Source organism: Capricornis sumatraensis, chromosome 15 (genome assembly GCF_032405125.1).
Source record: "Capricornis sumatraensis isolate serow.1 chromosome 15, serow.2, whole genome shotgun sequence".
Classification (NCBI taxonomy): Eukaryota; Metazoa; Chordata; class Mammalia; order Artiodactyla; family Bovidae; genus Capricornis; species Capricornis sumatraensis.
In genome coordinates, this window is record NC_091083.1 from 30,473,559 (window position 1) to 30,617,737 (window position 144,179).

A 144,179-nucleotide genomic window follows, 5' to 3' on the forward strand; every position below is an offset into this window, starting at 1 on the left:
AGATACCCCACATCCAAGGGCAAAGGAAAAGACGCAGAAAGATGGTATGAGGGGCAAAATCACATTTAGAATCAAACCCCACGCCCACCAGAAACGTTTGGAGGGCTCAAACAAACCTCCAGAGATCCCACAGAGACTGAGCCAGAACTGTTTGAGTGTCTCCTGAGGAGGTATGGGTCAGCAGTGGCCTGCTGCAGTGGCAGAGGCTCTGGGTGCAGTAAACCTGGGTATGGCATAAGCCCTCTTAGGGAAGCTTGCCATTAACCCCACCACAGAGCTGCCAGAACTTACACAGGACTGGGAAAACAGACTCTTGGAGGGCACAAAAAAACCTTGTGGGCACCAGGACCCAGGAGAAAGGAGCAGTGACTCCACAAGAGACTGATCCAGACTTGCTTGTGGTGTCCAGGAGTCTCCAACAGAGGTGCGCCAGTGGCCTGCTACAGGGTCGGGATCACTGAGTGCGGCAGTGCATAGATGGGATTTTTGAAGGAAGTTGCCATTATCTTCATTACTTCCACCATAGTTGGGCCTCGAGTCAAACAACAGGGAGGGAACACAGTCCAGCCAATCAACAGAAAATTGGATTAAGATTTGCTGAACATGGCCCCACCCATCAGAACAAGACCTCAGTCAATTTCTCCCATAAGGAAGCTTCCATAAGCATCTTAATCTTCTCCATCAGAAGGCAGACAGAAAGAAAACCACAACCATAGAAAACTAACCAATCTAATCACATGGACCACAGCCTTGTCTAATTCAATGAAGTTATGAGCCATGCCGTGCTGGACCACCCAAGATGGATGGGTCATGGTAGAGAGTTCTGACAAATGAGGTCCACTGGAGAAGAGAATGGCAAACCACTTCGCTATTATTGCCTTGAGAAACCCATGAACAGTATGAAAAGGCAAAAAGATAGGACACTGAAAGATGAACTCCCCAGGCTGGTAGGTGCTCAATATACTGCTGGAGATAAGTGGAGAAATAATTCCAGAAAGAATGAAGAGACAGAGCCAAAGCAAAAACAACACCCAGTTGTGGCTATAACTGGTGATGGAACTTAAGTGCAATGCTGTAAGAGCAATATTGCATAGGAGCCTTGTTCAGTCCATGAATCAAGGCAAATTGGAAGTGGTAAAACAGGAGATGGCAAGAGTGAACATCAACATTTTAGGAATCAGCGAACTAAAATGACTGGAATAGGTCAATTTAACTCAGATGACCATTATATTTAGTGCTGTGGGCAAGAATCCCTTAAAAGAGATGGGAGTAGCCATCATGGTCAACAAAAGAGCCTGAAATGCAGTACTTGGATGCAATCTCAAAACCAACAGAATGATCTCTATTTGTTTCCAAAGCAAACCATTCAATTTCACAGTAATCCAAGTCTATGTCCTGACCAATAATGCTGAAGAAGCTGAACTTGAACAGTTCTATGAAGACCTACAAGACTTTCTAGAGCTAATACCCCAAAAAGATGTCCTTTTCATTATAGGGGACTGGAATGCAAAAGTAGGAAGTCAAGAGATACCTGGAGTAACAGGCAAATTTGGCCTTGGAGTACAAAATAAAGCAGGGCAAAAGCTAACAGAGTTCTGCCAAGAGAACACACTGGTCATAGCAAACACCCTCTTCCAACAACACAAAAGAAGACTTTACACATGGACATCACCACATGGTCAATACTGAAATCAGATTGATTATATTCTTTGCAGCCAAAGATGAGAAGCTCTAGACAGTCAGCAAAAACAAGACTGGGAGCTGACTCTGGCTCACATCATGAACTCCTTATTGCAATGTTCAGACTTAAATTGAAAAAGTAGGGAAAACCATTAGACCATTTTGGTATGACTTATAAATCAAATCACTTACAATTATTCAGTGGAAGTGACAAATAGATTCAAGGGATTAGGTCTGATAGACGGAATGCCTGAATAACTATGGACAGAGGTTTGTGACATTGTACAGGAGGCAGTGATCAAAGCCATCCCCAAGAAAAAGAAATGCAAAAAGGCAAAATGGCTCTCTGAGAAGGCCTTACAAATAGCTGAGAAAAGAAGAGACATGAAAGTCAAAGGAGAAAAGGAAAGATATACCCATTTGAATGCAGAGTTCCAAAGAATAGTAAGGAGAGAGAAGAAAGCCTTCCTCAGTGATCAATGAAAAGAACTAGAGGAAAACAATAGAATGGGAAAGGCTAGAATTTCTTCAAGAAAATTAGAGATACCAAGGAAACATTTCATGCAAAGATGGGCACAATTGAGGACAGAAATGGTATGGACCTAACACAAAAGCAGAAGATATTAAGAAGAGGTGGCAAAAATACACAGAAGAACTATACAAAAAAGATCTTCATGACCCAGACAACCAGGATGGTGTGATCACTCACCTAGAGACAGACGTCCTGGAGTGTGAAGTCAAGTGGGCCTTAGGAAGCATCACTACGAACAAAGCTAGTGGAGTGATGGAATTCCGGTTGAGGTATTTCAAATCCTAAATGATGATGCAGTGGAAGTGCTGTACTGCATATGAAAGCAAATTTGGAAAACTCAGCAGTTGCCATAGGACTGGAAAAGGTCAGTTTTTATTTTAATCCCAAAGAAAGGCAATGCCAAAGAATGTTCAGACTAACCCACAATTGCACTTATCTCACATGCTAGTAAAGTAATGCTCAAAATTCTCCAAGCCAGGCTTCAAGAGTATGTGAACTGTGAACTTCCAGATGTTCAAGCTGGATTTAGAAAGGACAGAGGAACCAGAGATCAAATCACCAACATCTGTTGGATCATCAAAAAAGCAAGAGAATTCCAGAAAAACCTCTCCGTTTGCTCTCATTGACTACGCCAAAGCCTTTGACTGTGTGAATTACAACTGTGGAAAATTCTGAAAGAGATGGGAATACCAGACCACCTGACCTGCCTCCTAAGAAATCTGTATGCAGGTCAAGAAGCAGCAGTTAGAACTGGACATGAAGCAACAGACAGTTTCCAAATCAGGAAAGGAATATGTCAAGGCTGTATAATGTCACCCTGCTTATTTAACTTATATGCAGAGTACATCATTCAAAATGCTGGGCTGGATGAAGCACACGCTGAAATCAAGACTGTCAGGAGAAACATCAATAACCTCAGATAAACAGATGACACCACCCTTATATTAGAAAGCAAAGAGGAACTAAAGAGTCTCTTGATGGAAGTGAAAGAGGAGAGTGAAAAAGTTGCCCTAAAACTCAACATTCAGAAAACTAATATAAAGGCATCTTGTCCCATCACTTCATGGCAAATAGATGGGGAAACAATAGAAACAGTGACAGACTTTATTTTTGGGGGCTCCAAAATCACTGCAGATGGTGACTGTAGCCATGAAATTAAAAGACGCTTGCCCCTTGGAAGAAAAGTTATGGCCAACCTTGACAGCATATTAGAAAGCAGAGACATTACTTTGGCAACAAAGGTCCGTCTAGTCAAAGCTATGGTTTTTCTGGTAGTCATGTATGGATGCGAGAGTTGGACTATAAAGAAAGCTGAGCACTGAAGAATTGATGCTTTTGAACTGTAATGTTGGAGAAGACTCTTGAGAGTCCCTTGGACTGCAAGGAGATCCAACCAGTCCATCCTAAAGGAAATCAGTCCTGAATATTCATTGGAAGGACTGATACTGAAGCTGAAACTTCAATACTTTGGCCACCTGATGCAAAGAACTGACTCATTTGAAAAGACCATCCCCTGATGCTGGGAATGACTGAAGGTGGGAGGAGAAGGATATGACAGAGGATTAGATGGTTGGATGTTATCATCGACTCAATGGACATGAGTTTGAGTGAGCTCTGGCAGTTGGTGATGGACAGGGAAGCCTGGCGTGCTGCAGTCCATGGGGTTGCAAAGAGTCAGACACGACTGAGCAACTGAATTGAACTAAACTGACCTGGAGAAAACAAGACTCATATCCAACAAACAGAGTTAAGTAATGAGTGAGCTTGGGAAAAATCAAAGATAAACCCTGGAGAATAAGAAGTTTTACATGTCACTTGATGAATACCCCATTAGCAAGAAGGTATGCCAGATTTTGCTACATCTAGGCATATCAGAGTTTCAGTACAACACATCATCTTGAGTATTTCAAGCAGAGATGGATTGAACATGAGGAATAAAGCATCCTTGGAAGGGCCAAAATAGTAGGAGCTGGGACTAAGTGGATTTTTTTTTTGTTTAGAATTCATTACCATAGCCACAATCTAAGGATTGGCAGTCACTACCACTAGTACATCTACTCTCCAAACCACCTCAAAGCTTCTTGGCACCAGTAACCAGGAGATGGATCACTGAGACTGGTCCCCACAGTTTGTCTCAATGCTCACATCCCCGGGACCTTGCTTTTCACCAGAGATAGCTGCAGAATCATAGCTGTCACCTCAAAGATGAATACCAGATGTAGTTTGAATACATCCAATGTGCCTACTTAAACCTACTTACAAAGAGTTTGGGAAATGGATGTTAAGTTTTCCAGCTTCTATGGTACCATGAGACACATGAGAAGAGTGAGAGATGCTTGCTGACTGCTGACTGATCATATTCAGAGCTCCAGGGCATCGTGGTAATTGGAGAACAAGCCAAAGATCACTGGAGTGTGATAGTCCCTTGGCAAGGGCACGTGAAGAGACCTCCATAGAGACAACTTAGATTCCCCAGCAAGGTATGCCTTCAACCCAGCAAAGCTCTATGTTTTTTTTTTTCACTTTCACAAATTAGTCCAATTCCACATGCTCAAGACACAAAGTTAACAAACAGAAGTTACATGAATTTCTAAAAATTAGTCTACGAGGCAGGGGTAGATAAACAAGTTGTCCAGGAGTATTCATTCACTGTTTATGACTATAAATACATAATCTGTGCAGATGTGTTACTTTAACATAAGCAAGCTGAAAAGAATGGCATAGTAACCATGCCAATAAGAGGTACAGTCCCACCCCCTCAAATAAAAAAGGAACAAAGCAAAATAAAAGAAAAATGGAGAACTCGTTCTGGAAGATAAAGTGTTACTTTGCAGAAATAGATGCAGATTCTCTAGAAATATTCTATACTGTGGGATAATCATTGAGAATCTCAATGACTAGATTGTAAGGAAAATCAAAGAGATTGCAGACATAAGGAAATCAATTGAGGGTCAAATGACACCATTGAAAGTCAAATAAATCAATTAAAAGGATAAAAATATACTGTGTGCAAAGTGAAAGTTCTGGCATGGATGCAAGACTCATAAGAGCAGTGATAAATGCAGCTGGGATACAAGGTGGAAGGAATCAGTGAGAAGATGAAAAATACTAAGAATATGTGATGAAAATTTAATATAAGGAAAAGTTCCTTGGGACAGAAAGCTCAATATAATGAAGAGAATGCATACTAGAAAACAATACATTTTGTGAAATATGAATGTATTAAACTTGTAGGTTGAAGGAAAATAACATACATGAGCAAAAATTGATAACAAAGTGATAAAAATAATACAATGAAGAAATACTCATAAATCTCTCAGGGGAATAAAGTTATATCCAGGAATATCATTGTGCACTAGCTCATTCAGCCATCAAGAAAAATAAGTAATTCCAACCATGAAAGAAGTGATGAAATGTAGTGTCCATCCAAGCAAGAGATAAATCAAAATCCATGATTAAACGGAGAAACTGTGGCTACAAGACTAGTAGTAAACATTTAATGCATTTAAATATGCAACTGAGGGACTTCCCTGGAGGCCCAGTGCTTGAGACTCTCTGCTTCCACTGCAAAGGGGCACTGGTTCATCCCAGATCAGAGAACTAGGATCCTGCATACCACTGGAAGGTCATAAATAAATGAATAAATAAAAATAAAAATACACAAGTGAGAGTAAGAAATTGAAAATATTATGGTGAACAAGCACAATGTAAATAACACAACATAAAAGAGGATGAAGGGCTTCCCTGGCAGCTCACTAGTAAAGGATCCGCCTGCAATGCAGGAGACCCCAGTTTGATTCCTGGGTCAGGAAGATCCCCTAGAGAAGGGATAGGCTACCCGTTCCAGTAATCTTGGGCTTCCCTGGTGACTCAGACGGTAAAGAATCCACCTGCAGTGCAGGAGACCTGGGTTTGATCCCTGGGTTGGGAAGATCCCCTGAAGGAGGGCATGGCAACCCACTCCAGTGAGATGCAACTGAGCGACTAAGCACAGCACAGCACAGCACAGCATAAGAGGGTGAAATTAATACTGTTGTTTAGTTGCTTTAGTCATGTCCGACTCTTTGCTACCCCATGGACTGTAGCCCATCAGGCTCCTCTGTCCATGGAATTCTCCAGACATGAATACTGGCATGGGTTGCCATTTCCTTCTCCAGGGGATCTTCCCGAGCCAGGGATTGAACCTACCTCTCCTACATTGACAGGTGGATTCTTTACCATTGAGCCAGCAGGGAAGCCCCTGAAATTAATATACATAACTCAAGTTAAATGGCAAAATGACAGAAGTCCGTGGACCCTGAATGTATTGGAGGTGAGGCTTCTGGAAGGGAAAGCCTAGGAGGGCCATAGCTTGCACACCAGTGAGACAGTCACCACATCCATGCAGTCACTGGACTGAGACTGGTAAGAGACAGGTGACCAGATATTCAACATTTAGTTTCTGCATATAGTACATCACACAATCTTATTTTCTCTTAAGCAACATCATTTTCTGATAGAATTCTTATATTGTGTGGTATCAGTCCTCACATGAAGGATGGATCAGTAGGTGTTCTCATAGCCAACATTTATGGGAGAAGGGAGTAGGAACTGAGTGAACTAAGGCCATATTCTATGAAACCAGGTCCCTGAAGGAATATGGAAATGCTTTCATAGATATATTTACATAGATGATACACCAATGTTGTTTCCTTTTCACTTCTCTTTGCATCCCAGTTTCCTTTCACTTTGATAATAATGGATTAAACACAGGAATTGATATTGACATACATGATATTCTAAATATCAAAATAACAATGGAACCACGTTTGCTGTTTTGAAGACAAAGATAATATGGTGATAATTATGCTTCAGAGAGCACCATGAGGCATGGCTGGCAAAAAGGCAGAGAGTGAGGCCAAGACCTTTGCAGTAAACCAGACAACTGGGTTGCAGCTTGCTCATGTCAGGGATGAATTTGGGCATGTGAAACAAAAAATAACTGAAGGATAATCCAACTTCTAGTCATGACTTGGGTGAAAAGGAAACTTATAGAAAACTCACACAGTAAATGGAACAAAAAAAGCTGGTATCTTCTGTGGAGGATAATAAAAATAAAGAGATCAGTTTAAAAGTAGCCAAATTCTGTTCTTTCCTGAAACTTAGAAAAAAGGCTCTGGTCAGGCTCATAAAAGCTCAAGGGTTGTAGAAGAAGAAACAATTTAGTAAAACAGAAACTTGGAATAGGAGCCAAGTCAGAAAGTCACACAGACTGTGATCCTGAGGCAGAAGAGAGAAGTCTGGGGAAAAGAGATAGTAAAAAAAAGAAGATGATGATGAAAAACACACTTAAAATACTTATAACTGTAAATCATGTATCCATAAATATAAGCAGCTTTTGTGCTAAAACAGTGACAGAACAACTGGAATTCTAACAGACCCAAAGAATTTAAGAGCTGTCTAAGTGCCTAACACAGTACACAGGAGTAGCTTTGGGACTAAAGATTATATCTAATCTGTAGTTTTAATCTATTTTAATTCATGAATTTGAGCAACAGAAACTAATTTTTTTTCCTATTTTAAAAATGTGCTTAAAAAGCATTAGTTGACAGATACCTACTTCAATAGCTAAAATATCCCTTTAAAATTATGCCAGAACTCTTTTTCCCCCTTAAGTCTTCATTATGCTGGCTTGCTTTGGGCAAAAATGAGTCATACCTCAGGTGCTAAAGAAGCTGTTCATTCTACCGCATATATATATATATATATATATATATGTATATATATATATATATATATTCTGTATTATTGCATCTACTGCATAAATATGGAATTAATTAAGCCAACTCTGCAGGCATGTATTTGGAAACTTAATTAGTAGAGTTGATTTTTAAAATGAATTATTTCTTCAAATCACCTAGTACATAATAAAATTGTCCCTGTGGACTGCAATTTTAAGAATTTTAATCATAATCTCTTTTTCACAGTAAGACTCTTTCTCAATCCTCTTTTCATTAAGTAAACTATTTATATGAACTTCTTGGCAAGCAAGAACACATCCCAAGATGTATTTAGTAAAAAAATAACAATAACAAAACACCTTTAAATTCAGAGTTCATGCTTTTCAACACTTGTCAATCCAGAGTGCATGTCTGATGTGGGTGTGTGTTTCTAAACACAAAGGCCAGGAAATGTCTGCTTTTCAACTGAGAAACACTGGACCATGAAGAAGGTGGAGAAAGTGGGAACCAATGGAAGAGGGTGAAAGGCTTTCAATTCCAAAGCTCTCTTCTCTCCAGTTTCTTCAGCATCTATGATGCGATTGAAAAGGTTACTACTGGAGCTCAAAGATAGAGCCCACTCAGACTGGCCACTCACTGGATGTGTCCCTTTGGTTACATACCACATTAGAAGTTTGAATAATAGTCTCTCAATTTCTAGTTCATAGACTGCCATCTCTTTGCTGTCTCCTCACAAGGTGGAGGGGCAAGACAGCTTTCCCCTTTATAAGGGCACTAACTGCGTTTATGAGGTCTCCGCCCTTATCTGGGGTCACACAGAGTCGGACACGACTGAAGCGACTTAGCCGCAGCAGCAGCCACCCTTATCATCTAATCATTTACTAAAGACCTCACCTCCTAAGACCATCACCTTAGGAGGTTAGGATTTCAACATACAAGTTTGGAAGGATACAGTCATTTTTCTATAATACTCAAAAGGAAAATGTTATTGTTTGAGTGACATTAAACAAGTCATGAAGCTACATGAGAAGGATTAACCAAGGAGAAGAATGAAGGGGTTCCAGACAGAAGCCCCCAAGACAAGAAAGAAGTGAAAAAGTGATGGGAGGGCTGGCCGAGTGACCAGGTCTATGAGCCACATTCTCTTCATCAGTTGCCCTTCATCTCATCTAGCAACTTGGACTATCAAGTTCATGCATTCTATTCTTTCATTATTTCTTCTATTCAAAACACTGTTAAAATACTATAGTTCCTAAATGCTCAGATTATTAAATATATCTTTCTCTGACCTACGGTATGTGTGAAATTAGGAAGATTTTGCCAACAACAAAATTTCTTTGTAGCAAAACCATTGATTTCGAATAAGCTATAGACAGGTGGCCCTAGTGGTAAAGAACCAAGCTGCCAATTAAGGAGATGTAAGAGACACAGATTTGATCCCTGGGTTGAGAAGATCCCCTGGAGGAGGAAATGGCAACCCACTCCAGTGCTTGCCTAGAGAATTCCCATGGACACAGGAGTCTGGCAGGCTACAGTGCATGGGTTTGCAGAGTCGGACATAACAGAAGCAACTTAGCATACATAGATTTAATTAATTTATTTCAAATTTTGATTGTGTTGATTTGGGGTCACCAAGACTAGAAACTCAGAATTTAAATTTTAGCATTTTCTCAAATTAATTAATGTCATTGCAAAGAAATAGAGGAAAACAATAGAATGGGAAAGACTAGAGATCTCTTCAAGAAAATTAGAAATACCAAGGGAACATTTCATGCAAATATGGGCTCAATAAGGACAGAAATGGTCGGGACCTAACAGAAGCAGAAGATATTAAGAAGAGGTGGCAACAATACACAGAATAGAAGAACTATACAAAAAAGATCTTCACAACCCAGATAATCACGATGGTGTGATCACTCACCTAGAGCCAGACATCCTGGAATGTGAAGTCAAGTGGGCCTTAGGAAGCATCACTACGAACAAAGCTAGTGGAGGTGATGAAATTCCAGTTGAGCTATTTCAAATCCTAAAAGATGATGCTGTGAAAATGCTGCACTCAGTATGCCAGCAAATTTGGAAAACTCAGCAATGGCCACAGGATTGGAAAAGTTCACTTTCATTCCAATCCCAAAGAAAGGTAATACCAAAGAATGCACAAACTACCACACAATTGCACTCATCACACACTTTAGAAAAGTAATGCTTAAAATTCTCCAAGCCAGGCTTCAGCAATGTGTGAACTGTGAATTCCAGATGTTCAAGCTGGTTTTAGAAAAGGGAGAGGAACCAGGGACAAATTGACAACATCCACTGGATCATCAAAAAAGCAAGAGAATTCCAGAAAAACATCAATTTCTGCTTTATTGACTATGCCAAAGCCTTTGACTGTGTGGATCACAATCAACTGTGGAAAATTCTGAAAGAGATGGGAATACCAGACCACCTGACCTGCCTCTTGAGAAACCTATATGCAGGTCAGGAAGCAACAGTTAGAACTGGACATGGAACAACAGACTGGTTCCAAATAGGAAAAGGAGTATGTCAAGGCTGTATCTTGTCACCTTGCTTATTTAACTTATATGCAGAGAACATCATGAGAAACGCTGGGCTGGAAGAAGCACAAGCTGGAATCAAGATTGCCGGGAGAAATATCGATAACCTCAGATATGTAGATGACACCACTCTTATGGCACAAAGTGAAGAGGAACTAAAGAGCTTCTTGATGAAAGTGAAAGAGGAGAGTGAAAAAGTTGGCTTAAAGCTCAGCATTCAGAAAACGAAGATCATGTCATCTGGTCCCATCACTCCATGGCAAATAGATGGGGAAACAGTGTCAGACTTTATTTTTCTGGGCTTTAAAATCACTGCAGATGGTGATTGCAGCCATGAAATTAAAAGATGCTTACTCCTTGGAAGGAAAGTTATGACCAACCTAGATAGCATACTCAAAAGCAGAGACATTACTTTGCCAACAAAGGTCCATCTAGTCAAGGCTATGGTTTTTCCAGTGGTCTTGTATGGATGTGAGAGTTGGACTATGAAGAAAGCTGAGTGCCAAAGAATTGATGCTTTTGAACTGTGGTGTTGGAGAAGACTCTTGAGAATCCCTTGGACTGCAAGGAGATCCAACCAGTCCATCCTAAAGGAGATCAGTCCTGGGTGTTCGTTGGTAGGACTGATGTTGAAGCTGAAACTCCAATACTTTAGCTAATTGATGCAAAGAACTGACTCATTTGAAAAGACCCTGATGCTGGGAAAGATTGAGGGCAGAAGAAGAATGGGATGACAGAGGATGAGATGGTCTGATGGCATCACTGACTCAATGGACATGGGTTTGGGTGAACTCTGGGAGTTGGTGATGAACAAGAAGGCCTGGCATGCTGTGGTTCATGGGGTCGCAGAGTCAGACACAACTGAGTGACTGAACTGAACTGATTAATATTTTTTGGCCTCTTTGTTGACACCAATAAAGCAGGGTAATTTTTGGTAATTTTATTCTGGTTGAATGGCCTAACAACCTAAAAACAAGAGATTACAAATTACCTCCATTTTATTAAATCTCACAATGTTATGTGTCAGGAATTCAAGCAGGTTTCATCTGGTGACTTTTCCCTCTAAGGTGCCACCACCTCACATCACTTAGTGGCTGGACTGGTCTGGAGAGGTCGACAGATTTTCATACATATGACTGATGCTTTGGCAAAGTCATCTGGAAGTCTGGATCTACTGGACCCCTCTAGGTATTCTTAGGGCCTTGTCATGGGTCTCTAAAGCAAGCTAGTAAATGCTTACAAGGTGACTCAGGGCTACAAAAGTCCAGGGCAAAAGAAGCCAAACTTCATAAAGCCCAGAACTGTTATAATGTCACCTCTGCCATATTCTAATGGTCAAAGCTGTCCCAGGCCAGCCCTGGTGTGAGGGTGGGGACAGGTAGAGAAATAGACTCTACCTCTTGATGGGAAAGCTGATGGGAAGGCATGAAGAAATCCTGGCCATCTTTCATCTGCTGCAGCCTCACACCAAAGGATCACACAGAGAGGCACACAATGAACGTGGAAACATAAGCCCAAGTCACACTTGGAAAGCCTAAAGCTTGATTTAATTCTATAAAGTAAATCACCCAAATAAACTAGTCCTGCTCTGCATTCCATTCAACAGCTTTAAGTGTCATGAACAAATGCAACATGAAAATTTAATGGTTTGTTATTAGAAAAAAAACAAATGAATTCAATCCTTGGACCCACTCATCCTTCAATATTTATCTTACTGTTTCTTTCTCAGAAATTGTTTACAAGAGTTCTGTGCATGATCATCTATTTCCATAAAAGCAGAAAATACTGTTAGCCAACATGTCCAAAGCTATGATGAATTCTGATGCCAAAGAAAGGACTAACATGCTAAAGCACTAACATACTAAATCAGTGATTTCAATTATATCAGTCTAAAGAAGCAAGAATGAAAATTTATAAGTATATGCAACATCAGAGATTCAGATTAACTCATGAATTAATAAAATGCACTTTCATCACACTTTTATTGTGTTTCTCTCTAGTTCCTAACACCTGTAGTATGTTTTGATGCCATATTAAAAATAAAAGAGCCAAAAAATAAATACATAAAAATAAAAGAGAAATACTGAATTTAGAAACAAAATGTGTTCTTTAACTAGATATGCTTTACATTTAACAAAATAATATACACCACAAACACCATACACCCACATCTATATAATCAGTCTGTTCAGTATTATCCTCTAAGTTTTATCATCAATGTTATCAAATTATTGTTGTTCAGGAAAAGTTAATGTCTCATTTCCATCATATATAATGGTGGATCATACAGGGGAAAAAGCTATTCTTTAAAACATATTGCTTGTGTGATGTAATAAAAGGAATGCTAGGTAAAATACAGGCTATGATTTCTGAGAAGCAAACTATAAAGAACGGTTGTGGATACTAAGTAAGTGAAGTCGTTCAGTCATGTCTGACTCTTTGCGACCTCATGGGCTATGTCGCCTACCAGGCTCCTCCGTCCATGGGATCTTCCAGGCAAGAATACTGGAGTGGGTTGCCATTTCCTTCTCATACTAAATACTACTGAATACTTAAAGATGTCTGGCTATTTTTGCTATTATTTCAGTCTTACTGAATAACCTGGGTCATGAATGATTGACTTACATATTAAATAGAACATTTAAAAAATGAAAATTTAACACACACAAATGTCTGTATGTGATATATGTATATATAATTAATAAAGGAAATTTTTATTAAATAGAAAATTTCCATCAATAAGCACTATAATTGTTAGTACTTATTTATGGAATCATTAAGTGTTCTCTGCTGCTGCTAAGTCGCTTCAGTCGTGTCCGACTCTGTGCGACCCCATAGACAGCAGCCTACCAGGCTCCCCCTGTCCCTGGGATTCTCCAGGCAAGAACACTTGAGTGGGCTGCCATTTCCTTCTCCAATGCATGAAAGTGAAAAGTGAAAGTGAAGTCACTGAGTCGTGTATGGTTTGAAGCTATAATGTTCATATATATTTTGTAGTGAGGAACCATACAAATAATATTTTTAAGTGTGTTTGTATTAATTAATTAACGATTTGGAATGAATCAACTGCTTACATATACAGCATCATTTGGGATGTGTTGGTCTTTCCTGTGAAATAGGAATAATTATTATCTTTCGCCATTTTATAGAGCACAGAGAGGTTAAGTAACTTTTCCAAGGTCACACAGCTAACAACTGCTGGTGCTGGAACACAATATTAAAAACAGACTGTAAAGTGTTAAATAAATGTTATTAAATAAGAAAAGGCACTAATACCTGCTATAAATATTTATGTAAGACTTATTTACATAAGTCTATGATCAAAGATTTGTTCACTTTCTTATTGAGTCAGGATGATAAAAGCTTCGAGAATATTATTCACTAAACTTACATTTAATCTGAATCATACAAGTAGAACATGGCACACCGTAAATTTCTGTATTAAGTTCAAATATTTTTCATTTTTACAAAGGAGAAATATTATGAAATGTACATATAAAACTTACATTCTTTAAGAAAATGTAAAAATATATTTATTAATAATATAAGAGGCCAGGACTTCCCTGGTGGTCCAGTGATTAAAACTCCGTGCTGCCATTGCAGGAGGCATGGGTTTGATCCCTGGTTGGGGAACTAAGACCCCACATTCATCAAGGCAAAACCAAAATACTACTACTAATAATAATACTTAATCCTTAAAAGTTTTCCACATGGTATATGTTAAAAATCATCGATGTTATGAATGATTTTCCTTGGAAATAGCCATAAGATTTTCTTTATCTTTTAGCAAGCACCTACTGACTTCTGACAGTACCAGTGACTGTTCTGAGTACTACTGGTCAAGAGGCAGGTAAGATCCAACCTCCTAAATAAGGGCTTCCCTGTAGCTCAGTTGGTAAAGAATCCATCTGCAATGCAGGAGACCCGGGTTTGATCCCTGGATTGGGAAGATTCCCTGGAGAAGGAAATGGCAATTCACTCCAGTATTCTTGCCTGGGAAATCCCATGGACGGAGGAGCCTGGCAGGCTACAGTCCACGGGGTCGCAAGAGTAGGACATGACTGAGCAACTAAACAACCACCACCACCTTCTAAATAAGAGCCAATTTGTCCCCACCTGAGGAACAAGTCATTTCCATGTTATTACTGAATAAAGGCACGGCTTATATGACAGGAGTATCCATTTAATTTTATTTTGTGGCAATGTCTGTATTTTAAAAGACTCAAAAGAAGTAGAGGTATTTCTCACCTGTAGATAGAAAAAGAGGGAGATCTCCAAAAGTCATCAAGGTAATTTTCTTTTTCCCCCCCTAATTTAAGTGGGTTAAAAAGGAAAAAGCAGGGACAAAAAATATAGACTCTTGAAAAAGAAAAAAGATAACTTTCAAAATAACAAGATTGGACAATACCTGATTGTAGAAGTAAGTCTAAGAGGTTTTTTTGTATGTTTTTAATAATGGAGGAGACTTGATGATATGTGAGAACTGTGTGATAAGAAACTGGGAGTTTCTTCAGAGGAGAAATATGGGATAATTAATAGAGCAAAGAAATGAGGTGTAGCTGGAAACTCAGAAGAAGATCTCTTGTTAGATAAAATTAGAAACAGTTATTCCTCTGAGACAGGAGGGATACAGACAAAGTTGTAGCTGGAGAGTATTCTTTTAGGGGTGAAACGTTCTCTGCTAATGATCCATTTCTCCCCATGGTTTCAGAATCTAAGGGAAAAGGGAATTCAGGGGAGAAAGCAGGGAACATTGAAGCTATTTTTCCTTGAGGACATCTGTTTACCAAGAAAAACTTGTACTAACTTTTTTTTTTTTTTTAGCCACACGGCATGGGGGATCTTCTCCATCCAGGGATCGAACCCACGTCCCCTCCAATAGGAGTTCAGAGTCTTAACTACTGGACCAAGAGAGAAGTCCCATACTAACAGTTTTAATCATAAGACAGACAGAAGTGAAGTGGAGATTTTGTCCCACTGGGAGTCACAAAGGAGACTGTGCAGGGTCACCCAGGATCCACCCTCAGGACAGGGGGAACCTAAAATCTCACCCTCCATCAAGGGGGCTTCAGGGACTAACTAACTGCAACAAGCCCAAGAAATGTCTGTACTTCCTGCAGAACAAAAAGGCTCCCAGATAAAAAGTCTCAGATCCCTCAGTGAATGGAGAGAAACAAACTGGCAGATACGGGGGTAAATCTTAAGTACTGCCCATACCAGTGACAGTAAAAGCCTGTGAGTTAATAGCAAACAAGACAGAAGTAAAATAAATGACAAATAAGAACGTTGAGATGAGATCAAAGGATTTAAAGTGTTCTAAAATTCATGCATTGGTTCTGGAGGATGGTGCAATATTAAAATTAAACTTTAATATAGATTGCAATAATATATTAAAAAACAGAGTCAAATTTATGGACAGTAAGTTTCAAAAAGTAAAATGATTGAAAATAGCTAATTCTAAAGAAAACAATAAAAGAGAGGTAAGGAAAATTGAACAGCTTTGATAAATAGAAAGCACAAAAATGATGAATCAAACCAACTGTATCAACAATAGCAAAAAATACCAGTGGATCCAATCCTCTAGATAAAGGACAAATATTATTAGCAAGGATTTACTTTTTAAAGATCCCATCATCTTCTGCCTTATTTAAAACATAACAAAACACACTGGAAAAAAAATGGATTAAAAAAAAATAGTATAGCACTAAAATAATAGCCATTAAAAACCTGCTAAACTTCTATTGTGTGTAGTAAGTCCCTTCACTTTCTTAATCTTTGTTTGACTCTTTGTGACCCCATGGACCCCAACCCTCCAGGCTGCTCTGTCCATGGGATTCTCCAGACAAGAATACTGGAGTGGGTTGCCATACCCTTCTACAGGGCAATGAATCTTCCTGACCCAGAGATCAAACCCACGTCTCTTACATTTCTTGCACTGGCACATGGTTTCCAAGCTAGGAGACAAAAATAGACTTTAACCAAAACAAAAAATTTTTCAAAAATAAAATGAGGAATTTATTAAAGATAAAATTTAATGTACCTCAAAACAGAGTTCAAAATGTATAAATAAAAAAAGACAAAATAGATAAAACAATCAAATTAAAAGGTTTTAGCATATTTCCATCAGTAGTTTTGAGAGCAAACATTAGTAAAAGAAATGTGGAGAACACAATTAACAAACATTGTCCAAAGACAGTAGAGAACAGAATTCTTCATCCAAAAACTGCAGAATGCATTCTTTTTGAACATATGTAGAACAATTATAAAAACTGACCAGTTTCTGGACCATAAATCAACTTTTAAGACACTTCAAATTGAAATAATATAAAATATATTCTATATTCTAAGAATACAATTTAAGATGAAAATCAATTATGAAAACTAGAAACCTTTCTACATGATTGAAGATTAAGAAATACAGTTCTAAAAACGCATTGATCCAAATAATATGAACAATAATATTTTGAACAGAACAATAAATGCATATCTAAATTTATGGGATGTAATCAAAATTATGGGCTTGTTAGTACACATATTAAAATGAAATATAATTAAAAATTAAACACTTATCTCAAGAAGTTAGAAGAATAACAGAAAGAGAAGCAAATAAACTCAGTGAAAGGAGACGAAAGGGAATATAAAAGGTAAGGACGAAAATCAATAAACTAGAACTTATACAATTAACAAGTAAAATCAATAAAGTAAAAAGATGTGTTTTTGAAAAGGCTGATAAAATTGAAATGCCTCTAACATTATTGTTCAAGGAAGACAAGTGCAGGCAAAATATCTATTTCATAAATTTATAAAGGAACACCTGGCAAATATTGAAAACACTAAAGAGGTAATGAAAAGACATGAAGAAAAACTTTATGCCAACATGTAACAATTTCAATGAAATGAAAATGTTCCTTAAAAAAGAAAAAAACTGCACAACTTAGCAAAATTGACCCAAGAAAAAATAGAAAATCTGATTAGTAAAAAAACAATTAAGAAGTTTAACTCAGTATTCAAAAACCTTCCCTCAGACAAAACTCTAGGCTTCAGTTCAGTTCAGTCCCTCAGTCATGTCCGACTCTTTGCGACCCCATGAATTGCAGCACGCCAGGCCTCCCTGTCCATCATCAACTCCCGGAGTTCATTCAACCACACGTCCATCGAATCGCTGATGCCATCCAGCCATCTCATCCTCTGTCATCCCATTCTTCTTCTACCCCCAATCCCTCCCAGCATCAGGGTCTTTTCCAATGAGGCAATTCTTTGCATGAGGTGGCCAAAGTACTGGAGTTTCAGCTTCAGCATCATTCCCTCCAAAGAAATCCCAGAGCTGATCTCCTTCAGAATGGACTGGTTGGATCTCCTTGCAGTCCAAGGGACTCTCAAGAGTCTTCTCCAACACAACAGTTCCAAAGCATCAATTCTTCAGCGCTCAGCCTTCTTCACAGTCCAACTCTCACATCCATACATGACCACAGGAAAAACCATACCCTTGACTAGAAGGACCTTTGTTGGCAAAGTAATGTCTCTACTTTTGAATATGCTATCTAGCTTGGTCATAACTTTTCTTCCAAGGAGTAAGCGTCTTTTAATTTCATGGCTGCAGTCACCATCTGCAGTGATTTTGGAGCCCAAAAAATAAAGTCTGACACTGTTTCCACTGTTTCCCCATCTATTTCCCATGAAGTGATGGGACCAGATGCCATGATCTTAGTTTTCTGAATGTTGAGCTTTAAGCCAACTTTTTCACTCTCCTCTTTCACTTTCATCAAGAGGATTTTTAGTTCCTCTCCACTTTCTGCCATAAAGGTGGTGTCATCTGCATATCTGAGGTTATTGATATTTCTCCCAGCGATCTTGATTCCAGCTTGTGCTTCTTCCAGCCCAGTGTTTCTCATGATGTACTCTGCATGTAAGTTAAATAAGCAGGGTGACAAGATACAGCCTTGATGTACTCCTTTTCCTATTTGGAACCAGTCTGTTGTTCCATGTCCAGTTCTAACTGTTGCTTCCTGACCTGCATATAGGTTTCTCAAAAGGCAGGTCAGGTGGTCTGGTATTCCCATCTCTTTCAGAATTTTCCAGTTTATTGTGATCCACACAATCAAAGGCTTTGGCATAGTCAATAAAGCAGAAATAGACATTTTTCTGGAATTCTCTTGCTTTTTCCATGATCCAGCGGATGTTAGCAATTTCATCAGAGGGTTTTTACAAACAATGAAAGCATAAATGAGTCAACTCTAATACAGATAAGAAAAGACAAACAGGAAATATCCTGTGCCTCATTTTCTGAGGCTAACATAAACCTAGAAACTAAAATGCAACAAGAACAAGAGCATAAGGGAAAGGAAATTACAATATAATTTCATGCAATTCATAAGAAGAGAGCTTTCCAGGTGGTGCTAGTAGGAAAGAATGTGCCTGCCAATGCAGGAGATGTAAGAGACACAGGTTCTATCTTTGGGTTATAAAGATGCCCTGGAGGAGGAAATGGCAACCCACCCCAGCATTCTTGCCTAGAGAATCGGGCTACAGTCCATAGGGTCACAAAGTGTTGGACATGACTGAAGCAAATTATCATGCATTCATATAAGAATAGGAGCATAAAAGCTTAAGTGAAAGGATAGTAGAATTAAGAATACATTTTTTAAAAGAATAATATCATGATCAAGGCAGGTTTACCCTAGGATGTATAATTGTTTTCACATTAGAATATGAGTAGATATATTTATCATTGAGTGTTGAAAGTAAAAATCAATAAGTTATCTCAATATATACTGAAATTTCTGATATACAAAACCCATCCATTGTGCAAACCAAATCCAAAACTTCATAGCAAACACAAATTGAAAGGAACTACTTTCTATAAAGTTTATCTATAAAAACCTTCAAACTAACATTATGCCTACTTTTAAAACAGTGACAGTGTTCATTTGAGGAATGAAAAGCAAAATAAAGGTGTTTAATGCCACCATTTCAGCTCAATATTGTATGTAGGTCTTACCTAGTGCAATAGTTCCCAACTCCTCCAATCTAAAAGGAATAATGAAAAGTGAAAAAAGAGCAAAAATGTGCAAGAGAATTCACAGAGGAATTATTGTTAGTATTAGTAAATTAGAATTCAATATTATAATTATCTAAATATTAGATCCAGAATTATAAATTATTGATTTTAATAAGATTATCACAAAAGAAGTGAAAGTTGCTCAGTCATGTCTGACTGTTTGTGATCCTATAGACTATACAGTCCATGGACTTCTCCAGGCCAGAATACTGGAGTGGGTAGCTTTTCCCTTCTCCAGGAGATCTTCCCAACCCAGGGATCAAACCCAGGTCTCCCTCATTGCAGGCAGATTCCTTACCAGCTAAGCCACCAAGGAAGCCCAAGAATACTGGAGTGGGTAGCCTGTCCCTTTTCCAGGGGATCTTCCTGACCCAGGAATCAAACTGGGGTCTCTTGCATTGCAGGTGAATTCTTTACCAATTGAGCTATCAAAAATTAACAAACAAAAATCCACTGCTTATCAGAGAATGCTAAAGGAGCAATTACTACAACTTTTACCATAGCGGCAAAAAATTTAAAGAATTATGTGCAAGACTTCTATGCAAAAACACTATACAATATCATTAAGAGAAATTAAGACCTATATAAACTGATACATAAACCGTATTCACATTGAATAAGAATTCACTTTCTTATTTATTCCAAAACGATTCTTAATTATTTCAAACTATGCTGCAGATTTAGAAAAATTACATTGAAAGTAATTTACATTGAAATTCATTAATTTTTACTTTTGGTTTTTAATGGAACTTGATCAACTTTTTCACAGTTTTTATGGACATGCAAAGGACCAAGAATATCTAAGACATTCTTAGAAAACAAAAATGCATGAAGGACTGCCTTTGCACATACCTAGTCTTCTATACTTATAAAGCCATGTATCTAAGAAAGTACAGATTTGCCTCGGAGAATAAAAAACTGAGGAGAATGATAAATTTATATTTTAAATTTAGATCTCTCTCTGAAACTACAGACTCAAATCTCTGCATTTTTTCATTATTTCCAGTTGGAAGCCCAATGAAAGACTCAAACTCAATACATCTGGTATTGGATTTCTGATTATCTCCCCCAAAACCCAACCAGACTCACTCTTACTCACCCTTTTCTTTTGTACAACATAACAATCTATTTGTGTATTCTGTTGGCTCTACTTTTAAAATATGCAGCATTTGACCTCATTTGTCTACCTCCATTGGAACCATCTGTTTCAAACTATAATCATATGTAATGTGTACCAGTACAATATCCTCCTAATTGATCTTCCTGCTTCTCTTCTTACCCCAGCCAGTAGGATCCTACAAATGTAAATCTTATTGTTCAAGATGATGCAATGTTTCCTAAAGACCTTATAATGGCCTAGAACCCAACGTAATCTGTCCCTCATTAACTCTTTGACCTCAGTTCCCACTAATATGGCTCTAACTCACTTTGAGACCACCACACTGGTCTCCTAGCTTTTTGTTTGATCTTGCTAGGCATACATTGGCCTCCTAGACTTTGCACTGGCCAATCCCTCTTCCTTGGAGTAACACACTGCTAACTTTATAAACTTCTTCAACTTTTTAATGTTACCTTTTCAAAGTGTTTGCTTTGACCATTCCAATTTAAACTGATAGCTTTTTCCATTCCAGGATTACTTTTTGCATAATGTGTTCAGTCACTCAGTCTTGTCCAGGTCTTTGCGACCCCATCAACTGTAGCCCCCCAGAATCCTCTGTCCATGGGATTTTCCAGGTAAGAATACTGGAGAGGGTTGCCATTTCCTTCTTTTTCATAATAATTATCATTCTTTTTAAAAACAATTTATTTACTTTGCCCATTTCTTCTTATCTGATTCTCCCTACAAAAATATAAAATCAATAATGACAGATCTTATTCTGTATTGTTTACTGATGAATAACCAGAGATCAAATTGCTAACATCTGCTGGATCATGGAAAAAGCAAGAGAGTTCCAGAAAAACATCTATTTCTGCTTTATTGACTATGCCAAAGCCTTTGACTGTGTGGATCACAATAAACTGTGGAAAATTCTGAAAGAGATGGGAATACCAGACCACCTGACCTGCCTCTTGAGAAATCTGTATGCAGGTCAGGAAGCAACAGTTAGAACTGGACATGGAACAACAGACTGGTTGCAAATAGGAAAAGGAGTACATCAAGGCTGTATCTTGTCACCCTGCTTATTTAACTTACATGCAGAGTACATCATGAGAAACGCTGGGCTGGAAGAAACACAAGCTGGAATCAAGATTGCCGGGAGAAATATCAATAACCTCAGATATGCAGATGACACCACCCTTATGGCAGAAAGTGGAGAGGAACTAAAAATCCTCTTGATGAAAGTGAAAGAGGAGAGTGAAAAAGTTGGCTTAAAGCTCAACATTCAGAAAACAAAGATCGTGGCATCTGGTCCCAACACTTCATGGGAAATAGATGGGGAAACAGTGGAAACAGTGTCAGACTTTATTTTTTGGGCTCCAAAATCACTGCAGATGGTGACTGCAGCCATGAAATTAAAAGACATTTACTCCTTGGAAGAAAAGTTATGACCAACCTAGATAGCCAACAAAGGTCCATCTAGTCAAGGCTATGGTTTTTTCAGTGGTCATGTATGGATGCGAGAGTTGAACTGTGAAGAAAGCTAAGTGCCGAAGAATTGATGCCTTTGAACTGTGGTGTTGGAGAAGACTCTTGAGAGTCCCTTGGACTGCAAGGAGATCCAACCAATCCATTCTGAAGGAGATCAGCCCTGGGATTTCTTTGGAAGGAATGATGCTGAAGCTGAAACTCCTGTACTTTGGCCACCTCATGTGAAGTGTTGACTCATTGGAAAAGACTTTGATGCTGGGAGGGATTGGGGGCAGGAGGAGAAGGGGATGACAGAGGATGAGATGGCTGAATGGCATCACTGACTTGATGGACACCAGTCTGAGTGAACTCCAGGAGTTGGTAATGAACAGGGAGGCCTGGTGTGCTGTGATTCATGGGGTTGCAAAGAGTTGGACATGATTGAGCAACTGAACTGAACTGAACTGAACATGTACCTAGAACAGTGCCTGGCACATAGAACATTCTATCTATTTTGAAGTGAAGAGCATCCCTTAGATAAAGAATAATATATAATATAAAGTCAGAATTTAATTGTGATGGGGAAAAAATGGACTTTTCAACAAATAGGGCTGATACTTGGGAGTTCATTTGGGGAAAAAAGTACAATTGATCCCAACTTCACATTAGCCACAAAAAAGCAACTCCAGGACTATTGAATACTTAAGGATGAAAAACAGAACAATGAAACATTTACAGTATAAGATGCAAGAGTATCATCATTTCTAAATACTACACAGAAAGCTCTAGTTACAATGTCAAAGATGGAGAGATTCCTAGCTTTAAAATAAGGATATTCTATTAATCAAAAGTCACCATTAAGGGAGTGAAAAGGAAAGCCACCAACTCAGAGATTATATTTGTTTTATATAAAAATAAAAATGGTTTAGTTTCCAGTATTTATAAATAACTTCTACACATAAACATGACAAGTCAAGAGAAAACTGGCCAAAAGTTGAACAGGCTGGACAACCCCCACAGCCCAAGGAGGCTATTGTATCACCACAGCCCTGGCAGGCTTCCAGAAATCCAAGCTCCCGGTCCATCAAAGCTACAGGCAGTTCTCATTGCCTTGGGTACTGCCTATGCCCCCAGGCTCCAGGCAGACTCTTACAAACCTGAGCTTTCAGCTGTACCTAGTGTCGGGCTGGCCCCTGCAGAGTTAGCCTCCAAACTAGTTCCTGTGAACTCAGACTTCCCACTTGCCCCAGCACCAGGTTAGTCCCCAAGAGCGTAGCTTTCAGGCTGGCTCACATCGACCAAAGTTTCTCTCAGCTCTAGTGCCACACAGGCCCCTATGATGTTGGTTTCCCAGTGGAGTCCCACAGACATAGGCTCATGTCTCAGCTAGCAACAGGTGGACCAGCTGGCCCAGTCTCAAGGTGGACTCAAGCAAACCCAAGCTTGCAGCCCACATTAGTACCAGACCAACCCCTAATAAAACCAGATTACCCGCACCATGGGTCCCTAGCATTTGGTAGGCTCCTGTGGACCCAAATTTCAAGTCAACACCTGCAGATCCAAGCATCTTGCCCCCGTGAACCCAAGTATGCAATACCAGGCTTGACCACCTGCTAATGCAGGAACTAGACCTTCCCACCCATGGACTTCAGTAGCAAGCCTGCCTGACAATACCACCAAACAACCCATTCAGAGTCTCAGAATGGATTAGTGAAGGGATTTGCTGGCCAAAGCCAATCTGTGAAGACTGGAAGAGATTCCTACTTCCTCAAATGTTCATGGACCATTGCAAAGCCACAAGAATCATGAATAATCAAGGAAACATGACACCAGCATTGGAAACTAACACAGGTCCAATGAATGACCCTAAAGAAATGGACATGTGTGTCTGTCTGACAAAGATCAGGGACGTGGACCTGAACCCGGGCAAACTCCAAGAGATAGTGAGGGACAGGGAAGCCTAGCACGCTGTAGTCCATGGGGTGGTAAAGAGTCCAGACACTACCTAGTGGCTAAACAATAACAACTGACAAACAATTCAGAATAATGCTCTAAACTTCAGTGAAACATATGAAAATGCAGATAGACAACTAAGTGAAATTGGAAAAACAATGAATAAACAAAACAAGAAGAAACAGAAAGTATTTTTACAGAGAGATCTTAGAGTTGAAGAATATAACGACTGAACCGAATATTTCACAAAGAACATACAACTCAATAGTGAAAAAAACACAAATAGTGTGATTAAAAAATGGGCTGAAGATCTGAATAGGCTTATTTCCAAGGAAGAGATATCAATGGCCAAAAGGTACATAAAAAGATGCTCAACATCACTAATTACGATATAATTATGTATCATTACTAATACATATAAGTATATAAAGAATGGGCTTCCCCAGCGGCTCAGCAGTAAAGAATCTGTCTGCAATGCAGGAGCTGCAAGAGACACAGGTTTCATCCCTAGGTCAGGAAGATCCCCTGGAGAATGGCCCAGCAATCCAGTATTCTTGCCCAGAGAATCCCATGGACAGAGTTCATAGGATTGCTAAGAGTTGGACATGTCTGAAGAAACTTAGCACATACGCATGCATGCACGCACATATATAGAACACATGGAATATATATGTAGTAAATTATAAATAATCAGCAAAATGCACATTAAAGTCCATAATATACAGTTCAGTTCAGTCGCTCAGTCGTGTCCAACTCTTTGCGACCCCATGAATCACAGCACACCAGGCCTCCCTGTCCATCACCAACTCCCAGAGTTCACTCAAACTCACGTCCATTTAGTGAGTGATGCCATCCAGCCATCTCATCCTCAGTCGTCGCCTTCTCCTCCTGCCCCCAATCTCTCCCAGCCTCAAAGTCTTTTCCAATGAGTCAACTCTTCGCATGAGATGGCCAAAGTACTGGAGTTTCAGCTTTAGCATCATTCCTTCCAAAGAAATCCCAGGGCTGATTTCCTTCAGAATGGACTGGTTGGATCTCCTTGCAGTCCAAGGGACTCTCAAGAGTCTTCTCCAACACCACAGTTCAAAAGCATCAATTCTTCGGCGCTCAGCTTTCTTCACAGTCCAACTCTCACATCCATACACGACTACTGGAAAAACCATAGCCTTGACTAGACGGATCTTTGTTGGCAAAGTAACGTCTCTGCTTTTGAATATGCTATCTAGGTTAATCATAACTTTTCTTCCAAGGAGTAAGCATCTTTTAATTTCATGGCTGCAGTCATCATCTGCAGTGATTTTGGAGCCCAAAACATAAAGTCTGACACTGTTTCCACTGTTTCCCCATCTATTTCCCATGAAGTGAGTGGGACTGGATGCCATGATCTTTGTTTACTGAATGTTGAGCTTTAAGCCAACTTTTTCACTCTCCACTTTCACTTTCATCAAGAGGCTTTTTAGCTGCTCTTCACTTTCTGCCATAAGGGTGGTGTCATCTGCATATCTGAGGTTATTGATATTTCTCCCGGCAATCTTGATTCCAGCTTGTGTTTCTTCCAGTCCAGCGTCTCTCATGATGTACTCTGCCTATAAATTAAATAAGCAGGGTGACAATATACAGCCTTGATGTACTCCTTTTCCTATTTGGAACCAGTCTGTTGTTCCATGTCCAGTTCTAACTGTTGCTTCCTGACCTACATACAGATTTCTCAAGAGGCAGGTCAGGTGGTCTGGTATTCCCATCTCTTTCAGAATTTTCCACAGTTTATTGTGATCCACACAATCAAAGGCTTTGGCATAGTCAATAAAGCAGAAATAGATGGTTTTCTGGAACTCTCTTGCTTTTTCGATGATCCAGTGGATGTTGGCAATTTGATCTCTGGTTCCTCTGCCTTTTCTAAAACCAGCTTGAACATCTGAAAGTTCACAGTTCACGTATTGCTGAAGCCTGGCTTGGAGAATTTTGAGCATTACTTTACTAGCATGGGAGATGAGTGCAATTGTGTAGTAGTTTGAGCATTCTTTGGCATTGCCTTTCTTTGGGATGGGAATGAAAACTGACCTTTTCCAGTCCCGTGTCCACTGCTAAGTTTTCCAAGTTTGCTGGCATATTGAGTGCAGCACTTTCACAGCGTTATCTTTCAGGATTTGAGATAGCTCAACTGGAATTCCATCACCTCCACTAGCTTTGCTCTTAGTGATGCTTTCTAAGGCCCACTTGACTTCACATTCCAGGATGTCTGGCTCTAGATGAGTGATCACTCCATCATGATTACCTGCTACTAAAAGTTGGCCAGGATGCAAAGTAGCTCTCATTAGTGTTTGCAAATATTTAAACAAGTATAAGCACCTTGGGAATCTGTTTGTTTTTATTCAGGAAATTTGAAGATACACTCACTTGAGTTAGCAATTATACTCTTGGGAACAAACCGTAGAGAAACACTTGCATGTGTTCACCATGCAAAACGTAGGAGAACCTCCATACCTGTATTTCTCATAAGTAGCCTGGTGGAGAATAATGCATGTGGAGACATTATTGCTGGAGATTCTTGAGGGTGACATTGGAAAAGAAATGTCAATGGCTACAGCTTCTGCTATTTGTGATCCACCAAAATTGTTTTTGCTACAAAATTAACCACACACAAAAAATGACATTTTATATGACATTTAGGTCTAAGGTCAGTGGCACTGAATATATCCACATCATAGTCCAACCATCATCACACACTTCCAGAACTTTTTGTGTTCCCAAATTGAAACTCTGCACCCACTAAGCAATAACTGCCCATTCCACCCAGACCCCTGTCTCTATGAATGTGAATATTTTAGGCAACTCATATAAGAGGAATCATATGATATTTGTCCCTTTATCTCTGGCTTATATCACTTAGTATAATATCTTCAAGGCTCATCCATGTTGTATTAAGTGTTAGAATTACCTTTCTTTTACTTAACTCATTGTATGCTATCAATGTATATATATGAATAAACCTTTTATTTATCCATTCATCTATCAATGGACATTTGGGTTATTTTGGCTATTGTGAATAATGCTGCTATGAAACTGGGTGTACAATGATCTGTTTGAATCACTTTTGGGTACGTAACCAGAAGAGGGATTCCAGGATTACATGGAATCCTATGTTTAGTATTTTTGAGGAACTGCCATACTGGTTTCCATAGTGGCTACACTATTTTACATTCCCACGAGCAACACACAAGGACACGATAGCCATATTAATAGCTGTAGGGTAGAACTTCATTGTTTTTGTTTGCATTTCCCTAATATCAATCTATTTTTGAGTGGGAAAATTTACTATCCCCCAACCACTGCCCCCCGCCTTGTACCATTACTCCTTTCCTTTTTTAAAGCAAGTCACATTGTCAGTAGCCAAATGACTCCAGAATCTTCTGAGCAGATTTCCCCCTGAGTCTGTGGCACTCAATCAAAACAGGCATTGCATGGCTAGCCAAAGAAAAAGTTTCAATTTATTCATACAGTGTCACAGCATGCATGATAACTCTGCTTAGGTGCCTCCTCTAAGGTGGGAAATGTCATCTATTAAAGGGAGAAGAGTAACCCTTTTTCATTCCAAGTTGTTGTCCTGCACACAGAGCAAGTGAAAGGCATTGGAAAACCTCTTAAGGATTCAAGATATTTTTGACCTTAGCTTGAAAATAAAAAAGAATTAGGGACTATTTTCTTATTGGTTCAGAGCCAAAGACTCTTGGCCAGAACAATTCTGTGGAGTTCCTTTCAGCTGAACGTGATGCTGAGCCTCCGGTAAAGTTCCCAGAGTGCAGAGGACATAATGAGTCGAACACCTCTCATCAGCTGTGCAGCCATTCAGAGGCAACCCGGAGGAGGCTGTCACCTTGAACCTGATCTAGCGTAGAAAAGGTGACCAGGAGTGATGCTAAGGGAGAGTGTCCCCTCAGTCCAGCAGGCAGGGGTTATGAGCTGTAACCTTCTTATCAGTTTACTTTAAAACTCTAATAGAAGTCAGTACATTTATAAAACAGTTAAGTCTATAGTTTCCTTCTTGGGGAAAAAAAAGTGCCAAAGAATTTTAAGCTTTTCTAGCAACACCTTAACTCATAGCCAGATTAAATTTCTTTCCTTCATAGATTCCCCGAGGCATCATTATAATGAAAAAGTAGGCACCAGAAAAACACTTAACCCAGTTGTGTCTGGAGAAAAAGTCACTTTCTAGATGACCCATGTAAAAATCTCCACACATTTTATTCTAATCACAGCTCTGCGAGCCAATCTCATCTCCAGTGGATACTAGTGAACTACTGCCCTCTAAAGGTCATGACCTTGGGCACCAGTCAGTGTTTATCATTAAAAACAAGACTGAAATAATACTGATGGCTTTCAGGAGTCTGAGGCTCGAAAGCTGCAGAAGTGTCCCCCCTGGTCCCCTCCTGTTCCTCTGCAGATATATATATACTCGTGAGTGTCACTCATTTCATTTTCTCTATTGTCGATCTTTAGGTTTTCATAACATTTCCCTCCTTGGCCAACTTATCTCTTGGATTTTCTCATTCATTCTGGACTACGCCCTTTCTTCTTTCTTCCTGTTCTCAGGAGGAGAGGAGATAAATACTAACAGGGCTTTGAGGCTGAGCTGGGGTTGGAGGGATGCTATTGTTTAATTCTACTTCGATGGCTGTGTCCCTCAACAGACTTGAGGGAGGGTAAGGACTGTCACAATTGCAAACGTTTCCTTTGGGCCAAGACCAGTGTTTGGCATCTGTTAGGCTGTTGTTAAATTATTAAGTAAATTACTTCTGTAAGAAACAAAATGTTGTTCGGTTTTCTGGTGTTTTTGCCATATAGTTATTTACTTTTCCTTTTAGACTGTTTCTTAAAAAGTTCACATTATGATACATTAAGTCCTCTACATACAAATGAGTTCCATTCTGAGAGAGTGTTCTTAAGTATAATTTGTTCCTAAGTCCAATGAAGTCAGCCTAGATATCCAACTAACACAACAGGCCACGTACTACTGTACTGTCATAGGTTTGTAATTTGCTCTTGTCTATGAAAGTTTGTGTGTAGAAGACTTGCTGTACTTCTTTTTTCTTCTATTGTCTTCAAGTGCTCTTCATTTTAGCTGACTGCTTTGGCATTCCTTACCCTATGTTATTTTCACACTTCCTCTGAGTTTTCCTGTGGCATCACATTCGGTAACCATTATGATTTGCAAATTTGTATACACAGGCCATCTTACATTTCCATGTGATTAAACGGGCAAGTAGTTCAGCTCTACATTTGCCCTTTAGAACAAACTGATAGAGAAACTAAGAACAGAAAATACATTAAAACCTCTTTCACATAGTATTGTCTCAGGAAGGACCCACATCCATGGGAATTAACTTTGACACAGGAAATCAGGTTTGGGAGGATATGAATGTGATTCATTATATGGTCACATAGATGCTTATCAATGAAACATTTTGTCTTAGAGCATCTTTTATTTTCAATAAACTTCCTTTCAGATTTCTTATTTTGGTTTTCAGATCTATCCTATGTGGCAGCTACAACACATTCAAACGTCCTTATTTCATAGATAAAGGTACTGAATACAAAGATGTAGGTACATCTCCTCTATGGGCACCTAGTGTATTGCCTTATGTGTAGTTAATACTCACCACAGGCTTCCCTGGTGACTCAGCTGGTAAAGAATCTGCCTGCAATGCAGGAAACCTGGGTTCAATCCCAAGCTTGGGAAGATCCCCTGGAGAAGAAAATGGCTACCCACTCAGTATTCTGGCCTGGAGAATTCCATGGACTGTATAGTCCAAGGGGTCACAAAGAGTCAGACACAACTGACTGGATTTCACTTTCACTTTGGGCTTCCCAGGTAGTGCAGTGGTAAAGAACCCATCTGCCAATGAAGGAGACACAAGAGATGGGGGTTCAATCCCTGGGTCAGGAAGATGCCCTAGAGGAAAGCATGGCAATGCATTTCAGCATTCTTGCCTGGAGAATCCCATGGACAGAGGAGCCTGGCAGGCTACAGTCCATAGGGTCACGTAACATCAGACACGACGGAACAACTGCACACAGCATAGCCTCTAAGGGTTTATTCACATGTCAACAAACATTGATTTACTCCTATTGTCATACCAGATATCTTGCTTGGTGTTGGAAATACAAAAAAATAATACAAAATAAATAAATAAAAATAATATCACTTTCTCTTAAAGTGATCATAGCCTATGAGGAAATTGATAAAAATGACATCATAAGAATGCCTTTTAAACTATTACTATTCATTACGTGTGTGGTGGAGTACACTGTCCTATTGAGGGAATCACAAAGAGTTTGTTGTTAGGTTGCATGCCCCTCGTAGGGAAAATCCCAGTTGAAAACTGAGAGAACAGTAGGCAAGACATAAAAAATACTCCTTAACCTCAACCTGGCTCACTGACTCCAGAGACACAAGGTCAATCAGTTGACCAGGAGTGAAGGAATGTTCAGTTCAGTTCAGTCACTCAGTCGTGTCTGACTCTTTGTAACTCCATGGACTGCAGCACACCAGGCCTCCCTGTCCGTCACCAACTCCCGGAGTTTACACAAACTCATGTCCATTGAGTCAGTGACACCATCCCACCATCTCATCCTCTGTTATCCCCTTCTCCTCCAGCCTTCAATCTTTCCCAGCTTCAGGGTCTTTTCAAATGAGTCAGTTCTTTGCATCAGGTGGCCAAAGTATTGGAGTTTCAGCTTCAACATTAGTCCTTCCAATGAACACTCAGGACTGATCTCCTTTAAGATGGACTGGTTGGATCTCCTTGCAGCCAAGGGACTCTCAAGAGTCATCTCAAACACCACAGTTCAAAAGCATCAATTCTTCGGCACTCAGCTTTCTTTATAGTCCATCTCTCACATCCATACCCACATGGATAAAGAGAAGTGCACGAAGGGAAAAAAAGCTTCTCAGTTTTTACTATGTTCCATGTTGCTTCGTTTTGGTGAGTTCATTCATTTTCTTCTTTTATTTATTCTCTAAATATTACCAGGTATTTCATTGGCCCAACATAACCTAGTTTTGTTTTCATTTCTTTGGCTGACTATCTTACAAAGTAATCTGATTTTTTACAAGAACTTTTGTCACCTGTTTGAGGAAATCAAGTGTGAGCTCCATCTCTTGATACTATATCATGCTGCCATTCTTTGTGGCCTATTAAGGTGATTATGTCTCACTGAAGAAGAAATACCTTTTTTTTCCCAACAAACAGAGATGATGCTTGGGAAAGGTCAATTCTTTTCTGTGGAAAACTGCTAAAAATCCAAATTCACAACTCACTTCACCTAGAGTCAGAATGTCTCCTCCATAAAAACCCAGACTGTAAAGAATCCAAATGAAAGTGGGCTTAGAACCAGGAAAAATGTTACAAATCTGCCAGGGAAGCCACTGTGAGCATGATTCGTATGAGTCATGAAACCAAATAATAATAATAGAACTTTCTCTTGGTAGAACTCTTTATTTTTCAAGGCCTTTTCATATGTTTCTAGCTTGTTTGCAGATCTATTGTTCAAGGGAGGTAAATCAGATATGGGGATATTAAATTGCCAGGCAGGGAAATGCAGATGATTTGCATAAAATCCAATAGTCAGCTAATAGCAGGACCAAGACTATTTTCCTTTCAGGCAATATCTGTGTGGGTTTTTTTTTTTTTTTGGTTTTTTTTTTTCTCCTTCTCTGCTTAGACCAGTTGGAGCCAGGAAGCTGACATCTTATACCAAATTGCTATCCCTTTTGGTAACTCTACAAAGTGGTTTTGGCTTTTTTTTCCCCAAACTCTTTAACAAAAATATCTACCCTTTTCTACTTCAAGCATTAAAATTAACAGTAAGCAAAATTACCCACAACATATATTTTTAAATCCAGATAAATATACTGATTTTTATATTTAAACTTGCCAATTATACAATTAATGCCTAAGTAGGAAGAACTGCCACGTCTGAATTCCTGAAGTCATATGATACATTCAGACACTACAATGACCGTGCACTTTTGGAATGTATGAATGGTCCATAAATTTAATTTTGAAAGAACTCAATACAGGAAAATATGTTGCTTGTGAAGGCATTTTCCCAGTGCTAAAATACATAAAATAGAATATATAAATAGCTTTTCTAACATTCAGGTTGGTATGTGATGTCAAAGTGCTAATGTTTATTGTGACAATGAATGAATAAATACAATTCTACTTCCAATGACAGAGGAAACACAGGATGGCACATCTTCAATGGTTGATTGAGGCTGATTTTAAAAATTAAGCATGCACCAAAACGATGAAATTTCTTCCAACAAAAGCCATTTCTGTTAAAGCTCATATCCAGCCTCTCCCTTCTCTCTCTCATTGCCAACCTCTAACCCCTTCTTCCCCTCTCACCTCCTGATTCTCCTTGATAACAGAAAAAGAGTAGGATCATTAAAGGACATTTCTGAAAATAAACTGGCATTACTTCTTTGCTCTTAGGTTGAATTCTGACTCTCCAGAACTGAAAAATGATTCCCCTCTCATTCTTTATACCTCAGCAAAGCTCTGTTTTCTGACCTGCTGATTCTGGCATTGTGCAAACACATCAAGGCCTGGTGGTCTGGCACTCTTGCCTGGACTAGAAACTGTTATGGAGTGTGTTTTCCACTTATTTTTCCTCTTGTAGGCAGCTCTTACCATACTTTATTAAAAGAACTACTCAAAGTGATGTGTATGTGTGTGTGTGTGTGTGTGTCTGTGCGTGTGTGTGTGTGTGCGTGTATGTGTGTGTGTGCGTGTGTGTGTGCGTGTGTGTCTGTGTTTCCTCTATCCTTAATGCTATGGATGAAAAGAAAAGAATTTGAGACCCATGAGCACGGCTGGTATCCAGAGGATTGCTATAAAAAGGAAAGACAGTGGCTGAGAATCAACCAAAAGCCTACATCTTCTCCAGGTGTCATAACCACAAGTGCCTTCTTTGCTGCTGAGAACCTGTGGCAGCCATAACGTGTGAGAGATGATCACTGTGATTTTTGACTAATCAGTTTTTAGATCATGGGAATGAGGTCATTGCCAGTGCAATACTTTGAATTTTAATATTTACTGCTCTCAATTTATGTGTCCCTAAACTACAGTTGCTTCTTGACTTCAAATGACTACCAAGGGGGAATGTCCATTGGTCACACAATCCATCTTTCCTTCACATACTCACTGCTTGAGTTGTTTGTACTCAAAACTCTCATTTTTTTATTGTTAAAAATCATCGTTCCTGCCCTATTTTCACACTGTTGAAGTGTGACAGCTTCATAGGCTAACTCAAATGTGGTTTGCTTTGAAATGTAAATTTCATAATTTTATGTTTGTACATTGAGATATATTAAAATGTTCTCCTACAGAAAGATTTAATTTGGTCCAAGAAATTCTCTCTGGGGAAGAAAAAGGAAACATTATCCTCATTTTAAAGAGAAGGGGACTAAGGCTTAGATAACTCAAGATACAATTTTTGATTTAGATACCATATTCTAAAGCCATCTACTTTCTGCACAATCACACAATTTGTACTAAAATATTTGTGTAACAATGACAAACCTACTGTTGGTTGAACTTGCCTTTTTCAAAATAAGCATGGTAAGATGTAAGAAAGCTGTAGGCTCCAACATCAGAAATGGAGACATTTACTCTCTAACATCTCTTAGTTGGATCAGTGAAGCATGAAAATTGCAAACAGGTTCTCTTCAGGGACAGAACATAATAAAATGTTACATGAGGACACTCTGTTCCATGGTGGGTGTGTCAGAGAAGACAACCAATATTTATCTTCAGCCAGTGTTGCGCTAGTCCCTTACACATCCTTTCATTTCCTTCCTGCCATAAATTTGAGAGTAGACTATCAGCCCCGTTTTTAACAGATGGATGTGCTGATGCTCCAAGAGGTACTTCTCATTCTTAGGGTCACACAAATAAGAACTGCCAGACTCAGGTTGGAACCCAATTATTTTGACTCCAAGGTCAGCACCTGTAGAACAGATGATGTAGGCAGCCCAGTCTGACGACGTAGGCAGAGCAGTCTAGAGCAGTTGGACAAAACATGTGGAGAAAGGTTCAGTTCAGTTCAGTTCAGTTCAGTGGCTCAGTCGTGTCTGACTCTTTGCGACCCCATGAATTACAGTGCACCAGGCCTCCCTGTCCATCACCAACTCCCAGAGTTCACTCAGACTCACGTCCATTGAGTCCGTGATGCCATCCAGCCATCTCATCCTCTGTCGTCCCCTTCTCCTCCTGCCCCCAATCCCTCCCAGCATCACAGTCTTTTCCAATGAGTCAACACTTCTCATCAGGTGGCCAAAGTACTGGAGTTTCAGCTTCAGCATCATTCCTTCCAAATTAATCCCAGAGCTGATCTCCTTCAGAATGGACTGGTTGGATCTCCTTGCAGTCCAAGGGACTCTCAAGAGTCTTCTCCAACACCACAGGTCCAAAGCATCAATATTTCGGCACTCAGCCTTCTTCACAGTCCAACTCTCACATCCATACATGACCACAGGAAAAACCAGAGCCTTGACTTGATGGACCTTAGTTGGCAAAGTAATGTTGGCCACCTGCAAAAAATGCCATCAGTGCCATGTTTCCCTCCTTGGGTCCGATATCTCTGGTTGCCATCAGCATGCCCATGGCACATATCCATGACAGGGAAAAACTGGGATCAAAAAGGGTGTCTTTTGATGTTTTGATCCTTTAAGTATATATATTTTATTTCTTTATGGTTAGGGACTCTCTTAGACTATCTTGAACTCTTCTCAATATTTGACCATAGAAGAAACCGTTTAGCCATATTTTTGATTCTCGATTCCAGTGCTTGTTTACTTTTTACTGTTGGCTGGGAGAAAAGTAAAAATTAAATATTTATTAGTATCAGGATGTTTTGAAAGCAATCAGAGTTATAGTAGAATCTGAAGTATTAAAGTGAGGTTAGAAAAAAGATGTATTTTGACAGCATGAAATAAAAATCAAGAAAAACTTGATGAGATAATCAGGGTATGTTGGTAGAAAGACCACAGAAACAACATGGGAGATCTTGGCTTCTCTAATTTCCATGGAACCAGTGAAGTTTTCACTAAAGTATCTAATGGAAATAAGAAAATCTTTCAATTCTACTAAAATCCATCTTTTTTATGAATGCTGTTGCAGCAACTTTAGACACTGAAATATTTTCCAACAATTTCTCCTGTGAAACTCCAATAGCTTCTCAGATAAATCACGAGCTCTGTACCCACCCAGAAATAATAACAGAAAAGGACCAGAAATAATAACAGAAAAGGACCAAAAATTCATACTACTAAAACAAATAAAACCCCTTTTTCCATGAAAAAAAATCTCTAGCTAACTTATGTCTCTGTGGAAAAAATTTATCTGAAGTAAACAATCTCTAATATTTCCTTAAACATATTTTATAATCTCAATTGTAGCGTCAGGCATTTCAATCTCAAAAATGCCAATGATTAACTAATTTCCTAAGTATTTAGTACACGTAATATAGTAACAAATATTGTGCATCTTAACAATAATTGTAAGGCTTTTAGAAACTGCTCAAGATCTGTAGGGCCCTCTGTTTCCCCGGGGTTTCCCTGGGAGCTCAGCTGATAAAGAATCTGCCTATAATGCAGGAGACCTGGTTTGATTCCTGGGTCAGGAAGATCCCCTGCAGAATGCTACCCACCCAGTATTCTTGAGCTTCCCCAGTGACTCAGATGGTCAAGAATCTGCCTGCAATGCAGGAGACCTGTGTTCAATCCCTGGGTCAGCAAGATCCCCTGCAGGAAGTCATGGCCACCACTGCAGTACTCTTGCCTGAAGAATCCCATGAGCAGAGGATCCTAGCAGCCTATAGTCCATGGGGTCAAAAAGAGTCAGACACAACTAAATGACTAAGCACAGCACAGCACAGCTGCTTTTTTGACTATCAACTATCCTCTTCAAATAATCTGTCATATGCTTTTGAAGAGTACATTGTGCTGAGTGTATCCACACATCCAAACATGTAAGCTCTAACGTTTCAACTTTAAGTTAAAACTCTTAGAATTGAAATCAGTGTGGTCTAAAGTACTCTACACATTCATGATGAAGGATGCTTCAAATTTTTAGATACAATTAGTAGTCAGTATTAATTCTCATTGTCAATGTGCTCAGAACCATACTATTTGCTCCATGTGTATGTTTTTATTAAACTCTTGCTACAATCTTATACAGTAGGAACAGTCGTTATTCTGCTTATATCATCAAGGAAACTAAGAGTCCATGAGTTTAACCAAGTTACCTAAGGTACAGTTTGGACCAATGCTGTTCTGACTCCAGAGGCTAAGTTCCTGCACATTTCAATATATTGTTAGAAGAACAATTATACTGAAGTTTCTGAATAAGGGCCAGGTCCCAAAGCATAAAGATACAATTACAGAATATCATCGCTATCAACTGAGTGCTCTATTAAATTGAGTCTCTGTACAGTTCTATGAAGACCTACAAGAACTTCTAGAACTAACACCCAAAAAAGATGTCTTTTTTATTATAGGGGACTGGAATGCAAAAGAAGGAAGTCAAGACATACCTGGAGTAACAGGCAAATTTGGCCTTGGGGTACAAAATAAAGCAGGACAAAGGCTAATAGAGTTTTGCCAAGAGAACACTCTAGTCATAGCAAGCACCCTCTTCCAACAACACAAGAGAAGACTCTACACATGGACATCACCAGATGGTCAACACCAAAATCAGACTGATTATATTCTTTGCAGCCAAAGCTGGAAAAGCTCTATACAGTCAGCAAAAACAAGACTGGGAGCTGACTGTGGCTCAGATCATGAACTCCTTATTGCAAAATTCAGACTTAAATTGAAGAAAGAAGGGAAAAACACTAGACCGTTCAGGTATGACCTAAATCAAATCCCTTATAATTATACAGTGGAAATGACTAATAGATTCAAGGGATTAGATCTGATAGAGTGCCTGAAGACCTATGGATGGAAGTTTGTGACATTGTACAGAAAGCAGTGAACAAAACCATTCCTAAGAAAAAGAAATGCAAAAAGGCAAAATGGTTGTTTCAGAAGGACTTATAAATAGCTGAGAAAAGAGAAGCAAAAGGCAAAGGAGAAAAGGAAAGATGTACCCATTTGAATGCAGAGTCCAAAGAAGAGCAAGGAGAGATAAGAAACTTTCTTCAGAGATCAATGCAAGGAAATAGAGGAAAATAATAGAATGGGAAAGACTAGAGATCTTTTCAAGAAAATTAGAGATACCAAGGGAATATTTCATACAAAGATGGAAACAATAAAGTACAGAAATGGTATAACCTAACAGTTCAGTTCAGTTCAGTCGCTCAGTCGTGTCCGACTCTTTGCGACCCCATGAATCACAGCACGCCAGGCCTCCCTGTCCATCACCAACTCCCGGAGTTCACTCAGACTCACGTCCATCAGGTCAGTGATGCCATCCAGCCATCTCATCCTCTGTCATCCCCTTCTCCACCTGCCTGCAATCCCTCCCAGCACCACTGTCTTTTCCACCGAGTAAACTCTTCACATGAGGTGGCCAAAGTACTGGAGTTTCAGCTTTAGCATCATTCCTTCCAAAGAAATCCCAGGGCTGATCTCCTTCAGAATGGACTGGTTGGATATCGTTGCAGTCCAAGGGACTCTCAAGAGTCTTCTCCAACACCACAGTTCAAAAGCATCAATTCTTCGGCGCTCAACCTTCTTCACAGTCCAACTCTCACATCCATACATGACCACAGGAAAAACCATAGCTTTGACTAGACGGACCTTAGTCGGCAAAGTAATGTCTCTGCTTTTGAATATACTATCTAGGTTGGTCATAACTTTCTTCCAAGGAGTCAGCCTCTTTTAATTTCATGGCTGCAATCACCATCTGCAGTGATTTTGGAGCCCAGAAAAATAAAGTCTGACACTGCTTCCACTGTTTCCCCATCTATTTCCCATGAAGTATTGGGACCAGATGCCATAATCTTCGTTTTCTGAATGTTGAGCTTTAAGCCAACTTATTCACTCTCCTCTTTCACCTTCATCAAGAGGCTTTTTAGTTCCTCTTCACTTTCTGCATAAGGGTGGTGTCATCTGCATATCTGAGGTTATTGATATTTCTCCTGGCAATCTTGATTCCAGCGTGTGCTTCTTCCAGCCCAGTGTTTCTCATAATGCATTCTGCACAGAAGTTAAATAAGCAGGGTGACAACATACAGCCTTGATGTACTCCTTTTCCTATTTGGAACCAGTCTGTCGTTTCATTTCCAGTTCTAACTGTTGCTTCCTGACCTGCATACAGGTTTCTCAAGAGGCAGGTCAGGTGGTCTGGTATTCCCATCTCTTTCAGAATTTTCCAGTTGATTGTGATCCACACAGTCAAAGGCTTTGGCATAGTCAATAAAGCAGAAATAGATGTTTTTCTGGAACTCTCTTGCTTTTTCCATGATCTAGCAGATGTTGGCAATTTGATCTCTGGTTCCTCTGCCTTTTCTAAAACCAGCTTGGACAACAGGAAGTTCGCGGTTCACGTACTTCTGAAGCCTGGCTTGGAGAATTTTGAGCATTACTTTACTAGCATGGGAGATGAGTGCAATTGTGTAGTAGTTTGAGCATTCTTTGGCATTGCCTTTCTTTGGGATGGGAATGAAAACTGACCTTTTCTAGTCCTGTGGCCACTGCTGAGTTTTCCAAATTTGCTGGCATATTGAGTGCAGTGCTTTCACAGCATCATTTTTCAGGATTTGAAATAGCTCAACTGGAATTCCATCACCTCCACTAGCTTTGTTCTTAGTGATGCTTTCTAAGGCCCACTTGATTTCACATTCCAGGATGTCTGGCTCTAGGTGAGTGATCACACCATCATGATTATCTAACATCATGATAGCCTAACAGAAGTAGAAGATATTAAGAGGGGTGGCAACAATACATAGAAAAACTATACAAAAAAGATCTTCATGACCCAGATAATCACGATGGTGTGAGCTGTTTCAAAACCTAAAGATGATGCTGTGAAAGTGCTGCACTCAATATGCCAGCAAATTTGAAAAACTCAACAGTGGCCACAGGACTGGAAAAGGTCAATTTTCATTCCAGTCCCAAAGAAAGGCAATGGCAAAGAATGCTCAAACTACCCCACAACTGCACTCTTCTCACACTCTAGCAAGGTAATGCTCAAAGTTCTCCAAGACAGGCTTCAACAGTATGTGAACTGTGAACTTCCAGATGTTTAAGCTGGATTTAGCAAAGACAGAGGAACCAGAGATCAAATTGCCAACATCTGTTGGATCATCGAAAAAGTAATAGAGTTCCAAAAAAACATCTATTTCTGCTTTATTGACTATGCCAAAGCCTTTGACTGTGTGGATCACAATAAACTATGGAAAATTCTGAAAGAGATGGGAATATCAGACCACCTGACCTGCATTTTGAGAAATCTGTATGCAAGTCAGGAAGCAACAGCTAGAACTGGACATGGACCAACAGACTGGTTCCAAATAGGGAAAGGAGTATATCAAGGCTGTATATTGTCAACCCTGCTTATTTAACTTATACGCAGAGTACATCATGAGAAACGCTGGCTTGAAGAAGCCCAAGCTGGAATCAAGATTGCTGGAGAAATATCAATAACCTCAGATATGCAGATGACACCACCCTTATGGCAGAAAGCGAAGAACTAAAGAGCTTCTTGATGAAAGTGAAAGAAGAGAGTGAAAAAGTTGGCTAAAACTCCACATTCAGAAAATTAAGATCATGGCATCTGGTCCCAACACTTCATGGCAAATAAATGGAGAAAAAAGGGAAACAGTGACAGCCTTTAGTTTTCTGGGCTCCAAAATCACTGCAGATGGTGACTGTAACCATGAAATTAAAAGACGCTTGCTCCTTGGAAGAAAAGCTATGACCAAACTAGACAGAATATTAAAAAGCAGAGACATTATGTTACCAACAAAGGTCCATCTAGTCAAAGCTATGGTTTTTCCAGTGGTCATGTATGGATATGAGAGTTGGACTATAAAGTAAGCTGAGCGCCGAAGAAATGACGCACTTCTTTTAAGAATTTCTTAGAAGAATCTCTAAGAAATCTGTAATCATCTTTCCCCTCAAGGAGCCAGAAAACTGGGAGCTTTAAATACTGACACAGAACTCTCACTGGTTTGGACCACACCCTGGTCCCTCAACCCAGTGGGTTCCTGCTGGCTCCAGGGACCAATGAAACCCCTTGGTTTCATTCTGACTGCAAGAGCATTTAGATAAATTGTTTTTTGGCAAGGTTTTTGTTTACTTTAAACACCTATGTAAACTAGGAGACCACTTATAACCGAAAACTATTTTTTTTAATAGCATCCTAAGCAGCCTCTGTTAAGGGTGAGAGATTTTGTTGATTTTAAAAAATAATTTGTGGATTTCAAGGAGGGTTAAAAGCCATGCACAAATGTGCCTCTCACACTCCCAGCTGAACTATCAGTGTTATTCAGAAGTGTTTTCTACTTAGGGAAAGACAAAAATTAACCAAATTCAGCCAATGTGTCTAGAATTTTGTTAAAGTGATGATTGTCTGGTAATCACATATTTATTCTTTTGTGGATATGCAAAAGAGGATAATGCAAAAAAAATCACACTTTTTTCTCAGAAACATGACAGGGATCTGAATGCAGTAAACAATATTTTCAATTCTCTTTTGTTTTCTGATCAAGGTATTGGTGCAACATACGAAAAAAACTACTGAGATGGAAGAACAATATATTTTGAAATGAAGTGCTTCATGTTGAGCTTACTAAATGGAAACTAAATATTGACAGGTGGTTTGCAGTTACTAAAAACCAAAGGAAGAACCAAAACAGTAAATAATATTATTGTAATCACTGAAGTGGAGATACATCTGAACACATACACTCCATATGGGCAAACACATCATTTTTTCCCCTAAAATTTTTCTCCTTCATCAACTTCACTCTCCATACCTATTATTCAGTCTCTGCTGCAAGTGTAAAATCCACCCCTATTCCCTTTATCCCTTCGATTTAAACATGAACCCTTAATTTCTCTATTAGAATAAACTTTTTAAGGCCAATCGTAGAGGAAAGAGGCACACTAACAGAAAAATGTGTTTGGATAGTCAGCAAGAGTGGAGAATACTCTTGAGTGAGGGAATATGATAACCCAGTGAAATCAGCTAATAGTGAGGGAGGGTGGTGCCTCCCAGATCATCCTGCCTGAAATACTCTTTGCAGAGTCTCTGTCATTTAAACTCAGCTCAGAAGACACCTTGTGATTCCCTGGGCCCCTGGAGTCCAAGTTATATTTTTCCATTCTGAGATTCCTCACAATTGTTGCTCTTCCACTGTAGCACCCATTACATTTGTTATTTGTGCTTGTCTTCTTCTATTCATGACATAATTAGCTCCAGGAAAGAATCTGGTCTTTTTGATATTTTTCCCCTTCAGTGTATAATGTTATTTTTAAATATATTAAGAATATATATTAAATATATTATTATTTATATACATCTATGTATTTAATGAAATTAAGTTGGAGCAGCCTCTCCATACTTCTATTCTTTTATCTGTGAAATGTGATGGATTATATGTCTCGTGTATCAATCCTATCTATAGAATTCTACAATCTATGATGATGAATCTTCGCAATTACTAACATATCAACATATTTCTGACAAGAACATGAAAAGTGTTAGCGCTCAGTTATGGACATGACTCTTTGCGACCCATGGACTGGGACTCACCAGGCTCCTTTGTCCATGGGATTCTTCAGGCAAGAATACTAGAATGGATTGCCATTCCCTACTCCAGAAGATCTCCTGACCCAGGAACCAAAGCCAGGTCTCCTGCATTGTAGGCAGATGCTTAACCATCTGAGCCACCAGGAAGGTCCTATGACAAGAACATGACCACTTCTGGAAGAATGAGAGGCTTCATTCTACTGTGTTGGTGTCATACCTAATCCATTTCCATTTACTCCATTCTCTCAGCCCCTTTGCCTTCCAGACACGTTATTCTTTTAGCTTTACATAGAAATTCAGTCTCAGGCTACACATTTATCTTTCCTCTTAAGGTATCATTTGGGTATGATCTCAAGTGAAGGCCCTTATTTGCAGAGCATAGACAAGATAGCACCCCCTCTACAATCTCGTTGACTGAATTCCCTATGTAGGGAAGAAGCAAAATGAAGTTAAGCAAATCATTTTTTAAAAAATCTATATTGCTTTCTTTTTCCAGACTAACATATCAGGCCTTGTGATATCAGGCCTCATGCCACAGGGTCAGAAAAGTGAGTTTTATAAAAATAGGTGTGAATACAAATGATAAAAACTTTAAATGTGACATTTATGGAGCCATCAAAATCAAAACATCGCCAAGAAATTCACTGAGAAGCAATACTTGAAATCTGCTACACTGGGAGATTCTGTCATTGTGATCACTTGCCCCACCGCACTGTTCTGTACTATTTACAAAATAATTTAGTACCATATAAGATAATTTTAAGTTACACTTAAGCACCATTGAACTTGAGCAATATATCTCTGGAATGGAATTTCAAGCACTGCTACAAACTGGAGAGGAGATATTAGCTCACTTCAGGGGATTTTTTTTTCTGTTACCATACATACAAAAGGCAAAATGATAGGATACTGAAAGAGAAAATCTCCAGGTTGGTATGTTCCCAATATGTTACTGGAGATCAGTGGAGAAATAACTTCAGAAAGAATGAAGGGATGGAGTCAAAGCAAAAACAATACCCAGTTGTGGATGTGACTGGTAATAGAAGCAAGGTCTGATGCTATAAAGAGCAATATTGCATAGGAACCTGGAATGTTAGGTCCATGAATCAAGGCAAATTGGAAGTAGTCAAACAGGAGATGGCAAGAGTGAACGTTGACTTTCTAGGAATCAGCGAACTAAAATGGACTGGAATGGGTGAATTTAACTCAGATGACCATTATATCTACTACTGTGGGCAGGAATCCCTTAGAAGAAATGGAGTAGCCATCATGGTCAACAAAAGAGTCTGAAATGCAGTACTTGGATGCAATCTCAAAAACGACAGAATGATCTCTGTTCGTTTCCAAAGCAAACCATTCAATATCACAGTAATCCAAGTCCATGCTCCAACCAGTAACGCTGAAGAAGCTGAAGTTGAACAGTTCTATGAAGACCTATAAGACCTTTTAGAACTAACACCCAAACAAGATGTCCTTTTCATTATAGAGGACTGGAATGCAAAAGTAGGAAGTCAAGAAACATCTGAGGTAACAGGCAAATTTGGCCTTGGAATACAAAATGAAGCAGGGCAAAGGCTAATAGAGTTTTGCCAAGAAAATGCACTGGTCATAGCAAACACCCTCTTCCAACAACACAAGAGAAGACTCTACACATGGACATCACCAGATGGTCAACACCAAAATCAGATTGATTATATTCTTTGCAGCCAAAGATGGAGAAGCTCTATACAGTCAGCAAAAACAAGACCAGGAGCTGACTGTGGCTCAGATCATGAACTCCTCATTGCCAAATTCAGACTTAAATTGAAGAAAGTAGGGAAAACCACTAGACCATTCATGTATGACATAAATCAAATCCTTTATGACTATACAATGGAAATGAGAAATAGATTTAAGGGACTAGATCTGATAGATAGAGTACCTGATGAACTATGGCCTGAAGTTTGTGACATTGTACAGGAGACAGGTATCAAGACCATCCCCATGGAAAAGAAATGCAAAAAAGCAAAATGGCTGTCTGAGGAGGCCTTACAAATAGCCGTGAAAAGAAGAGAAGTGAAAAGCCAAGGAGAAAAGGAAAGATATAAGCATCTGAATGCAGAGTCCCAAAGAATAGCAAGGAGAGATAAGAAAGCTTTCCTTAGTGATCAGTGCAAATAAATAGAGGAAAACAACAGAATGGGAAAGACTCGAGATCTCTTCAAGAAAATTAGAGATACCAAGGGAACATTTCATGCAAAGATGGGCTCGATAAAGGACAGAAATGGTATGGACCTAACTGAAGCAGAAGATATTAAGAAGAGGTGGCAAGAATACACAGAAGAATTGTACAAAATAGATCTTCACGACCCAGACAATCATGATGGTGTGGTCACTCACCTAGAGCCAGACATCCTGGAATGTGAAATCAAGTGGGCCTTAGAAAGCATCACTATAAACAAAGCTAGTGGAGGTGATGGAATTCCAGTTGAGCTGTTTCAAATCCTGGAAGATGCTGCTGTGAAAGTGCTGCACTCAATATTCCAGCAAATTTGGAAAACTCAGCAGTAGCCACAGGACTAGAGAAGGTCAGTTTTCATTCCAATCTCAAAGAAAGGCAATGCCAAAGAATGCTCAAACTACTACACAATTGCACTCATCTCACACACTAGTAAAATAATGCTCAAAATCTCCAATCCAGGCTTCAGCAATACGTGAACCGTGAACTTCCAGATGTTCAAGCTGGTTTTAGAAAAGGCAGAGGAACCAGAGATCAAATTGCCAACATCCTCTGGATCATAGAAAAAGCAAGAGAGTTCCAGAAAACCATCTATTTCTGCTTTATTGACTATGCCAAAGCCTTTGACTGTGTGGATCACAATCAACTGTGGAAAATTCTGAAAGAGATGGGAATACCAGACCACTTGACCTGTCTCCTGAGAAATCTGTATGCAGGTCAGGAAGCAACAGTTAGAACTGGAAATAGAACGACAGACTGGTTCCAAATAGGAAAAGGAGTGCATCAAGGCTGTATGTTGTCATCCTGCTTATTTAACTTCTATGCAGAGTACATCATGAGAAACGCTGGGCTGGAAGAAGCACGAGTTGGAATCAAGATTGCCGGGAGAATTATCAATAACCTCAGATATGATGATCACAACACCCTTATGGCAGAAAGTGATGAGGAACTAAAGATCCTCTTGATGAAAGTGAAAGAGGAGAGTGAATAAGTTGGCTTAAAGCTCAATATTCAGAAAACGAAGATCATGGCATCTGGTCCCATCACTTCATGGGAAATAGATGGGGAAACAGTGGAAACAGTGTCAGAATGTATTTATTTATTTTTTTTGGCCCAAAATCACTGCAGATGATGATTGCAGCCATGAAATTAAAAGACTCTTACTCTTTGGAAGGAAAGTTATGACCAACCTAGATACTATATTGAAAAGCAGAGACATTACTTTGCCAACAAAGGTCCATCTAGTCAAGGCTATGGTTTTTCCTGTGGTCATGTATGGATGAAAGTTGGACTGTGAAGAAAGCTGAGTGTCGAAGAATTGATGCTTTTGAACTGTGGTGTTGGAGAAGACTCTTGAGAGTCCCCTGGACTGCAAGGAGATCCATCCACTCCATCCTAAAGGAGATCAGTCCTGGCTGTTCATTGGAAGGACTGATACTGAAGCTGAAACTCCAATACTTTGGCCACCTCATGTGAAGCGTTGACTCATTTGAAAAGACCCGGATGCTGGGAGGGATTGGTGGCAGGAGGAGAAGGGGATGACAGAGGATGAGATGGCTGGATGGCATCACCAAGTCGATGGACATGAGTTTGAGTGAACTCCAGGAGTTGGTGATGGACAGGGAGGCTTGGCGTGCTGTGTTTCATGGGGTCGCAAAGAGCTGGACACAACTGAGGGACTGAAGTAATTGAAAACTACACAGACGGCTGGACAGCTGTGTAATCCTACAATATCCCATCTCCGTAAGTCATAGTAAGTGACTCATGTTTTGGGAAGTTCATAGGATAACTGGTAAATAAGAAATTATTTTGGAGACATTAAGACATTAGAAATTTGAAAGGCTAAACTAGCCACACACTAAGATTATCACAGAAGGCACCTTATGCCAATCAAAGGAATTACCCATTGTTTAAAATCATGTGTTAAGTTACTCACAAATCATCCAAGAAAAGATCATTCCACAGGGAGTTTCCGACACCAAAGAAAAGAAGGATATAATCCACCGAGGAAAGCTCCTCTACAACACGTATCAATATTCACTTCTCTAGTTTAGTGCAGTTCCTTTTTTTCACAACCAATACCCCAAATCTTGGTACTACAATACATCCTCATTTTATTAATGAGTTAACTTCTGAAAATTTATTACATGATTGGATGTTTTGAAATATTAACAATATTTAGACAGAAACAATGTCAAGTGGCAGTGTGGTCCTCAGATTGACTCACTAAAATGTAACCCATAAAATGTCTAAAGTCAAGTGTAGAAGCTAGCACTTTAAGAATACTGTTTACATGCAAATGAGTGGCTCTCAATGCCCATATGTGCTTCCTGGGCAAGTGAGTTTGGGCCCTCTTATATCTTACCAAGAGTGAACAAGTCTAAGCTTTGTTGAAAAAAAATATTTTTTTTTTTATAGTTACAAAAACTAATGACTTGACATCATCCAGTAGATTCATCTTTGTAGGGGGAGAGGGATTTTCATGCCATGGTTTTCAGTTAGAATTAAAATGCACCATACTTCTCATTGCCTTTGCCCTGGGCTACCACTAAAATATAAACCAAGAATATATCCTCTTCTATATTTCTACTCAAATTCTGCCATATTATTCTTCCCCAAACTATTTCTTCCTTTGCTTAACATCCAACCAAGCCTTTCACCTAAATATCCGTCCTAGTGAAATCAATTTGCTCTATATCCTAACTTTTTATTACATCCTCTGTGCTTTCTATGGCAGAAACCTGGCTATTACAAGGGAACATGTACTTCCCTGCAGCTCTTTCCAATATAAGTTACTTATTATCTTACTTTCCAAACAATAAGACCAAGAATAAGACACAGAGCTATCACTTTTCTTGTTTACATTTGCTACTACTCAGTTATTTACTAGTAAGCTGGGACAAATACAAAAAAAAAAAAAAAGAAAGAAAGAAAGAAAAGAAAAAGAACAAATAAAACAACCTCTTTTATTTTTGTCTGGCATGACAGGATCTTTTTTTGCCATCTCCCTACTTTTTGGTCTTCTTTTATCCCTGCCTCAAGGATGTCTTTCCAGCCTATTACAATCCCTGGCCAATTTCTATTCAACTCTTTAATGTAACCACTGAATTTCTCCGTGTGGATGGTCTCCATTCCCACTCCACTGTACCAACCTACTCTATGAACTTCATTGCAATCTGGAATTTCTCTAGCACTGATATCTTCTAATACTTTCGCTCTCACTGTGGTTATCTTATTATAGCTCATTCACTTTCTTATTCTCCAAAATCTATTCAATTGCTCCAAAACCTTCTCTTACACACAAAACAGAGAAATTATATAGTGCTCCCAGATAACTATCAACTACCTTTTACCCCAAACTGTCAGACTCTTCTCTCGTGGTGCAGTGGTAGAGAATCCACCTGCCAGTGCAGGATACAAGAAGAGATGTGGGTTCGATCCCTGGTCAAAAATCCCCTGGGGTAGGAAACAGCAACCCACTCCAGTATTTTTTCCAGGATAATCTCATGGACAGAGGAGCATGGGGCTGCAAAGTGTCAGACACAACTGAGCACAGTGCATTAAACATTTTAAGATGCTTTAAAATACTCTAGGTTTACTGATCAAAGCAAAAATTAAGATGCACTTTCACAGTTTTTACATCTATGTAATCATCATTTTTTATAAGTATTTGTTGAATCTACCTAATTTTAACTCTTTGGAAAAGAATGAGGAGAGATTCATTCTCTCTCTTTTCCCTACAGCATTTTTCCAGAACACGTGTTTTACAGCAACGTGTAGGACGCTAAAACCTTCATGTTCATTTTTCAATTGTGTAACAATTTGTATAATGCATCCTGAGTGATTTCCTTCTGGTGGAACTATTGCAAATTAACCTGAAAAATACTCAAATTATAGTTTCAGTCCTTTCAAAAAATACAGAGCACACATTGTGCCATCTCTTCTAATCTGTTAGTCTGCTTGAAAGTGAGCTGTCTACCTCCCCGTAGAGTTTATGCACATTTCCTTAATCAACACATTTCATCAGGAAACAGCTACTCTCTTGGGGCATATCATCGTGTCTTCAAAACTCCAAAAGAGTGAAAAGTGCACAGCAGTATGGAACTATTCATTCCATGTAGACACCTAAACATGTTTGCAAACATGACCCGGCTGTAATTCTCCCTGTGGAAGTGTATAGAACCTAGGGCAGCCTAAATCATGACAGCATGTGGGTGACAAAGGCATTTCACCGTCATGAACAAATACTAATTTTGGACGCACCTAAGAGTAATGAGTAGCCATCAACAAAGGGCACATGGTTTTTGTGGTTCTCCTTTTATTCTAGACTTTGCTAAAGCTTGCATATGTTGAAGAAAAGGAAAGCAATATACTGTAAAATGAACACACTTTCAAACTTTAGACAAATGAATTTGTATTATTTTTTCCCAACATCCAAGGGTCTCCAACTCAGAAAATATATACTTTACTTTCTGAGCTTAAGGAAATTTTTAAATAATGTGAGCTATTTTGTTATTCCTTTTCTCAGAACTTGGATCTTTTTTCTTTGTGTGGGAGAGCTTCTTTGGTGGGAATTTTTGCTTTTTATCACTTTGTATGAATTTGCTCTTGCATTTCAATTTCTCTTGTAACTCTTAATTGTGACTTTGTTTGCCATTCGCTTTAATCCCTATTTAAGCCCCGAAAAAGCCCTAGAGAAAACCTCCTATAACGCATGTCCTAGAACTTAACTAACTTAATAAGATATTTGTCTTAAGGACTGGGTTTCAAGGTTGAAGAGACAGTCTTGCCTTTGCTTACTTATGCGATTTGCAATGCTTTGGGTTTAATTAAGTGACAGAATAAATTGACCACAGCGATCAGAAAGTGTTTTGATCCAGATTATTGGCATGGAAATTCTACTTTGCTTTCCCAGTAAGTTAGAAGCCAGAATTTTTCACCATTAGATCTGACAACAGGAATTTACTCCCTGTCCCCTGATAGAGCTTGTAAGGAGCAACAGGCCAGGGTGTATGTGACCAGAGGTTATAACATTCTGATTCATTATGCCATAGCCATGGATCTGCCCTGTTAGAGACAGGCTGCATTCGTCCATTTAGCTGTCATTCCGACCATGAATGTAATGCTATTATGGTGAGGGCCAAGTCCACTGCTCATGCCAGATGTTGTTAGGAATTCAATCCATCCTACATAGGAACATTGGCTCCTTCAAACAACAAGATGTTGAGTGAATTACATATCAAGTTGTGAGTTTTCTTGGCATTTAATTATCCAGCTCAAAGAAACATACTCCCTAATTGTTCCTGAGGTTAGTGCCTAGCACATAAGAACAAGGGTTTTTGTGACAGAATGGAATGATATTGGCAGCTGTGAAAACATTTCAAGTTATTGCAATGCTTCTTTTTGGTTGTTTTTATTTATTTAATTTTTCGTTTGCTTATTCCTAATTCCCAAATATCAGTAGAAATTGACCATCTTTTAACATGATATAACTGTTAAAATTTTAGAGAGAACATTCACTTATAATGTAAAATATATCTATTATAATTTTGTGTATTTCATTACATACTAGAAATTAATTTTTCCCCTCAAAAATTATGTAGAATCAGTGAAGAAAGGACTGTATGGTTATTGCTATTGCTTTTGTTTAGATGTTTCTCACTTTCATAAAAGAAATGGACAGTTAGAAGGACCACATACATTTATAACTCAGCCTTTTATAGCTTTCCTAGTTTTGTCTAGCTTTTCTAGCTTTTGAATTGTGGTGTTGGAGAAGACTCTTGAGAGTCTCTTGGACTGCAAGGAGATCAAACCAGTCAATCCTAAAGAAAGTTGGCCCTGAATATTCATTGGAAGGACTGATGCTGAAGTTGGAACTCCAATCCTTTGGCCACCTGACACAAAGAACTGACTCACTGGAAAAGACCCTAATGCTGGGAAAGATCGAAGGCAGGAGGAGAAGGGGAGGACAGAGGATAAGATAGTTGGATGGCATCACTAACTCAATAGACATGAGTTTGAGCAAGCTCTGGGTGTTGTTGATGGACAGGGAAGCCTGGTGTGCTGCAGTCCATGGGGTCACAAAGAGTCAGACACGACTGAGTGACTGAACTGAACTGAACTTTCTAGCTGGTCTTTGGGAAAAATTCAGCTTCCTGAAAGGTTGCTGCTGAATCACGCAAAGACCATGCAAAGACGATGCAAAGATTCAGGGATTCTTGGCCTCCGGAGGAGAAGAATTCAATCCGGGGCCAGAGAAAAGGCTTGATTACTCAGAGCTTTTGTATAATAAAGTTTTATTAAAGTATAACGGAGATAGAGAAAGCTTCTGACATAGGCATCAGAAGGGGGCAGAAAGAGTACCCCCTTGCTAGTGTTAGCAATGGAGTTATATACTCTCCAATGAATCCAAAGAATGTCTGGGGTTTGTAAAGTCCTCACCAGACCTACTCCCATAATTTACGTTTTAAGATAACAGGATTAGCCATAAGGTTTAATCCAGAGACTGTCCTCAGGCAGGATACATTATTGTTTTATAATCCTTGTAAAAACCAGACCTACTCCCATAATTTCCTAGTTTTTAAGATTTCCCTGGTGGCTTAGATGGTAAAGCATCTATCTACAATGTGGGAGACCTGGGTTCAATCCCTGGAGAAGGAAACGGCAACCCACTCCAGTACTCTTGCCTAGAAAATCCCATGGACGGCGGAACCTGGTGTCCATGGGGTCGAAAAGAGTCAGACACAACTGAGTGACTTCAGTGACTTCACTCCCATAATTTACATTTTAAGATAACAGAATTAGCCAGAAGGTTTAATCCAGAGACTGTCCTCAGGCAGGATACATAATCCTAAGGAATGTAGAGGAAAGAAAAGTTTGCTCTTTCTTCCTCCTTGAGAATTCCAGACGCCTCTCTCCTTGGGGACCCCTAGACTTCTTATCAACCTGCCTAGGAAATGACTCTCTCTTTTAGTGCAGTGTGGTTTTTATGTAGTGCCCATTCAAAACAGGTTGTCAAAACTGCCTTCTAACAATCTAAATTCTGTTAAAATTACACGGTTATTTCAAACTAAAAATATTTGTGTAATTTGAAAAAGAGATTGTCAAGATCCTGAAAATTAAGATTCACTTCATATTCTCAGTCATTTTAGTAACATTTTTATTTTTGTGTCTATCAAACTTCTGAGACCATCATTAATAAACTTCCTAAATTATCTCGTATATTTGCTACTAGGGTTACAATAAATGGGAAAAAAATAATACATTCATCCATTCTGGGAGTGCATTTCACATTCTCTTAACTAGGTAATTGATAAATTCTTAGAGATATCTTACTTTAATAACTAGAAGTTCCATGATCTTCGGAGGTGACCAACTGGACATATTATTGACTCACTATAGAGAGGAATGGTGGTGTGCTCCCAGATTCATTATATTCAGCAACATCATGCATTCTAATCAGACACTAAATAGGATTTCATAAAGCACACAATGCTGACAGATGAATCCTGTGTTGAGATTAAATGACCTTATCAATTATGTGTCAGTAAAATCTTCTGTAATCTTAATCAGATTTAAAGTGTTATTAGTGAAAACTTTCATGAATTCAATCTGGCATGAAACACAGCAATTTGCTAGAATCCATGTTACTTCTGGTTTCAACTTCCAAATTAAAAGTTGTTCAACATCATTTGTCATCAAGAAATTCCAAGAAAGCAACACTGAAAAAAATACTGCAGGCCTAGTATAATGGCAAAGAATCAAAAATGAAAAGCCTGCAGTGCCATTTCTGGTATGAACACAAAGCAACAGGAACTCTCATTTTGTTGCTGATGGGAATGCACAATATTACAGACAGTATAGAAGATGGTATAGCTGTTTCTTACAATTTTATTTTATTCTTTGCTTTAGTAAATTGTTTTTTAAATTGGAAGATAATTGCTTTACAGTGTTGTGTTGGTTTCTGCCATATAGCAACATGCATCAGCTGTAAGCATATATATATATATATATATATATATATATATATATATATATATACACACATCCCCTCCCTCTTGAGTGTTCATACAACTTTAAACATAATCTTGCCACACATTTTAGCAATCACATTCCTAGAGATTTATGCAACTGGTTTGAAAACTTGTATCCATGTAATTACCTGCACACAAATTTTGTAGAAGCTTTAGTCATAATTACCAACAACTGAAAACAAACAAGATGCTTTTCTGTAGGTAAATGGATAAATAAAACCAGTGCCTCCATACAATGGATAGAATGGAGAATGTTATAAAGTAATTTAAATGTCGTAACAAATATCACTTTAGGTACTATGGGAATATGTGCTGACCTAAGTAACTAGAAATGAGTGCATTGTATTAGACCAGGAGCAAATGAATTGGACAGAAAACCACTCTAGTCTGGTTACTAGTGTTGGTTCCCACAGGGTTATAGTTTCTGAAACTATTGTATGCTGAAAATTAACAATCAAATAAATAAAAGGTTAATGGTGAGTTTTCTTCCTCTTTTAACAGAAAATTATAGATGAGCAATGGAAAGAGACTAGGTTGACCATGAAGAATGGATTAGACTGGAAACATCAGTATGAACTCACATTTAGCTTAATGCAAATACAGAGTGGCTACACATGGACATATCCAAGATGTGTGTATATGTACAATCTGGTATACACATCTAATTCCTTGCTAAGTCACCTGAGAAGACCTAGAATCAATGACACTCTGGTAGCAATGATGCACCTAGATCTTGGTGTCTAATGTTACTCTCCAAAAGAAAAATCAGGTCTCTTTGGAGAAATGACTTGTTCTGGGACTGGGACAGGTAACCCAGAAGATGAGCCTGGACCATCATGTAGTACCATAAAGAGGAAAGTGCTCCAAAGAAGGAAAAAAAATCCACAATCACGTGGATAAATGTCAAACAGAAGATCCAACTGAAAAATCCCCCAATGGCCAAAGCTAAAACAATCTGAGTAAGAAAATAAAAGAGTATTGTGGCTTTCCTGGTGGTTCAGCTGGTAAAGAACTCACCTGCCAAAGGAAGAGACACAGGAGAAGTGGGTTTGATCCCTTGGTCAGGAAGAAATGGGAACCCATTCCAGTATTCTTGCCTGGAAAATTCCATGGATGAAGGAGCCTGGTGGGTACAGTCCATACAGTCCATGGAGCCACAAAGAGACAGACAGGACTGAATGCCCAAGCATACACATTATAATCCAAACTATAAAATAAATTTCCCTGAGAGTCCTTATTGATATAAAGAAATGATTGAATACATTTGAAAATGGAAGAGAATAGACATATCTCTTATACAGAAGAATTCCAGATAACTTATGTAAATCCTCTGCCTAGCAGGAAGCAGAGCATGGCTCCCCACTCTGTTAGGGTGGGTTTTGCATAATGTGTTTCTTCCAAAGAGTGTATTATGGAAAAGGGGAAGTAAGACTGACATTACAGTAGAGAAAACTAACATACAAACCTCAGCCAGGTGATCAAAGTTTACTTTAAATTAAATTTAAATGTACCATTCTAATATAAAATGTTAACAGTAGAGGGAATTGGGTGTAGGATATAAGAGAACAATTCTCATTATCTCTGCAATAATTCTGTTCATTGTTCCAAAATAAAACTACTCTAAAAATTTTTAATTGCTAAAAATGATTCCAGATTTACTTACTTAGTCTCACAATTCATTATTTAACTATTACAACACAAAAATTTGACGAAAATCCAAAACTACATATTTTCTAAGATTATTGGACCATAATAAAACAGAACGAGTGAAGTTTATTTCAAATTTATGAAACTGACATATTGATCTGTTCAAGTTGTTGACAGATACCCCATACCTACTAGTTATCTTAAAGTATTAGGGGGAATCTTTAAAACTTGAGCATATTCTAAATTTATTAAAGAGTATGCTGACAGCATTCTCATTTAACTTTCTGGGTTGTAAACAGAAATAAAAGGCTATTCAAATGTAATCAATCTCCACAAGCATCTTTTATGAAATAAATAACTGGTGACAACAAGGTTTTATAGATTTTTAAGCATAAGCACAGTGACTGCACACTTTGATCATAATTAAAATGACTTTTTGTAAAACAACATTGATACTCACTCATTAATCAGAATTTATGTTATATTACTTTGGCACAACTAACTTGGATTTCTGAGTTGAATGAAAGCTCTAGAATATGTATGTCCTTCTAAGAACAAACAATTTCCCTGAACCAGAATTCAGGAAAATTCTGTTGGAATGAAACCCTTTTAAAAGACCTCTTAATAAGTAAATGACTAAAGTAGCTAATGAATAAGCAATCTCCTCTGCTCTTGGAACAAACATTTAAATTGTAATTAATAACAAAATAGGCTTTGCTGTCAGAGTGAAAATATCTAAGTTTATGTGCTTTTGAAAATGTGATTCTGGGGTTGATCAAGAGATTTGGAAAGCCTGATATTTTGTAATTTTACAAGTCTACATGTTCCTTTCCTTTTGCTCCCTCTTTTTCCTTCCTTTCTGTCATATCCCTAGAGATTTTAGTTCCCAGCAGGTAATGGTCATTTTGGGTGGACAGTCCTGTAAATTAGTAAAAAGACTTTAATCATTTTATTGATTTCAGTGGCAGTCACTTCAGTCTGTAGAATTGATGTCACCCTTTACCTCTGACTTGTGTTAAATGATTTAAGTTAGCAGCCACTTTAAGACCCATCATCAATCACAGTTTCAACTGACTGCACTCTTGATAGAACTTCTGATCCAAACAAGCACAAGTATAAACCAAGGTCTGCGGACTCCCTCCAGGCCACTTAGTCACCCTACATTGAATAATGCATCGGTTTAGGGTTAGGTATAGGGGTCTACTTTCTTAGATCATTATTTTCCAGGAATGGTTCCTGTCTAGAACATATTCTCTGAACCCACACTGTGGGGGTACTTTTCACCCACACCTAATCCCATCTCACCTGGACTCCAGTTGCTCCTCTGAGCCTCAGCTGCCACCTTTACTTCAATCATGCCACGGGGAAGCTGTTTCCCCTTGGTTGTGCCATCATCCTTGCTTTCTCCTCTTCAGTGAGAATCTATTATGAGGACAAAGAGAAAAGAGAGAGGAGAGGATTTGAACACCAATGATTTGCACATTCATCTTTTCGTGTTGGTATTATTATTAACCTCATTGCAGGTGAGAAAACTTTGATCTGGGAAGGCTAGATAACTCACCAAAAAAGACAAATCTTGTGCATTTTTCCCATATTGTGATCAATATGGATTGATTTTATTGCATGTTTTCCTGCTTGTTGATATCACTGAGATTATAATCTATCCAGTTTTCAACAAATATTTTTGAGTACCAGGTACTCAGGTACGATGCTTAGTTAGTTAGTTAGTTCAGCCACTCAGTCGTGTCCGACTCTTTGTGACCCCGTGAATCGCAGCACACCAGGCCTCCCTGTCCATCACCAACTCCCGGAGTTCACTCAAACTCACGTCCATCGAGTGTGTGATGCCATCCAGCCATCTCATCCTCTGTCGTCCCCTTCTCCTCCTGCCCCCAATCCCTCCCAGCATCAGAGTCTTTTCCAATGAGTCAACTCTTCGCATGAGGTGGCCAAAGTATTCGAGTTTTAGGCAATGGGAAAAAAACAAGCAGAAATCCCTGCCTCCTCGACTTTAAGTCTACTAATCCAAGAAGCAAAATCAAAACAAAACTAAATACAAAAAAGCTCCAAACTCCCAGTTTCATTTATTATATTTAGAAAAATGCATCGTAAGGAAACAAGTCTAGGATGACTCTCATATTTCTGACTTCAGCAGCTGGATAGATAGTGATACCACATTCAAAAAAATAAGGGAGAAAAGGACTTAATTTTTTTTGTGTGTGCAATTTTCTGACTCCTAAGCTTACTTATTATTTTGTGAGATAAAGTAAAATGCTCCTTTGTATTTCAGCAATCGGATCTTCATTGAGATAAATCCAGTGAATACATGATCTTGACTTTCCAAACCCATTCATTTCTATAGAAATCTATGTGTTTCATTTCGACAATGATTTTTTATAATGCTCTTATTTCTTACAATGGTCCTATATATTTTGTAGCTGGAAGAATACAGGTAAGATGATTTTATTTCCAACTCCCATCTCCTAAATCTCTGAATGGTTGATCTCATTCTGACCCTAAACTGATGTTTGCAGCTGCATCTCCACACATATTTCAATTCTCAAACCAAATATTACTTCCTAGAGTTATTGGCTGGATAACCTGCCAGCAAGCAAAAGAAAAGAGAAGTTGAGGAGAGGAAACTAGTCCTATGAGATTATTGATTCCAGATGTTCCAATTACTCCTTTTGGGGAGTTTATTGACTTAAGTTATACAAATCCTCCTCTATAAATCTTTACTCAGTCAGGTTGGCAAAGATTGTATTCTGTTTCTCCCTAAACACCCTTATAAGCCTTTAGTAGAGTTCACACCTAATAGAGGAGGAAGCATAAATGTCCTGGCCACATTAAATCTTATGGAGTTTTAAAAAGACACAGTTAACTGATTTAATTCTTGTCCGCTGAGAGGGGAGGTATATCAATACAGCTCAGTAGTCAAAGACATTTCATGTTTTTCATTTTTTTTTTCCACAGAGCAGCAAACCATTCTGTAAATTAAACTTCATTGAAATGGTGATTCCTAATAAGATCTCTTATCTCAAATTTTTTACACTGTATCTCAAAATCAGCCTCAACACTCTCCTTGAGTGAAATCAACAGAAACCTCAGGAAATGCAGTGCTCACATATTTTAAATAATGATCAGCACATTTATTTTAATTCAAATGGATGGGCTGCATCAATCCTGCATTATCACCTTTGTTATTAAATATGGGGCAATAATGCTGTCTTAATTCTATCATTTTGTTGTTTTTGTGTGAAAAATCTTGATGGAATGGACCTGATTTTCAGAACTTTTCATAATGTCATCCCATTACCATACATTTCTAAAACAAAACTTTTTGTTATTTCTCAACATAGTTAATATGGAAGTGTAACAAATGATTTTCTAATGTTCATCACCATTCAGGGAGCATATCTATCTAATGATGGAGCTTATGACACATCCCTAACTCAAGTGGAATGACAGACCTGATGAACTTCAGGAAGATCTAGAAGAGTGAACAGCAACAGCAAAAAAAAAATTTTGAGAAATGTTAGGTTCCTACCTCGGGGCAGATATTCTAGCTTATATCTCTAAGGTCAAGGTAGGACTTGTTATTAGCCTAGTCGGAGATAATATGCAAACTGAGAGAGCTAAATCCTCTGTCTCTTTATAGAGTAACATCAGCCCTGTGAAGTGTAGGAGCCCCAGTGAAGATTCACAGTCCTGCAACACTGGACAACCAGTGGGAACTCAGAGAGCAACAGTAATTTGGAAACAATCTCTTCCAGGTAGAAACACCAGACTATTTTATTTAAGGGCAATGTTCTCATTTGTCTCAGGAATTCAAAGAATTCATTTACTTCTGCACTGCAAAAGGCACATCAATAGGATGTGAAAACGAACTATAGACTGGGATAAAATATTTGTAAAAGGCATATTTTAAAAAGGACTCATCCATTAAAAATATATATATACAAAGATTTGGCGGCAGGCTGGCGCACTAAGCGCAGCCGAGAGCTAACCCACGTCCGAGGTCAGAGACAGCAGTCCAGAGTGCCAGGCTGCGACGGCGCAGGAACGGCCAGGAGTAGCCACCACGGACTGAGGTCAGGGGCGGCAGCCGAGAGGAGCCACCCCGAGTCCAAGGTCAGTGGCGGCCGGGAGGAGACACCCCACGTCCAAGGTCGGGGCAGCCAGGAGAAGCCACCTCGCACCCAAGGCCAGGGGCAGTGACCCTGAAGAGCCACCCCGAGCCCGAGGGCAGGGCCGGCAGCCAAGAGGAGCAACCAAAGGAGCGGTGGCTGAGCAGGCACAGGAGGGCCTAGAGGAGCTGTCCCACGTTGAAGGTCAGGAACAGCGGCAGTAAGGAGATGCCTCTCGTCCAAGGTAAGGAGCAGCAAGGTAGAGCAGCCATGAAGAGATATCCCATGCCCAAGGTAAGAGAAACCCAAGTAAGGTGGTAGGTGCTACAAGAGGGCATCAGCGGGCAGACACACTGAAACCATACTCACAGAAAACTAGTCAATCTAATCACACTAGGACCACAGCCTTGTCTAACTCAGTGAAACCAAGCCATGCCAGCAGGGCAACCCAAGACGGGTGGGTCATGGTGGAGAGGTCTGACAGAATGTGGTCCACTGGAGAGTTCAGTTCAGTTCAGTTCAGTTGCTCAGTCGTGTCCGACTCTTTGCGACCCTATGAATCGCAGCACGCCAGGCCTGCCTGTCCATCACCATCTCCCGGAGTTCACTCAGACTCATGTCCATCGAGTGTGTGATGCCATCCAGCCATCTCATCCTCGGTCATCCCCTTCTCCTTCTGCTGCCAATCCCTCCCAGCATCAGAGTCTTTTCCAGTGAGTCAACTCTTCGCATCAGGTGGCCAAAGTACTGGAGCTTCAGCTTTAGCATCATTCCTTCCAAAGAAATCCCAGGGTTGCTCTCCTTCAGAATGCACTGGTTGGATCTCCTTGCAGTCCAAGGGACTCTCAAGAGTCTTCTCCAACACCACAGTTCAAAAGCATCAATTCTTCAGTGCTCAGCCTTCTTCACAGTCCAACTCTCACATCCATACATGACCACAGGAAAAACTATAGCCTTGACTAGACGGACCTTAGTCGGCAAAGTAATGTCTCTGCTTTTGAATATACTATCTAGGTTGGTCATAACTTTTCTTCCAAGGAGTAAACGTCTTTTAATTTCATGGCTGCAGTCACCATCTGCAGTGATTTTGGAGCCCCCCAAAATAAAGTCTGACACTGTTTCCACTGTTTCCCCATCTATTTCCCATGAAGTGATGGGACCAGATGCCATGATCTTCGTTTTCTGAATGTTGAGCTTTAAGCCAATTTTTTCACTCTCCTCTTTCACTTTCATCAAGAGGCTTTTTAGTTCTTCTTCCCTTTCTGCCATAAGGGTGGTGTCATCTGCATATCTGAGGTTATTGATATTTCTCTCAGCAATCTTGATTCCAGCTTGTGTTTCTTCCAGTCCAGTGTTTCTCATGATGTACTCTGCTTATAAGTTAAATAAGCAGGGTGACAATATACAGCCTGGACATACTCCTTTTCCTATTTGGAACCAGTCTCTTGTTCCATGTCCAGTTCTAACTGTTGTTTGCTGACCTGCATATAGGTTTCTCAAGAGGCAGGTCAGGTGGTCTGGTATTCCCATCTCTTTCAGAATTTTCCAGTTGATTGTGATCCACACAGTCAGAGGCTTTGGCATAGTCAATAAAGCAGAAATAGATGGTTTTCTGGAACTCTCTTGCTTTTTCCATGATTCAGCAGATGTTGGCAATTTGATCTCTGATTCCTCTGCCTTTTCTAAAACCAGCTTGAACATCAGGGAGTTCACGGTTCATGTATTGCTGAAGCCTGGCTTGGAGAATTTTGAGCATTACTTTACTAGCATGGGAGATGAGTGCAATTGTGCGGTAGTTTGAGCATTCTTTGGCATTGCCTTTCTTTGGGATTGGAATGAAAACTGACCTTTTCCAGTCCTGTGGCCACTGCTGAGTTTTCCAAATTTGCTGGCATATTGAGTGCAGCACTTTCACAGCAGCATCTTTCAGGATTTGAAACAGCTCAACTGGAATTCTATCACCTCCACTAGCTTTGTTCGTAGTGATGCTTTCTAAGGCCCACTTGACTTCACATTCCAGGATGTCTGGTTCTAGATTAGTGATCACATCATCATGATTATCTTGGTCGTGAAGATCTTTTTTGTACAGTTCTTCCGTGTATTCTTGCTACCCCTTCTTAATATCTTCTGCTTCTGTTAGGTCCAGACCATTTCTGTCCTTTATTGAGCCCATCTTTGCATGAAATGTTCCCTTGGTATCTCTAATTTTCTTGAAGAGATCTCTAGTCTTTCCCATTCTGTTGTTTTCCTCTATTTCTTTGCGTTGATCACTAAAGAAGGCTTTCTTATCTCTCCTTGCTATTCTCTGCATTAAAATGGGTATATCTTTCCTTTTCTCCTTTGCTTTTCGCCTCTCTTCTTTTCACAGCTATTTGTCAGGCCTCTCCAGACAGCCATTTTGCTTTTTTGCATTTCTTTTCCATGGGGATGATCTTGATCCCTGTCTCCTGTACAATGTCATGAACTTCATTCCATAGTTCATCAGGCACTCTATCCATCAGATCTAGTCCCTTAAATCTATTTCTCACTTCCACTGTATAGTCATAAGGGATTTGATTTAGGTCATACCTGAATCGTCTAGTGGTTTTCCCTACTTTCTTCGATTTAAGTCTGAATTTGGCAATGAGGAGTTCATGATCTGAGCCACAGTCAGCTCCTGGTCTTGTTTTTGTTGACTGTATAGAGCTTCTCCATCTTTGGCTGCAAAGAATATAATCAATCTTATTTTGGTGTTGACCATCTGGTGATGTCCATGTGTTGAGTCTTCTCTTGTGTTGTTGGAAAAGGGTGTTTGCTATGGCCAGTGCATTTTCTTGGCAAAACTCTATTAGTCTTTGCCCTGCTTCATTCTGCATTCCAAGGCCAAATTTGCCTGTTACTTCAGATGTTTCTTGACCTCCTACTTTCGCATTCCAGTCCCCTATAATGAAAAGGACATCTTTTTGGGGTGTTAGTTCTAAAAGGTCTTGTAGGTCTTCATAAAACCGTTCAACTTCAGCTTCTTCAGCATTACTGGTTGGGGCATAGACTTGGATTACTGTGATATTGAATGGTTTGCCTTGGAGACTAACAGAGATCATTCTGTCGTTTTTGAGAATGCATCCAAGTACTGCATTTCTGACTCTTTTGTTGACCACGATTGCTACTCCATTTCTTCTGAGGGATTCCTGCCCGCAGTAGTAGATATAATGGTCATCTGAGTTAAATTCACCCATTCCAGTCCATTTTAGTTCGCTGATTCCTAGAATGTTGACATTCACCATTGCTATCTCTTGTTTGACCACTTGATTCATTTGCCTTGATTCATGGACCTGACATTCCAGGTTCCTATGCAATATTGCTCTTTACAGCAACGGATCTTGCTTCTATCACCAGTCACATCCACAGCTGGGTGTTGTTTTTGCTTTGGCTCCATCCCTTCATTCTTTCTGGACTTATTTCTCCACTGATCTCCAGTAGCATATTGGGAACCTAATGACCCTGGGAGTTCCTCTTTTGGTATCCTATCATTTTGCCTTTTCATACTGTTCATGGGGTTCTCAAGGCAAGAATACTGAAGTAGCTTGCCATTCCCTTCTCCAGTGGACCACATTCTGTCAGACCTCTCCACCATGACCTGCCCATCTTGGGTTGCCCCGTGGGCATCGCTTGGTTTCATTGAGTTAGACAAGGCTGTGGTCCTAGTGTGATTAGGTTGACTAGTTTTCTGTGAGTATAGTTTTAGTGTGTCTGCCCACTGATACCCTCTTGCAACACCTACCATCTTACTTGGATTTCTCTTACCTTGGGCGTGGGGTATCTCTTCACGGCTGCTCCAGCAAAGCCCAGCCTCTGCTCCTTACCTTGGACGAGAGGCATCTCCTTACTGCCGCCGTTCCTGACCTTCAATGTGGAATAGCTCCTCTAGGCCCTCCTGTGTCTACGTAGCCACCACTCCTTGGGTTGCCTCCCAGCCGCCGGCCCTGGCCTCTGGCGTGGCTGGCTCCTCCCAGCTGCCACCCCTGGCCTCTGGCTCGGGGTGGCTCCTCAAGGTCACCGCCCCTGGCCTCGGGCACGAGGTGACTTCTCCCGGCTGCCCCTGACCTAGGACACGGGGTGTCTCTTCCCGGCTGCCACTGGGCTGGTACACGGGGTAGCTCCTCCCGGCGGCCACCCCTGACCTCAGATGCAGGGTGTTTCCTCCCGGCCACCACTGACCTCAGACATGGGGTAGCTCCTCTTGGCTGCCGCCCCGGACCTTGGACTCGGGGTGTTTCCTCCCGGCCACTGTCCCTGACCTCGGACTCAGGGTAGCTCCTCTCGGCCATTCCTGTGCCAACGCAGCCTGGCACTCTAGGCCGCTGCCCCTGAACTCGGACTTGGGGAAGCTCCTCTCGGCTGCGCTTAGTGAGCCGGCTCGCAGCCGCCTGTGCTTAGTGAGCCAGGGAATGGCAAACCACTTCAGTATTCTTGCCTTGAGAACACCATGAACAGTATGAAAAGGCAAAATGATAGGATACCAAAAGAGGAACTCACCAGGTCATTAGGTGCCCAATAGTTTTCAATTTTTCTGTTTCCACTGCAGCTGTGCAAACATGTATTAAAGGGAAAGTTCATCTTTAAACGGTGTTTTATTGTATTTTTTCAAGACTTGTTAAGTATTAGAGCTATCAGACAATTAGAGCTTTCAAATGTCTTTAAAAATGCTACTACTTATTCACATAACAATTAAGAAACTTATAGGTACATCAGAAAATTGAGCTATTTCAAATATATAATACCTGTAGTTAGCATTTAATAAATAACAGTTGATTGTTTAATTGTATAATAAAACCAATTTCCATGTTTTAAAATAAAGTGTTATTTCATTACCAATCAATGGAAGGAAAATACATATCCAATAAATCTTAGATTTTAACATATTTTATAACTGGTAGATTCTTTACCATCTGAACCCCCAGGGAAGCCCTTATAACTGGTAGACTATTTTATTTGAATGTGATTATAATTTGTTTTCTTTTTTCTTCTAAATTTACATTTAATTTAGTCTTGTAACTGGGGCTTTCAATTGTAAATGATATAATTTTCATTTCATCAACCCAATGGACATTAACTGTCTATGTTATAGGTATTGGCTTTGTATAGTTCTCCTATAAAAAGCAAAACAGTGCTGTCTGTGGTGTGCCCAGGTGTGATGCCATAATTATCAAGACACTTGTCACTTCATCAAAGTATGACATCATCATCACCAGATCACTTGTCACTTCATCAGGGCCCCAGTCAAGCTTTTCCAGCGTTTGAGGATAGTGAGTAAATAGTGATGAAATGGTCAGTTCATGGTATCCTGTACACTGGAAGGAGGCTCTAAAGCAAAGAGAAGAAAGGAAATAAAATGAGATACATAAGGATTACATGAAAAGATGTGCATGAAAGAGGTTCACATAGGGGCTTGTACATACTAGATACTCCAGATCTTGTTTGTTTACTATCCTTCTCATTTTTTCTCAAGTAACAGGAAGAGAAAGTTTTTTTACAAGATGTTTGCATGTTTGTTGGTGGAGGTTGGTCCCATCAGATTACTTATTTCACATTTTAAACACTTACTAATTAATGACGCTAATATTATGTCTACATGGTGTCAAAATATGTAACAGAACATTTTTTAAAGTTATTGATGTATAGCTAGGGTATCATCATACACCTAATGATTTTTTTAATCCCACCAAATTACTATATGCATATAAAAAGTTTAACATAATATGGGAAGTATAGAACCCGTGACAATGCAGTCATCTAATATTTAGACTTATAAAAGGTTTACTGTGCCTGGAAATATCTCCATGGTGAGTAACATATCAAAGAAATTGATTTACTGAATATTTTTAACCTATGGGCTACCTAGCCATAGCTGCCACCCCTGAGTGCAGATGGAGATTTGGCTTCTCTACTTGGCTATGTTGGAGAGTCCCTTCATTCATTACTGCTGTGAGTCTACCCTTTCTTAGGAAGAGCTTAAGGAAAAAACTTCACAGGTAGACATGAACGACATAGAGGTCAAAGATATTCTACTTTCTATTTCTTAATTTGAAAGTTTTCATCATATTCCCAAGGTTTAATTGAGGAGACAATAGGATACCAAATACCCAAGGCTCAGTGTTTTAATTTATCTGCTCTAATCCTCAGTTTCCTCATGAAGACTCTGTTTAAAAACAAAATGTGTTCACTTGACGGTTGATTTTATTTCTGCCTAATCACCCAATCAATCACATCACTTGGGGTCTAAAATATTTATTTTGTGTGTGTTATTTCCAGAAGTCTAGAGCAACGTAGATCCATTACTTTAGCATTCTAAACACAAATTTTATTGCCTGAAAAACTGCTTAGTTGAGTAATGGAATTGTCTGATTTAGCTAGAAACTTGACTTTTCTCTCATTATTCATATGTGACTTAGTGTTCCAGCAATTCCTGTTTGTACATGTCAGACTTAGTGAACAAAGCTTACACAGTGAGGAAAAATTTCACGTCCATCTGTAAACCCATATCCTGGGAGCATGTGGGAAGGAGGAGAGGCTAAGAGGGAAAGGACAAATTCTGTTTTCCTCTTGGGGAATGTAACAGCCTCTAGCACTGGGAGCTCCATTGCTTTCCATGCTACACAAGAGACTACTGCCCCCTTCAAAATATGATACTAGAGCATCTGGGAAAGCATTTCACATAAGAGAAGGAGAGAGTGCTTTAAGGTTGTGAAGTTTTGATGGGACTTTTGCTGTGGTAAATGTCCAAAGAGGGCAAACATTTTGACACTCCAAGAGCTATAAATAGAACTGAGACAGTTTGGTGATAACTGACTCAACCAAAATAAAGACAAGCACCTAGTATCATCCTAAAGTAACAGCTCCCGGACCTGCAATTGAAGTTTTTTTTTTTTTTTTTTTTTTTTTTTTTAATCTAAAATAATCTAATGTGAAAATGAGAAACCACTTGGTATTTTTAACCTGATCTGGAAGCATCACCAAGTGGTCTCACTTACATCATGTTGGTGGGATATGTTCCTGAAGTGCCAGCGACCTCCAAATGTAAGAAGCAAATCATCCCTGAAACAGTGGAATGGAAATGTCCTCAAACCAAAAAAGATGCTCAGGTCATGCTTTGATAAATGATGGCAAATTCAAGGGGAAGGAGAGGAGGTGAGCTCACTGGCTTAAAAACCAGAGCAAGAAGAATGAAAAGGCCTCAGTACTTGGATTTAGTATTAAACAACATTCATGCATCGTTTTCCTGTGTCTGCAGTATCAGCCTTCCCTGACAATGATGTGGGTTCCAGGCCCACAGTGTAGGGCGGACCTGGGTTCAATGAGAGCCCTGAAGCCAGCACCCACTTCCTCCATCAGAGAGGCACTGGTCAAGCTTTCCTAGCCAGTAGCTGCGGGTCACTGATGACTGACTGAGCACCTCTGGATTTTATCTATGTATCTCAGGTAGGAGATACATGGGGCCAGACTCCGTGTCACAGAACATTAAAGACTATTTATGGTCCCATGGCTCTTGAGGGCTTAATTGGTCCTTTTCTCCATTCTTAGCTATGTTCAGCACAATTTGTTGTTGTTGTTCAGTCGCTAAGTTGTGTCTGACTCTTTGCAACTTCATTGACTGTAGCACACCAGGCTTCCCTGTCCTTCACCATTTCCTGGAGTTTGCTCAAACTCATATCCATCCATATCATTCTCTGTTGCCACCTTCTCCTCCTGCCCTCAACTTTCCCAGCATCAGAGTCTTTTCGATGAGCTGGCTCTTCACATCAGGTGGCCAAAGTTTGGAGCTTCGGCTCCATTACTTGGTCCTTTTCTCCCTTCTTAGCTACATTCAGCACATTTAGGCTGAACTTAATTTATCCTTGTCTAAGGACTGTCACAAGCTGCTGCTGCTGCTGCTGCTGCTGCTGCTGCTAAGTCACTTCAGTCGTGTCCGACTCTGTGTGACCCTATGAACGACAGCCCACCAGGCTCCCCCGCCCCTGGGATTCTCCAGGCAAGAACACTGGAGTGGGTTGCCATTTCCTTCTCCAACGCATGAAAGTGAAAAGTGAAAGGGAAGTTGCTCAGTCGTGTCCAGCTCTTCGCAACCCCATGGACTGCAGCCTTCCAGGCTCCTCCGTCCATGGGATTTTCCAGGCAAGAGTGCTGGTGTGGAAGTGTCATTGCCTTCTCCGTGTCACAAGCTACTTACTATCTATTCTTAGTTTTATCTGTCATCTTAATTTATTTCTCCTATCTGTTATAGAAGAATTCAGTAATCTTAAACAATATAGCAGTTAACACCCTTCTGGGCTGAAATTTCAAAATATGCTTAGTGTCAAATGGATGAATCATAAAGTAAAAACGTGGATTTTTCCTGTTACAACTCAAAGCCTACTATGAGTGTTTTTGTAGATTCTTGTAGCTCTCTTGGACCTCCCAGGAAGATTCCCTCCCCCCATCACATGAGTCATGTAGCTGGAGGCTAAAAGCACAATGAGCAGCTCATGAAATACAGCATTTCTTCTCCTCCTGTTCTTTCCTGCTGCTCCTGCTATTCCTCAGTCTCCCTTTCATCTCCTTCTCCACATGTTTTTCTCTTCCCTCCCCACTGCTAATTCAGATTTGAAACTTTTTGGTTATATACCTGCAAATCATTATCCACCAATCTTTTATCCAACTGTAATGCCTATGTCTTATCTCACATGAGTAACAGGAAACAAAAACTCACTAAGGACTAACTAAAATTATTCCAGTGAGTTGAGGGGCAATTGAAATGCTCAGGGCAGGATGTGGCTCCAGCATCAGATGGAACTCCTTTAGGGTGTGCTCATTTGGCTTTGATAGGGCCAAGCTCAGCTACTCTGGCAAAATGTCCATCAAGAGTGTAAGAGATGACAAACAATAGGGTTCAATTCAGTCAGTCAATTTAGTTGCTCAGTCGTGTCCTAATCTCTGCAAGCCCATGGACTACAGCACACCAGGCTTTCCTGTCCATCACCAATTCCGGGAGTTTACTCAAACTCACGTCCATTGATGGTGATGCCATCCAACAATCTTATCCTCTGTTATCCCCTTCTCCTGACTTCAATCTTTCCCAGCATCAGGGTCTCTTCCAATGAGTCAGTTCTTTGCATCAGATAACCAAAGTAGGGAGTTTCAGCTTCAGCCTCAGTCCTTCAAATAATATTCAGGACTGATTTCTTTTAGGATGGACTGGTTGGATCTCCTTGCAGTCCAAGGGATTCTCAAGAGTCTTCTCCAACACCACAGTTCAAAAGCATCAATTCTTCAGCTCTCAGCTTTCTTTATAGTCCAGCTCTCATATTCATACCTGACCACTGGAAAAACCATAGCTTTGACTAGACAGATCTTTGTTGGCAAAGTAATGTCTCTGCCTTTGAATATGCTGTCTAGGTTGGTCATAGCTTTTCTTCCAAGGAGCAAGTGTCTTTTAATTTCACGGCTGCAGTCACCATCTACAGTGATTTGGGAGCCCCACCCCCCCAAAAAAATAAAGTCTCTCGCTGTTTCCACTGTTTCCCCGTCCATTTCCCATGAAATGATGGGACCAGATGCCATGATCTTAATTTTCTGAAAGTTGAGTTTTAAGCCAACTATTTCACTCTCCTCTTTTACTTTCGTCAAGAGGCTCTTTAGTTCTTCATTGCTTTCTGCCATAAGGGTGGTGTGATCTGCATATCTAAGGTTATTGATATTTCTCCCGGCAATCTTGATTCCAGCTTATACTTCATCCAGCCCAGCATTTCTCATGTTGTACTCTGCATATAAGTCAAATAAGCAGGGTGACAATATACAGCCTTAACATACTCCTTTCCCTATTTGGAACCAATCTCTTGTTCCATGTCCAGTTCTAACTGTTGCTTCCTGTCCTGCATACAGATTTCTCGGGAGGCAGGTGTGGTGGTCTGGAATTCCCATCTCTTTAAGCATTTCCTACAGTTTGCTCTGATCCACACAGTCAAAGGCTTTGGTGTAGTCAATAAAGCAGAAGTATGTTTTTCTGGAACTCTCTTGCTTTTTCAGTGATCCAACAGATGTTGGCAATTTGATCTCTGGTTCCTCTGCCTTTTCTAAATCCAGCTTGAACATCTGGAAGTTCACAGTTCACATACTGTTGAAGCCTGGCTTGGAGAATTTTGAGAATTACCTTGCTAGCATGTGAGATAAGTGCAATTGTGCGGTAGTTTGAACATTCTTCGGCATTCCCTTTCTTTGGGACTGGGATGAAAACTGACTTTTTCCAGTCATGTGGCCATTGGTGAGTTTTCCAAATTTGGTGGCATATTGAGTACAGCACTTTCACATCATCATCTTTTAGGTTAATTTATTAAAAAAAAATAGTTTGAAAAAAGTCCTTAAAATATTCTGTGCACAACAGGTTTTAGATCTATATTAACAGCAGTTCAGTTCAGTCGCTCAGTTGTGTCTGACTCTTTGTGACTCCATGAATTGCAGCACGGCAGGCTTACCTGTCCATCACCAATCCCGGAGTTCACTCAAACTCATGTTCCTCGAGTCGGTGATGCCATCCAGTCATCTAATCCTCTCTCGTCCCCTTCTCCTCCTGCCCCCAACCCCTCCCAGGATCAGAGTCTTTTCCAATGAGTCAACTCTTCACATCAGGTGGCCAAAGTATCGGAGTTTCAGCTTTAGCATCAGTCCTTCCAAAGAACACCCAGGACTGATCTCCTTTAGAATGGACTGGTTGGATCTCCTTGCAGTCCAAGGGACTCTCAAGAGTCTTCTTCAATACCACAGTTCCAAAGCATCTGTTCTTCGGCACTCAGCTTTCTTCACAGTCCAACTCTCACATCCATGCATGACTACTGGAAAAACCATAGCCTTGACTAGACGGACCTTTGTTGGCAAAGTAATATCTCTGCTTTTCAATATGCTGTCTAGGTTGGTCATAACTTTCCTTCCAAGGAGTAAGCGTCTTTTAATTTCATGGCTGCAGTCACCATCTGCAGTGATTTTTGAGCCCCCCAAAATAAAGTCTGACACTGTTTCCACTGTTTCCCCATCTATTTCCCATGAAGTGATGGGACCAGATGTCATGAGCTTCGTTTTCTGAATGTTGAGATTTAAGCCAACTTTTTCACTCTCCTCTTTCACTTTCATCAAGAGGCTTTTTAGTTCCTCTTCACTTTCTTTCATAAGGGTGTTGTGATCATCATATCTGAGGTTATTGATATTTCTCCTGGCAATCTTGATTCCAGCTTGTACTTCTTCCAGCCCAGCATTTCTCATGATGTACTCTGCATATATACTAACATAGTTGGATATATAATTTAAAAGGACAAAACAGACATATTAGGAGGACTATGTGTTTCTCTGTCTTGTAGAGTAAGTATAGTAATCTCTTGGCTTCCCTGGTGGCTCAGCTGGCAAAGAATTCACCTGCAATGTAGGATACCCAAGTTCAATTCCTGGGTCAGGAAGATCCACTGGAGAAGGGACAGGCTACCTAATCCAGTATCCTTGGGCTTCACTTGTGGCTCAGCTGGTAAAGAATCCACCTCCAATGGGGGAAACCTGGGTTTGATCCCTGGGTTTGGAAGATCTCCCGGAGAAGAGACCAGCTACCCATTCCAGTGTTCTGGCCTGGAGAATTCCATGAAAAGCCCAACAGAACTGAGCAACTTCACTAACTCACCATAGTAATCTCTCAACAAAATATGGTAGGGCAAGGAATGTAAAATATAAATACTGTGCAGAATTTATATTTCATGTTTAAATAATGCTCAGCTCCTTTCTCATTTGACTTTTTTTCTTTTCAGTATATGTTTTTAATTTAACCAGAACCAGAGAGTGAAAGTGAAATTTTTACTTGGAAACATTTGTATTCCTGCTTCAATTTAAATATTAAAATGTCAAAAATTTTACATTTAAATATTAGCATCAAATATAAACATTTGATTGTTAAAATGTAATTGAAATATTCAAAACATAATTGGAATAGTTATTTGAAAGTAACAAGATCACCAAGGATATAGTAATCTAGACAGAACTTATATAACATCAGTGCATAAACTTCAGTAACTTCAGCTGAGCTTGAGGATATAACTTTTTAATAGTACAGGTAAGAGAGCCAAGTTTACCATGTCTTTATGGCTTTCTTGTTAGACAATAATATTCAACAGAAAGAAATCTGAAAGTTCATCCTCACCAATTATTCACTCAAGACTAAGATTCCAGAATTTACCTGCCACTAAATGAATTAATTTCATAGCCAGGAATGAGTTTGTAGACTTTTATTTCTTAACTAAGCATTACACATATTTGAAAGGAATTTTAAAATTTAATTAACTTGTTTTCATTTTGTTTTTATTGGACAAGATGATCTTTGTTTAAGAAAAAAAGATCACACATAGATCCAATAAAACATGATAATTTTAAAACTCATTTCATTTGAGAAATTAAGTATATCTACATTAAAACTATTGTGATAGTGGTAAACAACAGCACTCTCTCACTCATTCTCTTCTGATTAGCCAACTAAATTAGGATTCACGGTCTCTAATTAACAACCACACAAAAGATTCAAATTCCTGCTGTAGCAGCAGAATGTTTAATTAGATTACAAAAGACAGTTTGCAATTAGTTATATTTAGTCTACCTGATGGTATTCATTTATTTGTCAAGAGGCAAACAAATTTGGTTGCTTAGATTACCACCAAGTTCAAAACAAGTAAATATCTTCCTGGGTGAGGAAGGTAATCATAGTTCTTTCTAATTATATTGTAATCTGATTTGCAGTAACCAATCTGAGACAAGGTAAAGTTCAATTCATCTGTTTGTGCCTATAGCATCTAGAACATATTAGATATGCAATAATACTGGAAATAAAGAAAGGAAGGACAGGAGACAGAAAATCAAGAAATAGTAAATAAAGTGAAGAAGTAATTGATTATTTGGTCCTCTCAAAGTCTCTTCTAAATGAATAAGTAGATTTGCAGAAAGAACATTGGATTGCAGATTGAGCCAGAGTTTTGATATAATATGTTTCAAAGTATAGTATTATACTTTATATATTAATAATATTGTGCAAGTAGTTTTACCATTTCTGAATTTAATTTCTCACTGAATTTTTTGGGATGTTTAGGTAGATCCTGGAACTCTATATATAAAACTCTATAGATTTAAAGATCTTATCTTTATTTTGCAATTGAATGTACCTTTTCTACTTTCTAATAATGAATCATTCTGTAGTAGATTCCTTACAAAAATGGCTGCAACTTTTCTTCTCCCTGAATCAATAATCCTGGGTGATATAACTTTGCAGCTCCTCCCATCCAAAAAGCATAGTCTATCCCCAACTTGCTTTTGTTCATTTGTTTGTATTTTTGGCCCTATGACTCACTTTAACTAATAGAATGTGATGGTGTGCTAGCTCTGAGCCTTGAGAATATAGTTTTTGCATGCTTTTGGTTAATTATCTTAGAATCCTGCCCAGACTCCATGTGAAAAAAGTCTTGACTAGCCTGATGATGGATAAAAGACTACATGCTCAACCCAAAGTAGATTAGCCAGTCCCCAGCTGATGTAGCAACTGACTGCAGTCACATGAACAAGCCCAGTCAGCAATAGCTGATCTTGGTCCAGTTGAGCAGAAATGTCCCATTGACTAAGATAGTCATGAGCAATAATAAATTGTTGTTGTCTTAAATAATTTAGTTTTGGTGTGTCTTGTCACTCAGCAACAGCTAACTGATGCACGTCCTTCCTGAAACATGAAAGCGTCCTTTATTCTTTCTACCCTCTGTCTCTACAAATCGGTTTCCAAATCTTCTTTATTTTAAAGAAAATGCAATTTCCCTTGTGGTCTCCTGACATTCTGCTAATTCTGGCTTTCCATTAGTTATTGCCTGGTGATGTTAATGGGTTCTTACTGAAGTTCCTGCTTCCAATCTCTCCATTCTCCAATTCAATCACTTAAATACTGATCATATGACTCCTTTCCTTAAAACACCCTCATTTACTCTCTTTTTAAACACAGAAGGCAAGTCCAAATATCTTTAAATGGTATAAAGCCCTTCCTGTTTTTATTTTCACCTCTCTTACCAGATATACAATGGATTACTGTCATCAAACTCCAATCCCACAACATAACAAAACCACCTTTAACTTCACAATCACAATTCTAAAGCTGCTGCCCATTTTGTTCTGTTTGCCTGAATCCGCAAATCTGCCCTGTCCACCTGTTGACCTTTTACTCCTCCTCCAATGTATACCCCAGAGATCATTTGATCTGGGAAGTTTTCCTGATTTCCTTCCAACAGAATGCATTACATTCTCTGTATGGCACATCTTTCTAACGAAGAAATCTTGTTTTCTGTTTCATCTGCTTCTGTGTTAGTGTCTCTCAGAATAAGTAAGCTCTTTAAATGCAGAGATTGCTCAACCACCTTTTACCCTTGAGAAACAATCATAGTTTCTAGCATATAATGGGCACTTGATAACTTTTTTTTAATGTACATGTAATCAGCAATATTAAGTCAATTCATCTAAAACTGTCCCCAAACCCCCTATTTATGAAGTTAATTTTATAGATGTTTGAAATCCGCACTTAATTTCCTTAAGTTTATTTACATTTCATACAATATAAACACACAAATTTTTCTACAGGACTTATTTTGGGTGAATCTGGCTCAGTATTAATTAAAATTCCAAGGCATTTCACTGTTTCAGAAAACTGTAATCATCACTGTATTGTTACTTTCATTCATTCAACAAATATTTCTTAGGCACATACTATGTACCAAACACTGTACTAATCCTTCAAATCAACCACTGTCCAAAAAAATAATCTTGCCTAAATTAATTTATGAAATAAACCATGCAAGTGCTTTTGTTTTTCTTTTTATTTTATTTTATTATTTATTTTATGTTTTATTTTTCCTTTGTTGCTTCATTGTTTTGTCCTTTCTTTTAACTAATTTTTCCAAGAATACTCAAGCTTCCATTTTATTTTCATAAATTCAGGATATTCTCAGATGATTTTAAATCCTCAAACTCTCTTTCATGTATACTAGCTATTTTCTATCCAAGATTTTAATGCATATAATTTTTAAGAGGGATAATTACTTCAGAAGTCTGATTTCAGTAGCTATAACTCATATCCATTGATCTTAGTTAATATGACATATCAGTCATCATTTCAAAATCCTATGGCTGGGGATTAAATTAAACTTTCAAAACATCAGTATCATTTAGAATTCCCACTGAGAATATGAGTGTGTTCAAAAACAGAAAATAGCATCTTTATGTACTCATTATTTATAAAAGATTAAAATTATCATATTGAAACATCAGTGACTACATATGTTTATTTCTTTTAAGTTACTCCAAATAATTGGATCTCATATTAATAAGGAAACTGCACAAAGCTCTAAAAGCAAACCACAGTTGCTATTTTTTAAATTGTTTTAGAAAAAGAAATCAATATGTATTTAAAAGAATTACAATTCAAGAGTGAATTGAGGAAAATAATATGATTCAGTCAAGAGCTACTGAATACAAACATTATATTCAAAATAAAACTAATGTTGTCAATTCTATTACTTAATCACTAGATTAATAACACTGTAAAAGATAGCAGTTCAAGTCTTTATGAAGATTCTTACTGACATGTAACTGTATCAAATTTGTCAAAAATCCTATTTGGTGAATCACGTAGGTTCCCTCTGACCAAAGCAAAGTAAAACGAGTATCCTTGGTCAATTTAAGATCAGTAAAACAACAATAGGAATTCCATAATTGATTTAATTTTTCTGAACAAAATGTACTATGAATTCTACTTTAGTTTTTTTCCATCTTTAATAAAATAATCCTATACATTTATATGGGATTAAAATGAACACCCAACAAGTTATTCTTTTGTTTAATCTGGGAATAGAGTTTCAGAAGCATATTTCTGTGCTGAGGTTGATATTTTAGAATATTTTTATAAAATATCATAAAATAATGTTATAAATTCCTTTGGCCTTTCATCTTCCACATTCTATGTGAAGGTTTTTTAAAAAGAAGGGCAATTCGATTCAATTGAATTATTCTCAAATGACTCTCATTAAGTAGCTTGACTTGTAGTTAAGCTTGAGTCTATTCCTGTAATTTTTCTGACCCCTCTCTCAAAACATCAACACACTCAGAGATTATAGGAAAAACCCACTTCAGATCTGAATTTGGCCTGAATTTCACACACTTTGAATATACTCCTACCATTTGAAGGCATTAAAAATAAACAAATCATTATTTTGCTTGTCCCTTTTGGAGTCTCTTTCCTGGAAGCAATGTTTAGGATCAACTGTGATCCTAAGTTCCCATACAGGATTGTTAAAAAGAACAAATTTATCAGTGCTTGGCTTAGGGACATAGTGCTAAAATAACAGATGGAATCAATATCAAACATTACAAAGGAACTACATAGGAAAATCAACAGTTCTTTGTAATGATTGATGATGATTGTATAAATGTCTTTTTTATGCTCTTAGCATTTCTTCTTTTGAAAGAGTCTAAGTAGATGCCATAAGTGGCTGTTGTGAAGTAGCTCCAAATAGGCATTAATTGAGTTCCATTCTAGGCTGTGATCAATTGTAAATCAGCATTTTGTATGATAATCACAAAAGAAAGGTAAAGAAGTAATCACCTGGCTGTCTTAATTAATGTATATTTGAGAGGGTTCCTTTCTGTAATTAGATCCCCCCCACCCAGTGTCAAAAGACACACACACATACAGAGCTCTTCCCTTTCTTTCCCAGGACTGCCATAGACAACTTTCTGGTTAAATCTATGTTCAGTGGTCATCATCACTATGATTACGTTTGCTTTCTTGTATATTTGTGCATTTTTTTCAGTTACTAATTTGTTCATCTATTTGCTTAATTAACTTTAAACCTAGCACTATGTCTTGTTTATGTACATGTTGCATATATGTATTTTAACAAAAGAAACATCTTCTGCATCCTCTTTTCATTCTCCAGCTCCAATTTTTATTGTTTTCTCCTCTAAATCTAAATTCTCTTCTCCATCATCCAGTTTTTTACTTTGCTTTTAAAATCCTCTCCGTATTGGATTTATGGATTACATGAATTGTTATATTTTAGATTACTCATTCTGATAAAACAAACCTTCCAGGAGTAAAATTTTAGAAATCTGTTGGGACTTGCTCAATGGTTCAATACAAACTAATTTTTGTAAACGTTCTATTTGTACTTAAAAATATGAAGTCCATGTAGCCACAAACAGTCAGAAACGACTTAGCAACTGAACAACAATGCTTCAGTTATTGGCTACAACATTCTAGATATGTTTACAAAAATAAGTTTGTTAATCATGTTGGTTAAATTTTCCACAATCTCCTGGTATTTTATTGTTCAATTAATTCCTGAGAAAGGTTGTTAAAATCTCTCATTATGGTTGTGGACTTATATATTTTGCTTTAAAGTTTCTCAAATTGTACTTTATATGTATTTTGAGTATCTGGCATTAGATACACACAAATTTAAAATTATTTCTTCTCTGTGACTTAAAACATTTTTATTTATGATTATTTATTTTTATGATTATTATCATTCTAATATGATAAAGATGTTTTGTCACTGATCATTAAAAACTATCTTAATTTCTAATAATGCTTTTTGCTTGGAGATTTACTTTTTGATATTAAACTAAGGATGTCATACCCTTTCCACTGTTTTACATCTCTGTCTCTGCTCATTTTATATACTTCTGAACAGCACACATTTGGTTTAAGAAATGTCTGTCTGCTAGCTGGAATATTTAGTTATTTTAACCGTAGTTTAAGTAAACATTTTTATCTTGTCCTTGCCATTTATTTTACCTGTTCTACATTTATTTTCATCATCTTTCCTTTTGGATGATTTATACATATTTCTTTATCCTTTTGAATATTTTTGTATATTTTAAATTTCTAATTTCCCTCCCACAGTTTTTTAAAATTAAAAGTCTATTTCTAAAAGGATTAGCAACTATTTCAGAAATAAAAACCTGCATTAAGTGCTCAAAGTCAAATAGTTTTTCAGTTTTTTTGACATATAATTGATACACCATTGTGTAATTTTAAGGTATAAAATACAATGAGTTGATACATGTGTATATCACAAAGTGTTTACCACAATAAAGTTACTTAACACATCCTTCACCTCACATAATTACAATTGTGTTGTTATTGTTGTTATGGTGAGAACATTATAGATATACTCTTAGAGCAATTTTCAAGTATGTTATATAGGTATTGCTAACTATAGTCAACATGCTGTACTTTAGATTCTTAAAATTATTGGTCTTATAACTGAAATTTTGTACTCTTTCAACAACACCTCCCCATTTTCCCCACCCCTCAGCTACCATTTTATTGTTTGTTTCTGTGAGATTGATGTCTATATAATTCAAATGTAAGTGAAATAATACAGTATTTCGTCTTTTCCTGTATGACTTATTTCACTTAGCTTAATGTCAGCAAGATCCATCCATGTTGTTGCAATTGCAACATTTCCTTTTTTATGGATGAATAATGTTCTATCATAGCACACTTTATCCATTCATCCATCAATGAACACTTAGGCTGTTTTCATTCTTGGCTATTGTAAATAATGCTGCAGCAAACATGGGAGTAGAAATATCTCTTTAAGAGAATGATTTCATTTCCTCTGGGTATGTATCCTGGAATGGAATTGCTGGATTGTATGGTATTTTTAATATTTTGAGGACCCTCCATACTACTTTTTCAAATGGCTGGACCAATTTACATTCCCATCAAGGTTTCCTTTTCTCCACATCCTTGCCAGAACTTTTATCTCTTATCTTTTGATAACAGTCATGCCAACAGGCATCAGGTGATATTTCACTTTGGTTTCAGTTTGCATTTCCCTGATGATTCGTGATTTTGAGCACTGTGTCATATACCTGTTGGCCATTTATATGTCTTCTTTAGAAAAAAGTCCCTTTGGTGCCTCTGCCCATTTTTAATTAGATTGTTTATTTTCTTACTATTGAATTATATAAGTTCCTTTTATGTTTTTGGTATATTAACTCCTCATTGAATAGTTTGGTTTGCAAACACATTCTCTCATTCTGTATGTTGCCTTTGTTTTGTTGTCAACTGTTTATTTACTGTGTAGACACTTTTTAGTTTGAGGATTGATGTTAACTCTTCTTTAAATATTTCCTAGAATTTACCCATGAATCCTGGGCTTTGCTTTGGAAGATTTCTGATTACTAATTCAATTTCCATACACATTATTAGTCTCTTCAGATTTTCTATTTTTTCATAATTCAATTGTGGTAGGTGATAGCCAGAGCAAGCAGCAAGGGTCAGGGTCAACTTCAGGCTCACGGACAGCTGCAGGGGTTCTGCCTGTTGGCATGGTCACCGGTGGCTGGAAAATTTCCTCATGGGCACACACAGGGTAGTGGAGACCAGTGCTGGGAGTCAGGCTGGAACTCTGGGTATGCTATGGAATACCACATACAATCAGCATCAAGAAAAGGACGTGTGTGAAGACACAGCTGGTACCCTCATCCTCTGCCATCTGAAGCACACGTGTAACATTTTATCAAGTAAGAAACAGAAAACATACTGGCAATGGTGCTTTTGTATTCTGAGAGACCACCTGTGAGGCCAAGCGAAACATGCAAGTGTTTATTTTTTTTAGTTACTTCATGAACAGAAACTGGAAGATGCCTAGGGCAAGAAACTGCATTCTATCGCTTCTCCCCAACTACCTTTTTTTTTTCCCATTTCCTTGTCCCTTGAGTCCACATGTCAGGAGCAATTTTTTCAAAATAAATATTATATTATATTAGCCAATTTCCAAGAAATTAAACATAGACACAACATTATAAAATCACAGTGTAAGGAAAGACGTCTTTTTCAGAAGCAAAAATGAAATTGGAAGGATTCTTTTTGCCCTTCTCTTTCCTTTGGCCACTAACAACAGTAAATTTCAGGGGATAAAAAGAAATAAAGAAAAAAAAAGGGGAAGAGAAAAAAAATAAAGTCAAAAAGGAGATTAAAAAAATTAAAGCAGTAGCATTGCGTTATGAGAACACCCTATTCTATTGTAGACAATAAAACACATACCTTCCCAAGAGCAAATACACTGGCCCTAGAGGGGTCCACCTTCAGCTTTGCACCAATTGCATCATGGGAATCCTTTGCTTTGGTTAAGGATGGTACATAAACTCTTTGGCAGGTTAACCAAGCTAGACTAGACATCTCCTGTGTATATCCTGACAGGTCCTGGTCACTACTATTTCATCTGGCTATAAGCAGCTGCCTTTGTAGAAATGGTAAAGGAGGGAGAGAAACCCTGGGAGAATTACAGAGAGAACATAAACACATTTCTTTGCAGAGGGCTGTAAATTACACCTTCTCTTCATTCCACCCTTCACCCCACTCCATGAAACCAAAAAGCACAACCTTCTATCTATACAGAAATAAGAGGTTTTTCCAAGGATAACTACTAGGAAATTCTAATTTTTGTTAATGTGACTGCTAACAATGATACCTATTTCAGCTATTTTTAATTGTGAGCTTTCTAAAGACAATGTGTGTAAATCTAGCTCTCCATTTTTACAGAAGGTTGTTGATTTTAATTAGAAAAGTGGGTTCATTATCAGAGGCACTAAAGTTTATTTTTCATACCAGAAAAATTACCATGAAAGGTTTTTCATTAGTATTTATGTAATATTAAAAACAAACTATTATCATACTTGGAAATTCCCCAGTTATTTGGCATATGAAGAAAGAGTGTTCAAATTATTGTTTAAAAATTTCACCCTACGTTTTAGTGTCAGATAGACATAACCCTAAATACTTTGTGTCTTAAATTGTTCAAAGCTTCTTGAAGTGAACACCAGTTACTAATTCTCAAGTGGTGTTTGATAACTTCATTTAAAAAGGAAATACAAACACAGTGTTTTGTTGCATTATACCATGGTCGTTTGTTAGAATGTCTGCACTTAAATTCTGGAAAGTAAAACTTAATGGCAAAGGTTTTAGTAAGCATTTCTGCTGTTCAAATCTGAAATCCAACAGCTTGCAAAGAATCAACCATTATAATAATCATGACATTAGTGCTCTAAATTTGGGCTTGGATTCTAATGAAAATTTTTTTCATGTAAGCAGTTGGAGTTTCTTATTACAGGATTGCAGAGCTGGGTTGGGAGGCTTGGAAGACTTGGAATCCTAGAGCTGTTATCCTAAAAACAGCCATCAATTACAGAAAAATGGAAAATTCAGGCACCCATAGCATCATTCTTTAACATGTGGTTTTGTTTACTGCAGCTGCATTCTATACATCTGAAACAAGTAAGTGGATTCAATGAGAAATGCAGTGTGTTTTACTCCTACTTGTTAATCTAAGCCAAAGTGGAGTGAAAGCAATAACTGACATCTTCCATTTGTCAATTAATTATCAAATGCCTTGTAATACTCCTCCTACTGTTGAGTCATAATTAACTTGTGCACTATTCAACTTTTCCGTAATTTATGATTTGTTGCTCTAACTTGCAAGTACTTTGAAGGCCCTGGAGATTACATTTTTCATAGTCTCTGTCTTTACCATGTCTATAAGTTGGCCTGGGTTTAGTAGCTTCTTAAACTTCTTTGACAATTAAACTGAACAACTATATGATTTAACAAAGGTGAAAACACATTATCATAAAAAGTGGGTCTTCTAACCATGTAAGAAAAGATCTGCTACACAGTAACCTCCCCTTAGGGTGGAGATGTTGCACATAAGTGATTTCCTTCTTTAATAGGAAAATGGATAATTATTTGAAATACTAGAAATTTAAACTCCTGAACCTCAACACAGCTACTCATTTCCTCTATTCCAGGAAGGAGAGTTGCTTTTACTGATGTATTAAAGCAATCAAGGTGTCCGAGAAGATGGAGTTTAATTGCAATTTTAATAGCACACAACTGCACTGCACCAAGCCAACGTTGTGATATAAGTTATAGTATTTATTTTATCGATATAATTTTTCTTAATTTCTTAATTTCAGCATCATCAAATGAATATCCATAGCTGCAAAAAAAATGTTGGCTGGCAAGGACTACAGCATTCCCTACAGAACCAGCAATTGTGCACCCTAGCATCATTCCAGCAGGATAAAATGGGCACCAAGAACCTAACCGCAGAAACCAGCAATAAAGGCAGCATCAATTATTCCACCACAGGCTCTAAAGTAGCAAAGAACACAAGACAACATCAACTCTTCAATCTTTATCTCTGGAATCAAGCCATGAGACTCCGTGAACACAGAGACAATGTGTGTTAAGTTGGGTGTCCTGTTCCAAATCACAGACTTGATTGAAGAGTTATAAAATAAACCGTAAGAAGTTGCTCTGTTTATGACCACAGACCAAGGGGTCAGAAGTGGAATTCTGGGAGCTGTTGAAAATTTACTTCATAATATTACTTAAAACTGGCCTCGAGGGAGAAGAGAAAATGGAAAATGGCTCTAATTTCATCTTTCTCACTTGAAATTATGGGCTGCTATTTACAGTCCCGTCTCAGTCAGCTGACAGCAAATCTTTTCCTATGATTGCAGAATGTTTCCTGTCTTAAGTGAAGTGAATGTGGTTGGAGAACACATGGGACAGGGTGAGAGTTCAACGCTGAGGAAAATGCTCCCATTGATACCAACTCATGACAAGACTTGATGATATGGTCATAAAGGAGGTCCCAGCACTGAATTATTTAGCTCTGGACTCCCCTGAGGCCTAACACATGAACTTGCAAAGTGTGAGACTTTAGGATCTAGTGACAAAAGTAGTCATCAAGAAACTCTGGAATTCAATGCATTTTGTCAACATGGCTTCAACAAGAGGATTATGCAAAACAGATTTATTAAATGCAGGACTATATAAGTCAGGAATAGTTGTGATGGGATGAAAACCCATTAAACCAGTTAGGACTGTCAAGCACAGCTAATAGAAAGCTGAGATTTACCTCATTCAGAGAAGTCACGTAGGGTTGAGAATCACGAATATTTGAGAAAGCAAGAGATATTAGTTAAAATATAATATTTTTATTACTAACAAGGGATTTCCTTTTAAATAATTATTTTGACGACATGTCCAAAAAGACAGGCACTCAGACCATCATTATCCAACAGGTGGTTTTGTCTATTATAGCTATGCTCTTTGTATTAAATATGTAATTGATATAGCTAGTAGAATTATACAATTCTGCCTTGACAAGGAATATAAATTGAACTTTACTATTTTACTATTCCTGTATGTTAAAATAAATCAAATACAGGGGCTGGGTGTCATCCTTGTAAGTCAAGCATGAGGCCTGTAGCCTTTTCAACAGCTTCACACTTTGCCTGGTAATAAGTCTTTCCCCACCATATTTGGACCCATAGGAGTAATCATTAAATAAAGTTAATATCTATAATGACTCTAAAATAGAAATATATATTAATTTCCCCTCATATCAACCAATGAGTTGATCAATGTGTAATCACTCAGAACAATATATATGAAGATATTAGTAACAAATGGAGAAAGTTTTGAAGCAGGGAAATATTGGAAACAAGTAAAACAACAGCTATGAAATTTCATCATAGTGATATTTTTCTTCCATTTTTCTCCTACTGCATTGAAACAGAAAAGTATGTTGAGTATTTTCTAAGTGCCTAAAACTAGAAAATCAAGCAGGGTAAAAGAAGGAAAACATAATCTCTGCCCTCTGAGTTCTAATATTCCTCCTACTGCATAGTATCTTTTTAGAGTCCAGTCATCAGATTTCACAAATTAACCTGAGGACACTGAGGACAAAAACTGAGGACACTCAGAATACTTCGGATTTTAGACAAACTAAAGTTTTTTTAGTATAAATATGTTACAAATATTGTATGAGACATGGTGTGTGTGTGTATGTGTGTGTGTGTGTGTTAGTTGCTCCATTGTGTCCAACTCTTTGTGACCCCATGGATGGTACCCTACCAGGCTCCTCTGTCCACTGGATTTCCCAGGAAAGAATACTGGAGTGGATAGCCATTCCCTTCTCCAGGGATCTTCCTGACCCAGAGATCTGACCCAGAGATCTAACCCGGGTCTCCCGCATTGAAGGCAGATTCTTTACTGTTTGAGCTATCAGTGAAGCCCCGTATGAGACATACTTATACTAGAATATGTACTCATTTCTTATCTAAACCTCTGTGACGGCGCACAAGTGCAGCCGAGAGGAGTTACCCCAAGTCCGAGGTCAGGGGCAGGGGCCGAGAGTGCCAGGCTGTGACAGTACACGAACGGGCAAGAGGAGCTACCCCACGGTCCGAGGTCAGGGGCGGGAGCGAAGAGCGTCAGGCTGAGACAGCGCAGGAACAGCCAAGAGGAGCAACCCCACGTCCAAGGAGTGGTGGCTGCACAGGCACAGGAAAGCCTAGAGGAGCTACTCCACATTCAAGGTCAGGAGGGGCGGCTGTGAGGAGATACCCCTCGTCCAAGGTAAGGAGCAGTGGCTGCGCTTTGCTGGAGCAGCCATGAGGATATACCCCACGTCCAAGGTTAAGAGAAATCCAAGTAAGACAGTAGGTGTTGCAAGAGGGCATCAGAGGGCAGACACACAAAACCATAATCACAAAAAACTAGTCAATCAAATCGCACTAGGACCACAGCCTTGTCTAACTCAATGAAACTATCCATGCCCTGTGGGGCCACCGAAGACGGGAGGGTCATGGTGGAGAGGTCTGACAGAATGTGGTCCACTGGAGAAGGGAATGGCAAACCACTTCAGTATTCTTGCCTTGAGAACCCCATGAACAGTATGAAAAGGCAAAATGATAGGATACAGAAAGGAATGCCCCAGGTCGGTAGGTGCCCAATATGCTACTGGAGATCAATGGAGAAATAACTCCAGAAAGAATGAAGGGATGGAGCCAAAGCAAAAACAATACCCAGCTGTGGATGTGACTGAAGCGATACAAGCAAGGTCCCATGCTGTAAAGAGCAATATTGCATAGGAACCTGGAATGTCAGGTCCATGAATCAAGGCAAATTGGAAGTGGTCAAACAGGAGATGGCAAGAGTGAACATCGACATTCTAGGAATCAGCAAACTAAAATGGACTGGAATGGGTGAATTTAACTCAGATGACCATTATATCTACTACTGTGGGCAGGAATCCCTTAGAAGAAATGGAGTAGCCATCATGGTCAACAGAAGAGTCCAAAATGCAGTACTTGGATGCAATCTCAAAAACGACAGAATGATATCTGTTCGTTTCCAAAGCAAACCATTCAATATCACAGTAATCCAAGTCTATGCCCCAACCAGTAACGCTGAAGAAGCTGAAGTTGAACGGTTTTATGAAGACCTACAAGACCTTTTAGAACTAACACCCCAAAAAGATGTCCTTTTCATTATAGGGGACTGGAATGCAAAAGTAGGAAGTCAAGAAACATCTGAGGTAACAGGCAAATTTGGCCTTGGAGTATGGAATGAAGCAGGGCAAAGGCTAATAGAGCTTTGCCAAGTGAACACACTGGTCATAGCAAACACTCTCTTCCAACAACACAAGAGAAGACTCAACACATGGACATCACCAGATGGTCAACACCAAAATCAGATTGATTATATTATTTGCAGCCAAAGATGGAGAAGCTCTATATAGTCAGCAAAAACAAGACCGGGAGCTGACTGTGGCTCAGATCATGAACTCCTCATTGCCAAATCCAGACTTACATTGAAGAAAGTAGGGAAAATCAGTAGACCATTCAGGTATGACCTAAATCAAATCCCTTATGATTATACAATGGAAGTGAGAAATAGATTTAAGGGACTAGATCTGATAGATAGAGTGCCTGATGAACTATGGCCTGAAGTTTGTGACACTGTACAGGAGACAGGTATCAAGACCATCCCCATGGAAAAGAAATGCAAAAAAGCAAAATGGCTGTCTGGGGAGGCCTGACAAATAGCTGTGAAAAGGCGAGAAGCAAAAAGCAAAGGAGAAAAGGAAAGATATAAGCATTTGAATGCAGAGTTCCAAAGAATAGCAAGAAAAGAAAAGAAAGGCTTCCTCAGTGATCAATGCAAAGAAATAGAGGAAAACAACAGAATGGGAAAGACTCGAGATATCTTCAAGAAAATTAGATATTCCAAGGGAACATTTCACGCAAAGATGGGCTCGATAAAGGATAGAAATGGTATAGACCCAACAGAAGCAGAAGATATTAATAAGAGGTGGCAAGAATACACAGAACTGTACAAAAGAGATCTTCATGACCAAGATAATCACGATGGTATGATCACTCACCAAGAGCCAGACATCCTGGAATGTGAAATCAAGTGGGCCTTAGAAAGCATCTTTATGAACAAAGCTAGTGGAGGTGATGGAATTCCAGTTGAGCTATTTCAAATCCTGAAAGATGATGCTGTGAAAGTGCTGCGCTCAATATGCCAGCAAATTTGGAAAACTCAGCAGTGGCCACAGGACTGGAAAAGGTCAGTATTCATTCCATCTCCAAAGAAAGGCAATGCCAAAGAATGCTCAAACTACTGCACAGTTGCACTCATCTCCCATGCTAGTAAAGTAATGCTCAAAATTCTCCAAGCCAGGCTTCAGCAACAGGTGAACCGTGAACTCCCTGATGTTCAAGCTGGTTTTAGAAAAGGCAGAGGGAACCAGAGATCAAATTACCAACATCCTCTGGATCATGGAAAAAGCAAGAGAGTTCCAGAAAAACATCTATTTCTGCTTTATTGACTATGCCAAAGCCTTTGACTGTGTGGATCACAATAAACTGTGGAAAATTCTGAAACAGATGGGAATACCAGACCACCTGACCTGCCTCTTGAGAAACCTATATGCAGGTCAGCAAACAACAGTTAGAACTGGACATGGAACAACAGACTGGTTCCAAATAGGAAAAGGAGTACGTCAAGGCTGTATATTGTCACCCTGCTTATTTAACTTATATGCAGAGTACATCATAAGAAATGCTGGGCTGGAGGAAGCACAAGCTGGAATCAAGATTGCTGGGAGAAATATCAATAACCTCAGATATGCAGATGACACCACCCTTATGGCAGAAAGTGAAGAGGAACTAAGGATCCTCTTGATGAAAGTGAAAGAGGAGAGTGAAAAAGTTGGCTTAAAGCTCAACATTCAGAAAACGAAGATCATGGCATCTGGTCCCATCACTTCATGGGAAATAGATGGGGAAATACTGGAAACAGTGGCAGACTTTAATTTTTTGGGCTCCAAAATCACTGCAGATGGTGACTGCAGCCATGAAATTAAAAGACGCTTACTCCTTGGAAGAAAAATTATGACCAACCTAGATAGCATATTCAAACAAGAGACATTACTTTGCCAACAAAGGTCCATCTGGTCAAGGCTATGCTTTTCCAGTGGCCATGTAGGGATGTGAGGGTTGGACCGTGAAGAAAGCTGAGTGCCGAAGAATGGATGCTTTTGTACTGTGGTGTTGGAGAATACTTTTGAGAATCCCTTGGACTGCAAGGAAATCCAACCAGTCCATTCTAAAGGAGATCAGCCCTGGGTTTTCTTTGAAAGGAATGATGCTAAAGCTGAAACTCCAGTACTTTGGCCACCTCATGCAAAGAGTTGACTCATTGGAAAAGACTTTGATGCTGGGAGGGGTTGGGGGCAGGAGCAGAAGAGGATGACAGAGGATGAGATGGCTGGATGGCCTCACCGACTCGATGGATGTGAGTTTGAGTGAACTCCGGGAGATGGTGATGGACAGGGAGGCCTGGTTTGCTGCAATTAATGGGGTCACAAAGAGTTTGACACGACTGAATGCCTGAACTGAATTGAACTGAGTGTAGTTTTATTCCAGCAGCCCTATTATGTGGATGTTGTTTGGTTTAAAGTAATTCCAGCTGCAGTAGTTGAATGTTCCCATTTAGGCAACTCTCCACTCAGAAGAAGGAACAAAAATCTCCTCTACATTGTTGCTCCTTTTCCAAAACCCTAGCTTGAAAATGTGATCTGTGGTGTCTCCCTCCCAGACATCTGAGACAGGGAGCCTCACTCTTGGCTGAGTGGGTCAAGCTAGGACAGCACTTACATCCATTTTGCTCACATTTCTTTACTGAGAACTCAGATGCATGACCCCATTTATTTAGGTATTGCAGTCTACCATGTGGTCCCATAGAAGAGGTAGCAGTGAAGTTATTGCCAAGCAGTCTCTGCTGCAATGCCAAAAACAGTACTGAAAATGAGAACTGTATTAACAGAAGATCATTATTTGTTTACACACATTCAAAAAAAGAAAATCACATTAATGTGAATTCTAGCAATGAAACGGTAATTTATATGAAAGTTTCAGTTCAGTTCAGTTCAGTTCAGTCGCTCAGTCGTGTCTGACTCTTTGCTACCCCATGAATAGCAGCACTCTAGGCCTCCCTGTCCATCACCATCTCCCGGAGTTCACTCAAACTCACATCTATCGAGTTGGTGAGGCCATCCAGCCATCTCATCCTCTGTCGTCCCCTTCTCCTCCTGCCCCCAATCCCTCCCAGCATCAAAGTCTTTCCGAATGAGTCAACTCTTCACATGAGGTGGCCAAAGTACTGGAGTTTCAGCTTCAGCATCATTCCTTCCAAATAATACTCAGGACTGATCTCCTTCAGAATGGACTGGTTGGATCTCCTTGCAGTCCAAGGGAATCTCAAGAGTCTTCTCCAATACCACAGTTCAAAAGCATCAATTCTTCAGCGCTCAGCTTTCTTCACAGTCCAACTCTCACATCCATACATGACCACTATGTGAAAGTTTACAAGTACATTAAGGAGTGAATTACTACTTACAAAAGAAGTCAATTAAGACACAGATATGGGACTTATGTATAGTTAATTATCAATTGTACATGTTAACTGTACACAATGCACATGCTCTTATTCTATTCATTAATATCATTAAGGACTTCCAGTGGAGAATGATACCAGTTTCAAAAGAACCCCCTTATAAAGTTTTTTGTATTGCCAATTGTATTTGAAAATAAACTGCATAACCTTAGTTCTCCAAACCATACTGAAATTTTTCAGATAACTGCAATTTTAGTATAAAAATATAAGGATGTTAAAAATGCATAATAAATGTACAGATAAGATAATTGAAATAAATGACTTAAGATTGGCAATTAAAAACAAGAAATGATAAAATAGAGAATAAAATTTATAGTACAGTTCAGGCGCTCATTCGTGTCCAGCTCTCTGCGACCCCATGAACCCCAGCACGCCAGGCCTCCCTGTCCATAACCAACTCCCGGAGTCCACCTAAACCCATGCCCATTGAGTCAGTGATGCCATCCAACCATCTGATCCTCTGTTGTCCCCTTCTCCTTCTGCTTCAATCTTTCCCAGCATCAGAGTCTTTTCAAATGAGTCAGCTCTTCGCATCAGGTGGCCAAAGTATTGGAGTTTCAGCTTCAAAATCAGTCCGACCAACTAGTGCCCAGGACTGATCTCCTTTAGGATGGACTGGTTGGATCTCCCTGAAGTCCAAGAGACTTTCAAGAGTCTTCTCCAACACCACAGTTCAAAAGCATAAATTCTTCCCAGTCCAACACTCACATCCATACATGACCACTGGAAAAACCATAGCCTTGACTAGATGGACCTTTGTTGGCAAAATAATATCTCTGCTTTTCAAGATGCTTGTTTGTCATAAATTTCCTTCCAAGGAGTAAGCGTCTTAATTTCATGGATGCAATCACCATCTGCAGTGATTTTGGAGCCCAGAAAAATAAAGTCAGCCACTGTATCCAGTGTTTCCCCATCTATGTGCTATGGAGTGATAGGACTGGATGCTATGATCTTAGTTTCTGAATGTTGAGCTTTAAGCCAACTTTTTCACTCTCCTCTTTCACTAAGAGGCTGTTTAGTTCTTCTTTACTTTCTGCAATAAGGGTGGTGTCATCTGCATATCTGAGGTTATTGATATTTCTCCCAGCAATCTTGATTCCAGCTTGTGTTTCTTCCAGCCCAGCGTTTCTCATGATGTACCCTGCATAGAAGTTAAATAAGAAGAGTGACAATATACAGCCTTGACGTACTCCTTTTGCTATTTTGAACCAGTCTGTTGTTTCATGTCCCGTTCTAACTGTTGCTTCCTGACCCGCATACAGGTTTCTCAAGAGGCAGGTCAGGTGGTCTGGTATTCCCATCTCTTTCAGAATTTTCCACAGTTGACTGTGATCCACACAGTCAAAGGCTTTGGCATAGTCAATAAAGCAGAAATAGATGTTTTTCTGGAACTCTCTTGCTTTTTCCATGATACAGAGGATGTTGGCAATTTGATCTCTGGTTCCTCTGCCTTTTCTAAAACCAGTTTGAACATCTTGAAGTTCACGGTTCACATGTTGCTGAAGCCTGGCTTGGAGAATTTTGAGCATTACTTTACTAGTGTGTGAGATGAGTGCAATTGTGCAGTAGTTTGAGCATTCTTTGGCATTGCCTTTCTCTGGAGATGGAATGAAAACTGACCTTTTCCAGTCCTGTGGCCACTGCTGAGTTTTCCAAATTTGCTGGCATATTGAGTGCAGCACTTTCACAGCATCATCTTTCAGGATTTGAAACAGCTCAACTGGAATTCCATCACCACCACTAGCTTTATTCAAAGTGATGCTTTCTAAGGCCCACTTGACTTCACATTCCAGGATGTCTGGCTCTAGACAGATGGTGTGAGTGATCACACCATCATGATTATCTGGGTCATAAGATATTTTTTGTACAGTTCTTTTGTGTATTGTTGCCACCTCTTCTTAATATCTTCTGCTTCTGTATATTCTTACCATTTCTGTCCTTTATTGAGCCGATCTTTGCATGAATTGTTCCCTTGGTATCTCTAATTTTCTTGAAGAGATCTCTAGTCTTTCCCACTCTACTGTTTTCCTCTATTCCTTTGCACTGGTCACTGAGAAAGGCTTTCTTATCTCTCCTTGCTGTTCTTTAGAACTCTGCATTCAAATGGGTATATCTTTCATTTTCTCCTTTGCTTTTCACTTCCCTTCTTTTCACAGCTATTTGTAAGGCCTCCTCAGAAAGCAATTTTGCTTTTTGCATTTCTTTTCCTTGGGGATGGTCTTGATTCCTATCTCCTGTAAATGTCACGAACCTCCATCCATAGTTCTTCAGGCACTGTGTCTGTCAGATCTAGTCCCTTAAATCTATTTCTCACTTCCACTGTATAGTCATAAGGGATTTGATTTCGGTCATACCTGAATGGTCTAGTGGTTTTCTCCACTTTCTTCAATGTAAGTCTGAATTTGGCAACAAGAATTCATGATCTGAGCCACAATCAGCTCCCGGTCTTGTTTTTGCTGACTGTATAGAGCTTCTCCATCTTTGGCTACAAAGAATATCATCAATCTGATTTTGGTGTTGACCATCACGTGATTTCCATGTGTAGGGTCTTCTCTTGTGTTTTTGGAAGAGGGTGTTTGCTATGATCAGTGGGTTTTATTGGCAAAACTCTATTTTGCCCTGCTTCATTCTGTACTCCAACGCCAAATTTGCCTGTTATTTCAGGTGTGTTTCTTGACTTCCTACTTTTGCATTCCAGTCCACTATAATGAAAAGGACATCATTTTGGGGTGTTAGTTGTAGAGGGTCTTGCAGGTCTTCATAGAACTGTTCACCTTCAGCTTCTTCAGTATTACTGGTCAGGGCATAGACTTGGATAACTGTGATACTGAATGGTTTGCCTTGGAATCAAACAGAGATCATTCTGTCATTTTTGAGACTGCATCCAAGTACTGCATTTCAGACTCTTTTGTTGACCCTGATGGCTAACTCCATTTCTTCTAAGGGATTCCTGCACACAGTACTACTACTGTATATAAAGGTCATCTGAGTTAAATTCACCCATTCCAGTCCATCTTAGTTTGCTGATTCCTAGAATGTCAATGTTCATTCTTGCCATCTCCTGTTTGACCATTTCCAATTTGCCTTGATTCATGGACCTGACATTCCAGGTTCCTATGCAATATTGCTCTTTACAGCATTGAAACTTGCTTCTATCACCAGTCCCATCCACAACTGGATGTTGTTTTTGCTTTGGCTCCATCCCTTCATTCTTTCTGGAGTTATTTCTCCACTGATCACCAGTAACATATTGGGCACCTACTGACCTGGGGAGTTCATCTTTCAGTGCACTATCTTTTCTCCTTTTCATGCTGTTCATGGATACCATTTCAGTATTCTTGTCTTGAGAACCCCATGAACAGAATGAAAAATTTATAGTATGAATTCATCAGTTTAAAGAACATGAATTAAACATCACTTGCTCTTTTCTAAGTCACTTCAGTCATGTCCGACTCTGTGTGACCCCATAGACGGCAGCCCACCAGGCTCCCCCGTCCCTGGGATTCTCCAGGCAAGAACACTGGAGTGGGTTGCCATTTCCTTCTCCAATGCGTGAAAGTGAAAGATGAAAGTGAAGTCGCTCAGTCATCTCCGAATTAGCGACCCCATGGACTGCAGCCTACCACGCTCCTCCATCCATGGGATTTTCCAGGCAAGCATACTGGAGTGGAATGCCATTGCCTTCTCCATCATAGTGATGTTTTAAAAGTATAGGTCAGTAAAAACGTAGGAGGTGACACGAAGAGTCAAAGGAAGAAGTCATTGAAATAAACGAAAGCTAGTATTGAGTTTCCTCAAATGTATAAGCAGGGAGAGAAAAGGGAAAGATGACTTTAAAGTATCTCTAACATTAAACTGCTGCTTTTTCATTACTTTAAAGCATCAGGAAGAAATTTAATTTTGATTCAAAAGAACAGCTGAAATACAAAGTTAGATAAGCCTTGAGTAGAATTGAATGAGAGAAAGGGTATTTTTAAAGATACAAATAATGAGCTTTCTGTTACTTATTTGATGTATCTTTAACCTTAACAAGAGCTTTTGCAGTTGATGCCATTATCTAATAACCTACTATTATCGATTTTCAGAGAAAACACATTATCTGCAGGAAAACTTTCTGAAAGTCACAAACAAGTATGAAGAACCCAGAGGCAAAAGATTTGTAAAATCTTTAAAAGATAGCTAGAGGCAAAAGAGTGAGCAGTGGGAGCAGATCACCAAAACACTTGTCTGCCTAATAAATGTTCCACAGAACAAAATCTATTCAAAGCATAGCCCAGAAAGCAGCCTCAGCCTTGTGCTGCTACAGAGCTCAGATGCGACCTTGCTAGAGCAAGCCACAGGTCTGCCCCAACTCAGAATTATTCACACACAAACATTCTGCCTGCAGGAAGAGCAAAAAGCACTTTAATAATCAAATCCAGTGACAACATAAATATTTCACCATGTCAACTCAAGGTGCAAGTTGGCTTGTCTTCTAGAATAATTCAGGGGACAGAACATGATTCTGTAAAATAGAAAATGTATTGACCTAATACTGTTATATATATATTACAGTGTATATATATATATATATATATATATATATATATATATATACACACACACATACTCTCACTGAAAGATACAAGTTGTTCAAGACCCATTCCTTATTTGAAACTTCAAAGCACTCCTCCAAATAATGGGGTATAATTCTGACTCATTTCTAGCCTCATTTCTGGAAAGCATAAAGTCACTTTTAGATGTACATGTCTCCATATCCATCTATTTCAGATGACATTTTTTTTCCTGGTGATTTGTAATCTCAAGAGAGACCAGTGAGACACAGCAAATACTGTACAAGAATTTTTTGAGGATAATCCTACACAGTATTTCCTTATCTCTCTCAGTTTAATATTAATAGCAAGACAGCACATCCTACAAAGAGAGATAAGTAAAACAAGTCTTCTCTTGCCCTCCCTCCTTCTCTTCTTTCTCTCCCTCTCTCTCACACACACATATACACACACAATCTCAACTGCCTTGTCCTAACTATTATATTTAATTCAGAATTGTTCCAGGCTAATGGAACAAGATGGCTTCTGTTTGGCCCTTAGTTCCCTTCCTTTTGTACCTTTCATTCATATGGGTCTTGGCCCTTTGCTTGCCTAGTGTTCTCAGTTTGACCTATATTATCTTATTAACATTGTTTCTTTTGGAGTTTTCCTGCCTTAATCAAACTTCATTGTTCTCAGTCTCACTGTAATTTGAATTATATGTAATGATGAAAAGAAGTCTGAAAAACATGTAGTAAACCGATATTTCAGTTGATTAATGCTAACTCCATGAGAACAATTTCATTCAAACTAGAGATTTCTGGGGCCACAAAACTGTAATCGAAAGGGTGGGATATATGTAAGCAGAGGCAATTTTATTCTCTTTAATAGAAGAATTGATCAGTCTGGTCCAATTTCTTATACAGAACTAAATTTCAGAAGAGAATTTCTCATCACTGGCTAACTGCTTACAAGTTCTGGCACAATTTGAAAATACGGAAATGTGATACATGAAATAGACGATTGTTTTGCATTGTTAATTCTCAGGGTTTTTGAAAACATAGTTATTTGTTAGATGAAAACATTGATATTATTTTTAAAATTTTCTAATGTTGCAGCCAGTATAAGATACACTAGCCATGTGTCAACCACTAATAGGTACTTTATGCATTATTTCATTCAATTTTTACTGCAACTCTACTGTACTACTGTCCTCGTTTTCCAGGTGAGGAAACCTAGGCTTGCTTGATGAGAGCTAGTAAGTACAGAGCTCAGATGTAAAGCACAGGGCTACTTGACTCCATGGCAGGCTCTTTGCCCTTTGTTGCAATGCACCTGCCCCTGCCCCTTGGTCAGGAGCAAAGTTCTCTCTGGCTGTTTACCATCCAACCTCACATTAAGGAGGCCGCTTGTTTGAGCACCAGATTAGGTATATGACAATGTAGTTGGTTCCTCAGATAAAATTATCCTCTTGAGGAAAGAACACCTTATTTTCCAAAATTCTGACTCCTTTCTGAAAATGAGTGAATGTGGATCACACACTCTCCTGGGGACTGCTTATATGAGCACTGGGGGATAATTTGAGATCATGAACACAGAAGAATACTCAAATATGAAGAGAAAATGAAAAATATTAGGTAATTTTTAAATGTCATGACAAATTTAGTTTTCTTCTACTGCCTAAATAATTTCCCTAATGAATCATTTTCCCCTGGAGAAGGAAATGACAACCCATTCCAGTATTCTTGCCTGGAGAATCTCATGGACAGAGGAGCCTGGCAAGCTACAGTCGATGGGGTTACAAGAGTCAGATACGACTTAGCGACTAAGCCACCACCACGATCATTTCAACCATTTAACCACTTGACTTTATCTTGCTCAGGTAATAGAGATCTTATATGAAAAATATTACAATACTTAGTTACCGTTTGTTCTGAGACTGGTATTAAAACCCCAGCTGTACAACCCAGGGCTTAAAATCCTTACTTTCTTTTCAGAAAGAATTTTTCTTCCTTATGTTAATTTTTTTTAAAAGGTAGAATCTATAGATTTTGAAGGCAAATTTTTTTATAAATGGAACTCAATTCAAAGTAATGTTTGTCTCTGTCTTTAAAGACAAACATGTTGTAAGCGACATTTAATTCCAACACTATAAACAGAAGCCATCCTGCAATTACAAATTATTTCCTTCATTACTGCTGATGCCTCAAACGTTAAGAAACACCAGGAAAGACAGACAAAACAAACAAAAATAACCAATTTCCCTCAACCTTTCCTGCTGCATAATTACTTCCTGTGTTTATCTGATATTTGCTGATATTTGATTCCTTAGGCCTGTTTCTATATGTTTTGCCCTTATAAATGGCCAATGGAAACACTAAATAGGAAAAAATTTACACCAATTGTTGGCCAATCCTTTCACTGGTTTCATTTAAAAAATAAAATTAAAATTAGAAAGATAATAGTATTCTTTTACCTTTGGTTTATAAGTCATTTGAGACGGAGAATTGAAATGAAGTTAAGTTTTCTAGAAAAGTCCACCTAAATATTTAACTGACCTCCTTTTTGTCTTAACAAGAAGAGGCACTTGTGTTTATCTGTTTTTTATTTTCTTATTTTGCATATGTATATATGTATATATATATATATATGTACACATGTTCATGTTCTTAACCATTTATTCCATAAAAGGCTTTATTTTCCTTCCTTTTTTTTGAGTGAATTGATAGATGGTTAGATAGAATCACTGACTCAGTGGACATGAATCTGAGCAAACTTCCTGAAATAGTAAAGGACAGGGAAGCCTGGCCTGCTGCAGTCCATAGGGTCACAAAGAGTCAGACATGACTTAGCCACTAGTGCAGTGCAATGCATCTGTGATGTATTTTAGAGTTATGACAATACTTTAACACACTGGTACACTTTCTGTGCTCATTCAGAATGATTAATATAAGTGGAAAAATTGACTCTGAAATGTCTTGTTTTAAAAGCACCCACTTCTCAGAGAGATGGCTCACTGGCCTCCTCCTTGAACTATGGCTTTGGGATATAGAAGCTTATTCACTGGAATCATGCCTTCTCTTCAATAAGGGATTTCTAGAGATAACTGACTAGGTTCAGGTCAAAATGCAGACCCCCCAAAGTTCTGGAGTCACTGCTCCTCAAAACAGTGCCTAATAATACTTGTTACAATGACAAATTAAAGAAGTTAAGTTTGTATGTTTTTGCTTGTTTGGGGGTTTTTATTAGAATATAATTGCTTTGCAATGAAGTGAATCAGCTATATGTGTACATGTATCTCCTCCCTCTTGGGCCTCGGTTCCAGGCCACCTCTGTCCCTATTTAATGCAGCACTTCTCAGGGTCTGTAAGACACTAATAATGCACGTGCAACTTTCCAAGTACTGTCAGTGAGAAGTAACCAGAGGGTGTTTTCCCCACATGCCCTCATCTGCATCTCTAGGCTATTGTTCTTCCTAAGCTAAATCAGGAAATGTTCCACAAAATAATAGCTCTTAAAGAACAAGATGGGACAGTGTGCAAAACCTCAGGAACCTCAGGCAGTGGCTGAATGAGCCAAGCAGGAAAAGGAGAGAAGGGAAAGTGAGGCCTCTGGGGCGTCTTCCCCCTGGGCTGAGCATTTCTTCAGTACTTGCAGGATAAGTTGGTCCGTTAGCAATAAAGATGTGCTTCTGGAGCTGGCAGCTCCCCTGGTGGCTCAAATGGTAGACAATCTGTTTGTGATGCAGAAGATCTGGATTAGATCCTCGGGTCAGGAAGATCCTCTAGAGAAGGGAATGGCAACCCATTTCAATATTCTTGCCTGGGAAATCCTGGGGACAGAGGAACCTGGCAGGCGATAGTCCTTGAGGTCACAAAGAGTCAGTCAAACACAAATGAGTAACTTTCACTTTTTTTTTTTTTTTTCACTTTCTGAATCTGGTAACTTTGGGGCAATGATCAGGAAGGCAACTGGTTATTTCTATTTATATATTAAGGGGAAAAAACTTTTCTGACAGTTGCATAAGGTTTTACAGTGCAAATCAGAATTTACAAGCTAATAAGTGGTCAATAAAATTCAGATCAGTTCAGTCACTCAGGCGTGTCTGACTCTGTGCGACCCCATGGACTAGAGCATGCCAGGCTTCACTATCCATCACCACCTCACAGACCTTGCTCAAACTCATGTCCATCGAGTTGGTAATGCCATCCAACCATCTCATCCTCTGCGTCCCTCCTCCTCCCACCTTCAATCTTTTCCAGCATAGTTTTCTAATGAGTCAGTTATTTACATCAGGTGGCCAAAGGATTGCAGCTTCAGCTTCAGCATCAGTCCTTCCAATGAATATGCAGGACTGATTTCCTTTAGGATTGAATGCTTGGATCTCTGTGCAGTCCAAGGGACTCTGAAGAGTCTTCTCCAATACCACAGTTCAAAAGCATCAACTCTTTGGTGCTCAGCCTTCTTTATGGTCCAACTTTCACATCCATACATGACTACTATGGAAAAGCCACAGCTTTGACTACATTGACCTTTGTCAGCAAAGTAATGTCTCTGCTTTTTAATATGCTGTCTAGGTCTTTCTTCCAAGAGGCAAGTGTCTTTTAATCTGATGGTTGCAATCACCAACTGCAGTGATTTCAGAGCCCAAGAAAATAAAGTTTATCACTGTTTCCACTGTTTCCCCATCTATGGGCCATGAAGTGATGAGACCAGATGCCATGACCTTAGTTTTTTGAATGTTGAGTTCTAAGCCAACTTTTTCACTCTCTTCTTCACTTTTTATCAAGAGGCTCTTTAGTTCCTCTTCACTTTCTGCCATAAGGGTGGTGCCATCTGCACATCTGAGTTGATTGATATTTCTCCCGGCAATCTTGTGCTTGTGCTTCATCCAACCCAGCATTTCTCATGATGTACTCTGTGTATACATTAAATAAGCAGGGTGATAATGTGCAGTCTTGATGTACTCTTTTCCCGTGGCCCAAAGAGTAAAGCGTCTGCCTGCAATGCGGGAGACCTGGGTTCAATCCCTGGGTCAGGAAGATCCCCTGGAGAAGGAAATAGCAGCTCACTCCAGTACTCTTGCCTGGAAAATCCCATGGTTGGATCTTCTTGCAGTCCAAGGGACTCTCAAGAGTCTTCTCCAACACCACAGTTCAAAAGCATCAATCCTTCAGCACTCAGCCTTCTTCACAGTCCAACTCTCACATCCATACATGACCACTGGAAAAACCATAGCCTTGAATAGATGGATCTTAGTTGGCAAAGTAATGTTTCTGCTTTTGAATATGCTATCTAGGTTGGTCATAACTTTTCTTCCAAGGAGTAAGAGTCTTTTCATTTCATGGCTGCAAACATCATCTGCAGGGATTTTGAAGCCCAAAAAAATAAAGTCTGACCCTGCTTCCACTGTTTCTCCATCTATTTCCCATGAAGTGATGGGACCTGATGCCATGATCTTTGTTTTCTGAATGTTGAGCTTTAAGCCAACTTTTTCACTCTCCACTTTCACTTTCATCAAGAGGCTTTTTAGCTCCTCTTCACTTTCTGCCATAAGGATGGTGTCATCTGCATATCTAAGGTTATTGATATTTCTCCCAGCAATCTTGATTCCAGCTTGTGTTTCTTCCAGCCCAGCGTTTCTCATGATGTACTCTGCATAGAAGTTAAATAAGCAGGGTGACAATATACAGCCTTGACGTACTCCTTTTCCTATTTGGAACCAGTCTGTTGTTCCATGTCCAGTTCTAACTGTTACTTCCTGGCCTGCATACAGATTTCTCAAGAGGCAGGTCAGGTGGTCTGGTATTCCCATCTCTTTCAGAATTTTCCACAGTTTATTGTGATCCACACAGTCAGAGGCTTTGGCATAGTCAGTAAAGCAGAAATAGATGTTTTTCTGGAACTCTCTTGCTTTTTCCATGATCCAGAGGATGTTGGCAATTTGATCTCTGGTTCCTCTGCCTTTTCTAAAACCAGCTTGAAAATCTGGACGTTCACAGTTCACGTATTGCTGAAGCCTGGCTTGGAGAATTTTGAGCATTACTTTACTAGTGTGTGAGATGAGTGCAATTGTGCAGTAGTTTGAGCATTCTTTGGCATTGCCTTTCTTTGGGATTGGAATGAAAACTGACATTTTCCAGTCCTGTGGCCACTGCTGAGTTTTCCAACTTTGCTGGCATATTGAGTGCAGCACTTTCACAGCATCATCTTTCAGGATTTGAAACAGCTCAACTGGAATTCCATCACCTCCACTAGCTTTGTTTGTAGTGATGCTTTCTAAGGCCCACTTGACTTCACATTCCAGGATGTCTGGCTCTAGATGTGTGATCACACCATCGTGATTATCCGGGTCATGAAGCTCCTTTTTGTACAGTTCTTCTGTGTATTCTTGCCTCCTCTTCTTAATATCTTCTGCTTCTGTAGATCCTTACCATTTCTGTCCTTTATCGAGCGCATCTTTGCGTGAAATGTTCCCTTGGTATCTCTAATTTTCTTGAAGAGATCTCGAGTCTTTCCCATTCTGTTGTTTTCCTCTATTTCTTTGCATTGATCACTGAAGAGGCTTTCTTATCTCTTCTTGCTATTCTTTGGAACTCTGCATTCAGATGCTTATATCTTTCCTTTTCTCCTTGGCTTTTCGCTTCTCTTCTTTTCACAGCTATTTGTAAGGCTTCTCCTGACAGCCATTTTGCTTTTTTGCATTTCTTTTCCATGGGGATGGTCTTGATCCCTGTCTCCTGTACAATGTCACTAACCTCATTCCATAGTTCATCAGGCACTCTCTCTATCCGATCTAGGCCCTTAAATCTATTTCTCACTTCTACTGTATAATCATAAGAGATTTGGTTGAGGTCATACCTGAATGGTCTAGCGGTTTTCCCTGTTTTCTTCAATTTCAGTCTGAATTTGGTAATATTGAGTTCATGATCTGAGCCACAGTCAGCTCCTGGTCTTGTTTTTGTTGACTGTATAGAGCTTCTCCATCTTTTGCTGCAGAGAATATAATCAATCTGATTTCGGTGTTGACCATCACGTGATTTCCATGTGTAGAGTCTTCTCTTGTGTTGTTGGAAGAGGGTGTTTGCTATGATCAGTGGGTTTTCTTGGCAAAACTCTATTAGTCTTTGTCCTGCTTCATTCTGTATTCCAAGGCCAAATTTTCCTTTACTCCAAGTGTTTCTTGACTTCCTACTTTTGCATTCCAGTCCCCCATAATGAAAAGGACATCTTCTTTGAGTGTTAGTTCTAAAAGGTCTTGTAGGTCTTCATAGAACCGTTCAACTTCAGCTTCTTCAGCATTACTGGTTGGGGCATAGACTTGGATTACTGTGATATTGAATGCTTTGCCTTGGAAATGAACAGAGATCATTCTGTCGTTTTGGAGATTACATCCAAATACTGCATTTCAGACTCTTCTGTTGACCATGATGGCTACTCCATTTCTTCTAAGGGATTCCTGCCCACAATAGTAGATATAATGGTCATCTGAGTTAAATTCACCCATTCCAATCCATTTTAGTTCACTGATTCCTAGAATGTCGATGTTCACTCTTGCAATCTCCTGTTTGACCACTTCCAATTTGCCTGTGAGGGCGCAGGAGGGCCTAGAGGAGCCATCTCACATTGAAGGTCAGGAAGGGCGGTCGGAGGAGATACCCCTCATCCAAGGTAAGGAGCAGCAGCTGTGCTTTGCTGGAGCAGCCGTGAGGAGATACCCCATGTCCAAGGTAAGAAAAACCCAAGTAAGATGGTAGGTGTTGCAAGAGGGCATCACAGGGCAGACACACTGAAACCATACTCACAGAAAACTAGTCAGTCTAATCACACTAGGACCACAGCCTTGTCTAACTCAATGAAACCAAGCCATGCCTGGGGGCAACCCAAGATGGGCGCGTCATGGTGGAGAGGTCTGACAGAATGTGGTCCACTGGAGAAGGGAATGGCAAACCACTTCAGTATTCTTGCCTTGAGAACCCCATGAACAGTATGAAAAGGCAAAGTCATAGGATACTGAAAGAAATACTCCCCACGTCAGTAGGTGCCCAATATGCTGCTGGAGGTCAGTGGAGAAATAAGTCCAGAAAGAATGAAGGGATGGAGCCAAAGCAAAAACAATACCCAGCTGTGGATGTGACTGGTGATAGAAGCAAGATCCAGTGCTGTAAAGAGCAATATTCCATAGGAACCTGGAATGTCAGGTCTTGCCCACAGGAGTAGATATACTGGTCCGATATTAAATTCATCCATTCCAGTCCATTTTAGTTCACTGATTCTTAAAATGTTGATGTTCACTCTTGCCATCTCCTGTTTGACCACCTCCAATTTACCTTGATTCATGGACCTAACATTCCAGGTTTTGATGCACTATTGTTCTTTACAGTGTTGGATTTGACTTCCATCACTAGTCACATCCTCACCTGGGCATTGTTTTCACTTTGGCTCAGCCTCTTCATTCTTTCTGGAGCTATTTCTCCACTCTTCTCCAGGAGCATATTGCACACCTACAGATCTGGGGTGTTCAATTTTCACTGTCATATCTTTTTGCTTTTTCATACTGTTCATGGGGTTCAAGGCAAGAATACTGAAGTGGTTAAAAATAAAATTGAGTGTTGCTATTTGTAAAGAATTTTATTCTTTGGCCAAAATATTAGAGAAGAAGACAAATCATGGATAATATTACACTGCATTAATTGCAAAGCAATGTAGTCAACAGCAATTATCTTTTCTAGGTACTCATGAGTCTACTCTTCAGCAAGCCATCACTTTTAAAACCTTGTCATAAGTGCAATTAGGGGGTGTAGATATAATCAACAAGTAGAAATTCTGGAAATCCTGGAATTCTTGTTGGGAAGGTAACACTAATGTCATTACTAATAAACTTAGTCTTCTCAAATTCAAATCACAGATAACAGCTTTCCTTTCTACTAAAGACATGGGATTTATTATCAATTTCAAAGCTGAATTTTATTGATAAATTTGTGGACCATTTCCTAGTAAAGATCTCTTTCTTTGAAGGGGAATTAAGTTCTTTATAGATATTAATTAATTTCAGTTCAGAGTACTATTTTTCTTATTATTTTATTAAAATGTTTGTTCTTAATGTATGTTATTAATTTAATTCCTTGGAATCGAAGTTAAATAATAAAAGAGAAGCTATAATATCTTTTTATGAAAAGAAAAGATTTGGTCTATTGATATTTTTATATTATTCAATAAAGAGCAAATTCCTAGTTTTTACTGCATAGCAGTCAACTGCTTAAATAAAGGTAGTTTTCTACTTTTAAAAAAATAGATGGAAAGGATTCCTTTGATTATTTTAATTAAATCTGTTTATTTTAAAAATTGCTGATATTTCTCAAATCTCCATTGATATTACAGCTAAGTACTTCACATGGTTTATTTAACTTTGAAATTACCTTTGAGAGTAGATACTCATTTTATCCTCATGTAACAAATGGAGAATTTATCATCTGGACTATGTATACTACCCTGGTAGAGAATGGAGCTATGATTAAAATCTGGATGGTTTGACTCCAAGGTCTTCCCCCTTAAACACTGAGACCTATACAACCTATACACAAATGTCCTGCCCTGGCATCATCACCATGACTCAATGATTCAGGTATTGTTGGAAAAGTATCAGCTCTTCAGAAATTTGTATCTCATTCATGAAAGTAGCTTGTCTTGGGGTCAATACTGAACCAAAATACACAAATTAGCTTGCATGACATATTACAAATTTTCTCTGAATTAGATCCCTTAAATGACAAATACGTTGTGCTTAGTCACTCAGTCGTGTCCGACTCTTTGCAATCCCATGAACTGTAGTCCACCAGGCTCCTCTGTCCATGGGGATTCTCCAGGCAAAATACCAGAATGGGTTGCCATGCCCTCCTCCAGGGGATCTTCTCAACCCAGGGATTGAACCCAGGGTCAGAGGAAGAAGCATGCACAGCAGTATAGGACTGTATATCGTAACCATCGAAGGGCTGTTGGCTTGGTGGGGCAACATAGAAAGGGAGAGAGAGTGCAGAAGAACAGACCAGAGAGGCAGAGACATCAAGTTACAAACAGACTTGTTTTTCTAAGGACAAGAACTTTAGACTTTGGCCTTTTGCAAAGGGAAGTTGTTAGAAGATTTTTAAATAAAGCAATAGGCTGACCCGATTTTCTTTTTAGAACACAAATCATGGCAGGAATGAGTCAGGACTGAAGGGAGAAAAAAGAGATAACAGACTATTGCAAAGAGTTGGGTTATTGAGGACAAGGGGCTGTAAGAAGGCAGCACTGCAGGCAGAAGGGCAATAATGGAGCTGTTCATGGACTGGATGTGGACTGTGATGGATCAGCAAGTCAGTCATGATGTCATAACAACCACTATGCTTCTGCACTTTGTCCCTCTGATTTGGCAAGGTAAGTAACACTAGAGGGTGACTATGTTCTTGGAAAAGAGGACTTGAAATGTTCATGTAGTTAATAAATGTTTACTATGTGTGCCCTCATTTCTGTTGAAGATACAAAAGATCATGAGACATGGTTCAGGTCTCATATCATATTGCTATGCTTAGTCACTCAGTCGTGTCCAACTCTCTGTGACCCCATGGACTGTAACCCGCCAGACTTCTCTGTCCATGGGGATTCTCCAGGCAAGCATACTGGAGTGGGTTGCCATGCCCTCCTCCAGGGGATCTTCCCAACCCAGGGATCAAACCCCAGATCTCCCACATTGCAGACAGTTTCTTTACCATCTGAGCCACCAGGAAAGCCCATAAAGTGAAAGTCACTCAGTGGTGTCTGACCCTATGAATCGTAGCCTGCCAGGCTCCTCTGTCCACGGAATTCTCCAGGCAAGCATACTGGAGTGGGTTGCCATGCCCTCCTCCAGGGGATCTTCCCAACCCAGGGATCGAACCCCAGATCTCCCACATTGCAGACAGTTTCTTTACCATCTGAGCCACCAGGAAAGCCCATAAAGTGAAAGTCACTCAGTGGTGTCTGACCCTATGAATCGTAGCCTGCCAGGCTCCTCTGTCCACGGAATTCTCCAGGCAAGGATGCTGGAGTGGTTAGCCATTCCCTTCTCTAGGAGATCTTCTGTGGGGTCACAAATAGTGTCCAGCTTTTTGCAACCCCATGGACTGTATAGTACATGGAATTCTCTAGACCAGAATACTGGAGTGTGTAGCCATTGCCTTCTCCAAGGGATCTTCCCAACCCAGGGATTGAACACAGGTCTCCTGCATTGTGGACAGATTCTTTACCAGCTGAGCCACCAGGGAAGCCCCATATCATTTATTATGTTTTGGATATATTTGTGGAAGCCTCAGTGCAGCAGATGTATGGTACCAACTGCCATGGGAGTAGATAAAAACATTCATGAGAAACATGGTGAGTGAGAAGGGACAAGGACAAGAAGAGAGACTGTGGAACTGCAATGTTCAGTGCCACGTAGGAAATCATGGCAGCAGGGTTGAAGGTCAGCCACCATGGGAGAGTGCAATCAGGAGCAACAGTTTCCTAAAACTAAGAATGTTCCTGCAAAGCGCAAAGGAGCCAAGTCCAGTGGGGTTCAGGACGGATGGTAGTCTGCAAAATTAGTGAGATTGGCCTCAGGGTATGTGTGGAGTGAGACCATATCACAAAGGACACACAAGTGAAGGACACAAGTGTCAACCATTCAGTTGAACTGCTCTCTGACTCTCCTGGGACTTTACATGGAATATTCTGGAAGGGGTGTCATTGCTTTCTTTTTTCTAAGAAACAAACATGCAGAACAAAAACCCCCACACAAATATCAACCCAAATGAACTCTGAGACTAATATCTAAGGAAAAATAAAATAAAACCTTCTGCCAATACTGTGTAGCCTAGCCCTAAAATATTTTATTATAAGACTATTTTAATAACAATTTTTGAAGGAAGAGATGCACATGATGGGGAGACTACTACAAGCTACAACAAGATGAATTTTTAAAAACAAATTTAGATCCAATATAAATACAAAACACCATTATGGACCAGATTTCTGATTCTTAAATATATAATGATGTGTCAAGTTACATTACTATATAAATATTCTTTCTTTTAGTGCTATAAGTACTCTCATTTGATCAAAAAGCTCGTTAAATAGTATGATGGCTATTTAGGGACACATGGAAGAGTCGTCAAGTCATTAGGATTTCCTAGTAATTTTAGTTTAAACAGACATCTGTGGTATTGTAGTGTATGCCACAGAAATAAGTTTACAAATGACCTGGGCTCCTGCTAGTCTGGGGCTAAGTGGATTATTAACAGGGTGAATTCCCAGACAACTGCTCTTTCTTGTGGGAAATGCAATGAATAGCATCCTTATTTTGTTCATTCACAGATATCAGTCTAATTTCTCTCCATCCATGCTGATTTTAGCTTACTGACAAGAAATGAGAGCGGAACTCCCTAATGGAACTATGCAGTGGAATGCTTACCACATAGCAATATTTTGGGGGGACACCATAGCAAAGTATAATGTATTTTCAAGAAGGAGTCAAAAAATAGGTTTGAGAACAACAAAGTCTTCCTTGTTTTTTCTTTCTTTCTTCCTTGAAAATCCAGCCCCAAACTCTGGAGTGAGAAGAAGACTGGGGAAAATGTGAGAGTGCTGGGGTCAGGATGCCAAGAGGACAGTGACCAGGCAGCCCAGAGAGAGCCTGGCTGGTCTGGGGGTGGGGTGGGGCAGCCCAGCAAAGGAGGGCAGGGGTCAGGGAAGGAGTGCACTGGAAAGCAGAGTCCACGTGAGTGCTGACCCACCAGGTACAGCCATCCATTACAAATAGGAGCTGGGCAAGTAGTAAACATACCAAAGATATTAGAGACGTGTTTCTTGCTGCAGAGGAAGGGAGTTACATACACGAAAAAGGGAGAAACTAAGATAGACAGTTCAGCTTTGAACTGGAGTCACCAGTATCAGTGTGAATTCACCGTTTTTTCAGTATATAACTATAGACGTAAAAACATGTAAAAACATGACAGCTGATCATGGGTGTATATATACAATTCCAGTTCAAGATTTTCTTTCTTGAATATCATTCTCCATTAAAAAAAAATCAGACCAGGGCTCCATAGCGAAATGGGTGATTCTAGGGCTGAGGCAAGGAAAATACAACAAGGTGTGTCAGTTTTATAGCAATTAGGTTAGAACTTCCATTATTTCAGAAAATGAGATTCGCTCTGGTCATGGGATGGCTCTGCCTACTTCACAAGATAGCAGTGTTACAAGGGATTATGTATTGAATATACTTTTTAAATTATTTAAAGCCATGTAATTACAAATGAAGGTTAGCATCAATATCTGTACTACTCATAAAACTTAAAACGTTCCCTGAATAGCTGCACAATATCAGGAGAGTGAGACCAGTGGCCTTGCTCCCCAGCGCCTGTGTTCTGACAATGGCCCCAGGGGATGTTAGGTGAGAATATGTGGCAGTTGCTTTCCATGCCATTAAACTCATAAGCCTAAGAATGTTCACAGCATACTCCACTCGTACTTATTGACTCTCAAATAAATAAAGCAAGCCATATTCTATTTTGCAAATACACGAACAATTTAAATCAAGAGTAAACTTATTTTCACAGCAGTTTAGTTTACAATTTTAATGTTCTGTTGTGATGATTCATTTCTCTTCCTCCTCGATTTAAACGTAAAAATAAAAGAAAGAACATATATGATTTCAAAGGTTTTAGGTATATGACTGATCCACTCACTTTAGTTCACCAACACAATAAGGCACAGAATTGTATTGTATGGATCATTGACATGGCCGATGATAGTGCCTCCTGTGGAGCTATTGTGACCCATCTTGTCGATGGTAGCTTCCTCATTTTAAAAGCAATGCCCTCTATGTGGTCGCTGATCCAGAATGTGTCTCAAAGAACAATAGAGAACCATGGATTGATTCTGACTTTTTTATTCCATTGTGATCATCAGAAATGTCTAAAAGTCAACTCATCCTATTAGAATTTCATAGCCTATAATAGATATACATTTTGAAGCAGCTCTGTTTAAACTCATTTTATTCAGGTTTTCCTTAAATGCACATGACAAAACTAAATAGAGAATAGCTGTTATTTAATACGTAAGTATTTAATGTGATACTCAGTTCTCCAGGTTAAAAGATCAACAACCGCAGCAAGAAAAACAAGCCGGTGTTTCTCAATTTATGTTATCAAATATTAAATCATCTACATTAGTTGGCATGCTAATAATTTTCACTCAGTTTGGAAAATTTACATCAGTGGTTCACCAAAGCAGCAGCAGAGACCTGTTAAAGTTCAAATTCTTGGGGCCCATGCCAAGATGCTGGGGTTTCCCAGGTGGTGCTAGTGGTAAAGAATCTGCCTGCTAAAGCAAGAGACTTGAGTTCGACCTCTGGGTTGGGAAGATCTCCTGGGGTGGGAAATGGCAACCTGCTCCAGTATTCTTGCCTGGAAAATCCCATGGACTGAGTCCACGGGGTTGCAAAGAGTCAGAAACGACTGAAGTGACTAAACACATCCTAAGACGTACTTAGAAACCCATCAAACTATGTTTTCATAAGGTGCCTAGTAGTTCTGCTGAGCCCCCACTTGCTCCACATGGAGATCAAGTTTAGACTGGTACGCACTAGCAGGATTTGCTAAAATAGTTGTATCTTTAGTGAAAACATATGGTTGCAAGCACTCTACAATTGTTCTGATGCCAATCTTTAGAAGTCAGACATAAAATGCATTGCTTAACTAATTATCAAATTAAAAAAAGAAAATCTTCTCTAGCGTTCTTCTTCCCTACGGCAAACAGGATAGTTAGCTTCAACTCACCTCCCTCATTCCACAATGATTATCAAATATCATTTGGTCTGGTTCTACGTGGATATATATAGTTTCTTGATTGGCAGTATTTGGACTGTTAGTGGAAACATCATACTATAAAAATACTGTGCAAATTTATGTAATAGGGTATTTTTTCTCTGGGTATCTCTAGCCCGCAACTGTATCCACCTTGCTCATTTCCTGCTATTGTCGTTGTTTAGTCACTAAGTCACACCTACATCTTTTGTGTCCCTACGGGCTATTGCCTATGAGGCTTCTCTGTCCATGGGATATTGCAGGCAAGAATACTGGAGTGTGTTGCCATTTCCTTCCCCAGGGGATCTTCCTGACCCAGGAATCCAACCTGGGGTCTCTTGCATTGGCAGGTGGATTCTTTACCACTGACCCACCAGGGAAGCCTACTCACTTCCTGTATGCTTCTAATTTTCTAGGCTCTCCAATTATGAGATTATGTTAAGCTCTATTTTTTTCTCTACAATTGTATGTTTTGGAAGCTTTTATTTCCACTAACTCAAAATGGTAAGTCACATTCCCTCTGCGTTCTAGAAAGAGACATGCTCATCGAAATTAGTGTCAATTACTGATAAATTTCTACTAATTCAATCAGTTCAGTCGCTCAGTCATGTCCAACTCTTTGTGATCCTATGGACTACAGCATGCCAGGCTTCCTTCTCTGTCCATCATCAACTCCAAGACATTGCTTAAACTCATGCCCATTGAATCAGTGATGCCCTGTGACCATCTCATCCTCTGTTGTCCCCTTCTCCTTCTGCCTTCAATCTTTCCCAGCATCAGGGTCTTTTCTAATGAGTCAGTTCTTCACATCATTTCAGTTCAGTTCAGTTCAGTAGCTCAGTCGTGTCCGACTCTTTGCAATCCCATGAACTGCAGCACGGCAGCCTTCCCTGTCCATCACTAACTCCCAGAGTCTACCCAAACTCATGTCCATTGAGTCAGTGATGCCATCCAGCCATCTCATCCTCTTTCATCCCCTTCTCTTCCTGCCTTCAATCTTTCCCAGCATCAGGGTCTTTTCAAATGAGTCAGCTCTTCGCATAAGGTGGCCAAAGTATTGGAGATTCAGCTTCAACAACAGTCCTTCCCATGAACACTCAGGACTGATCTCTTTTAGGATGGACTGGTTGGATCTCCTTGCAGTCCAAGGGACTCTCAAAAGTCTTCTCCAATGCCACAGTTCAAAAGCATCAACTCTTTGGTGCCCAGCCTTCTTTATGGTCCAACTCTCACATCCATACATGACTACTGGAAAAACCAAAGCTTTGACTAGATGGACCTTTGTCGGCAAAGTAATGTCTCTGCTTTTTAACATGCTGTCTAGGTTGGTCATAGCAAGTGTCTTTTAATTTCATGGCTGCAGTCATCATCTACAATGGTTTTGGAGCCCAAGAAAAAGTTTTTCACTGTTTCCATTGTTTCCCCATCCATTTGCCATGAAGTGATGAGACCAGATGCCATGATCTCAGTTTCTTGAATGTTGAGTTTTAAGCCAACTTTTTCACACTCTTATTTCACTTTCATCAAGAGACTCTTTAGTTCCTCCTTGCTTTCTTCCACAAAGGGGGTGTCATTTGCATACCTGAGGTTACTGTTATTTCTCCTGGCAATTTTGATTCCAGCTTGTTCTTCATCCAGCTCAGCATTTTGTATGGTGAGCTCCACATAGAAGTTAAATAAGCAGGGTGACAATATACAGCCTTGACATACTCCTTTCTTGGAGTCATACTCCTTGATTTGGAGTCAGTCCGTTGTTCTATGTCCAATTCTAACTGTTGCTTCTTGACCTGTATACAGATTCCTCAGGAGGCCAGTAAGGTGGTCTGGTATCCCCATCTTTTTAAGCAATAACATCTATGTTTGGTCACTTGCCATTACTTTAAATCAATACAGTATGAGAATCACAAGTATTGTAAAGACCTTAGAGTGAGATTGTCTCAGCTGTTAACCTCCTGTCATAACACAGAAGTGACTTAACTCTCATTTAGTAAATATATATTCCAGGTTTTTATTCTAGAATAGACAGTAAAATTTAGTAGTCATATGAGGGAAAGAAAATGGCACTCTCCTTGTGATTGGACAATGGTGGTAACAGATATATTCCTAATCTAAAATAATATTCTGGAGTATGGAAAAGTTTATGTTAGCCACACTAAGCAGAATCAAACAGCTAACGTTAAAAGGAGCCTTTAAAATTGAATAGAAAAACAGTTCTTGAATCATCCCATCTCTCAAAATACCATCACAATAATTGCGAAAATTATAGCTTGTGGTTACCTGCACATTCTATGAGATTCGACTCATATGCACCATGGTTCTCCTGATGAAAACACCACATCAAATATGTTTCATCAAATATGTTAGTCCCATTAAAAGTCTATTTTTCAGCTAATGGGCAAGAAATTAATTAATAAAAGTATAAAACTTGTAAGGAAGTATATCTTATATTCTTAGGTGTCATTAAAAAAAAAAGATTTGGTGGTCCAGTGGTCAAGAGTCTGCCTTGCAATGCAGGGGAAGTGGGAGCCCACATGCTCTGGAACAACTAGAGAGTCTGTGTGTCACAATAAAGATCCTATGTGCCACAGCTAAGACTCAATATAGTCAAACTAATTAATTAATTAATTATTTTAAAGATCTGGTATCAGTTAACTTCCAAGTTTTCAATCAAATTGTATAAATTTGGAGATGGAAATTTTCTAGTCAATAACATTGTAACTGTAGCATTTCAGAGAAAAACAACTAAAAGTTCAAAAAATTTCAAGGAGGCTGTTATTTAATGGAAAGGTAAAACAGTCAAACTGTGAATAGGGTGGGTATAGGAGTAACAGCTCCTACTATGAGATCAGAGGTACAAAGGACTCTTTTGTCCTTATAATGTTCTCATCATTGGCCAGAAATAATGCAGAGCAAAGTCAGGTTGTTTCAAAACTGTATCTCATCAGTCAGCCATTATTCAGCATATCTTTCTAAAGCCAAAATATTCCTGAGGCCCTTTAGCTTCAAGATTACTCATTTCCTCAAGCACAGTGATGAGAAAGGCAAATTCAGTATCTTAGTAGACAAATGTTTGTCCTGAATCCCTATTATCTCCACTTATTACAATGTTTAAAGACCTTAAATAATCTGGGCAATTATCTCGCTGTTTTATTTTCTATCACTAAAAATGAAGTTTAATGATTGAATTTTATGCCTTATGGGCAGAAAAGAATAGATGCTTGAGTGCAGTTTACATTATGTAAAATTTTATTTAGCTTAAAAATTTTATTGGGGACTTCCCTGGTGATCCATTGGTTGGAAATCCACCTGCTGGTGCAGGGGACACAGGTTTAATCCCTGGTCTGGGAAGACTCCACATGCTATGGGGAAGCTAGGCCCATGTGCCTCAACTTCTGAAGCTTGTCCACCCTAGAACCTGTGCTCTGCAACAAGAGAAGCCACTGCAATAAGAAGCCCCTATTCTCATCCCCACACCACCACTAGAGCATAGCCACCACTCACAGCAATTAGAGAAGGCCCGTGTGAGGCAACGAAGACCCAGTGCAGCCAAAAATAATAAATAAATAAGTAAATAATAAAATTGCATTGGAATATCCATGTATACTAACATGAGGAGATACCTTGAAGATGTGGAGTGAAGGTGGGTGACAATGAGTGCTCACCAAATAACCAGGTGACTAACTCCATGTGTCAGCCTATTTCTGAGCAGTGAACCATCAGTGAAAGTGATGTGTGTCTCCTCCAAGCAGGACAGGTAAGAGCAGATATGTCTCTTTGGTATTTCTTACACCCTAGTGCAGTGACCTTTGAGGCTATGTGTTCCAGATGACCTCACTAAAATATGGAAGGACCTCAGCAAAACCACATCAAACTATGACATGACTGAGAAATAAACACATGGTGCTAAGCCACTGAGATTCCATGGTATATGTCTTATAAAAGCTGGTACAAGTTATTCTTATAGATATTAAAATGAATGTCAAGTCATATCTAGTATATGCACCTATCATGTCTACTATAAAGCCTGGAAATGGTCTTAAAACATAAATTTAAACTGCTGAGCAGTGCTGAACACTAGCCTGTGAAAGCTGGGGTTCAGGAAAGTGAAAGTGTTAATCACTCAGTCGTGTCTGACTCTTTGCAGACTGTACCCCACCAGACTTCTCTGTCTGTGGAATTCTCCAGGCAAGAATACTGAAGTGGGTTGCCAGTTTCTTCTCCAGGTGATCTTCCTGACCCAGGGATGGAGACTAGGTCTCCTGTATTGCTGGCCATCTGAGCCACCAGGGGTTCAGTGGTAGAGGTCAATGAAGGGCAGATGAGGAAGGAGGAGAATGACAGAATTCTGTCTTTACTTCAAAAGAATCACACATCTTATTTTGTTTTACAATGAATACATTTTAATATACAGTTAATCTATTTTTAACAGATCTTCTTACCACCATAATTATAATAGTAAAACATGCATTTATCATTGATTACATTGCCTACTTCAGATGAGGGAGACTGGGAACTTTCTGTATAAAAAGTCTAAGCAGAATCTGGAGCCCAGTACTACAGCTAGAGAGCCCACGCACTACAACTACTGAAGCCTATGCACTCCGGTGCCCATGTGCCGCAACTACTGAGCCAGTGCAACGCAATTAGAGATTCTGCAGCACAACAAAAGATCCTACATGATGCCTCAGAGATCCCATGCGCCGCAACTAAGACGCAATGGAGCCAAAAAAAAGTCTAAGCAGAATTAAATAATTTGATTACAGACAACTCTGTGATGTCTATATATAACAGAGTAAATATAATCAAGAAGCAGAATGCTGAGACATTTGAAAAACTTTCTGGAAATTGGAATTATGTAAGGTTTAGAAATTCAAAGAGAAGGTGTATTTTCTGAGCCGCAACAGAGACAATTTTCAATAAATGCTAACTTCAGCTAAAAGCCAAAGTAACCTCAGCTAAAAGTGAATGACTCTTGACTAAATGGCTCAGAATACAAAATAAGGATGACAATCTGTTTTAGATGTTATACTCCTGAAAGTCAGAGTTTGAAAATTCCAGAAAATATCTGAAGCCAAGAAGAAAATGCATATATACTTGTATAGGAGGAAAAAGGAAAAGGACTTGCCCTATCTTCACACTTGACAAATGCCCAAAACCCAGAGGCATTAGGCCCAGTTGCTTATCCTAGCGTTTTGGATCACAGGACTTTCCTGAAGAATGGAATTTATAAAAGTGTAGATTCAAGTCCCTAACACTTGTACTTCTCCTTCCTCCACATTTTATGTTATTGTTATCACAATTTACATATTGTGTATTTATTAACATTTTTATAGTTACTTCTAATACTTTTCCCTTTCAACTTTTATTAGAATTAAAAGTGATTAACTCACATTTACAGTATGATAGTATTTTGTGTTTATATATTTATCTTTACTAACAAGTTTCATACTTTCTTATGCTATCATATTGGGTGCTTTTAGCATCCCTTCGTTTCCTTCAATATTTCTTACAACAATCTAGTGGTAATAAACCCTTTCAGATTTTGTTTGTCTAAGAGTCTTTATCTCGCTTTCATTTTTAAAGGACAGTTTTGCTATGTATAGTATTTTTGGTTGGTAAATCTTTTCTTTTCCTGCTTTGAATATACATCCTATTCCTTTTGGACTTGCAAGGTTTCTGCTGAAAATACTCTGAATTTATCATTTAAGTTCCCTTGTATGTGACACATTACTTTTCTTATAAAGTTGCTTTACTCTCACTGCTTTCAAAATTCTCTTTGTCTGTGACCTTTGGCAATTTGATTATAATGTGTCTTGGTCTATGGAGTTGTTTGGATTCCTCTTTTTCTGGTAGACCTTGGACATCTTGGATCTGGATATATGTTTTCTTCTTAAGACTTGGGAAGTTTTTAGCCATTATCTGAGTAAGCTTTCTGGTTCTTCTCTCAGCTTTCTCTTGCTGGAACTCTCATAATGCACGTACTGCTTTTCTTTATGATGAGCATTAATTTCTTAAGCTTTCTCTACTTTTGTTTAGTCTGTTTCTTTTTTGCTCCCCTCACTGAACTATTTCCAATAACTTATATTTAGATTGATTGCTCCTTTCTTTTGCTTATCCTAACTGTAAACCCCTTTTGTGAATTTTTCATTTCAGTTATTGTGTTCTTCAGCTTCTTGAATTCTCTGTAGTACTTTTTAAATATTTTCTACCACTATTGAAGTTTTCAGTTTGCTCATGCATTATTTTCTTGCTCTTGTAGGCATCTCTATGACAATGGTTTTAATTCTCTCTTATTGATATCAGTCGATTTATTAATATCAGTTTCTGGAGATTTGTTGTATTCCTTTGTTTGGAACTTACTTACTTCACTTTCCTTGACTCTCTGTGTTGGCTTCTGTACATTAGACAAAGCAATCACCTCTCCTGATGTCTCTTTACCTACTCTGGGAGAAGCTGGGAGTGAGGGTTCTAGTCTTGATTTTACTGTACTGTGCCTAGGGATTCTGTCAAGAGAGTGTCTTTTTTCTCTCTCCTGGCTTCAGTGAGTCTGTTTTCATGTTTACTTAGGCCATTAAAGTTTTCCAATTAGTTTTTGGATTTATCATAAAGAGATTTTGCCCATGAATTGTTGAATCAGTCTATTATATACATTTAAAATATTGGGCACATCTCTCATAAATTTAATTTACAATCATTGAATGTTATTCTATCAATCATTTCAATTATTTTTATATGGGTGATTTGACATTGACTATTTCATGATGTATGAAAAATGCAGATCCTCTTCAAGGTGTGATCTAATTCTAATTTTCATTTCTAATTGTATGAACAATATAAACATGTAAAAGTGAGAAAAATATTTTTCCAACTTATTCAAGCTTGTTTTCTTTTTTCTTCTTCCTTTTTTTTTTTTTTTTCATTTTCTATCATGGAAATCAGGGGAAAAATTTTTGATTTGGGTTTTTCTCTTAATAAAGAGAGGTGATCTCAGTCATGCAGGAAGTCAGAAATTATATAGCAAATGTAGGCTACAGAAAATATCACAAAGCAACACAAAAATATACGTCTGATGCTGCTTCACCTTTAATGCTTATCATCTACTTACAGAGTCTAAACACTATAGTATTTTCCCCCTCTGTGGTTATCAGTGTCTGGTTCTTAAACTGAAGAAAACGGGATGTGGCTCTTGAGGTGCTGATATCTGATAGAAGCTATCATAGTGGAAGACTACTTAAACATCTAACTTTTCAGGAAGGGTTACCTGTTTTACTTCTCTCCTACTATTATAAAAATGTTCTCACAGTAGGGATTCACTTCATGTCTGTGAGTGTATGAAGAAATTAAATCCAGAAATATAAAACTTTCAAGGGGAATAAACCCACATTTTAAACATGAAATTTGGTTTTATATTAACATTATATTATGGCATCTTGCTGTGTCATGAAAGTCTAGGAAAGGCCAAAAACAATATGTGCTCCCAATGTTCCCAGATATAGCTTAATATGTTCCTTTTACCCTCTCCCTCCTTAGACATTTGTACTTTATTGCTACAGTACACAATATCCAAAACAGTGTACTTTTACCAGAAACAATTATGTCTTCTCCCTCTGCATCCCAAATTATAGAACAGACTATAAAATGGAAATCTGAAGATTCTCATTAAACAAAAATGATTACTTGTCATTTATCTTCCACATCCTCTTACGATGGGGAACCACTTCACTTGCTGTCCCAGTCTTACTCTGTCCCCCTAATTCCTGGCCTGGGAAACAGACCAGCTCCAGCTGAACAGGTGGTCTAGCTGGAGCCCTGCAGAGATACTGAATGCCAGGAAGGTTTCAAGGTAACTCTGCCTTCATCTGGTAATTCATGTGATAATTTGTTCTCAGGCCCAATAAACCAAAGAAAAATAACTTGGAGCAAAATAAAAATGACAGAAACAAAAACCAGATGCTCAAACCTTGAAGCATACTTATCTCTTATTTTCTTTAAGGACACATTTCATCAATGTAATCTTTCATATAAAAATAGAGCAGCATATTCTTGTACCTAATTGTATCAGTGCTTTCTTATTTTTCCCTTTTGTTCTTAAGAAGCAAATTGATTTGACAGTATGTAAAAATTTCCTATGCTATGTGCCTAGAAAGCTAAAAAAGTATCTGTGTTTCATTAGCCTCTGAAAACTTAGATGTCTGTTTAATATGTCCATATCTGTAACTTTTTGAAGAGAAACAAGTCAGCCTTGAACTAACATCTGTCTAAGACATTAGCTACTTATGTGCTATTCAAAAGAGCATATTGGATTATATTTCTCACACAAAAAAAGATGCAGCACTCTTCTTGAAAATTACTGTGTGGTACTGGTATTAAATGGACGGAACAGCACATCACAGATGTGTTTGCCAGTGATCAGGAAAAAGACAGAGGGCCACAGAAGAATCCCCAGAGCTTGCGGGAGGGAAACATTAATTAACAAATTTTATCTGTCCCCTGGGTTTCTGCTCACCTTCATCTCATGGCACAAATGTAATGAAGAGAATCAGGTTCTGAACAAATCTTCTTAAATCATCTTTGCACCTTGTTATGTTTTCTAAATTATTACCAACACAGCCTAGTTCTGTATAGGGAGAAAACTGAGTATAAACTACCGTATACTCTGGTGAGCCACAAGGTAGAGCTTTGCCTCACAAGCTCAGACATAGTGGACCAAACAGGGAATTGCAATCCCTGATGGAAGGCAAGCAGGAACAAGTTTCCGGCTTTTGCCTTTGAGAATTCTAATTGTAGGTGGATAGGAATATGATTCAGACCTAATCGTCTAGAAAACACGGTAACTGCTTTACTAGGGTTTAGCTAAACTCGCCTCCAATTCTGCTTTGCTTTTCTAAGGCTGGTATGTTTCTTTTATTCTATCAGTGTTCATTTACAGAATGTAAAGATTCTCTCTCACAGCAACTTTTTCCATGACACTTGTTTCTCTCAAAGTAGTAGCAGTAGTAATTAATATCTTTTATGTTTACAACTCCTGCAGTTTTCAAAAGAGAAAAAAAGCATTCTTTCATTTGTAGAATATATGATTAGTCATATCCTATTGGAATTTCAATATAAGGTACTATAATCATTATACTACAAGATAAATAATATGAACCTTCTGAGTAATTTGCTGAATTATTATTATATTAATATATTATCATAGAGGCAGTAAAGTAAAAACACAAGACTTTTGCAATATATGATCTTGATTTCCATACATTAATATATTTAAAGAAATACATAATCTTTAAATAACATAAAACAAACATAGTGAGCCCAGAAACAACAAGCACATAGTAAATCCCTAGCAAAGGCACTGAAATTTCTAATTTACAAAAAACACGATGTACCCTAGAGAATGTATAAATTAAGAAAAAATAGAGTGAGTTAAAGAAAGGGCAAATGATTCATAAATTTTACCATTCTGAATCAATGCTTTATCCACCTCAAATGATTCTGTTTAATTTACTCTATCCTTGAATCCAACTCTTTCTTTTTTTAAATCTAAACTTCATTCCAAAATCACTTTTAAATCATTATTTTTTTTCCTGAGTAAGCAACTCTACGACTCTTCTCCCTAAAAGGCTGACATTTCACTTGTTTACATAGGAAGGTTGTCAAGACCATTACAGTGTTTATAAAAGGCTGAGTTTCCTTTTGGTTGATATATTGACAGCATAATGCATGCAATGGTTTTGTAGATTTTTTTTCTACCCACAAATTTTTCTTTTCCAAATCTAATATGGATTTGGATCTTGTTTATCTTCCAGTGTTCTTCTATGGAAAAAAAAAGATCACTATACTTTACAAGATTGATGTTTATGAAAAATAGCACTGTCAGGGAGAGACTGAAAACCTTTCTCTTTTTATTTCCTACTTAATATGACCTAGCTTTCTGCAATATTGTGAAAAGAACTAAGGGAAAAGGAATATTTTAAAAAGCCTACATCAGTTTTTAGTATTCAGGTTGAACCATATCTTATTTTGGAAGACTTACATAAAAGAAGACTCCTCTCTTCTCCTCAGTAACTCATCCCACTGCCTAATAGCACACTCCATGTAAAATCACTTCCTTAAAATTTGGTTTGATATTTCTAAGCCTATAAGATTTTTCTTGCTATTTTGTGATGAAGAAACAGTTCAGTTCAGTTCAGTTCAGTTCAGTCACTCAGTCGCGTCTGACTCTTTGCGACCCCATGAATCACAGCATGCCAGGCCTCCCTATCCATCACCAACTCCTGGAGTTCACTCAGACTCATGTCCATCAAGTCAGTGATGCCATCCAGCCATCTCATCCTCTGTTGTCCCCTTCTCCTCCTGCCCCCAATCCCTCCCAGCATCAGAGTCTTTTCCAATGAGTCAACTCTTCGCATGAGGTGGCCAAAGTACTGGAGTTTCAGCTTTAGCATCATTCCTTCCAAAGAAATGCCAGGGCTGATCTCCTTCAGAATGGACTGGTTGGATCTCCTTGCACTCCAAAGGACTCTTAAGAGTCTTCTCCAACACCACAGTTCAAAAGCATCCATTCTTCAAGTATGATACAATGTGATAAGTGTTGTGATGGAGATATAACCAATGAAAATTATATCACAAAACAGAGATAAAATGTAGCTATCTTATACTTTATCCCAATTAAATTAACACTGGTTTGAGTCCACATCTCAAAGCTGATGCAAACCTTATCTCTATAGAGAATTCCTGCATCTTCTGAATGCATCAAAAGTCAAAGGGATTTGCACAGCCCTAATGTTGGAGTTCAGCTCCACTTCACAGTCACAGACAGGGACAGATTGGTGGATCTGTAGCTGCAGCATAGTTGTCAGTAAAATGGTACTGCCTTTGATAATGGACCCTACCCATTTTGACTGTGGATTCTTTCATCCATTCATTTAACAAATGTCATTGATTGATGTTATATTCCGAATCCTATTCCAGGTGCTGGAAACAGAACAGCTAGGAAAACAAAAGTGTTTATTTTTATAAACCTTACATTCCAGTGACACTAATTACTATTTAGTGCTCATTCTGGAGATCAGACACTAGATAATGTGTCAGATACTAATCAATAAAGCATTAATATTATTCCAATGTTATGAATAAGCAGAGTGAAACACAAATGGTTTAAACAACAACCCCACTTTTCATAGCTAGTGAGGGGTGATTTAAACTCACATAGACTAGTTCTAGAGCCAGTGATAATAACCTGTATTATTACATTATTTTGCTGCTACTATAAGTCTAGTGAAAAATTTTCTTTGAGCCTAGTTATCAAGGGAGAACAGTCTGCCATCCTGGATCTTCAAGGGGGAAACAAGACTCTTCCCCCTAAAGCTCAAAGGAAGACCAGCAACAAGCAGATGTCTAGTGTTGTGCTTCCTACTACTCATTTTTCCTAATAGCACCAACTGCATCAGTGCTGTTGGGTCTAGATGGGAGAGTGGAGGGTAGAGGGGGAGGGGGTGGAAGCACCCATACTTTATGGCTCTTTTCCTCCTAGATGATTCAGACAAGCCAGACATGTTTTTCCTTCCAACCCCTTAAACAGAAGAGACTTTGGAAAATAGATTACCCACCCAAACCAATTAATGTCTCCAGCCTACACAACATAAACAGTACAACTGCTCTCAACTAAACTGTCTTCGGTGCCTTGATACTTTAATTTCTTACAGACTATGTCATGACTTTCTTTAACTTTCTTTACATGAAAACAAATAAGAGTAATGGAACATTTTTATAAGGTTTGCAATGTAATAAACAAGCATCAAGTTGATTACAATATTGGGATGAAATTCATTTGGAAAGAAATGTTTGACCTTGGATTTGAAGGATAAGTAAGAGTTTTCAATTTGGGGAAGTAGGGAGACCAAGGCAGATGGAGGAAAGAGCATGAATCAATCATGGCTGACCAGTCACATGGTGAGATTCTCCTATGCTCTCACATCTTGGAGGCAAGGATCATACCTTCCCTTTTGTGGCATGTGGTAAATATTCCATGTTAATAATGAATAAATGGATGTTGTTAAAGAAAACAGAATATGCCGGGAGACACAGAGAGACTATGGGTAGAAAGAGATCTAAAAATGAAGTACTAAACAGCCTGTGAATTACATTATAGAAAGAATTCGTGTCTTCTAGGCCAGCAGTTCTCAAAGTGTTGTTTGCAGCACTCCGGGCATTCATGGGGTCAAAACTCTTTTCATAAAAATGCTAAGACATTACATTTTTTTTTTCTCTCATTCTCTCACAAGTGCACAATGGAGTTTTCTATAGTCTACATGGCATATAGTGACATCATTATTTTAAAGGGAAAGTGGTGTATTCATGGGAATGAATTTAATGGGTGTATTTAATGGGAAAGTATATTCATATATTCTTGTCTTTAGAATGTCAAGTTTTGATATCTAATACAGCAAATGAAGACAGACCCACACAAACCAAAGTTCCTTCTAGTTCCTCAACAGTTCATAGTAGCATAGAAGTTTCCTGAGACCAAAAATTTGATAATCACTGATCTAGGTAATCCATTAAAATTTTGAAGCAGGTGATAGTATAATTATATCAGTGTGATATTCTATGCAGTTCAGTGAAGGTAAGACAACTAATTTTGATTGGTCTAAAAATCCATTCTCTATTTATTCTTATGTATCAATGAGGCAGTTACATTTTAATTGTTTTTAATGAGAATTCTACATGGCCACCTTAGGTACAGCTTGGAAATATCTTGACCAAAAACTCAAGTCAAGTAAATGTTTGGCCATCATCTACTGATTAAGTTTAGTCTAGTTAATAGTTAATAGTTAAGTCGCTCCCTCAGTCGTGTCCGACTCTTTGCGACCCCGTGGACTATAGCCCACCAGGCTCCTCTGTCCATGGGATTCTCCAGGCAAGAATACTGGAGTGGGTTGCTATTTCCTTCTCCAGGGGATCTTCCTGACCCAGGGATCGAACCCAGGTCTCCCACATTGCAGGAAGACACTTTAACCTCTGAGCCACCAGGGAAGCCCAAGTTTAGTCTACTCTGCCCTTTTTAATGGAGAAGGCAATGGCACCCCACTCCAGTACTCTTGCCTGGAAAGTCCCATGGATGGAGGAGCCTGGTAGCCTGCAGTCCATGGGTTGCGAAGAGTCAGACACGACTGAGCGACTTTCACTTTTCACTTTCTTGCATTGGAGAAGGAAATGGCAACCCACTCCAGTGTTCTTGCCTGGAGAATCCCAGGGACAGGGGAGCCTGGTGGGCTGCCATCTATGGGGTCACACAGAGTTGGACATGACTGAAGTAACTTAGCAGCAGCAGCCTTTTTTTAATGAAAGTTTTTGTTTTATTTATTTATTTTGCTACATTGGGTCTTTGTTGCTGTATACGGGCTTCTCTGGTTGCAATGAGCAGGGGTTACACTCTAGTTGTGGTGTGCAGGCAGTGGCTTCTCTTGTTACAGAGCATGAGCTCGGTAGTTGCAGCTTCCAGGCTCTCCAGTATGTGGGCTTCAGTAGTTGTGGCTCACAGGCTTAGTTGACCCAAGGCATGTGGCGTCTTTCTGAATCAGGGATAGAACTCATGTCCTCTGCATTGCAAGACTGATTCTTAACCACTCGATCACCAGGGAATTCCTACTTTGCCCCCTAAGAATGAAATTTCCCTTTAGGGAAAGATGAAGCAGGTAATTGTCTTATAAGTTCTGCTTCAAACTACAAATATTTTGTGGTAACAGAGGAGGCTATTAATATCTTTAGCTTGAAGTCTCCTTCCCACACTATGGCATTTGTGGGTCTTGCTATCTGGTCATTGCAAATTTGAAGTATTTTGTAACAGTCATTCCAAAGTGCTTTATGCCCTCTGGTGACCATTTGAAACTTTATTCTTTCTTTTGATAGATTCCTTACCTCAAAATTTTTATATTCACTTAACCTTGAATAAGCAAAATCTAATTTTGAGTGCTATGATATTTTGGTTGGAGTTTGGGAACTTCTTAACCTAATGACAATAGGGTGCTTGCTATGGAATATTCATTTCCTGAATTCATTTTCACCTCACTTGGATACTTTTAATTTTCCATTTTCTCTTAATATATAAGTCAAAGGTGTCATACAAGTCGGTGTCAAAAATAGGAAGCAGGAGACGTCCTGTTGTGCAGATTTTTTAATGGTTGCAGAGTATATTAGCAAATGCTTACTTTCATTTATAATAATCCTCCAAAAAGAAAAAAAAAGTATAATGAACATTATACTATAATAATTATACTACCGTGATCCATTATTGCTTACAGAGGCATTGATTGAGGTTTATGTTCCTCTGGGCTCAAAAGAGACACAGCACTGATGGCCAAATGCTTAAATTAACATTTTTCATAATATGCTTCAACTATGACAGCTTCTAAATAGTTTACCAGGTTTACCAAAGAATTTACAAATAACCTACCTAAAAGCATACATCTTACAATTTCCCCTCAAAACAATAATAACAATTTGGTCTTCTTCATACATCACTGCCACCATCCATGTATATGGAATGACTAAAAAGAAAATAAATCAGGCCAATGGTTCAAGATTTTTTGATAAAGAGATTAAATTCACACTCAATTCACTATTGACAGAACCATGAAGCTTTTTGACACTACTGATTTTCTTTTACTTATTTTTTTATAGAAGTATAATTGCTTTACAGAATTTTTTTGTTTTCAACATGAATCTGCCATAGGTATACATAAATCCGCTCCCTTTTGAACCTCCCTCCCATCTCCCTCCCCATCCCACCCCTCTAGGTTGATACAGAACCCCTGTTTGAGTTTCCTGAGCCATACAGCAAATTCCCATTGGCTATCTATTTTACATATGGTGATGTAAGTTTCCTTGTTACACTTTCCATACATCTCACCCTCTCCTCCCCACTCCCCATGTCCATAAGTCTGTTCTCTATGTCTCTTTCTCCATTGCTGCCCTGTAAATAAATTCTTCAGAACCATTTTTCTAGATGTCGTATATGTGCATTAGAATATGATATTTATCTTTCTCTTTCTGACTCACTTCACTCTGTATAATAGGTTCTAGGTTCATCCACCTCCTCAGAACTGACTCAACTGTGTTCCTTTTATGGCTGAGTAATGTTCCATTGTGTATATGTACCACAACTTCTTTATCCATTCATCTGTCAATGGGCATCTAGGTTGCTTCCATGTTCCAGCTATTGTAAATAGTGCTGCAATGAACAATGGGATACATGTGTCTTTTTCAACCCTGGCTTCCTCAGGGTATATGCCTAGGAGTGGGATTGCTGGGTCATATGGTAGTTTTATTCCTAGTTTTTTAAGGGATCTCCATACCATCTTCTATAGTGGCTGTATCAATTTACATTACCACCAACAGTGCAAGAACAATTCCTTTTCTCCACACCCTTTCCAGCATTTATTATTTGCAGACTTTTTGATGAGGGCCATTCTGAATGGCATGAGGTGATATCTCACTGTGGTTTTGATTTGCATTTCTCTAATAATGAACTATGTTGAGCATATTTTCATGTCTTGTTAGCCATCTGTATGTCTTCTTTGCAGAAATGTCTGTTTAGGCCTTTTTCCCACTTTTTGATTGGGTTGGTTTTTCTGGCATTGAGTTGTATGAGCTGCTTGTATATTTTGGTTGTTTCATTTGCTATTATTTTCTCCCATTCTGAGGGCTGTCTTTTCACCTTGCTTATAGTTTCCTTTTCTGTGCAGAAGCTTTTAAGTTTAATCAGATCCTACTTGTCTACTTTAGCTTTTATATTCGTTACTCTAGGAGGTGGGTCATAGAGGATCTTGCTTTGATTTATGTCATCGAGTGTTCTGCCTATGTTTTCCTCTAAGAGTTTTATAGTTTCTGGTCTTACATTTAGGTCTTTAATCCATTTTTAGCTTGTCTTTTGTATGGTGTTAGGAAGTGTTCTAATTTCATTCTTTTCCATGCTGCTGTCCAATTTTCCCAGCACCATTTATTGAAGAGGCTTTCTTTGCCCCATTGAATATTCTTGCCTCCTTTGTCAAAAATAAAGTACCCATAGGTGCATGGGTTTATTTCTGGGTTTTCTATCTTGCTCTATATTTCTGTTTTTGTGCCAGTACCAAACTGTCTTGATGACAATAGCTTTGTAGTATAATCTGAAGTCAGGAAAGTTGATTCCTCCAGCTCCATTCTTCTTTCTCAAGACTGCTTTGGCTATTCAGGATCTTTTGTGTTTCCATACGAATTGTGAAATTTCTTGTTCTGGTTCTGTGAAGAATGCCATTGGTAATTTGATAGGGATCCCATTGAATCTGTAGATTGCGTTTGGTAGTATAGTCATTTTCACAGTATTGATTCTTCCTACCCAGGAACATGGAATATCTCTCCATCTGTTTATGCCATCTTTGATTTCTTTCATCAGTGTCTTATAATTTTCTGTGTATAGTTATTTTGTCTCCTTAGGTAAGTTTGTTCCTAGATATTTGATTCTTTTTGTTGCAGTGGTGAATGGGACTGATTCCTTAATTTCTCTCTCTGATTTGTCATTGTTAGTATATAGAAATGCAAGAGATTTCTATGCATTGATTTTGTATTCTGCAACTTTGCTAAATTCGCTGATTAGCTCTAGTAATTTTCTGATACTATCTTTAGGGTTTTCTATGTACAGTAACATGTCATCTGCAAACAGTGAGAGCTTTACTTCTTCTCTGATCTGGATTCCTTTTATTTCTTTTTCTTCTCTGATTGCTGTAGCTAGGACTTCCAGAATTATGTTGAGTAATAGTGGTGAAAGTGGACACCCTTGTCTTGTTCCTGATCTTAGGGGGAGTGTTTTTAGTTTTTCACCATTGAGAATAATGTTTGCTGTAGGCTTATCATACATAGCCTTTACTATGTTGAGGTAGGTTCCTTCCATGCTCATTTTTTGAAGAGTTTTAATCATAAGTGGGTGCTGAGTTTTGTCAAAGGCTTTCTCTGCATCTATTGAGATTATCATATGGTTTTTAATCTTTTAATTTGTTAATATGGTATATCACATTGATTGACTTGCACGTATTGAAGAATCCTTGCATTCCTGGAATAAATGACCATGACCAACTTTATCATGGTGTATGAGCTCTTTGACGTGTTGCTGAATTCTGCTAAAATTTTGTTAAGGATTTTGCATCTATGGTCATCAGTGATATTGGCCTGTAGTTTTCTTTTTGTGTGTTGTCTTTGTCTGGTTTTGGTATCAGGGTGATGGTGGCCTCATAGAATGAGATTGGAAGTGTTCCTTCCTCTGCAATTTTTTGAAAGACTTTTAGAAGGATAGGCATTAACTCTTTAAATGTTTGATAGAATTCTCCTGTGAAGCCATCTGGTCCTGGGCTTTTGGTTTTGGGGAAGTTTTTGATCACAGCTTCAATTTCAGTGCTTGTAATTGGGTTGTTCATAATTTCTATTTCTTCCTGGCTCAGCCTTGAAAGATTGATCGTTTCTAAGAATCTGCCCATTTCTTCCAGGTTATCCATTTTATCACCATAGAGTTGTTCATAATAGTCTCTCATAATCCTTTGTATTTCTGCATTGTCTGTTGTAACCTCTCCTTTTTCATTTCTGATTTTGTTGATTTGATTCTTCTCTCTTTTTTTCTTGATGAGCCTGGCTAAAGGTTTGTCAATTTTTTGTTTTCCCAAAGAAACAGCTTTTAGTTTTATTCATCTTTACTGTTGTTTCTTTCATTTTTTTTCATTTATTTCTGCTCAGATCTTTATGATTTCTTTCTTTCTACTAATTTGGGGGGGGGTGTTCTTTTTCCTGTTGTTTCAGGTATAAAGTTAGGCTGTCTATTCGATATTTTTCCTGTTTCTTGAGGTAGGATTGTATTGCTATAAACTCCCCTCGTAGGACTGTTTTTGCTGCATCTCATGGGTTTTGAGTTATTGTGTTTTCATTGTCATTTGTTTCTAGAAATTTTTTTTATTTCTTCAGTAGCCTGTTGGTTATTCAGTAACGTGTTGTTTAATCTCCATGTGTTTGTGTTTCTTACAGTTTTTTTCTTGTAATTGATATCTAGTCTCATAGCATTGTGGTCAGAGAAGATGCTTGATATGATTTCAATTTTCTAAAATTTACTGAAGTTTGGTTTGTGACCCAAGATGCAGTCTATCCTGGAAAAGGCTTCATGTGCACTTGAGAAGAAGGTGTATTCCTCTGCATTTGGATGGAATGTCTTGAAGATATCCATGAGCTCCATCTCATCTAATGTATCATTTAAGACTTGTGTTTCCTTATTAATTTTCTGTTTTGATGATCTGTCCATTGGTGTGAGTGGGGTGTTAAAGTCTCCTACTATTATTGTGTTAATGTCAATTTCTCCTTTTATGTCTGTTAGTGTTTGTCTTATGTATTGAGGTGCTCCTATGTCGGGTGCATAGATATTTACAATTGTCTTCCTCTTGGATTGATCCCTTGATCATTATGTAGTGTCCTTCCTTATCTCTTGTAATCTTCTTTAAGTTCTCTTTTGTCTGATATCAGGATTGCTACTTCAGCTTTCTTTTGCTTCCCATTTGCATGGAATATATTTTTCCATCCTCTCACATTCAGTCTATATGTGTCTTGAGGTCTAAAATGGGTTTCTTGTAGACAGCATATATATGGGTCTTGTTTTTGTATCCATTCAGCCAGTCTGGGTCTTTTGGTTGGAGCATTTAATCCATTTACATTTAAAGTAATTATTGATATATATGTTCCTATTGCCATTTTCTTAATTATTTGGGTTGATTTTGTAAATCTTTTCCTTCTCTTGTATTTCTTGACTACATAAGTTCATTTAATATTTGTTGTAAAGCTGGTGTAGTGGTACTGAATTCTCTTAACTTTTGCTTGTCTGAAAAGCTTTTGATTTCTCCATTAATTTTGAATGAGATCCTTGCTGGGGACAGTAATCTTGGTTGTACATTTTTCCCTTTCAGTACTTTAAATATATCCTAACATTCCCTTCTGGCCTGCAGCATTTCTGCTGAAAGATCAGCTATTAAGCATATGGGATTTACCTTGTATGTTACTTGTTGCTTCTCCCTTGCTGCTTTTAATATTCTTTGTGTTTAGTCTCTGTTAATTTGATTAGTATGTGTCTTGGCATGTTTCTCCTTGGGTTTATCCTGTATGGGACTTTTTGTGCCTTTTGGACTTGATTGACTATTTCCTTTTCCATGTTGGGGAAATTATTTTCAACTGTAATCTCTTCAAAAATTTTCTCATACCCTTTCTTTTTCTCTTCTTCTTCTGGGACCCCTATTATTCGGTGGTGTGTTTGATATTGTCCCAGATGGCTTTGAGACTATCTTCAGTTCTTTTCATCCTTTCTACTTTTTTCTGCTCTTCAAAAGTTATTTTCACCATTTTATCTTCCAGCTCACTGATTCATTCTTCTGCTTCAGACATTCTGCTGTTGATTCCTTCTAGAACATTTTTAATTTCAGTAACTGTGTTTGCCTCAGCATGTTTATTCTTTAATTCTTCTAGGTCTTTGTTAATTGATTCTTGCATTTTCTCCATTTTGCTTTCAAGGTTTTTGATCATCTTTACTATCATTTTTCTGAATTTTTTTTTCAGGTAGTTTGCTTATTTCTTCTTCATTTATTTGGACTTCTGTGTTTCTAGTTTGTTCCTTCCTTTGTGTAGTATTTCTCTGCCTCTTCATTATTTCTTTTTTAACTTATTATGTTAGAGGTCTCCTTTTCCCAGGCTTCAAGGTTGAATTCTTTCTTCATTTTGGTTTCTTCCCTCTAAGATTGGTCCAGTGGTTTCTGTAAGCTTCTTATAGGGTGAGATTGTGCTGAGCTTTTGTTTAGTTGTTTGTTTTTCCTCTGATGGGCAAGACTGAGGTGGTAATCCTGTCTGCTGATGATTGGGTTTGTATTTTTGTTTCGTTTGTTGTTTAGATGAGGTGTCCTGCACTGGGTGCTATTGGTGGTTGGGTTATGCCAGGTCTTGTATTCCAGTGGATTCCTTTGTGTGAGTTCTCACTATTTGATGCCCATTAGGGTCAGTTTTCTGGTAGTCTAGGGTCTTGGAGTCAGTGCTCCCACTCCAAAGTCTCAGGGCTTGATCTAGTTTCTCTTTTTTCCACAGTTCTCCCAGGAATCATGAATTGAACTCGGAGAAAGTCAATTCTTTAGATGGCTGGCATGAAATATATTTTTGGTCAATTACAATACAGCAGAATGGGGGAGACTCCTTGCCTGACAGTAATCTTCCTCAAAACTCCATAGTGAGTGTTTGGAAGGAAAAGGCATGCTTTGTGAAGCTCTACTCTCACCCTGAGGAGCTAGCAGTGAAAAGAGCAGGATCCAAGGGAAGCTGGGGCCAACACTACTGATTTTTAATTAATTGATTGTTTACTACATACGCTTTGAGATTAGTGGAGGTTGCAAAAAGTTTTATAACTCATGGGTAGATAAAATTTACATTCCAAACTCTAAGAGAATTGTTTCTCATCCTTTTCCCCACTTTCTCTCTCTTTTTACTCTTGAAGTAAAAAAGAAGATGAGACATTGAGTTGAACTGAGGTCATTTAGTGGAATTATATGACATATACCATAAAATGAAAAGAAGTACGTAGGATTATTCCTGAGAATGAAGTCATCCTGATTAATTTCTCCCCATAATTTGGTAATTAGAAAATCTTTTGGGGCAGTTTTTGATCGAGACAAAGTTTTGTTACATCTAACTGCATGTCAGGATGGCTTTGATGGTATTTCTTTTCATTTCCTCCTTTAGCTCAATACCATCTGTGTGGGAAGCCTATTATCTACTTTATCTCATATATTCTCTGCCTAAATTAATCTTCTCTAATGAATAGCTGTGTATTTTGGAAAGTATAGGAACCAGAAATCAAATTGCCAACATCCGCTGGATCATCAAAAGAGCAAGAGAGTTCCAGAAAAACATCTATTTCTGCTTTACTGACTATGCCAAAGCCTTTGACTGTGTGGATCACAATCAACTGTGGAAAATTCTGAAACAGATGGGAATACCAGACCACCTGACCTGCCTCTTGAGAAACCTATATGCAGGTCAGCAAACAACAGTTAGAACTGGACATGGAACAACAGACTGGTTCCAAACAGGAAAAGGAGTACGTCAAGGCTGTATATTGTCACCCTGCTTATTTAACTTACATGCAGAGTACATCATGAGAAACACTGGGCAGGAAGAAGCACAAGCTGGAATCAAGATTGCTGGGAGAAATATCAATAACCTCAGATTTGCAGATGACACCACCCTTATGGCAGAAAGTGGAGAGGAACTAAGGAGCCTCTTGATGAAAGTGAAAGAGGAGAGTGAAAAGTTGGCTTAAAGCTCAACATTCAGAAAACAAAGATCATGGCATCTGGTCCCATCACTTCATGGGAAATAGACGGGGAAACAGTGGAAACAGTGTCAGACTTTATTTTTCTGGGCTCCCAAATCACTGCAGATGGTGATTGCAGCCATGAAATTAAAAGACGCTTCCTCCTTGGAAGAAAAGTTATGACCAACTAGATAGCATATTCAAAAGCAGAGACATTACTTTGCCGACTAAGGTCCGTCTAGTCAAGGCTATGGTTTTTCCATTGGTCATGTACGATGTGAGACTTGGACTGTGAAGAAAGCTGAGCGCCGAAGAATTGATGCTTTTGAACTGTGGTGTTGGAGAAGACTCTTGAGAGTCCCTTGGACTGCAGGAAGATCCAACCAGTCCATTCTGAAGGAGATCAGCCCTGGGATTTGTTTGGAAGGAATGATGCTAAAGCTGAAACTCCAGTACTTTGGCCACCTCATGTGAAGAGTTGACTCATTGGAAAAGACTGTGATGCTGGGAGGGGTTGGGGGCAGGAGGAGAAGGGGACGACAGAGGATGAGATGGCTGGATGGCATCACTGACTCGATGGACATGAATCTGAGTGAACTCCGGGAGTTGATGATGGACAGGGAGGCCTGGTGTGCTGCAATTCATGAAGTCGCAAAGAGTTGGGCACGACTGAGCAACTGAACTGAACTGATAGTATTGAGAGGACCTTCCCAGATGGCTTAGTGTTAAGGAATCCACTTGATTGTAGGAGATGCATGTTTGATCCTTGGGTTGGGAAGATCCCCTGGAGAAGGAAATGACAACCCAAGGAAATAGTATTCTTGCCTGGGAAATCCCATGGACAGAGGAGCCTGGCAGGCTAGGGTTCCCTGGGGTTGCAAAAGAGTCGACACAACTTAGCAACTAAACAACAACAACGTAGTACTGAGAATGTTTCTTGTTCTGCCAGAACTACCATCACATGGAGACAAGGTACTGGTAGGTAAGGATATCAAGCGAAACGGTTTTGAAGCTATTCCACACGTCCCATTCAAGTTCCATTATTTTTGTCGCAAAACAAACAAAAACATTCTATTTTACTGTGTATGGGGGAGGGGGTATCGGTGATATCTCTTTTTCAAAGGTGAATGATGGAATTACAACTACTACATTTTTTTAATATTTTTAAATAAGGAGACACATTGAAACAAGGATTTATTCTAACATGGCAATGGGTTAAGTTCTGTAAAGTTATAATTTTTTTCCCATATAACTTTAACCTTAGCAAACAAAATCACAATGCTGACTGGACACTCATGCTTAGAACTACCGTTTCTTCCCCTCTATGGTAATTGTTCTCTGTATCTACTATTCAGTTCCCACACAGCTTGAATATCCACTTTGTGAGGTCAGTAGAATGCAATCAATGTGACCACAGGAGAATAGTTGTGGTAGGAATGGTTCTTAGCACTGTAGGTTTTGTTTGCTAAGAAGTGTTTTCTAGGCCCAGACCATAAGTTCTGATTATGTTATTTATCAATGGAAACACTGTACCAAAAATTGTCATTTAGTCTAATGGGTCATTTTTTAACCTAGATGGTTGAACTATTAGAGAACACTCCCACTTGCATATCTTAAATTAAATGAATGAAAGCTATTCATTTACATACCATTTCTTGAAATGAATTCTTACCATGGGAGCAAGAGAGAAGCAAACACATGTTAGGCAACAATATGGCAAAACAGAAAATGAGACATTCACAAATGAATTTGTGAGGAGGGAGAAGGGGAAAATGACAAGAACACAAAAAATTCTTTTCTGTTGACTGAAAGGGATTTCTAGAGAGTAAGAAAATGGTTGTGGGAGCCAAGCTTTCAAGTTTAGTATTTGAATTGTACATTTAAAACAACTGGGATTTAAGACTTTAAACTGACTTACTACAAATATAATTACAAATACAGATCTCAGACACATACAGCATAGTAGGAAAAAGAAAACATAGTTGAATCTCTTGGCAACTAACTCACATTAAATGTGAAAAACAAAAATTTTGGAGTCTCTAAAATCTGTGAGTCACTCCTTAGTTGGGTCTATTTACTATCTTCTACCCTGAATTTAACCAATTGAACTATATCCTATGATCTAATCTTCTAAACTTTCTTCCATAGCAAAGTGGATTATCTGCATCTACATTTAATAAGATATTAGGAACCTATCTGTTCTGCTAATATAATAGCATGCCTTGAATGAATTTAATTTTCAGGATATGTTAATGTTTATTCACAAACATCTATTGTAAGTATTTCAATAAGAATATTATCACTAATTTTCTCAACAATATCTTAAAATGACTGTTATGATTCCTATACTATAGGTGGGTAAGCTGAGGCTTACTTAGTTTAGGTAGATTTCCCAAGATACACTCTGAGAGACAAATTCAGAATTCATTTTGAGTGTCAACATAAGGTCTTTCTGCCTAGAACTTTTTCCTTCTTATTGCATTTCCTCCACAGAGAAGCAAATGAAGTCAGTAGACTGTTTACCAAAGAAAAATACTTCCATTTTGTAAATCATTTTGGTATCATGGTAAATTCAGCATCTCCACTGATTTTTCAAGTGGATATTTCAGGAGGTTTAAAATGTTGTGATTCTCACTTTACATTATTTCAGTGTCTGGTTTCAGGATCATTGCTCTCTATTTATGGAGAAGGAAATGGTAACCCACTCCAGTACTCTTGCCTGGAGAATCCAGCGACAGAGGAGCCTGATGGGCTGCCATCTATGGGGTCACGAGTTGGACACGACTGAAGCAACTTAGCAGCAGCAGCAACTCTCTATTTAAATTCTCATGGCCACAGAATTTAGAACCCAAAAGGACCTTTGTTTTATTATAATCTAATAACCTAAGCTTATTTTTCATGGAGATTTGAGGTGCATAGAGATTATTAAATCAAGTGTTCACCTCCAAATTCCAAGAAATGGAAAAGTTTCTCATATAGTTTTCCTGTCTTTGAGGTCTAGATTAAGGAAACAGTGATTTTTTCAACCAGAAATCGAAACCAGGCCTCTGGCAGTGAGATCACAGAGTCCTAACCACTGGACCCCTAGGGAATTCCCAGAAAACAGTTATTTCATAACCTGGTTTTCATATGCTTCAGATATTTCTTGACTCCTCCAGAAGCATTATTTCCCATTCTTTGGTGATCATCTGTATTTATCCCATTTATGACTTATGGTGATTTCCCAGCATGAACTTGATGAAGACTAAGAATGTTCAGAGAGATGAAAAACAAACCAGAAGTATGCCTTCCTATCAAATCCTGCTTCATTTTAATGGACAGAGAAGCTCTTAATACTTGACTTTGGCCTAAACGCTGACATTTGGCTTTATTTATTATTTCATACTTGTAGATCAGTGAATTTTTGTTCAGTAAAATAAGAGAATAGAGGCTCATGAACTTTCTCACAGAAATGGGTTTCCAGAAATGTCAGTGGTTTAATAAAAATACTTACCATATATCTTTCAATATAGACATAGTTTATATTCTATTTAGATATTTCACTTGTGTCTCTTTGATAATCTGGGCTTCCCTGGTGGCTCGGATGGTAACGAATCTGTCTGTAATGTGAGAGACTTGGGTTCAATCCTTTGGTCAGCAAGATCCTCTGGAGAAGAATGGCTACCCACTCCAGTATTCTTGCCTAGGGAATTCCATGGACAGAAGAGCCTAGCAGGCTACAGTCCATGGGGTCACAAAGAGTCAGACACAACTGAATGACTAACATTTTCACTTTGATAAGTTACATTTTCTCTTTTATCTCCCCTCCTGGCTAAAATTGTTCATCTCTTAAACATGCCAAATTCTTTTTCTTTACTCCTTGATGTATATGGCATAGTTATTTTAAATTTCCTGTCATAATCCCAATTTATGAGCAGTACACGGGTCGGCTTCTATTGACTATTTTTCTTCTTAAAGAATTAGGGAGGAGGATTTAGGTGTGCAGTTGATTGATTTAATCATTTTTTAAAACTATAAATAGTTTTCTTCAACCTCAATTCCAAATAAATCTGAATTATTAGTGGAGATTGTAGTCCTCCAGATTTACATGCTCTTTTCCAAAACTTGAGTCAACATCTCCATGTGTTGGTCCAGGCATGTGTGTATTTAAAAATAAGAAAGGAAGGAAAAGCTTTACAGATGATTTTGATGAATACCAGTGGTTGAAAATCACTGTGCTAAATTAATGAGCTTAAATGACTTTTTAATACTAGCATTTGTATAGTCATGTGCAGGTAACTAATAAGTATTTGAGGAGACTTTCTACCACCAAAGTTGCATTCTTCTGTATTGACAGCAGTTTTCATTCTGATAATGAATTCCTTTAAATTCTTTATTCTAGACAAGTCTCCTCTGGGTTTTGATTGCTGTAATGGAATTTTGTTTAAACATTTTATTTTACAATCTAGTCTTAAAGACTCATTCAAATTCCCTCAAACTAAACAAATTGTCTGAAAAAATACATATTTAAAATAGTTAAAGCCAATTGCCTTATAAAATTTCTAATGAATATAGGATGAAAAAATTTAAGAATGAAACAGGGCTAATTTCTTTTTAAAATAAATTTATTTATTTTAATTTGAGGCTAATTACTTTACAATATTGTAGTGTTTTTTTTCCATACATTGACATGAATCAGCCATGGGTGTACATGTGTTCCCCATCCTGAACCCCCCTCCCACCTCCCTCCCCATGCCATCCCTCAGGGTCATCCCAGTGCACCAGCCCTAAGCACCCTGTCTCATGCATTGAACCTGGACTGGTGATCAAAACAGGGCTAATTTCAACTGCAGAAGTAATACTTGTAGTTTGGCATTGCCAAGCACTTTTCATTTTCTTAATTGAAATGACCTCAAAAAATAGAACCAATGACTTTTGAGTTATGGGCAGAATTAATTCTTTAATTTCAACAAGTGGTAAGTTACCACCAGTAAATTGAGCTTATGTTCATAACGCACTAATAAAATCCACTGCTGACTCCTGCTGAAATGGCTTTCATTTCATTTTAATAGCAAACAATTCAAATTTTAAAATTTCAGTGTGGTTTCTCTGCATAATTTGTGTATGTAATTCTAGAATGATAATTAAAACCATTCACGCTTAACCAAAAAATTAAATGTTGAAATTATCTCATTAATATGTGAAACTGTTCAAAACAAAGTTAAGTACGGGAAATTTGTACTGAGAGAAATAAGCAGCAGAATAATATTCAGCAATCGATTGACAGTGTGCTGAAAGTTGAGGGCACATGGGCTGTGACTGGCACACATGATTAGCGGAGATGCATTGTCCCTTAAGGTCTAATTAGGTTCTCTGTGCCGGGAGACAGGACTCAGTGTACATAATTATCCATTGTGTATTAATCTTCTCTCTTTTGAATATTACTTTTGTTGAATTTAATTATGCCTAGAAAATGAGAAGTGTTATTTCATCTGTGTGATTTTATCAAGTGATCATCAGCCAAGAAACACCAATATTTAAAAAGAATTGAAAAGCTGGGTGTAAAATGAATTTTCAGAAAAATCTGATCTTTTGATGTCACAGTGTTTCAGCCTCTCCCCACTTCTGCCACCTTTCCTTTTTCCTAAGACCCCCCCCCTTGAGTGAGTGATCCATGTGTTTTGATCATTTGTTGTTTAGAGTTGGAAACTTCAGTGTGTGGCAACTCTGTGATCCAGTATTAATGGAGAGATAAAAATTCTATCTATAAGTCCTATTGTCTAATACACTGAAACAACCTTGTTACCTACTAGCTCCTGAATGAACCACAGTTTAAAAATTAAATGTCCTATAGAATTGAGGGTAAAAACAGAAAACAATAAAGTTTCCTAGAGCCCCAAGCAACGCAATGGCAGATTAGTATTTCTGCGGAATTTTAAAAATTTCAGCAAGGAATTTTCCTGTCTTAGGGTGTTCCAGCTTGATCCCTTAGTAGCATCTTTTAAAAGAATAAATTAGGAAACATCAAAAGGTATAAGAACAAAATTTATAAATAGCATCCCTCCATGACTAGCAATAGTCTTTGTTCTTTGAGTAATAGGGAAACTGCTACCCAGGACTCAAATGCTGTTTTGTTTCTATCTGAGAATGGCCAATATTTTTTTCAGAGAATTTCCATACACGCAGTCAGCAAAAACCTATATTTTTCCAACTTCTCAACTCCATAGAAACAGAACCAGATAGGTAGGTAGATAGACAGATAAATAGATTTTTTTTTTTACAATGGGTTGGCTCACATGATTACAGAAACTGAGAAGTTCTGTGATTCACTATCTGTAAGCTGGAGACCCAGGAGGCCAGACTGTATCTGAAGGCTTGAGAACCAAGGGAGCTAAATGTGTCATTCCCAGTTGAAGGGCAGAATAAAACTGACGTCCCTGTTCATGCAGGCCAGCATAGACAGCAGTTCTCTCTTCCTCTGATTTTTTGTTCTATTCAAGTCCTCACTGGACTGGATGGTGTCTCCTCACATTGGGGAGGGCACTCTGCTTTACTCGATCTACCAATTAAAATGCTAATTTAATCTGGAAACATCCTCACAGACAGACCCAGAAATAATGCTTAGCTGAATATCTGGGTACCTTGTAATCCAGTAAAGTCGATACATGAAATTTACCACCACACTTGGCAAACAAAACATTCAGTAAAATGAACAAACAAAAACTAAAGCAATTTCAATTTAAATTCTTACTTTTGATCAACCACTACACAACCTGGAAGGTTTTCCTACCATCATATCTCTGTTAATTTTATCTATGTTTTCTCATTGTATCAACATACTGAGATGAGGCATATGATAGGATGTATTTTTTATTGTATATATATGTGTGGATTTATTTACTTACAATAAGTAGTGCCATAGTTTGCCATTTCTGTGGAGATAATATTGAGAGGTATAAGCTAAAAATTCAGTGAAGAGTGGAAGGATTCAGAAATAGTAATTGCTGAAAAAAAAAAAAACAAAGAAAGAGTAAATGCTGCTCTTATTTCTAGATCTTCTGTTGTAGCAAGTGAACTGGAATATTTAACAAGCTTTTAAAAATCTATTTTCATTTATTCCTGTATTATATCAAACTGCCTTAACTTGATAGTGACTGTCTGAGGCAGTCAATCTTGAAGTCCAGATCTGTTCATTTGTATCAATTTCAGTTGACATCTACCATCTATCTGCAATAATTTTAAACTCTACAAACACCTGAATGCTATTTCATTGGGTTACCTTCTTACTCTTATTGGGTAGCGTAATATCTGAAATGGGACAAAAATGACAGACAATCAAAGAAATGGATAAGGTATTCATAAGTGCTTGGCTTCTGGGTTTCTAAGTTGAAATTGGACATTTTGACTATTAGAATATATATAATCATTACTAATCTAGCAATGATCATACAACTCATGTAAGGAAATACATTCATGCCAAGTATTACATGACTATTCTTTCCTCTTTGTCTCACAGTATTCTAAATGCTGAGCTAAAGAAGGGTTAAAGAGTGATTTATAATCTATCTGCTTATTTGATCATTTATACACCTCTTTTCCAAGCAAGGATTATAATAGCCTGAAAAGTAGTTTAAAAAAATAGTCAAGAGAATAAATTACCATTTCAAAATGATCAGAATAGAAAAACAGTTAAGGTAAAGTTAGAATAAAAATTAAAATGAAAAGCTAGGCCATAAATTCCTATGTACTGGCTACAGCTAGGCTATATTTCAGTCATTCTTCTATCTACTTATTTTGTTAAAATATAGTAATATTTACTGAGGGATTTAGGATTTACTGTAGTGAAGTATTTATTATAATTCATTATAATGTAGTACAAAATATTCTCAATGGTATCCTTTAGAGAAAAAAAAAAAAGAGTTCCACTGAACTTTTTCCTACAAGGATGCACAATTAAAAGTACTACTTGTTTTTTAATCTCTAGAAGCATCACAATTTGCAACTATTTGGAAGTTATTATTAATACAACAGCTTTGAAGTTCAGCCCATCATTACCACATGTTTAATTATATGTTAATTTTTTACAATGCTTTTGAGCATTCTTTCGACTTATTTATCACTCTTTTCACTATACTGCTAAGATTCTGAGGCTAAAGTTGCCTTTGCTTTCTCTTTGCTTATAGAGATTAGCCTGAGAATGAAGAAGCTACAATATAAATCTTGTGCACACTGAAAAGTTGGCAAAGTCTACAATAAAAATGAGTAATTGCAAGCAAAACAACTAGAACTATATTTAACAACTGTTATTCATGATATCAGCTACTCTAAAATTTGCTCTTTACTTAATTTCCTCTGGGAAATAAAGTATATTTGAAACAAAGGATTCTTCATTTGCACTGTTGTTACTGTCATTTGTGGTTGGATTTCATCATCCTGAAAAAAGTTGCTTTTTTTACATACTGCAGATAAATAGTACATATTTATAGCAATGCCTCTGGCATCAACTACCTCCATGATTCACAAGTTTTTCCCTACTTACACAGGTAGAGTCGGATTTTTTCTTCACAGCAGTGAAAATATTAAGGATCCCCTCAAATCTAGAGATTCGAGAAACTGAAGTTAATACCGGTGAACAGGTCAGAGTTTCAAAGATAACAGTTTTGACTTGTTCAGAGTTGGCTTGCAAAGCTTAGGTTTGCTCTGAATGTCCTCAATGAGATCACAATAGTTCTCTTTGTTTCCCCTTTCTTAGTTACTTATAGTCCTGATAACCTGATTCTGTTCACACTGAGAAAATTTTAAATTTTACAATTTTGAGTCAAGAGAAATGTGTAGAAAGCAGAAAATCTTATTTGTTGCCAAGCTAGAGCCCCCCATTCTTGTGCTCAACCACACTTGCTGTCATCACATATTATATTTTGATGGGTTCAGTTCAGTTCAGTTCAGTCGCTCAGTCGTGTCCGACTCTTTGCAACCCCATGAATCGCAGCACGTCAGGCATCCCTGTCCATCACCAACTCCTGGAGTTCACTCAAACTCACATCCATCAAGTCAGTGATGCCATCCAAAAATCTCATCTCTCATTCCAACCTTTAAGAATCATGTGAGAGTTTTTGATTCTCTGAAAAGAAACTAGAAGTTGGTTTTTTTTTCCTTTTATGATTTTAGTCCTATTTTCAGAGTGACCCTTGTCCCAGATTACTTTACAACCTACCTTTGAGCCCACCACAGACACTTTCTAACTGTGAAATCTTTTTTTTCCATAAAAACTATCCCTGCAATAGATACATAAAGAAAAGTCTAATATTCAAAACCTCATGTCACCTGACTCACTATACTACGTGATCCTCCGCTTTACTGCATATTTTGATGATATAACTTTATGACATCTATTTTCAGATTAATCTTGAGTGTATATACGTGCATTTAGTTGCTCGTTCAGGTCCAACTCCTTGTGACCCCATGGACTGTAGCCTGCCAGATTCCTCTGCCCATGGAATTTTCCAGGCAAGAATACTGGAGTGGGTTGCCACTTCCTTCTCCAGGGGATCTTCCTGACCCAGGGATCAAACCTGCATCTCGTGCACTGGCAGGCAGATATTTTTATCACTGTGCTACCTGGACAGCCCTTAATTTTGAGTATATATAAATTTTTTTTCTGTGAAATAACTGATACAAAATATATATTAAACGGTTTCATTTCATAGACATTTGTAAATTTTAGTTGACTTATATTTATCATCCCAACTTGGTCAAATGTCTGTGGTATAGAACAGGATTCTAAAAATTTTTTCCTGTAAAGATCCAAATGGAAAATATTTTAGGTTTTACGGACCAACAGGCCAAATCAGAGATATTATTTGGGTACCTATATAATAACCATTTAAAATTTGTAAATCCATTTTTAGCTATGGGTTGTACAAAAGTAGGCAGTTAGCTAGATGTGGTCCACAAGGTTACAGTTTGATGACCCCTGATATAGAATCTAATAATACTGTATACTTCTTATTCATATATTTGTCACCCTCATATGCAAATGTAATTAAAGACTTTCCTTCCTTGCCGGATTCAGTCTCTGTGACCCCATCACTCTGTGACTCCTCTGACTCCAGCACTCAACACAGTGTTTGGTTTATAGTAAATACTGAATAGTCTTGGTCTCTTTCCCATATCACTCCTCCTTCATAGGGTGACATGCTTGAGGGCAAAGGTGGGGCTTTTACTCATTTCCTTGTTCTTATAACTCTTACAAAGATCTACACATACTAGAAGGAGTGTGTGTGTGTGTGTGTTAAAGAATGAACAGACATAAATAAATTTTGCCATCCATAGAGGACAGGCTAATTTGCAGAAACATCTCTCTATGACAGTTCTGTTATCAGAGCAGTGGGAAGATTGATCTAATGACAGTGTTTCATTTATGTGGAAAGCAGGATGGCTGAAATCATGATTCAAAAACTGCTGGGCGATGATTCATATTATTTCATTTCTTTTACTGGTAGGTGTGAAATTAATGGCTTTGAGGAGTATTAAGTATTTTAGGTATGACTTAAATCAAATCCCTTATGATTGTACAGTGGAAGTGACAAGTAGAATCAAGGGATTAGATCTGATAGACAGTGCCTGAAGAACTATGTATGGAAGTTCATAACGTTGTATAGGAGGCAGTGATCAAGACCATCCCCAAGAAAAAGAAATGCAAAATGGCAAAATGGTTGTCTGAGGAGGCCTTACAAATAGCTGAGAAAAGAACAGAAGAGAAAGGCAGAGGAGAAAAGGAGAGATATACCCATTTGAATGCAGAGTTCCAAAGAATAGCAAGGAAAGATAAGAAAGCCTTCCTCAGTGATCAGAGCAAAGAAATAAAGGAAAACAATAAAATGGGGAAGACTAACGATCTCTTCAAGAAAATTAGAGAAACTAAGGGAACATTTCATGTAAAGATGGGCACAATAAAGGACAGAACAGATATGGACCTAACAGAAGCAGAAGATATTAAGAAGAGGTGGTAAGAACACACAGAAGAACTATACAAAAACATCTTCATGACCCAGATAGCCATGATGGTGTGATCACTCACCTAGAGCCAGATATCCTGGAATCCGAAGTCAAGTGAGCCTTAGGAAGCATCACTAGGAACAAAGCTAGTGGACGTGATGAAATTCCAGTTGAGCTATTTCAAACTCTGAAAGATGATGCTGTGAAAGTGCTGCACTCAGCATGCCAGCAAATTTGGAAAACTCAGCAGTGGCCACAGGACTGGAAAAGGTCAGTTTTCATTCCAATCCCAAAGAAAGGCAATGCCAAAGAATGCTCAAACTACTGTACAATTGCACACATCTCACATACTAGCAAAGTAATGCTTAAAACTCTCCAGGCCAGGCTTCAACAGTACGTGAATCATGAACGTCCAGATGTTCAAGCTGGATTTAGAAAAGCCAGAGGAACCAGAGATCAAATTGCCAACATCTGTTGTTGGATCATCAAAACAGTGAGGGAGTTCCAGAAAAACATCTATTTCTGCTATATTGACTGTGCCAAAGCCTTTGACTATGTGGATCACAACAAACTGAAAAATTCTTAAAGGGTTTGGAATACCAGACCACCTGACCTGCCTCTTGAGAAATCTGTATGCAGGTCAGGAAACAACAGTTAGAACTGGACATGGAACAACAGACTGGTTCCAAATAGGGAAAGGAGTACGTCAAGGCTGTATATTGTCACCCTGCTTAATTAACTTATATTCAGAGTACATCATGTGAAATGCTGGGCTGGATGAAGCACATGCTGGAATCAAGATTTCTGGGAGAAATATCAATAACCTCAGATATGCAGATGACACTACCCTTATGGCAGAAAGTGAAGAAGAACTAAAGAGCCTCTTGATGAAAGTGAAAGAGGAGAGTGAAAAAGTTGGCTTAAAACTCAACATTCAGTGAACCAAGATCATGTCATCCGGTCCCGTCACTTCATGGCAAACAGATGGGGAAACAGTGAGAGATTTTATTTGAGGGGGCTCCAAAATCACTGCAGAAGGTGACTGCAGCCATGAAATTAAAAGACACGTGCTCCTTGGAAGAAAAGTTATGACCAACCTAGACAGCATATTAAAAAACAGAGACATTACTTTGCCAACAAATGTCTGTCTAGTCAAAGCTATGGTTTTTCCAGTAGGCATATATGGATGTGAGAGTTGAACTATAAAGAAGGCTGAGCTCCAAAGAATTGATGCTTTTGAACTGTGGTGTTGGAGAAGACACTTGAGAGTCCCTTGGACAGCAAAGAGATCCAACCAGTCCATTCTAAAGGAAATCAGTCCTGAATATTCATTAGAAGGACTGATGCTGAAGCTGAAACTTCAATACTTTGGCCACTGATGTGAAGAACTGACTCATTGGAAAAGACCATTCCCTGATGCTGGAATGATTGAAGGCAGGAAGAGAAGGGAATGACAGAGGATGGGATGGTAGGATGGCATCACCAACTCAATGGACATGAGCTTGAGTAAGCTCTGGGAGTTGGTGATGGACAGGGAAGCCTGGCGTACTTCAGACCATGGGGTCGCAGAGTCAGACATGTCTGAGCGAGTGAACTGAACTGAACTGATTTCATTTTCCTTCCTTCTTCTCACTCTTTGATTACCTCTTCTAATTCATTTCAACTTATTACAAAGAGAGAAGAGAAATACATATATATAGTTAGGTATCCAGGGGATACATGAATCAGCAATTTGAGGGGAAAAGGAAATGAAAAAAGCATTTGTGTCTCTGATTTTCATCTTGACATCTATACAGTTGCTCCAGAAAACACTAAAAATGGGCAACTGATGACTTGGGATGATAATAACCATCCTGAAGTGAAGAGCAGAACAGATCTCCATGGGTGATATAGATTTCCTAGCTCTAATGTTTTCAGGTTATCCTTGATGACTGATTATTTATTTATTTAAAGAATTTTGCCCCCAAAATTCAGGAAAGATCATTCCTTAGGACTCATCTTCCTTAGCAACATCAGCAACCCACTTCTTTGTTTCATAGCTGTACAAGTTTGACCTTACTTGTAGGCTGGGCAAACAAAGCATCAAGATTAGTTTTCTGTCTCAACATAAACCCAAGTGTGAGGTGGTGTTGGTATCTCTAGGATGCCAGACAACGTGTTAGCTGAAGACATATCGAATACAAAAGTAAACTATGACTTTAAGATGACCCCAGAGCTCAAGGCTACTGGTGAACAATCTCGAACGTCATTTCACTGAGGTACTGGGAATGGCACTGTCAACGTTTTCCATATCAGTTCACTTTAGAAAGTCAAGGAATATCGTTATGAGGGTTCCTACAATGATGAAAACTAAAATAAGTAGTAGTTCTGGAAACAGAAAAATTGAGTGGGGAAATTGTGGAACTGCTGTGAAAGTTTGGTTTAGTCATTTTCTAGTGCTGCCATGAGGAAGCACCACAGACCCAAGGCTTCAACAACAGACGTTTATTTTCTCACAGTTCTGGAGGCTAGAAGTCCAGGACCAAGCTGTCAGCGGGGCTGGTTTCTTCTGAGGCATCTCTCCTTGACTGGTCAACATCACCTTCTCTCTGTGTCCCCATAGGGTCTTCCCTCTGTGTGTGTCTGTGCCCCAATCTCCTCTTCCTGTTGGGATGTCAGTTGTATTGGATTAAGAACCACCCGTGCACATGTACTAAGTCACCTCAGTCTTGTCTGGCTCTTTGTGACTCTGTGGACAGTAGCCCACCAGGCTCCTCTGTCCATGGGATTCTCCAGGCAAGAATACTGGGAGTGGGCTGCCATGCCCTATTCCTAGGGATCCTCCTGACCCAGGGATTGAACCCAAGTTTCTTATGTCTCCTGCATTGCAAGTGGGTTCTTTACCACTAGCGCCACATGGAAAGCCCAAGAACTACCCATATGACCTCATTTACCTTAAATACCTATTCAAAGGCCCTGTCTTCAACTACAGTGACATACTGAGGTCCTTCAGGTTAGCACTTCAACACATGAATTTCAGATGGATACCATATAAACCATAACCGTTAGTGTATAGAGAGGTACACAGGGCTGCATGCCAGGTGCTGTTAATCTGGCTTTCAGCTTCCTGGTAGTTCAAGTGTAATGAGAATTTGATCAGTTAGAAGAAATTTAAAATGCTCACTGATAAGTATGAAATCTTAAAGAAAAGCATCTCCCTTATAATGACAAAGGCCCAAAAGGTTTTTTTTTTCCTTTGAGCAATATTAATATAAAGACAGACATAGTAATTACTTTTGCTAAAGTTGTCTACTGGTAGTTATTTTCCCCTCTGAAGAAGCAGTAATACCTTGTGTTTATTAACTACAGTCAAGTATTGGAGGATGAAGCTCCAGTACCTTGGCCAACTGATGTAGACAACAGACTCATTCGAAAAGACCCTGATGCTGGAAAAGATAAAAGGCAGGAGGAGAAGGGGATCACAGAGGATGAGATGGTTGGATGGCATCACCGATTCCATGGACATAAGTCTGAGCAAGCTCTTGGAGATGGTGAATGACAGGGAAACTTGGCATGCTGCAGTCCATTGGGTTGCAAAGAGTCAGATGTGACTGAGTGACTGAACAACAAATTGACATAAACCCTAGAGTCAGAGTTATATTCTAGGAAGATGGAATAATTTAGATTTTCAAGAGTTTGAGGCCTTGAATGACAGATTTAATTGGGGTACAAGAATTGAGACCTATGGTACAGGAGTCAGGGAACAAAATGTTTTTATTTATGTTGTGGAAATGAGCTTTGTAGTCTTTTCTGGACATCTTACGAGAGAAACAAAAGAAGAAAATTGTGTGTGTGTTTCTACTGGCAGGTGGTGAAATAACATAGAAATGGAAATAAGCACTTCCATTTATGAGGTCCATTCTGCCTGCAGGGCCGTCCTTTACCTTAGAGTTATTCAAGGCACGAAGAAATTCCTCACGCCTCGCCTGCTTGTTGGGTCACCAAGGAGATTGCTGAGCCTCCATCTGGGTCATGGCTTAGAAAGCTCTCAGAAGTTTTAATAAAGATTTATAATGATCATATTTGATTTTGGATTAAGCTTTTCTGACAAATATAGAGAAGATTTATTTTAAGACTGAGTACATTTTTTCTATCTTCCTGTGTTTGTTGTAAATGTGTATACAGCTCATGGGCACATAAATTTATACTGTAATCCTTGTTTGAAAGAGCGAGGTTTGTCATTTTATATTATTTATACCCTTATGACATTTGAGCATTACAAAGAATAACTCCTCGACCCATGAAGAGGAGACAGTTCCACAGTCAAACAGCTCAAAATGTAAATGATCAATTTCATATGAATGTATATTTCCTTGCATTACATGTAGCTAAGAGCCTAGGGCATAATTGTAGGTTTCTGCTTGTGTATTAGGGCAGATATAATTTACCCAACATTTCCTGATATTGAGCTGAAATTCCTACATTTTCTGTAGGACTGTGTTGTATTTTTCCAGTGCTTGTTATCTGTGTCTGATTTGATTTGCACGGTCACATTAAAAATTCCTACATGCAAGTATCAGAAAGTTAAATCAAACTAGCTTGAGAATTCACTGGTTTACCAAACTTAGAGGGCTAGGGGAGAATCCTCAGGCCCAGTGAAACTCGGGAACTAAAATAATAATGCCAGGTCTATCTCTTTCTCCCAGCATCTCTACTCCGGTGTTTCTCTATGGTCTATTTTCATATGCATGTAGGTAGCTCTTGGTAGCACTAGACACATATTCCCAGTTACCAAGTTCAGCACACAGACTCTCTTTCTCTCTCTTTCCCCCTCCACCTCTCCCACTCTCTCTCACTCTCTGTTGCTTTTTATCTTTTCCCTTCCCAATCCTATTAGACAGTCCTAGGAAAAAATACTGGCTTATTTCTGCTTAGATCAGATAATCCTCTCTGAGCCAGCAGTTGACAGAGCTTGGAGATTCTCTGAATAGTCCAGCATAAATTCTGTACCTGGACCTATGGTCCATCAGGACTCCTGGGAAGGTGACAGTCAAGTCCCCCTAAGAAGGATGCTTTGACCAGCACATTTTTTTCCATAAAAACCCTTCTGAAAATATTCCTACCTAATATCAGAAATTATCCTATTTACAATAAGAAGTGTGACATTTCTCTTACCTTTCAGGCATTCTTTCTAAGCCAAGATCTTTTGAGTCAGCTCTGGATAAGGATTCTCACAGCCTAGTAACTTGCAGCTAAATGACCCAGTTAACACAGGAAGGGGAATATGGAAAGTTACTTATCACTTCCTTGTCAGTGTAGTGATTTCTTGGTTAACTAATTTGGCCACATCTGTTCTGCCCCTACCTGTGTCCCTGGTCACATACTCTCAGTGATCTTGACCATGTAGGATGTGTTCAAGAGTGTGCATGTGTGGGGATATAAGACCTCAGTTAGGTAAAGTATGGATAGCAGAAAATGTACAATTTAGGTTGCCCATTTCCTTCATTTAATTGAAGTCTCAGAACTGTCTTACTTTGAATTTACTCTCAGCCTTTGTTAGCATCTAGATATTCTTTAAACACAAAATATATCTTTTGCAATTTCACAGCTCATAGGATGAAGTCAAGCAGGGATATTTAGGCTGCAATAACTAATCTACTTTTTACTAAGATGTTTCAGAGTATACTGTCTGCTAATATAAATTTATTGTCTAATATAAAGTAACAT